This window comes from Limanda limanda, chromosome 6 (assembly GCF_963576545.1).
Source record: "Limanda limanda chromosome 6, fLimLim1.1, whole genome shotgun sequence".
NCBI lineage: Eukaryota > Metazoa > Chordata > Actinopteri > Pleuronectiformes > Pleuronectidae > Limanda > Limanda limanda.
Window position 1 is genome coordinate 11006634 of NC_083641.1, and position 112500 is coordinate 11119133.

The following is a 112500-nucleotide window of genomic DNA, read 5'->3' on the forward strand; positions in this document are numbered from 1 at the left end:
TGGTGGTGGGTGAGGGGTAGAGCCATATGTAGATCAGCCCTCCGGCATTTAGCGTGATGCATGTTTTACTCTCTTTCTTTTTTTTTCTCTCATCAGCAGCACCTGCTCTTGTTACATTTTTAGATGGGATGACGAAGAGAGGGACGTAGGGAGGGGTGAGTGAAGGAGGGACAGTAGAAGACGTTCTGTCCTCAGATAGTACTCTGTCGTGTCTCGGAGCGAGCGGGTTTTCTGACATTAGCCTAAATTCTCCATCTCTTGATTATGTGCCAACCAGAATGGGACAACAAGAGAGTTCTGAGCAGATCCCAGGTCAGTGCAGCCAGGAGAGAGAGAGGAGAGGAGGAAGGATGAGCGTGATGTGGGTGAGATTGTTGTCTTTCTCAGCTTGAATTAGAATAGCACTCACTTAAAACAAAAATTTAATAATTCTATTTTGTTTTTGAGATAATGAGATGAGATGCATTTTGCAGAAAATATTGACACATCTAATGAATTTAGATTAATAAAATACACAATTTGTGACAATTCTACATTAAAATGTCCCCAAAAAACTACTATATATATATATATTATATTTATGATTGATTTGTGTTCTTACATTATCCAAAATGTTTTCAATGATGTTCATACACAGAGATACATCTCAATTTGATTGAAGGTGAAGCTATGTTTCAGCTTGGTCGCCTTTTAAGTGCATCACATGCTTTACCCTTGGCTTTGCCCCTCTCTGCTATAACTTCAGGGGAGAATGATTTTTGTTCACATTCCCTCAGCCATGAATTTGATTTACCTCTGATTCTCGTCAGGTCGATCCTCAGTAATGATGGTGAAGACAACAACTCCCACGATGCCACGCTGCTTAACAACGTCATTAAACTAAGTCTTTTATTATTATTGTTTTGATTGAGAGACCCCTAGGGGCAGAGGCTACTCTTACTATTGTGCGTTTAATCCAAAAGGATGCAGTTTACTATGTAGATTAGTTATACAATCACTCAAGATTTATTCAGACATAAGAATTATCTGTAAATTACGACATGGACTGAGAAGAAAAGGAAAAACAGGTGAGGCTCCCTAGGGCCACATCAGGACTAGGTTTCACTCTCACTAATACAAGGAAAGCCCGGTGTCTCAAAAACATTTTTCATTTCCACAAAACTAACTCAAACCATTCAGCTCATCTCCATGTCAGTAAAAACATTCTATATCCACGGGGGGAATGGCATCAAAGGTTTAAGAGCCACTTGCCCCCAGATTTTTTAAGTTAGCAAGATCTTTTCAACAATCAAAAGAAGCATTGTCTTCATGCATTACATTGTGGATATAATATTTGTATCATACAGTAGTGTTTCCTCACTGGTCATCCAGCTTTTATCCAACAACACACCTATCGTTTTGAAATTGACTTTTATTAATCAATGTGCGCCTCAGTTTCCTGATGCAGAAAGCCTCCGTTGTGATAATGCACAACTCTCGCTGCTCGGTTGTCAGGCATCACCTGCTGTCACAGGAAACGCCAGATGAGTAGTGGGCGTAGTGTAACTGCGACCAATTGAACCCCTGAACAACTATTTTATGGTCCGCGGGACAAGTCACTTTGATCTTTGTCCTGACGTAACCTAGCAACCAGGTATTTTCAATACAACCGATTTCTATGTACCGCAGGTCTCCTCCTTATCACCCAGCCGTCGGTGAACATTTGCAATTGGCAGAGACGCGCAGGCAGGGGCGCATGAGAGGACGGAGGGAGTTTCATGAAACAGCAGAGAGGAGAAGAGCCGAGGCGAGAGTGTGAGGAAGTGTCTGTGGGCTACATTACTGAAATGTCAGTTGCTCTGGATTGAGACTCTGAAGGACACTTGTACTACGGTTGAAAGAGATAGCATCTATAGGAATCTAGATTGTGTTCATACTGAGCACGAACGATGCAGAGGAGACACTCGGCAACTATCATGGGACGCCATCAGGACAATACACATCCTCCTAAACAGGTTCAGTATTGGTTTAATTGGAGTTTCTTTGGTGTGTGTGTGTGTGGTTACATGTGCTGTATGTGCATCCATTTGTGTGTGTGTGTGTGTGTGTGTGTGTGTGTGTGTGTGTGTGTGTGTGTGTGTGTGTGTGTGTGTGTGTGTGTGTGTGTGCAGAAAAAGGAAAGCCATTTAATCAGTAATGATGAGATGGTTTAAATAGGACAACTTGAAGCAATGTCTAAATTAAGCTTCCTGATACAGTCGAGTTTTCAGGTCAGTTACACATGTTAGAGGAGGCTGCTGCTCCCAGAGTGAAGCCCCTGCTGAGGGATTTACTGTCACTATTGTTCTTGTACTAGGTACTCTGTGTTGTTGTTGTGTTAGGATGGATGTGGCGTCTTCGTAGTATCACAAGACGCTGCTATTTTTCATCTAAAACTTTAGCATCAAAATTTATTCAATTTTGCATCATTTAAACACATTAAGAATATGGAGGAAAAATGTATTGCAAACCGACAGTTACAAACACATGTATCATCATTAACAAATGTATAGAGTTTGTTAAGGATGAATAGCCTTGCAACTTTGAGGCGAAGCTGGTCTGCAGTCCTGCAACTGTTTACAATTCTGCTTCCATCCTCCTGTATCCAGAACATGAAGTTGGCCCCTGTGGCTCTGAGCTCGTGCTTGGCTGCATCCTCCTGCTTAGCCTATAGGAGAGATGTGGAGGTAATCTGTATGTTTGACAGTGTCTCTGTACTGCTGGTGTAGTGGTCAGTTCCCTCGCTGTAGTGCTGTATTTACAGTTGCTGTAGAGGTAGACTGCAGAGGAGCTCAGCTGGCCTGACACAGTGAGCTCTCCTCTTTCTTACTTGACTGGCCATGGCCTGCCTGTGGACTCAGCTCCTCTTTTGCACTGTGTCCATCATTCTTTTTTCTCTTTATCTTTCTCTCCCTCTCTTTTCACCATCTGCCTTTCTGCCTGATCTGCCTACATATCTCCCGAATCACTCTCGGGAGAGGGCTGGGGGATGGGGGTCCAGTGGGAAATAGCAGCGCTGCTACAGGAGGGAAAAGGGGAAAGAAGATGACATTTCTATGGCATTAGCTTTGAAATTGAGTTTGGTGATAGTGTACACTCCCATGAGGGAATGGTCACACAGTGTGTGTGGTGTAGATATTGTAGCTGACATCAAAAGCAGTTTAAATGCATGCTACAAAAAACATATGTCCAGAAATTACTTAATCAAGCTCCTTACCTTTAAAAAATAACAACTTAATTCATTCAAATGCTTAAAAACAGCTATACGTATGTGATATGTGCACTCACATAATCCCAAATGTTTCAGACAATGTTTCGAACCAAGAGAAATCGATCCTCCTTAGCCGTGACTTTGACCGTCTCTACGTAACGTAAACGTACGACAAAAGAAAAACACACTGCTAGCCAGTTAGCTGATTCTTCCTTCCACTGTTTGTATCGGTCACTCACAACAGATCACGATTATTCACCGCCGATTGCAGGGGGACATGAATAGAAGTTTAATAGATGACGTCATCAGTCAACATTATTTACACCTGAGGCTCGTCAGACTTTCATCTGCAGCGATGGTAAAGACAACAACTCCCCTGATCCCACGCTGCTTCAAAACGTCATCAAACTAGGTCATTTGTTATTATTTTGATTGAGAGACCCCTGGTGGATGAAGTTACATGAGCTGCTTTCAGACATGCATTGGGACTCCGTAGTTCCTCCGTCTTTTCACCAGAGGAGGTGCATGTGTGAACGTAAATGTCAGAGTGAGCCGCTCCGCAGCTTCTGCAGACTTTATCTGCCCGGCCTCCTGGTATAAAGTCTCGGGGGGCGGCTTCAATGCTACAGACGCAAAAAAATATATATAGATATACAGTATCTTGCGGTGAAAAAGCAGTGACATACATTTAGAAGACACAGACGAAGATGTCAAGACAGTTTGTGGTGATAAGAGCTGATGATGGTGTCGGGGTGTTGTAAACAAAAACACGTGATCTTCGGAGTGGAGCTAATACGTCAATTCCTGCCTCTGTCTGCTGCACCCGGCTGCTCCACCTCTGAATAATGCGGTGGATTAGATGCTGCTGTGAACGTGTCTGTGCCGAGAACCTCCCGCTGTGTTGTGCATGTGTGAAAGACAAACTCTGGGTACACTCCAGATTTTACCCGGAGGACCTGTCTGACAACAGCTATATTGTCCATTTAAATAATAGAATATAAATGAAATTGATTTTAATAAGTTAAGAACAAAATATCAAGGGAATTCCCTTTAGTGTAGGTTTCTTTGCTTCTAAAACAATATCAAGTTTTCTTATTCAATAAATCACAATCAATCCCCTCACACAAAGCCACTCTGGTAATTCAACAGAACAGTATGATCATTTTGAATGTACTGTAGATCTGAAATGTGACAGTTGGTCACCATCTAAATGTCATTTCTCTGAATGAATTTCCGTTTACCTTTTAGCATGGATGATAATGTGGCCTGGATACTGATCCTATCAGTGGTTCTATTCTTAGGAGCTTGATGAATCTGATTTTACTTATCTGTGCACAACATCACAGACCACAGTTTAATAATGTCTTCTGTTACAGTTCGTTGGATTTGTTATGGGAATATGACTCTTTGTTCTCTGTGCAGCGTGTACTGTATTATCCTGAAAGCCTCACATACTGATCCCAAGGGGCGATGCTTCTACATGCATGCATGCATGCCTGTGTGTGTGTGTGCATGTATGTGTGTGTACACATATCCGCGTGTGCCCGCTGTTGATTCACTCATTGACCATCGCTCACCCTTCCGTCTCCTGTGGGCCTTTATGCTGGGAGGAATCGATAACCTTCTTCCTCGCCTGGCCTCTCCGCTGTGTCTCCACTAGAGCAGCACTGTGGAGCACTCTATCAGCTCAAATGCTTATGCACGTTGCACTGAGCGCTCTTGCAAATGCACACACGTACTGGAGGTTGTTTTAAAGTAAAATGCTAAATCTGCAAAGTATTCTAACAGAGAAAAGTGACATAAAAACTACTGCAACACACGCAACACACACAATCACACACACACACACACACACACACACGCTCCCTTTATCTCAGTCTCTCCCTGACATTAGCTGAACAGAGTCCATTACTGCCAGGTAATGGGTAAATGTCACAATAGCAGGATGTCATAAAGCTCTGGAGTGGTCTAATGGGTTTTGTTCAGGTTGAGGTGACACATGCACACTCGTACGTGCACACTTCCAGGAAGCTGTCGTCCAATGCGCTTGAAGCACTTACTCATCACATCACAGCCGTGAGCCCCGACATGTTTGAAGAGCTAATACAATCTGTTAAAGGAAGTATATTATGAGAATCATCTGTCACTTTGTTTGGATATGGGGGGGGGGGGGGGTCTTGTCACCTTTAATGATCCCTGTTTACTCCACACTATAAGATTCAGCTCTACCACAGACAAACACACAGGACAGCATGTGAGCTGTAGAGAAACAGTAATAAAAGTATTCAATAATTTTTAAGGTTTAGTGTCCAAGTCAACTTTATTTATATGACTCATTTAAAACAACTTGGTTGACAAAAGTGATTTACAAGGTAAAAGGTAAAACAAGTAAACAGCAACATGTAATATATCATAACACCAATGATAATTAAATCAAATAAAAATCTTCTGGGATAATAACATTCTCAACTGGAAAAGAAGGCCAAGCAGGCAACAGAGAGGGCAGATCGGATATGGAGCTTTGGACTGTTCCACAAGTTTGGGGTAGCTCTCTAGCTGGAGTGTGAGCATGAAGAAGTTCAGCTGTAGGTGGTGCCAGTCCATCGAGAGATTGACACTGACAGGAAGCCGGTGGAGAGAGCACAACACAGGTGTTATATGGTCCCTCGCTTCAGATGTGTCAAGCTCTTGCTCCGAGGTCCAGTCACTGCCTGTCATCCTCATTATCTTTAACACGTTTTATTTTCACGATATAAGCTACAGTGAAAGTGACTACTTCACAAAGTGAGTGGGAGTATTGTTTTGAAAAGAAGCAAGTAACATAAACACTGTGCGATCTGCCATGAGTTTTATATTAATACTTTGTAGCAGTTTATCCATCGTTAACTGGAGAACTCTTTCACCGTTTCCACAGACTTTGCTACAGAGAAGTGTAAATTGTGTAAATATATTAATTCAGCCAGTTTAGTCCCACATGAGTATTTTTGGTCTTGTAAGGTTTTGGGGGTTTATCCACACCTTAAACCATAGTTACTATAGTAACATAGTTAGACACTAGTGTGTAGTTCACTGAATCCAGTTTTACTTTGTTCTCTTTGTAGTTACAGTGTTATTCTGGTCTGCTCTCAGCTTCATGTGTTGAACCACAGTGAGTCAGTCTGTGACCATTAATGACATTTCCACATTACTAACGGTAAAGAAGTGACATTTCAAAATAGAGCTAAAGTCAACTACAGAAAACCTTGGTCGGCTGAAATTTAACCTTGGGCAAATTGATCGATCGATCGCTCAGAAGGGATCTTCACGTTATCTCTAGATTAAATCAGCCACAGGGCACTGAGTAAACTTTACCTGGTAGTCTTATAAGCTGTAATTCGACATAAAAAGGTAGTATTCACAATATATATAATGAATTATTAAAACAAACATATTGAGCTATTCTGAAATTTCCACACTCAAAGCTTCAAACTGCTTTTAACGTTTCTTTTACTAAATGCAGCCACACCGATGAGTAAACGTTCAGTGTGTGTCCGTTCGTGTGTGTGTGTGTGTGTGTGTGTGTGTGTGTGTGTGTGTGTGTGTGTGTGTGTGTGTGTGTGTGTGTGTGTGTGTGTGTATAGTATTTGATGATTGCATTGGGGGCGGGTACATGTGTCTCACAGAGTGTTGTAATTGATTAGAAGCTTAAGAAGCTGATGATTAGCACATGTTGACATTAACATCAACATCAACCAAACAGTGTTGACTTTTGACGTGGACGGGCCTCTGGGTTTACCAGTCGATATGATGGATCTTTGACAGCTGAATTTTCTTATATTTTATAGTAGCATATATAAGAGCAATGTTTAATATATATATATATATATATAACACTTTCACTACTCCTTATTCAACACACACACACAAATGTCTCCAGTACAACGTCCTCTTTCTCATTCGTGTCATCATCGCATGACATCACAGAAGAAGAACTCATTGTCCTTCTCTTCCTCCCCATCTCTAGTCGTCGGGCACCAGTGTGGTAGTGGACATCGCCGTGATGGGGGAGGCCCACGGTTTGATCTCAGACCTGCTGGCCGACCCCTCGCTGCCCCCCAACACCTGCATCTCTCTGAAGGCCGTCAGCAACCTCCTGAGCACCCAGATCAGCCTCCAGCCGCTGCACCGGCCTCGCATCCCGGCCGACACACAAGGCTGCTCCGACTCGGAGGAGGGGCCCGACAAAGCAGAGAGACTGGCCATCCCAAAGGTAAATGTTAGGTTTGTTTTTTAAGTTTGAAATACTTTACATGTGCTGAACCAAAATTTCAAATTCCAAAGACAAAGGACGTAAACTGTCAGTCCACCCACCAGCAACGGGAAGCATTGTATACAGAAAGACTGGCTGCTTTCTGCCTTCATTAAACCTGGGGCCTACATTACCCAGAGTGCAACTTGATTACTGAGAGTCAGAGTATATGGATGTGTTATGCTAGTAGCGGCTATGATCTCTCGCGCAGATAGTCTGAAACAGAGATGAGGAGTTACATTGCTAAACTCGCCTCTCTGTAAAACTCATCTCACTTCACGCAGCTCCCCCTAGAGCCCAACAAGGTTTAGTCAACCTTTTGTTTCACATATGCAGTTGTATTCCCCAAGTCCTGTAAAACATTTTTGTCTTTAATCTTTAATCTGTAAAGTTAACTTCTTCCTGCTGCACAAAAACAACGCTAAAATATATCCAGGACACAGGCACGGCACTTTTGTGCTTTTGATGTCATGTGGAGCAAGAGACTCAACTTATATCTGGTCAGTCTCATCTGTCAATCATGAGGTTTCACCCCGTTTTTTTTTAGCATGAAATAAATAACTGAAATCCAACTTTCCAGAAAAATTAACACCTGAACAAACAGCAATGTGATCAGAACTACCTAAATTGACAGTAACCATAATTGAGAAAAACCTATTTATTGTATACATTGACTTTTTGGTTTGATCCATGTCTAATCCACTCACATAGAGGAGGCAAGGTTTTAGACCCATACTGCAGCCAACCACCAGGGGGGGGGGGGGTCAAGATGATTTAGCTTCACTTTTGTAAGCTGTCATGTCGTTCATGTCTATATATAGTCAATGGAGTGGCCCTTTAAAGTTAAATAATGGTTCCAGGTAGGAAGTTCTGTTTTACTTAAACAGTACATGAAAATATTCGGAATAAGTGACGTCATATAACGTTGTTATTTATTATTTTAGTTTTGTTGTATAATGCTTTATATGCCCACACACACACACACACCTCTCCCTCCATACACAAACAGCTGCCTTCGTGTGTGGCTCTAATGTAGCTAACAATGACGCACTGGCTTCCAGAGGGCTTTGAATGTTTAACAAGGCTGCTGCTTCAAATGTATGCAGGCACTTAAGGCAGCAAGGAAACTAAATAAAGCGTGTGATGCAATGCAGGATAGTCTACCAGGAAAAGTGACTAGCAGCTTTAACGCTGCCTGAACGCTCGGCCCATGTAGTGGAACTCGATGAGACGCTGTCACATTTCGGGCTCATTGGCGGGTTGGTGATTCAACTCTCTGGTGCCGCCCTGTTGTGCGTCTTTGAGGTGAGGACAGAAATAGCAGATTTCAATTGAGCTTTACAGGACAGCAAAGCATTTCATTTCATTTCTTGATGAAATAGCACAGAGAACAATTCCGGTGGCTTGTAGTTCCTGTCAGCAGTGTCATTTGGCTTTCACGTGTCTTTTCCCATCATTTGTTACATTTGTCCGATATAACATTTTAAAGATACAGAAGCTATTTTACATGCTTTTATCTCATATTACAGGCCTAAATAGAAAAAGAAGAGTTTTTTAAAAGAAGAGCTCTGAGGCCCTGAAACACCTTGCCTGAGGAAATATGACAGGCTGAGACAGTAGCTTCCTATGAATCAAAGCATAAAACATACTATGTCATACCACATTCTCTGATTTATACAAATTTTAAATTGTATTATTGTAATGGGAGTCTAGCTTGAATTTCCAGCACACGTTGCATTGTTTTGAATTTTATTTTTTGTGTTTTTACTTGTTTGTATTTGATTTGTGACGCATTTGAAGTGCTATTATAGATAATAGATTTTAATATTGTCATGTATTTGTTCAAAATGTTCAGGTACTTTTCACTTTCCCTCCACTAGATCAGAAAATATCTGCACTCTCTCCTTTAGATTTTTACAAGGCTTTCTGTCACATTTTTTTTATAATCCTTTCAGTAATCAATAATGAGGGGAATTGGTGCATTAGAGGGCAGTTATCATTAGACTCCGCCTCCTGCAGCAGCAGGTTAGAAAATAGACCAGACACATGTACTTTTACTTTTAAATACTTTCAGTGCAGATAAAAGTAAGGACTTGCTTACTTTGAGTCAAGCAGAAGTGAATGTGTCTTTTTCTTTTACTGAATTTGTTTCCAGTTTATTTGGACTTTTTCTTAATATAAAAGGTCAAATGTTTGAGTACTTCCTCCATCACTGCTGTCCATTTGTCTATTTCATTACATTAAATTTAGCTGATGTGGCAGCTGCCATGTGGCAGCCAAACATGCGACCCCCCTCTGCTGCACAGGCTTAAATTATTCCATATATGCCACAAATTCTCCACAAGTGTCATAAGATATTCATTTCATCATATTAAGGGAATAAAGCAGCTGAGATTAACATGCAGCCGTCCATCATAGTGAACATCAGGGCTGCTTTTATTTTTGTCAGCTACTTTATTCTTGCATAATGATGCAGTGCAGTGGTTTAGATCTGCACTTTAAAGTGCATTAGCGCACCATAATTGAATTCAGAATGGCAGAAGATGTTCACAGTGATTGATCACCACCATGTGCCCTGCCAGTCTCTCCCTCTCTCTCTCCCTCTCTCCTGTCATTCTTACACTCACTATTAGAGACGTTTGATTTGATTTGCTTCACTGCACGAGAAAAGCCTGTGTGGGGTCACGTGTGTATGTACGCTCAAAAAGTAAATAGATGAAGAACGACGGAACCATCATTTTTCATTCTGCAGTGTGTGATATTTAATCCTCTGCTGCCCTCTATATTCGACTCTCTCCCTGTGATGTGCGTGCGCGTGTGCGTGTGCGTGTGCGTGTGCGTGTGTGTGTGTGTGTGTGTGTGTGTGTGTGTGTGTGTGTGTGTGTCTGTCCCTTTTAGAAAATTCAACCGACTGTAAAAAGATACAAGCTGACAAATAACCGAGTTTAGTTTATGGCTTTACAATAAAATGTACAACTCTGAATAGACTGACACCACCGGGGAAATGAACATGTCTCCTTTCTGCTCACCATTCTGTCTTCTTTATCCCTTAAAAAAAAACTAAAATACAGGAATAGGCTGGAAGAGCAAATACCGCAATAATCTAGTTTTGCTTTGGAAAAAATTCATCTATCCTGGAGCATGAGATACTTTTATGAATCAGGACAGAGGACGTGAATATGGGATATACAAATAATAATGTGTTTAAAGAATATTTATGAATATAAAGGAATTTGAGCAGAAGTGTAAATAGTCCAGTAGGATTTTTTTCTGCACCGAAACTGTAATATGCTTATTTATTATTTTTACATAACAGGCTGTTAGTATGAAGACATGCAGACATGCAAACAGTGTGCCTGGTTTTGGTTGGAGATTCAAGAATAATATGTGCAAAGACTGAGACAGGGTCCTTTATTTGAATTTTCTCAAGTATCTTGAAAGTGTCACACAGATGTCAACAGCCTTACAGTCATACTCAATTCCTCCTGCACAAGTATTAAGATATTTATGAAACATATTCTAAAGTATAACTTAACAAGATGTTCCACATTTCTCATTTGAACACAGGCTTCTGATATTCTGATATAAATGTATTTGTCCTTTCGGTGGCTATAATACTCTGTCACACAAATGTTTGTCACTTGGCATCAAAAATGTCCTCAAGTCTAGGATTCTGTTGAGTGTCGATGCACAAAGTGGTCCTCTTGCCGTGTCCATGTCTGAGAAACTTGTGAATGTGTATACACATGTTCTTTGTGCATCTGCATTCCAGCGTCTCAGGCGGAGTCTGCCCCCAGGCTTGCTGAGGAGAATCTCATCAACGTGGACCACAACCACCTCAGCCACAGGGCTGCCCACCATCGAGCCGGGCCCTGTACGCCGAGACCGCTCAGCCAGCATCAAACACACCACAGACAGGTAACGACTCTGAGTGATCCACACACATTTACTGCAACAAGACCAACACAATCACCATCTTATGTCTGTTTTCTTTACATCAAACCAGTGAATCATGGAACAACTCAGTGATGATGACCATCTCAAAGAGCCGCTCCATGTCGGCCTCCTGTGCTGCCTCCGTCACCTCCAACCACCTTTTCAGCAAACCAATGGGAAGACCCGGTGTGTGTGCATACCTAATTCACACACTGAGTAAAGGTGTGTGTTGAGCAAGGTATAAGGATTATTTTAGTTTTATTTTGTAAATTGGAAACTCTTTTTTCCAGGTTTCCCTCCCTCCAACGTATCACCTCTGGGCTCTCCATGCCCGTCTCCTCCCGCCCAGGGCACGCCCGTCACCAGTCCTACAATAAAGACATGTTCAGTGCAGCTTCCTGAGCCGGCTGGGCCGCTAACCGAGTGCCCCCCTGGCTCTGTGGCCCCCAAGAGCCATCACAGAGCCTTAACTCACAGCCAGAGCGCCCCAGACTCCACCACCCCTCACTGGCGTCCTCCATCACTCTGCGGCAGGTAACGTACTACATCAAATCACACTATAACAACTTCAATATTAAACTCACTAACTATGGCTTTTAAAGCATCTGTTTGTACATGAGTGAGTCACATCAGTGTCTGTAGCGTGAGGACAGGAGCTGTTTGAATGATCAGATTTAAGAAATTGGTCAGAATTTGATTTCTGAAAGTGTCAGTGATTCTCTGCTCTGTTTCCAGCAGCTGTGGCAGGCCGTTCAACAATCGCCTAAACCACAGGGTCGATTCTGTCGACAAAGGGGACAGAATATCTCATCCAGGTAAACAGCAGAGGGCAACCTGCAAGCTCACCGCGTATCGTCATTATTACACATTTCTGTATATTTCAGCTACAAAATGTAATGATAACTAGAGTAGAGTTCATACCTCCACCAAGGCCCAACATTCCCATTATTAAACTATATTTAAATTCAAAAGATCTGTGTTTTTAGTTGGAACTCACCAAATTACATACACTCATAAATATCAGTTCTCTAAACATGGCTGATTTTTTTTCTCTGTGAAATCAGTGAAATGACAAAACGCACCCAATCTAATCTGTTAAAGGGATAGTTCAGATAAATTCACTCATTGTCTGCTTGCCACTATGCCAATGGAGGGGTGAGTGAAGTGTTTAAGTCCACAAATCCATTTTAGAGCTTCAGGGGTAAACAGCGTTACAAAACAGCGTTTGGATTTGGCTACAACACTGTTTACCCCTGAAACTCCAAAAGTATTTTGTGGACTCAAACACTTTTCACCCACCCCTCCATTGACATAATTGTAAGTAAATCATGAGAATGAGAACAATATGATTGCATTTATAAAACTTCCAGACTTTGACCTCAGTGATAAATGTAGATTATTTCCCATCTCATAGTTTGATCATCTTGTAGTTGGATTCACTCATCCTGATCCTCGTAGTAATTTTGTATAACCACAAATACAGTTACATTAAATTGCAAATTTGTAATGTTTCTCCCAGATGAGCGTGCAGTAGCGTCATCCGACTACGACAGCACCTATGACAGCACCTACGAGACCAACCACAGTGACAGCAGCGACTTTGCACAGAACGAAGAGGAGGGAGAAGGAGGGAAGAAGCTGCCAGAAGCAAGGGAAGGATGCAGAGAGTATCCAACAGAGGGCGTAGTTCTCCATCCACTCCTGCCGTCACCAGGGGTAGACAATGAAACAAACGGGCTTAATTCGGTTTAGAGAATTGAAGTCAACGTTTTCTAGTTTGAGCTTTAATTTGCTGCAAGTCCCTCCATAGATCCACAAGAAACACAGACAATTGGTTTCTGCAGAAAGAAGTGTTTCCTTCTCAATAGAAGCGAATTAGGACATTTTACAGTGATGTTTACTATATATTTTGTTATTTCTATGGATAATCAATGAAACATTTTTGCTGTGCTTTTCCTTACTGTTAGAAACCCAGCAGTATAGTGCATTTGCGGTCATGATTTTAGTTTATTTTATTTTATTGCACCTGCAGATAATATCCTGTACCTCTCTGACCTCTGACCTCTCTCCTCTCTCCTCTGCACCTCCTGCCTTTACCGGACAGGACAAGCCCATCCTGGCACTGGAGACTCTGGTGATGTCAGATCTGGAGCCTCTGGGTAGTCAACTCAACAACTGGAACTTTCCAATTTTCAGTCTCGTGGAGAAGACGCACGGCAAGACAGGCTGCATCCTCAGTCAGGTAGAGGACAATTAGAGATGTCACAGCCCAAGAGATAAAACCCATCAATGCAGTCAGTAGAAAGTGTTGCAACAGCACCAGAGAATAGAAAAAGACATAGAGATCACTACTCTCTGATGCCATAAAAACTAAAATAAGGACTGAGTGTCTACAGATCAACAGACAGGTCCTGCACCAGACTATAAACGAAAGTCATACATGTTAAGAGAACTGAGCAGTAGTACGAGTACTGCTCAGTACTCCAATAACACTACATATGAAAATGGATTTTGACCCCATGTAAATTTTGCATTTTTCAATCTGGTTTATTCAACAAATTTTAATCTGTTATTGAACCCTACATGTTTCTAAACTAAATGTTGAATCACTTGAGAATAATCAGTACAATTTACAAAAAATCTGTCCACTTAACTAAGAATATATGTCTGAATTTAGGTTAATATAGTTTGTGCAAAAAGTTATTGTTGAATTCAACACAAAATGTTTTTTTACCCTCAGTAGTGATGACGGTCCTCTCTTATGTCTCAGGTTTCCTATCGGCTCTTTGAGGACACAGGTCTGTTTGAGACCTTCAGGATCCCTATAAAAGAGTTCATGAACTACTTCCACGCTTTGGAGAACGGCTACAGGGACATCCCCTGTGAGTAGAGGATCCACCAGTTTATCAAATGTTCAAGTGAATTATTGATGCCCTGCATTACCCTCACCTGCCACAAGGTAGACGTGTTGCCTAGTCAATGAAATAAAGCAGCACGAACCTGAATAAGCCTTATATCAGCTTGACAGGGATGTAAAGTATCCTGATGGTTAAATGTTGGTGTTTAAAATATTTTTTTATAATTTATGTTGTGACTGAAGGTGTAGTTGACATTATATGTTTTTACATCATGCAAAACCTTGTTTCTAATTTAAAGACATTTTGAATAAAAGAGTGTAGAACCAAGGTATAAATAATTAATAATAGTCAGTATTATTATTTTTACATGATCTGCACATTTAAAAAAAATATTTATCATTTTTTATACTGAAGCTGTTATAACCAGTTTTATGCTTTGGACCATTTAGGGAAAGCAACTATATTTAAGAAACAATTTTTGTTCATCATGTGTATTTTTACCAGTCTCCTGTACAAAGAAGCCTATAGTTAGATTCTGTTTACTACTTTCACTTAGAGCTTTTACAACTTGGTTGGCATCCTATATATTTCATCTCAGTGGTCTTACCGCCCTCTAGTGCTGTAAATGAACATATATTTTACCCTCCCCAGATCACAACAGGATTCATGCCACTGATGTGCTGCATGCTGTTTGGTTCCTCACCACTCAGGCTGTGCCGGGCCTGCCCACCCTGCTCACTGAGAATGGGATCCACACTGGTGAGGATTTTATCCACACTGAGGCTTTTCATGACTAATCATCAAAATTGATCCCTCGTTTAAATTTTTTTTCCCATTCTGTTAGATTATAGCAAAGCATTTCATTTATTCTAGTTTTTTTTAAATCATGAATCAGTTTGTTTCGTAATCACGGTTTCCTGTCGTAACAAACACAACCTCAGTGCACCCCTGTGGACTAGGGGTTAAGATGCAAACCATGGACCACAAAAGGTCAGATTTAGCCAGGAACCTTTATTTATTGTCCCCTTTAACTTTTCCTGTCAAACTCTCTTGGTTAAATTTTTAAAAAAGAGTCAAAAGACTCCCCCAAAAAAATAACTATAAAAACAAATCAAAGCTCATGTTTAAAGTTGATTTGTCAAATTACTTAAGTCGTGTTCTGGTCCTTTTTCGTCCTACATACATTGAGTGCGGAAGTTGAGTTCCGAGATAATACATGTGCCGGATAAAACATATAAGAGGGCAGTCATATCATATTTCAACTTTGTCAAAAAAAACATTGTGAAAAAAAGAGTTTCCAAAAAAAAGGTGTCGAAAAGTGCATAAGTAAACGTGAGGGAAAGGTGAGTAGTAGAATAAATCACACATCGGTCCCCAACAGTTGAATTATTAGAGGTTACACTTAGTCGTCCTAATGGTTCCTGACCCAGAACCTTTTCAATGTTTCTGCTTTATATGAATTTTTACAGTGTAAAAGTAAATTTTCCTGCTACACACGCTCTCACATCATAACTGCAGAAATGTTTGGTGCTGTTGCCATTAGATATAATGGTGACACATTTTACAGACAATACACTAGTGATGAAAAACTTCTGACCAGGTGAAACAAGTGAAAAATGCTGACCGGTTGTTCCTGAATAAAATAGACAAGTGCCAGCGTCTAAGCATAGAGCCCCATTCATGACTCAGGATTGGTTTGTGTTGTCTCTCTGTCCACAGACTCAGACAACGGCATTAGACCTGGGGCCACAGGCTTCCTGGTGTCCAAGATGAACCCTGAGCCGGAGGAGGGCTGCGGCTCCCTGTCGGGCCTCATCCCCGGCCTGGAGCTCATGGCCCTGTATGTAGCTGCTGCCATGCACGACTACGACCATCCTGGGAGAACCAACGCTTTTCTAGTCGCTACCAGTGCACCACAGGTAAATAAACATAAAACAGTGCAGTCTGACTGATGAACTAAAAGAAAAATCCATTACATTTTTGTTGGGTTTAATTATCGGCTGCAACTTCAGCAAACCGACAATAAATCTGTGTATTACGTGAATTAGAACTAGAATTGCACTTAGTAGAGCAAATATGTTAAGGCCCAACAGTCTCCTTAAATTAAAACAAGCCTTATAGCAGAGCTCACATTATATGTTTGTTTACACATGGGTGGTGGTTACAGGTTTCTTGTTCCGTTTATTACTGACCTAGGACCCTGTAAAACCACATTTGCGGCCACTAGATCCAGTTTTTTGGAATCAGCACAAATTTATACCCACTTGTTCCGGATCCACAACAAAATTTAATGGGTTCTCTCCTGACCCATAACACACCGTTCCTGTGTCAAGTGTCATACTAATCTGTCCAGTAGGTTTTGAGTAATCCTGGATATTTACTTCCACCAACAAGTGACTCAAACCCAATAAACACGCCAACCTGACTTGATTGCAGAAACTATTCCTCTAATGTAATGGGAGCATTTAATAGATACATCCAAACTCCGCCTGATATGCATCAGCAGACAGAGACATCAAGCTTCAGCTCTGCATCAAATAATTATTCATTTAAACGTGTTAAGCTAATGAAAATACAGATTATGTTATGAAATGTCCGGTTGCATTGCTAAGCAACAGACCTCCTTTGTTCCCTGATTCGGGCTATGTGTGTGTCTGTTTTTGTGAGTCGCAGCAGGATAAGTGAGGCAAACTATTGTAATTCTTTGCTAAATATATATCCAGGTATGGACACATGTGAATGAGGCAGTTGTATTATGTGCAAAGGCAATATTAAGGCAGCATACAATTATACAGCATTATCGTCAGGGTAAGAGAACCATTCCACACAATCAGAGCAGCAGGACAGTAGTTTAAAGCTTTCACACTGTGATTTAAATCTTTTTTTCCCTCCTCTTTCATGTGAAATCAAGTTTCAAACATAAGTCAATGGTAATTTCTCCTCTCCCCTGCAGGCTCTTCTATACAACGACCGATCAGTCTTGGAAAACCATCATGCAGCTTCAGCTTGGAACCTGTTCATGTCTCGACCTGAGTACAACTTCCTCATCAACCTCGAACACGTGGAGTTCAAGCGCTTCCGCTTTCTCGTCATTGAAGCCATCCTGGCCACCGACCTCAAAAAGCACTTTGACTTCCTCGCAGAGTTCAATGCAAAGGTACGGAATTAAAATCCATCCATCCATCATCCCGCTGTCAAGGTTTTATTTGATATCTCAACCTGTTTTCCTGTGTAATATTTAGAGGAAAGAAATAATAAATTTTTTTGCACATACGTGCACCCCCAGGTGGGTGATGAAGGCGTGTCTTGCATCGACTGGACCAACGAGAATGATCGATTGCTGGTGTGCCAGATGTGCATCAAGCTGGCTGATGTGAATGGACCACTAAAGTGTAAGGACCTGCACCTGCAGTGGACAGAGGGGATCGTCAACGAGTTCTACCAACAAGTACGTCATAAAAATAACAGTTATTTCATATAAAATAAAAGGGTTATGGCGGGTCCCGAGAGAAATAAATCATCACATTTAAACTTTGGAGCTCAATCATATGCAGTCTAATACAACAGTCCGATAAGGATAGATAAAGAGATAGAGAGATAGATAGAAGACAAAAGCCTTCCTCCTTCAACAGGGGTCATAGGCTACAGTCACCTGGATGGCGGCATCGCTGCAAAATGGCATTTCATTTCTTGACCAAGGACGGTTCAGTCGGGTGTTATGCAGGAAGAAAAAATGGTCAAAACACTTTGACGCAGACGGATGCCTAGCAACAAATCCTGCTCTTAAATAACAATGCCTCTGACTGGTCAGCTCATACAGTCGATACAGATAAGATCTGATTAGCCAGAGATATGATTACTCGCCTAGCAACCACATGTTGAATGATGAATAGCACTAATTTGAGACTTTTCAGCCATAATTGAAACTCATGCGTATTCTTTTCCTCAGTATTATTCAAGCTTTAAAGCCTTTGTATTTGTGCATAGATGTAAGGACTGCAGCATAGGTTACTTAGCATTCTGCTAAGCATAATAGCTTTGAGAAGTATGTGCAGTCTATCCTATGAGCAGGAGTGAAGGAGGGAGGAAGGCGTGAAAGAGAGCAATGTATATGTTTGGCCTCTTCAGAGGGAAAGTGGTTGACCTAAATAGGTCGTCCTAGTCAACGTTCATTCACAGTCACAAAGAGGGAAATCACAAAGATGTTACTGGGGATTGTCAGAACACACACGCACACGATGCTCTGAAATTCACGCTTAAATAAATGTTCCCAGGTTTTAGCATGCAGAATAAACCCAAAGATGAGGTTCCAATAATCTTGGCGGTTTTAAAATGTGCTCATCATAGCTTTAGCTTTAAAGAGAAAACAAGGCTAAAAGAATGATTCACAAATAACCCAATTCCATTTCGTCCTCCATTACAAACCTCTGATATATTGCGGTGGGTCTGTAACGTGGTGGTAAAAGACAATTAATCAGAATGCGCTCCTGCGTTTATTAGTGGTGACCTTTTGGCTGCAGATAATGAGATTCATATCAAGATACAGTAACACATCTCTGCAGACAGTCTGAATTATGTGATTGATATTTGCAGTTATTTTCTATTTGTAGTCGTCCTGACCTACTTTCAGGAAGAGGATGCGCTCAGAAGCAGAAGATGTGGGACTTTCTGTGCCTGCCGGAGAGGAGTTGTAACAGGGGACAAACTGTATGTCTGCATTCAAGCTACTTGAGTGTACACATACATGTATCTGTCATATTTTTCATGAAAGATTTAAAAGTTTCCATCATTTTTTAACTTTTAAATCAACAGCGTTGCCTTTCAAAGCCAGAGTTACAAGGTGATTCACAAAAAAAAATAATATGAGTTAGCTTATCACAGAAAAGCCAGGTCCTACTCAGCGATTTAATCAAGAAAAACAGATAAAAGAACAACATTAAAATTATGAAGGAACCACAGGCAGAATCAGGGGTGGGGTCAGGGGGGCACTGGTTGTCTGCCTCAAACCCATCAGTGGTCTTAGTAGTCATTCACTAACAATACATGTGATCATTTGCATTTTATAATCTTTATTTGAAATACCCAATCTGTTTGAACAAGGAACAATTTTTCAAATTTATATGATGACGTTTTTCCATGTTCGTACCATTCTAGGGTGATGAAGAAGCGAGCCTGGGTCTTCCCATCAGCCCATTCATGGACCACTCCGCTCCGCAGCTCGCTAAACTACAGGAGTCCTTCATCACTCACATAGTTGGACCTCTGTGCTCTTCCTACCACTCTGCTGCTCTCATGCCGGGACGTTGGGTCGACCCACCTGAGGGACCGATGGAGGCGGAGGAGGCGAAGGAAGAACAAGACACAGAGGAGGACGATGAAGACGAGGATGATACGGCAGACGAGGACGCATCGGATTTGGACACATCCCGTATGTCAACCTCTTCAGTATACACGTTGCAGAAAATATTTTGCTGATTATGTTGAGTTGCATTTGCCATAAGTGAGAATTTATTCAGACTACATCACTGTTGCTTGGGGAAACCTGGGTAGATTTGACAAGACCTGGAGAGTTTTAGTTTTTGTTGTCTTTTGGGGTAAAATTAAGGTCAAGTAATGGCTCAAAATCAGCATTGTTGTTGACTCTCTTTCTTATGTTTCTTAGGGTCCCTGTCCCTGTAAAGCCATTTCCAGGAATTGCCCCGTTTGACCTCTGCTTTATTCACCATGAGAACCACAATTAATTTCTAAATGGAACATAAGGGTGTTTTGTTACTTATTGAATATGAAAAGTTGGTTCCAAAGCCTTCATGTGCAAGACAGCGCCGATATCCACACAATCATTATTCATGATGCAGTACATTGTGTATTGCTCTAACTGGTTCTCATCCGAGACCAGCTGCTGAAGAGTAAAGCGTCTTACAGACAGTCTCTGATGATTGTTATTAGATAGTATGGGTTTTATCTATATTTTTGGTAGGTATATTTTCCACTGGAGTCACAATATACAGCTGCATTAAATTTGGAAAAGCTACCGCCAGAGATTGCATTGATCGTTATGTTGCTCAGATACCGAGGGGCCTATTTAAAGATGACGTTTATCAATTCATTTTTTATCATTTTCTTCCTGAGAGTTGAATGAGATGAATGATTCCACTCTCATATCAATCTGTGGTACACAAAGTATCTGTATATGAAGATTAAAGGCGTGGCTCCACATCCTCCCTCTATCCAGAAACGAGGCCAAAATATCCAAGATAAGCTGCCGTCTTGCATGCACTGTTGACATCATTTGGAGCCAGCGAAGTTTACGCAGTTGGGGGCGGGCAATACGGAAAAAAATCTTAGCTCGATAAAAAAAAATTCCCATCAGGCGATATCTATCACGAAATTAATAAAATTACTTTTTTGCAAACCTGCTTCAAGTGGTAAAACAGATTAGCGCTATTACCTTTCTTTGTGGGAACATGCTTTTCAATACTATTCGCAGTTCTACTCTGCTTCTTGTCAGACTTAATGGCCAAAATACTTGATACTTTGGCTTCACTCTGCCCTCATGTCTTCCATCTTTATATACAGTCCACACATTGTGGAGCTGTAACTACAAGACAGTAAGTTTAGCACAAAGACTGAAAACTGAGTGGAAACAGTTCCTTAATGCAAAAACAGCAACCTCCAATTCTTACAATATCTCAGCCGTCATGTCACTGGCCCAGCCAAGGAATAGCATATAACCTACGCCACCACATTTTTTTACTTTTTTACGTTTTTGCGTACTTTATAGACTTGCTATTTCCTGTCTGCGAAATAAGTTAATGTACAGACACAAGAGTGGTATCATTTTATCGAACTGTAATAAAGCAAACAAGGTCGTTCTTTGTATAATGCTGTTGGTTTTGTGTCTTACAGATCAACAAGAAAACAAAAAGATGAAGAGGAGGAAAGTGTTTTGCCAGATCACACAGCATCTTTTGGAAAACCACGAAATGTGGAAGAAGGTGATTTCTGCAGAGGCCCAGGAGGAGGCGCAGAAAGAGGACCCGAACCGCTGCCCCGCCGTTCCAATCACAGCCATTCATGAGGAAGAGGAAGAGCAAGCAAGCAAAGAGGAGGAGTCGACCGACGGCCTTGATGAAAGGGAAGAGGTGCCTGCTTTGGACGAAGAGGAAATCCTCCAGCAATCAAAGACTTCAGGGGGAAAAGAGGACGAACCGGAGTGATATGACAGACTTGGACCTCCTCTTAAACCAGGAATCTGAACATTGTCTAAAAAAAAATTGTTTCTTACGTAACTAAACTCTTGATATGGTAGCCAGCACATCACTTTGACACAACACTGTAGAAGATGTTTTGGGTAATATGTGCCTAACCAACACAGGGTTCAAGGATATATGACTGAGAGGCAAATAAGTTGAAAAGGAAAAAAAGAGAATGATTGGGACTATATTCACATTTGTTGTCGTGTTTGTTTTAGTCTGGATCTGGTGCCCTGCCCTCGCCCAGGCTGCCCATCCTGCACTATGAGCCAACCATGCTGATTCACTCCTTCACTCCACCAGTTAGTAAAACACTGTCACCAACCCGCAACCCCTCCCACTCCCCAATCCCACCCTTCTTGTTGCTCTTCTGCTATCAGCACACTGTGTAGCCCATGTCTAATGCCATCTAGATGAGGATGTGCAACAAGCCCCTTCTCCTTGAGGACAATGGGATGAAAGCCAGGGGAAAAAAGCTTCAGAGGTAGACGGGGAAAAAGAAGAGGCGGCTGTAGTGCATTGTGTATGCAGACATACACCCACACGAGTTCCACAGACACACACAATGCTGCACTAGAAACACAATCCACTCACAGAACCGATGGGAAGCTTAACAAAGAACCCTATTGCTATAAAAGCTTTATTTTCGCTCAAGGAAAAACATTGAAAACAATGTTTTGTTCATGTCCAACAATGTTTGTTCTCAGTTGCATGTTTTCTCTCTGTCTTTTGTTAATCAAAGTCGCTCCAGTACACCTACATGTTTCCAGGACACACAACTCAGGAAGGAAGAGACCTGTAGAGAAAAACTAAAGGGGGACTTGTAGCGTCCTTCTCATTAACTTGTGACTGCTTCAAGATTTTCTTTCTGTGCAGTTTGAGATGCAATTCATTTTACCGATGTCCCCAAATACATTGTTTCCTTTGTGCAAAACGAAAGAACCGCAATTTATGACCAGATTACACTGTAAAAAATGTATTTCATATTTTCCACAAACTATATCACAGCAGTTTATGCTGTTAATCACATTCAAATATACAAGAAATAATTGTAGGTATAGTAGGGTAATGAGTTTTGTTGTTTTATGTCACTTTACAGGTCTTCTTAATATTTAAACTAATGTCAGAACTGCTGGGCAAGAATTCTTTATAATTTCTAACCTGGTATTTAGGCCAAATGCTTCAGAAAGTGAGTAATCCAGTAAGCCATAGTGGGCCAGGCCAGCGCTGACTCACAGCTCAAAATTACTCGAGAGGATTTACATCAAGACAAAAAAACTCAACATCTAGCGATCACACCAGGGACGACGTTTGTCAACATGTTGACACTTACAACCCATAACTTGTCAGTGTTTATTACTCAGCAGTTATTGCTACGTGAACTCACTACTCATGAATTGGACGACACTGATCTTGGAACTTGGCCTTCTGTTTGAACATAACTACACACCTAAAAGTGTCATCACGTGTCTTGCATAGTTGTGACACTTTTTCAGAATCTGTCCACAGGGAGACCGACATAGAAATACGTGCCAAAGTGCTCAAAACCAACTCTGTGGTAGCTCCTGCTACTTATCGGTCTCCAGGACCACATTTTGCCATGATGACACACCCACAGGCACATATATACCGTTTGCAGACATGATCTCTGGAAAATTTCCAGACAATTGGGTCTGAAAATTCTCCAGAGTTTGCCCTCTACATATTAAGAACAAGGAAACAGGTAATTCAGCAACATTCCGGCGAGGAGTGGCACCGGAGTAGAGCAATCAAATCCAAATGATTCAATCTTTCAGTGGTAAGTTGCACAAAAAGTCATATGAAAAAAGTCATGAAAAGAGTAAGGTAACAAAGGCAGAAACAGAGAAGTAAGAATTTCACAATTGACAATGACGTCTGCACTGTACACCTCTGGACGGTTTCTCTACCTCAGTGATGAAACAGCTTAACAGGTGGTGTCACTCTCTGCTATGATGTGTTCAGATATTCTGGTTGGTGGTGATGGAGGAAAAGTGTAAACCAGGAGAGCAGCCTGGCTAATGAGGCTTAGTAACGAAAGAGGAGGAGGAGGAGAGGAAGAAGAAGCCTTTTAGCTTGATCTGTAGCTGCTTATGAGAGGTCAGAGGGGTCTTAGATCTTTTCAGCAGATTCCTCTAGGTGCAACTCTTTGAAGACGTGCCAGTTTAGTCGGATTCAGTATCATGTGATGATCTATGTTTCCAAGTTGGAGAAAATGTTTTACAGGGACCTGCAGTGCTGTATATTTGATTTGACATCGTTGAGCAACAGTGGCACTTTATGGATGTAGATCCAAAGATTTCCGGATTCTTTGTATCAAAACCACAAAGCGAACAAAGACACGTGTTAATACATTTGAAAGAGTTTCTTGGACAGCGTGTACTAGAGAGGCTGCCAAAGTCCCACAGAAGAGCTGAGGTGGATAAGTAAAGCAGAAAGAGTGCGGTTGTATCCGCAGGAGTACTAGTTGTCAGAGGCATTTAAGTAGAGGTTATCAGTCAAAAAGTAAAAGCAGACTAAGCAATCTATTAAGCAGGTGTTTGCAGACACTGTTCATACTGGCTGAACTGTTCATGCTGTGACCCAATTTCTAAACTCAATTAGAGTTTTGCTAACGTTAATACTGTCTAAATCCTCAGCTGTATCCATTGCACTGTTATCAAAATGCCCATTGTGCAAAGGAGGGTTAAACTGTGCAGCATAATGCCCTTGACTGCTTATTCCCTGGAAGGGTGCAGTGGTTCAGCTTATTTTTACTGCTATGAAAAGGAAAAACCTGTGCTGACCAAAGCCTGAGCTTATCGTTCATGTTTCTGTTTCGTGTGGAGAGCTCTTAATAGGTGTTGAGAGTCGGTTTATTGGTTCATTTTAATTTACGGGCGCCATTGCAGACAACAAAGGAAACTAATCCAGCATAGTCCACAATTAAAAGTAAAAGGAGCTCCAGTGTTGATGTGAATCAGACAGCAAGGCCTGGTTTAAAGTTGCTTGGCAACAAACGAAAAGGAAACCCAAAGTGATGTCTGACCCCTGAAACAATGCGTATCTTACCTGCCCACACAAATGTGTATTTGTTGCCAATGCAATAAGTCACACTTCGATCTGCGACTCCACTCCTTGACCTGATGTCTTCCAGTAGCTTCCCCTTGCTTTGGCCTGTCATAACAAGTGCACATATAGTAGTAAACATCAGCCGAGACGCGACAGAAACACATGGCTCCGGGGCATGAGGACATTTTTCTTGAGCATTTTTGAAGCTATTTAAAGCGACACAGCTTTTAAACTTCAGTTACTCTCAAAATAACCAAGACTGTAACAAATCTCTCTAAACCTCTTGCCTCCAAAAGGCATCTGAGCTGACCTGAGGGAGCTTGAGCTCCATGCACTGTAAATACAGTATATCGTTACCTCACTCAGTGTGCATACTTATGCAATGGATTTTGTTTCTCACGTCTAACACATGTACTGTCACATGCTCCACCTCTTTGTTTGGACATTTGTTCTCAGACTCCCCTCAGCTCTCTTGCATGAGTTCTGTGATCAGAGAAAATAAAGCTCAAAGGGGATCAAGATCGTAAGAAAAAATGCTTCCTTCCTCTGATCTCTACTCATAGCCCTGCCTCAATACGTTTCTACACTACAGTGCAGCAGTCAAAGAGACTTAATCAAAGCTGTGATAGAATTTTGAAGTGGCTTTTTTTGTCATAATCGATTGGAAATATTGGAGGTTGCGTGTGCAGTTATTTAGAGAGATTGGAGTAAGTTGTAGTGGAGTGGTAAACTGATACCTTCAATCCATAAGGAACAGGTCTCAGGTTATTAGCATTGCAGTGTTTTGCAGTTCTGGGCTTCATAAAGACATATACTGTAGGTTTAAAATAATTGCTGGCCATTTTTAAATGCAGGCTGATCAGCTTTAGATGTTAAATCCATCCATTGGTTTCTTAGGATTTCTGTACAATATGGAAAGTTATTTGCATTCCCACAAAAGTTTTGTTGGTTCAGTCAGCAAAATGATGCAGACTTGATGGATCACACGATTTTAAAAAGTTGCCTGCATTGTCTGCACACGTGGTTAGATGTGTAAAAGTAAACAGCAACTGATTTGTAATAAATTAATTAAATAAATTCAAATATTTTAGATTAGATCTAAACTCAAAATTGCATAGAAGCTCATATCATTTGTTGGATTTTTGGTATTTGTCGCCACAAGTACACTGGCTTATGTTTTTTTTTTTACGAATCATAAGCAACTTTCTCTTGTTTTATGAAACCTGGCCTGAAAGTCTAGCCTTTACAACTTCCGCTCTGATTAAAGCCAGTATCAGAACTCTCTAGTAAAGATCGAGAAGAAGGGGATTGCTGCACACTGGATTAACTTGTGCAAACCAAAGAAACTTTTTGAACTCTGTGGTTTTTTTGTGATTTGCACAAAACGAGCCCTAATAAAAGGAGCATGTTTCATGCAACTTTTTTTTTTTTTTTCAGTGTCATCCAGAACCTGGTGAGTGTATATGAATACACTTTGTTCTCGTGCAAAGACAAAGCAACACAAGATTCATGTTAAGGTTCATCTAACGGACCGGAGCTCATGGGTTGTCCACGTCTTGACTGTGTGTTGTTTTAATGCCGTGTCAATAGGCGGCAGTAGCTCTACAATGGGACTGACCAAACGTTCCATTCTCAGACTGAAGCCCTTGTACTTTCTTTTTGATGGTTTGAACCCAAAACATTTATTTTTTGTATTGTTTGTTGTTCCATCCTTTTGAAAAGGGAGCTATGCGTCTGTGCCATAACATTTCCACGTATATGTATGTACCTATACATTGTTTGAATGAGATATTCATCAGCTTTTCTTGTTCGTCACAAAGGAAACCAAAACAAAAAAATGTTCACCACCTTTAAGGCTGAGACAAATAAGGCTGGTATGTTTTTATCTACTATAGCAGGCTCTTCACACACTCAATTATTTTCTTCTCTCCAATATCTTGCACTTAACACATGTAGCAATACTTACAGGATGGGGAAATTGTGTGTTTCACCAGTATTTGTTTAAGTGGAATATATGACATTTTATTTCTAGATATTGTTTGACTTTGTATAAAAAACAATATATGCTGTACAGATTCAAAAAAGTATATTATAACAAAACTTTTAGAAAATATTTATTTTTACCGTTTTGTAATTTAGACACAAAACTGTAGCTCCTCTATTGCCAGACTTACTGGAAGTGCCTCTCGACAATGTATTACAACGTAACTATACAATATATTGGGATTATTAGAACCTGTCACTAGCAGAGCAGTGTTGATGTTGTAATGTGAATATTGTTGAATAATAAGATTTATAAATGCTCCACGTGTGCGTCTACTTCTTCAAATATCTCTCCACATTGGAGGATTGCCAGATAGATTTTACTACCAATTTGAAACAAAATTCAAAATTATTAGTTCATAGTGTAATTACACATCACCGTTTGATTTCATACGAGTTCAATTCATAGACTGTGTATAAAGATGGATGACATGTCTCCACTTCCTTCCACTATCCAGAAATGCATCAAACATTGCCATTTTCTGCATTTATTACAAAAGTCTGTAAATCAATTTTTGGTTGTGACGCGTTAGCCAAAGAAGCTCAAATTTAGAAATTTGGCAATATTTCAATTTCAATATTTCACAATATTTACCACAAGTAAAATAGTATAGTGAACCACATGCGACACACCAGTTTCAAGCTATTATGACGTAATTGTTGTATATTTTTTTAGATTCACTAATATTCTTTTGCCGTTCTGACTGTCATACTAGTTAATAAAATAAGGTCCATGGCATTTATTCTCTGTATATATTTGTGTTTCAAAGGATATGGTCGATTAGCAAACACCAGGTATTGGAATCAGTATCCCATCCACTAACATAGTGGAGGTAGGGTTTATGACCTATACTGCAGTCGAGCCACTAGAGGGCAATCAAGGCGCTTTGGCTTCACTTTATGGGAGCAGTCATATTGTCCATCCCTTTTAAATCTCTATGGCACCAAATGTTCCAATCACACTGATGCATATTTTCAGCTGGTAATGAGTTGCATGTACTCGCTATACCTGCTTTCTTTAAGTATCTCTTCCAGTCTCATGGGTAAACTTGAAAAATAAAGCCGATCCTAAGATACAGCACAGCTCTATGCCATTAGTCTTATTAACTGTAGCTCGGACCATATGTGCTGATGGCTTTGTATTAATATAATAATACTATTCCATGTATTTTCTGCCTGCATGAATCCTGTAGTTACAATTAACCTTCACACAAGACTTGTTGCCAAGGGAAATTAAGTAACACAATTCTACACACTGTTAAGAGAGGGTTGGGTGCCAACAAAAACAGACCACGTACCACTTTTTACTCACAGTCACGGAAGGAGCAGACATATGAATAAACATTGAGAATTTATCATCTCATCCAGAAAAATAGCGTTTGAGTGGAAGGTCAAAGGAAAACCACAACATAGATAGAATCTGTAAACCTCCCACAGACAGAGCCAGCTCTGAACCTGCTGCTGCCACCACTGAGCCTTTGTGACTTTAAGAGCAAATGTGTTTTTACAGGTTCAGTTAGGAAAGGAAGATGGGCGCCAAAACTGTACGTCTTATTTTAGGTGGCAACTGATAAATAAATGACTTTTTATTACAGGATTAGACTTAGAAACAGATTGTGTTGATCTACAATTACATTTTCTTTGGTTCCTTGTTACGCACCATACGCTACACGTTTGCATCATAGGTTCTATATTAACATGACATGAAAGCTCTCGAAAAGTGAAGCCATAGTGTCTCAATTGCCCACTAGTGGCAGCCTGTAGTAGAGGTCATAAACCCTGCCTCTGCTGCTAGTTGGGGATGGGACATGGGTCAAACTTAAAACTCAAAATACACACCAACGTAATTTTCTCACAGATAGTTACTGGAGTTTGAGGAAGTTCTTATCACAGGTTATTTGATGCTATAAGAACAGAGTGAAACAACATGTTTGACAGCGTAGACTGACTTAGGTTTGTTTGAGAGCATATAATGGCAGGACCTTGATACTGTGCCTCGACTGTTACTATACAAACTCTGGTTCCAAATGATGTCATTGCTATGTAAAATGAAGTTGAGATACATCAATCTTTACATCCAGTCTATAATATATGAACATTAATGAAATATTGCAAGTGGTAGCAAGATTGCCTTAAATGTTTTAAGTTAACTAAAAAATATCAGTACCTGTCTCCTGCTTCTCTTTGCTTTTCATACTGAGCCAGGTATAGGGTGAGTATTAATCTGTACAAAGATTGTCCGAGTTGTGAGTCTTTATTGATACTATTTTTACACTCAGAAATACAACATCTAGTTAATTCTTTGCGATCTTTGAAGTATTTTGTCCTCAATAATTTACCTGCACAGGATTTGACAGACTGACTATGTTCTACATAGATTGAGCGTAATCCTCTGCTAATCTTGTTTCATTGAAGCTGCCTTTTCTTTTAAGCTCTCCTTGTCTGATCAATTTTGCCTCAGCATTTGGATTTTACCATGTGGGTGTGTTGAACATCAGGAGACGTCCTTTTCCTCCAACCACTGGATGCAGTACAGGATAAGTGGGTGCTGGATTCATACACTGATATCCACATATTGCCCTAGAGTAGAGATATGATATCTACTATTGTATCATCCATGTTGTCACATGTTTCTGCTTATTTTTTGCTCTCTGTCATGATCTTTTCAACGTTCTCAGCTCTTCACCTCTTCAACTTCCCCCTCACTCGTCTTTCTCTCTCAATCTGTATCATTCTTAGGTCCAACATGAGAAGTCTGTGGAAAATGAGCATGCATTAGGATAAAGCCTAGTGAGACAGGACAAGGGATCGCCACTCACCACCGGAAACATCTGCACATAGATCAACACGACCTGTGCAGACAATTCACATTCCACACACAATCTTTGAATTAGCTCTTCTCCCTGAGGTCACCAAGCACAGTTAAAAAGCATCTATTCCTTCCATTTTTCTAAGCAGGTGTAAATCAAAAAATATCACTCTCCTAGATTCTTCCTGAAAAAAAGGGAAGAGAGTGAGGGTCCTATCACCAAATCATGAAACTCAACACCCAATTTTGTTATTTACCAGAGGATAGGTAGATGAACAAATTTGATTTAGTTGTTTTTTATTGTTTAAAATATCTCAGTAGAAAGAAGTCTTCAAAGACTGCTTGTAAATATCAATTTGACATCCAAGTAATTAACTCCACAATGGAGGTTGTATTGTATGTGCAGGATTATGATAAAACTACTTGTTTGATTTGCTCCAGACTTGCATGGATAGGTCACATGTCACGGTAAAACCATTATATTTACTTGCTGATCAGGTTAAAAGGGGCAGATTCAGGAATTCTTAAATCACTTCACTGAATCAAATCCCTAACATTACAAGAATTGTTTGACCCTTTGGTCAGTTTCTCAGGATTTAATGTTAATCAGATGTATTCAGGATTATTTAGCCCCTGCAGATGTATAAGTTCAACTGAGTGCCAGTATAGTTTTCACATTTACATAGTAAATGGTATTTTCAGATTTAGCTACCTCAGTTTGACCATGGCCTAATTACCCCCGGTTCTGTAATCCCTATTAAATTCTCACCAGGGAATGAAAGAAGAAAGTTAGCCATTTAAAGCGAGAGCCCTCTGACCTCCCACATGTCTGACCACACACCGATCATTTGAAATGTGAGAGTTGGACTGATTGTCTGACCAATGAGTAATGAAGATCCAGAAGTAAAGATGGAGGAGAGATGCAGTCAATTGTAGACACAGCTCTCCACTTCCTTCCACTATCAGAAAATGAGGCCAAAATATCCCAGAGACGAACACTGGCATCTTGTGTTGTGCAGGGTTTATAACCTGTACTGCAGCCAGCCAGCAGGGGTTGATCAAAACACTTTGGCTTCACTTTTGGGGAGCTGTAATGTCGTCCATCTTTGTATGATATCTATGGTCTCTATGCAACTCTGTGTGGCTGTCCTTAAGAAGTGGTGTTAATATCAACCTGCCATCAGTTCTCTATTAAATATTTTGCCATTCTAAGTTGTAGGTGAGAAATACATATTTCCCTGTATGTGAAAACGTTGACTTACTGATGTCGCAGACATGAAAGTGAAGGGATCACATCAGAGATATTTCAGTCATGACCAAAGTGGTGAATCAACTGAACAACCAACCACCAAACATCATCGTCATCCATAGAGCAGCTACTGCTGCTGCAGGTGACAGGGTTCAAGACAAAGCCAGAGATTTGGTTTGAGATCCCTTAAGCCCTTTTATAACTACTTTATAACAAAATTTGAGGCTGTCAACACTCACAAGATGTTGAATTATCAAGCATCAAGTGGTTAATTCTTAAGTGACAAAGAGGGTCAAGTGGTTAACAAGTTGCATGAAGAGTATAATTCAATTCCACAGTAACAACAAGGCCAATAAGTATATACAGGACTAGTTTGCGGTGTTACAGGGACCTTTACTTGCTGTGACATGGTTGTGTTTGGTGGATATGCATATGATCAATGGGCTCTACATGACTACACACATGTGTGTGTAAACCAGTCTGTTTGTCATATATCACAAATTAGTTTCGATCTGTAGCTAATCACATGACATTGTTACTAACAGGTCAAAGCCATGGTCACTCCACAGAATTCCTCAGAAGAATTGCGACAGCAGTTCAGGCATAATCGCCTTGATCTTTTCTCAGCCACATACGACACAGGGCAGGTTTCAGACAAAAAGTCAATCAATAAAAACAATAAAGCTGTTTAACAACAGTCACACTCATACAATCTGAAACATTCACAGACTTACACTCATTCACATACTATTTAGGTGTGATATGAAGAGGTGATAAGATATATTACCTCTTTATTTTACATTGTTAATTTGGCACTATTTACCTAACTTACTATTCACTGTGAACAAAAAGTTGAATACGACTGTTTGCAATGCAGATCTCATCGATGAAATACTATTTGGTCTTTGAAGTGACATGAAGCAGATATTATGAGTAGCATCAGTTAAGACACGAGGAGGCTGCATTCGCACAACACTGTACAACTTTGATATCGTAATAAGTCATGTGACCTACTCTGGCCTGGTATTCTTGTTTTTATCTATTATTAAAAGGGAAACTCCAGGAAACTACTTGTTTTATCGCTCTGATTAAGAACAAATAATCCGACCAACAAGATCTTCTTTTTGCTTTGATAGATCACATTTTGCATTCAGTTGGGCTCAGAGCATGTGAGTGGTTCACATAAAGAGAAAAAACTAAGTCTATCAATGTGTTGAGTAGAGCTCTGACTGGGTCTTCCTGTATTTTTTTTTTACAGTTTTTACCTGTCAGTAATTTACTTCTCCACTCTGTGTCTCTATCATTCGCTGCCAACAGGTTTATTGAGCTTGAACGAGTGCAACTGCAACCCACCAGTTAAACACGTGTCTGATGACACCGTTTGTGGGTGCTCGAGTGCTTGTGTCTGCAAGAGAGAGGAAGAGAGCGAGCAGAGTTGGGATGACCTGAATGAATGAATGAATGAATGCGTGCAGCTATGAAGAAAGATTTGACTAACTTAAGAAAAGTATTGATCATTATGTGGTGATCAGTGTTGATTTTTGGCTTCATTTCAAACAAATCAATGTGCGGGTCGGCTGAGTCAGTGTCGGTAAGAGAGTCAGAGAGAGAGAAGTGAAAGTTATCAATTCTGCCCCGACAAACGTCTCTATATCTTTAGAATCGGATTCCACTGGACTAACTTAACAATAATTAAAAACAAAACAACTTGAAAACTACTGGTAAAGTGTATATAGCACAGACTGTAAATAAGAATGGACAAGGCATCTCCACTATCAAGAAATGAAGCCAAAATATCCCAAATGTACGACTGCGTCTTCCCACTCTCTGAACTGAAACACAGCAGAACGGTGGATATTACCAATGATCCCAACTTCCTAAACAAGAGGAGCTGACGCTGTAACAAATGCACCAAACTCTGAGATTGTACTCACTCACCAGAGTTACAAAGAGCAAGAACAGGCATTAAGGGGGACGAGCGTGAATGGAAGAGGCCCCTTTCAAGTCAGTGAACCACCAAACTAATTTTGAAGCTACTACTTGAAGGATAAAAAGTTCCATCATGTTGATTTAACTTTATCAACAGTAACCCATTTTGATCTGACAAAATTAATGAACTCACACTTGATGCCACTAATTAGGGTAACATCTCCGTTTGTTAAAATCCTCAAGAGCATTAAAGCAGCAGACTAACTAAAAAGTTCAAAGTTATCCAAGCTTCCTAGTTGAAGTTAGACCAGGAGGAATTATCTGCAGCCTGAGACTGCTCATCTTCGCCCAGTGAATACATTCAAAACAGTCATCGACCAGAAACTGAAGAATCCCAGGGGTCCATATAAGATTGCTTAAAACATAAAACAGTATTTTCTTCTTCTTTAAACGTTATATGTTTGGCAGGTCAGGCAGGACCAAAGGATAACAGCTTGGGATGGGGTAGAAATGACTGCTAGGCAAAGAAAAGGTGAAGGTACCGAAATTACCCTCCTCGAGCTGCCTCCTCCGAGATGTCTGAAGTACATGTTGGGTCAGCCCCGTATCACTGTATTGTTACAAAGCAGGACTAATGTCCCACATTAGATCCCCTAAATCATCTTCCTCTGAAGGTATAAATATATAAAGATGTGAAAATAGCTATGCCTCCTCCATGTTAGTGGATGGGACATTGAAAAGTACATGTAAAATAAATTCTTCTCAAAGCTGGTCTCTGTCATTTAAGGTAGTTATACATTCCATGACGTTATACATTTTAATTAGTTATTTGATAGGATAAAAATGTGGGCGAAACATAATGATTGCGAACTGAGGATGACTCCTGATTGGTCGAGTGCTTGTGTCGACAGGTTCTCGCTACCGTGGCTCCATCCCTGGATCGCTAATGCGCAGAATCTGACTCCGAATGCACAAGAGGGCAGCATTAGTATGTGGGACATTTTAGCTTCATTTCTGGATAGTGGGAGGAAGTGAAGATGAGTCATCTGTCCTTATATACAGCAGATGTTCATTATGTGATGTCTTATCATATCAATCTATGTTAAATACCCGTAATGTTTTAAATCAAACTTTAGAGATACATAATAGGGTTGACATTCTCATAGCTTCATTGAATTGCATGTAATAAAAAAGCTACTCGAATCAGTAGGTTCCATATGAAACCTTTAGAAAATTCAAGGACAGGAGTATGTCTATATCTACAGTATGCTATTTATATATCTGACAGCTGTGACTGCCAGTAGAATATGATACAGCAGGACAGGTGGAAGTATGTTACCAGTCACCTTCTGCTACCACATTCATACCTAATATTGATCTGACCTCCAGCTGTAATCTGATCCACAGGAAGACGTTAAGGTCTGCACTGCTGCCTCAGATAAACTGAGCGGTGAGCAAACCTGAGCACCTAACAGGGAAAAGTGGTGGTACATAGCTGTGATACAAAATATTGTGCAATTTCCCAAAAAGCCAAAATAATGTCGAAAATATCTGGGCCAAGAGTGCCTCAATGCAATGATTGAGATAGCCACAGCAGACATAACAGGAGGCTCCTATATCCCATAATAAAAAATAAAAAAAACATATATGGGCAGGATTTACACAAGGTGGAGACCAAGCAGAAAGATCATACTGTAGAGGAGTCAGGAGAAACTAAAACAACTCAATGAGGAAATCCCCTAAACTTAAACCCCCTACAAAATCCAGCTGAAAGCCAGGGACCACGACCAATACATACTACACCAGAAAATAACCCGAGAGCCCCCAAATTATACTGTAGGTAATATGTTGGAAAGAGGCCTTAAATCAGCAGACTTAACAGGATACCTTGGAAAGGGTGTTGTTCAGTGCTTTCTGCCACAATCGTTCACAAAACTAAATTTTTTAGTAGAAGAATGTTGTTCATCCCTCCAGTACATTTCCATAGACACATATGGAAGTTGGTCCTCAGGGCATTAAGACTAACAAGTCAGACAAAACAACACCATTCGTCAGCCAGTACAATATCTTCATAATACTAGCACATATTATCCCAGGTTAATTTATTTATAATAAAATATTTTGTTGCAGTTGAAAACACACCTCAGCCAAATAATGTTCAAATTCGATTGTCATGACGAGATATTTGTTTCTTAATATTCACTCACCTGAACACCATGCTGCTCCATGAGGTGAAAGTGGGCGTTGACTTAATACTTCCTAGTTGTTGACATCATTGATGATGCCTTGGGTAAACCATTAACGAGTTGGCTGTCTTTGGTTTATATGTTAATATGATTAGGTTTAGATTATGATACTTCTTTAGAAAATGAAATAAGTTTCTGTAAGGTGCAGTTTTGTTTTCTCTGCACATTTCGTGTCATCTGGCAGATTAGATTATGTTTAAGTAATGTCACGTTTCTTTGTCATTTTAACATTTGAGGACCATATTGGAAATCAGTGTTTTCCCTTGCATATTTATGTCTGATAATCCAATTATTATTTCAGTTCTTGGTTTGTTGGCACTGTAAACAAAGTTGTTACCAATCGGTCATTTAAGTCCAATGTTGACTGAAGACACCAACCTAGCTCATTGGGTTAAATTTCAATCTAGAGTAAACAAGAATTACAAAAAACTTGAGCATCCTTGTGTAATGCAGAACGTCATGATATAACACCACCATGTGCCTGTTCTAAATTTGGCATGTGTGGACATTTTATTACAGAAAGTTGCAGGGAAGGACTTTGATAAGAAACTGTGCTGCCATGAAAGAAGAGCCCAGATTAAGACGTGGATACACAGCAGAAGATCAGTGATCAAAACCAACCAAACATGGGAACAGATATCTGATGAAAGTTGCTTTCACAGTTGAGATTATTACATCCTGATCTTGCAGGAGAATGAATCCCCTCTGTAAAGCTGATAAATGACAACACAGCAGCCACTATGAGTGCATGGCTGTATGATCCATATAACGCTCATTTGAATAGTACAAATTGGAGGGAGGAGAGAGGGAGGTATAGAGGGGCTGGAGAGAGAGAGGGAGAGAGAGAGAGAGAGAGAGAGAGAGAGAGAGAGAGAGAGAGAGCGAGCGAGGCAGGGAGACAGAGGTTGAGGAGACAGACAGAGAGAAAAGCAGAGTAAAGACGAGCCTCTCTCTCCCTCTCTTTCTGTGTTTCAGTGTTTTACTGAAGTCTGCTGCGGAAAGGTTTCTTTACGCACCGCGTCTCACCGGCACACACACACACACCCCGACATGCTGTTTCGGGAGACCCCGGTGTGATTCGCTCGGGTCCGCCTCGGGGTGAAGCGTGGAGTGCGCTGGAAATGAACTCTGATGGTGCAAGTCGGTGTCAGAGATTTGGCGATAAGAGCCGGTGCTTCTCCTCCTCTCCTACCATCCGCGTCAGAGGCTTGACCGCGGCCGGCTGACTTTCCAGTAATCGCGGTGGATGTTGGACGGGACAGTCAGGTAAGTTGGTTTGTTCAATTACCCGACACACATCCTAGTGGGGTAATTACTCCAGATCTACGACGCATTGTTTCAAGCAGTCCGCTGTTTCTGGATCTATTTTATTATGTTGTCAAAATCTGACGTTGTTGCCTTTATTTTGTTCAGTTGATAAGATCCTCCTCTTTTAGAAGGCGGTTTTTTCTTTGTTCCAATGAATGTTACTAGTGCTGTTCCATGAAGTGTGAAACTCCATGTTTATTGGAGAGATTATATGATGTCAGTGGAATTTGTTGCACCTGTTCTTTTACCTTCACGACATGGCGTTAAATTTGCCATCAAATTCTGGCCCGTAGAAGTGCTAAGAAAGGTCTTATTTATGACCTGAAAATGTATCTTAACCATCTGTGCCCACAATATGCACACACAGGGATATTTGCCGGTTCCCACCTTGACCACGTTGGTATTGACACCTTCATGGTCAGTGTTGACAGAATCAGACCTCAATAGTGAGTCATTACAAACTATCTAACAGCTGTAGCCTGAAAGCTTGTATGTCCATCAGTCCATCAATGCTGTGTATTTACATTGGTTTTTATTTTTGTTAGAATATTTTATTTTTCCAAATATTTTCAAAATGTAAGAGAACATGCAGAGCATACAGAACACTCTACATTAAACATTAGAGAAAATTACATAAAAAAAATACACACATAGATGAAATAAAACTAATTAAATAAATAAAGTAAATAATTCCCCCCAACCAAAGAGAAAAGCAAAAACAAAAAAAAGTTGGTGCATAGGATGACACATCACAGAGAAATACCGCAATGACACAGTAAATAATGTAATTCAGAGCTCCAAATAGTTTCAGTCCTATGGTACCGTTGGTGGTGTATCCATGAACTCCAAATAAGGCTGCCAGATTTTCAAAAATAACTTATATTTCTTTCTGAGACTATATGTTATCTTTTCAAGAGGAATACAACTGTTCATTTCCACAGACCATCGGTCTATGAGAGTCGGGGAATCAGACTTCCAAGTCATTGCTATACATTTCCTGGCCACACATAAAGCAATTTCTGCAAATTTAATTTGGAGCTTCGTTAAAGACCCGATCCAATGTAAAGGTAACTCCTGTGATCTTAGTTAATGCATTACAAAAGTCATAACAAAAGTATCTCACCTTTGTGCAAAGCCAGGTACAGTGTAGGAAGGAGCCAACCTCTATACCACATCTAAAACACAGTGTATTTACATTGTTGCTGTTCGATGATGCATACAGTTTGCAAATTGTTATTCAATTGTCTGTTCAATGGGACCTTAGACTAATTTCTGAAGGTGAATGGTCAATCAGAAGGAACTGATGTTCCTCTTCAATAAACAATGAAACTAAGTATCAAACTAGCTAAGTAACTCATAGTGTAATAGTCACTATGTCAGACTAAAGGATTTATCTCTTATGCTTTACTCACACCTATGCCTTGCATTATCACTTGATGGCACAAACGTGAATGTTATGCTAAGGAGAAGTCTACTGGAAATAAAGTCCACAACCAAATGAGCACACACCAGATTAGCTACCTGCCTCTGCCGCCTCTTTCGTTTTAACCAGAGGTGTCAAAAGTATTCACATTCATTACTCAAGTAGAAGTATAGATACGTTACTTTGTAGAAAGTTTTGGCGTGCTCAACTTCTGCCATTTACAGTGTGACCAACGTGTTGCAACAGAGCCATAATCCAGTTCTGTAATGCATGACCTCACTTCATTAAGGTGGAATTTCAGTTGAAGGCTCTGATACATACATTAGAGCTAACATTTTTCTCTGGTTTGCACCTCTTATTTCTCATTAAATCCAATTGGCAACACTCAAGATCATGAACATTTACAGCTTCTTCTTGCCATGCTACAGATTCAGCAGGGAGTAATATCCACAGTTCCAAATGTATACACTACAGCACGCTACAGAAAATATACTATGGAGAGAGATTGAGAATAGTATAGAAAGAGAGAACAATTATATTTTATGTATATTCATTTTATAAGCAAGACACGAGAAAGGAGGCTGGGCTGGTGAAGTACAAACACGTATTTGATATTAGCATAATGTGATGAATCTACAAATAAGACCTTTGGTTTATAAGGTGGCCTATATATTTGTGTTTTTTTGTTTTGTTGATATATACTATATATTGAGAAATCTAACTAAGATAATATGAAAGAAAAACTACAAACAAAACAGGTGTGGGACTGATAACTGATGACAACTCTTGACTCAACAGAATTGATCTCAGCACAGGCTTTGGGAAAGACTTTAGATACCTACAGTCTCTGCCCGTGAGATAACAAACTGTTTCTGGGATTATTTTCTACTAGGCTCATTCACCTCATCTTCAATTACAATGAAGTAATTCTGGGAAACTGAGGTTTCATCTTATCTTTTACATTACATGACGCTTTGTCCAAAGTACACTGAACATTAATGAGGGTTCAGTATCTTGCCAAGAACACTTCGGCATGCAGATGGGGAAGAGTGGGGATTGAACCGGCAACCTTCTTGTTGAACGCCCACTATACCCCCTAGGCCACACTGCCCCATCTTCAGACAGTAACTTACTAAGAACTGCTTAATCTCAATTCTTAAAATGATGATTTTATAATAATGAAGGGAGCAAAGCAAAATGAATGCTTGTGATCAGCTATTTATTCTGTGGAAACAAATTAACCATGAAGGGAGGACTGATGTGTCATATTTTAAAACCTGCTGCCTCTGAACACCACTGCTTTATAATCTTCTTCTTAGAGCTGCTATCTGTCTAATTCCTGGAATGTAGGTCAAACCTGTTGCGAATAACCAGCTGCTCCTCTGTTCTGCTGTGGTCCTGAAGACAGAAAAGTCATTGGAGCGAAATGATTGCAAACACGTTTGTTAACATACGGCACCAGTGGCATTATCACTATTAGATATGGTGACAGTATTCTGACAGTGTTCTTTGCTGCATAGCAAACAATAAGTCGCTCCCCTGGAGCAATTACATTCACTGTTTCACATGACCGCTGGAAATGGACCGAGGGGGGAGGAGAGGGCAGTGTGTGAAATAAACAAGACAAATGTGTGGAGTTAGAAAGACAGGGAAAGAAAGCTGTCATTATGGAAGAAAAAGAGTGAAGAGATGGAAGGAAACGTAATAAGGATGTAAAATCTGCTGGTATAAGACTTTTGTTTTTTTGCTTTATCTACAATTGACTAGAACAATACTGATCATGCACAATGTAGTTGAGTTAAAACAGTTCTATCCATACAAAAATGTCAAAATCTAAATTTACCGCGACTGCAAATGATCAGCCGTCAGTGGCAGACAGTAGTGACTAACTAAAACCTCCCTGCAGCTTTTCTGGTGGATAATAGAATGTTATCAGTTATACAGCAAGATTTGTGTCACAGTGATTACCATTTGATTAGTTTTACACCTTTCTAATGAGTAAGTCACATAGATTTAATGCATCAATTAAAAAAAGAACTATTCCCTACAAGTGTTGCTTGTGCATCAGCCATCGACAGAAACAGCAACAAAAGGAATCAGATCAGAAACCACTTATTTTTTCCTAAGATGAATTCAAACAGCAACAGCTCCGACGTTACAGAGGAGCTATAAAACCTGTGAATGGTTAGCATATGTGAGTTTTACATGCAGCCATTCTTTTCTTTGTTCGAGCCACTCAGTTGACCAAGATGCAAAGAGAGCTCAGCCGAGGGTGGTACAGTCATGCTTGGGGCTTGCTCACAAGCACTGCACGGATACTGCATAGTTTGGCTCAGGAATGTGCTGCTGCAAATTCACGTTTGATCAGTTTTCCACAACACTGACGTGAAGATGTACAGTATAAAAAGATGGACAACCTGTCTCCTCTTCCTCTCGTTGTCGTTCGCTTTACTTTTGGGGAGCAGTCACGTCATCTATCTTTATACACAGTCTATGGTACATGCACATGTTGAATTCTTCCTGTGATAACCCGGTGAACAATTGCACCCTAGTCTAGATGATGATTTTATCTTAAAGCTAGGGTTAGTAATCCTTGAAAAACTAGCAAGGGCAAGCTTACTTTGAAGAAAACAATACATCCCTCCCATCAACTCTCTCATCAAAGTTACACACCCAAAACACATGAATGGGCACTGCTTGACAACAGCTAGAAGCCAACGCTTCTGTAAATTGGGGCTGGGTGCGAGCAGGCAGGCAGGTTGGTTCGTTACAGACAGGTACCCCAGCCACTCATTTCATTTTGGTCCAAATTAAATAATTGTTTTTTGTTGAATACAAAGTTTCCTACACTCACCGTGAGTAGCAACCATCTCCTCTCAGTGGTTCATGTATATGAATAAATATACAGCATTGAGGTTCAAAAGCTTAAGGGTGTACAACGCTTCACATCCACAGTTTATGCCTTATTCAATTTGGTCACATGATGCCAGTTACTGGCTGAACAATGTAGTGCTGATAAGTTGGAATGTTTCGTTTTTGACACTGGTTTTTAAATGGTTAACTGAAAACAACCCTCTGTTGTTCTGAAAAAAGAGCAAAAAAAGCATGCGTCACTTCCATGTTGACTGTTTAGTTGTGACTTGAGATTGAAGATCTCCAGAACAAATACAGGGACACATTGTTTGTGTGTTTTTGTCTCTCCTCTCTCCTCTTCCGACTGCTGTAGACATGTTTCTGTTTTTGTGCCGAAGATGAGAAGTGGGTCACATGCTTGAATTATCCACTTACAGGGCTGCATGCATCAGTGCCAAGAAATTACATTACGTGGGAGACTTCTGTTAAGGAGACACAGAGACATTTCTGGAGGATGGGGGACAGAGCTGAGCAAGGACACACGCAGGAGAATGGACGTGGTGACGGCGCAGCCAGAAAACCCCGCTCCTCTGCCTGCAACAGCCTGAAGGTACACACTCCAACATGTTGTTACAGTTTCGACTCTGTATATTTTACTTTTGTTTATTTTTGTTGTTCAACTACTTTTTTTCATATAATAAATATGTTCAGCAAAAGATGAATCCAAGCAAAGTATACCAGACACACAAGTCTTATAGCAACAACAAAATATTTGAAACATGTCCCCATAAAACAAACCTTGTCTAAAGAACCTCATATTTAACATTGAAATAAAATTGAGACGACAAACAAATGCTGTAATGATTTGAAAACGCATCACTTTCCTCAGACTGTCCACTGCTGCAGCTCCTCTCTTCAGCCTCTGCCTGAAACGCTTGGTTTTATCTCGTGTCTTTTTAAGGCCCCACTCCAACCAAAGCCCAGTCCACTCGGATTGGCCGATTTTGTTGTGACTGGTCAACCACTACCAGCGTGTGTAGGAAATCTCGACGTCCGCAGTCTGTACACACTTTGTTAGGCGCTGTGCCAGGCTTATGCAAATGAATTATGCAGAGACTGTTCTGTGCTTTTTGGATCATCACTGTCCTAGAGAGCAAACTGATTATGTGCTAGTTAGCTAACAAGACAATCAGTTTAAGCAGACAGGGACAGTCTGTATTTTCCATTAACTCTTGTCTGACCAATGCAGATCATTTGCTACATCTTTTTAGTTTATCTTTGTTTTGGTTCAGGGAGTCACTGAATGCACATTTCCCCCATTTAGAGAACTTAAATGACTGTACCATATTACCCAGCCATGCTGTCCCACATTGTCAATCTTATTTAACAAAGTTGAACAACTAAATAAATGTTTGCAAAAAAAACAACTCACTGCAAATTGAGTTGCTTGAACACATCACAAACGAGAATAAAAAGTAGTGAGCGTGCACCGCTAAGCAGGTAAATCCTGGGGAGTCATATGCCCAATTAGTGTGTATGCTGAAGTGAAAGTAGATGTGTGTGTATAGATCAGAACTAACTAAATAACAAGATTACAGCAACAGCACTAGAAGTCAACAATTGTACTGTGTTTGTGTCTATGAGGGACACTGTACTTCTTATACCCATGACCTCTTGGTCTTAATGTAAAGACATTAGTCCATAGTCAGACTAACTGAATCCTGCTTCTGTACTTCTATTTATCCCATCAGTTAAACTTCACATGGCAATTATGTCAGTTCATTTAGTTCATGAGTACAGGACAGGATAGAATCAGGTAGCCAGTCTACACACACTCATCATCATATAAGGGTACTGCTTGTAAGTATGAGCCTCACCTTTTCCTGGAATTTGTCAGGGACAAGTCATGGCTGCATAGTGCTAATGCTTCCTTCCTTCCTTTTGGTCACAAACAAAACACAACGGATCAAGTCCCCATTGTTGTTCGTTGTCAAAGTCAATAAAATTGGAGCCTTCAAAGTTAATTTTTAATTCAAGAAAAGACACAATCTTACCTCCAAGTGAGCAATAGTTGCTGTCAGGAGCTTCACACGACAAGACAGAGGGAGTTTATTTACATGTCAATGCATTTTCAAACAAGGTAGTTGCATGGTTGCTGTGCAGCTGTCTAACATGTCACATGTGTAAAATTATTACTGTTATTATTAATATTATCACTATAAATTTTACTAATTCCACATTATGGTTTGATCCATACATCGAATCAGTATCTGATTGATAGGAGCACCCTTTCTAAAGGGATCGAGGCCAGTCAGCTGCTAGAGAATGTGGGACCGGTAAATGTGACACAAGTAACCTCTGGCATCTTGCACGCCTAATCACGGTTGTGAATCGACATTGGACGTGAGAGGGAGGGGAGGGGCTTAGCAAAGAGTCAACCGGCTGTAACCATTTCCTCTGCCAAATACATAAAAGTTAGCAAAGCCCTAAATGAGATCAGACACCATTGTTGCCTTTTTCCACATGAAAGTGACATGAGACAATGGTGCTTAAGCAGCTTATCATAATACAGACTGCAGTGGCAGGTCAGACTTTTATTTCTTCTCAGAATTGTTTGGTTCCCTGACCGGCTGGGTGGGCCGTGACACAGCCTGTTTCGACCCTAATCCGATGCCTTTTGTTAATTTGTTAATTAAGACTAGAACTTGGGTGCAACAATGACCCTGTGTTTTTTTCCTATTTTTTTCCCTCATTCATTTCTTATTAAGGTATTATGTATTTGATAGTTACTTCTTTTCTGCCGTTTTGGAGATAAACAATTCGGAGAGTGGACATTTCGGTTGGACTTTTTAGGGCTGTTTGAGTTTGTTTAATAGTTGGTGTTTGGGTCAGATTTAGGTTTAGTTTAGGATGAGGTTAAAGGGGTTAGGATTTGGTGTATACTTATGATTGTGTGTGTGTGTGTGTGTGTGTGTGTGTGCGTGCGTGCGTGCGTGTGCGTGTGCGCGTGCGCGTGTGTGTGTGTGTGCATATGATTATGACCTGGACATGTTTTACGGGGATAATCTTACCTTTGCATGACGCTGCAACTCCAGCTTCTCCTGCACGATTTGTAATTTAAAACGGGGGTTTGACATTTGGGAAAACACAGGCTTGTTTTCTTGCAGAGAGTAAGATGAGAGGCTTGAATCCGCTCTCACATGTGTTTGCTAAACATGAAACTATAGCCAGCTGCTGGTTAGTTTATCGTAACACAAACACTGGAAACACATAAAAAACCCGGCTCTGTACGCAGGTAACAAAATACCCCCTTCTCACAGAAGTTTGTTCTGACCGCAGGCGGAGACGATGCAAAATAATTTTCCTTGGGAGGTCATAATGGCCCAGGTTTTGACTCTAGATGCCGGAGTGTAGGTGTGTTGAAATGTTATACACAGTGCAATTAAAGCAATTTTCACTGGGACAGTGCCTGCATTGTAATTACAGAAGATTAAATAATAGTACATTATAGTCTTCCACTAAGTCTAAGCTCTCAAAGACCATCAACAAAAGAGTGACTTTACTTAGATATAATGGGATTAGACGTTTCAGTAGTGCAGCTGGTATTGTTTTAAAAGCCTTTAATTTTTAGAGAAAATTAATTCTGTGCCCGCCTACAAAAATTGGCTTCTACAAGACTTAAAGCAGATTTCTTTGCTTCAGGTCAGTTTCCATGGTCTGGAGTGAAATCGTTTCCCTGTTTAACGTACATATCACCACACGTTTCTAGATAACATTATACTTATAAACTTAGAAATGCTTTTTATCAGGTGAAAGGTTTCTGAGATCATGATGTGCAGCAAAGGTTTGAAAACAGTTCTGTGTAAAGGGAGGAGATGATTGAAGCACCTGGCGTCTGTGCAGCCGAGAGGTGGGGAGACAATAGATGACGAGTTTGGAGCAGAAGTGTTTTCCTGTATTAAGTACTGAAACTATTGTTTCGTGTTGAATTAGTATAGTAGGGTTAGGTTTGATCTATTTTTTTTTTTGTGATGTAAATTAAGATTAAGATTAAGATACATTTATTTGTCCCAAAGACATGCACAGACATGCTGGCACTGTTAAGGCATCAGCACTATTTCAAAAGTATCAATTTAACACCAGTATTGTAAAAGAACAAATATGCAAAACCCTAGAGAGCAAATACCATCACCAATAACCATAAATCTGAATTATGGTTGTGCTAGGGGCTAACATGCTTCAGCCGTTTTAATAAGTTTTTAGTCCCCTTTTTCTTAAAAAGCAATACATTTAAAGAGTTTACTATATGAGAGAACACAGAATTGTAAAAATACATGATTTTTTCAAATAAGATTGATTTTTCACAAGCATATATCTGTATTCCACTCAGCATACCCATTCTGGTACAAACCATGTCTTTGTGAGGCACTAAATAACTGAAGTGGCACAAATGGAACTAATCTGCCACTAATCTGCTTATCGCCACCAAAACTGACACTGTTGGTGCAAAAGCTCGAGTTAGCTCCAGCACAATGAACTGTCTCATGCAGTTTTACAAGAGAAATGAAAAATGCTACACTGATGTTGACTCAATTCCTATTGCTACTGCACACGATGAGGATAACTTCAATTATTCACAAGTTTCACATCAAGACCACATTGACTTTCCCAGATCCCACCATTAGAATGAATGAGGGAAATATACATGTATGCAGGCTTGTGTGCGAGTGAAGCCCCCCTCCCCAGGAAATCCACATGTGATGAACTACTTTGGATAAATGCCCTGCAGCATGTCCTAGTGGTCAGCATGATCTCAAAAGCACTCTGTTTGCATTGACAGCCACTCACACATCACAAATGGAGTTTCTGAACGAGGAGAGGAGCAGGGAACTCTTTCTCAAACTCCTGATGATCACACTATTGTTTTTGTACATGCTGAAAATAGTTGTACTTACTCCCTCGTTAACTCTGTTAACGTGGTTTCACCAGCACTGGTAGAACAGTCAGCTGCTTCTTATTACGCTGCCATTAAATGGTCCAAAGGTCAAACTGTGTCCTCGATGCTAATTTCGACTTAATGAGTGATTTTGTTGGGATATACCCCGTTTGTTTACATTGCACGTAAATAATGTTTACAGCCATTGTTCCTTCTATGACCGTGTATGTCCGTTGCCTGGTCATGTGTAACATGATAAGTGTGTTTACTTATTTTTGTTCACGTCAGGAACAAGGCTAGAAAACACAACATTAACAAGTGTTCAGAGGGACAGAGGGGGATCTCAGATACTAAGGCTACCGACAATATACAAAGATGTTATTCTTCTTCTGCTCCGTGAAATCACTGCAGCGAACCCACTGTTATGTCTTCATAATTCAAACTGTAAAGGAAGGCTTCCATGCAGAGATTAGAAGTGAATGTGGAGGAAGGATGACGAGAAAAATAAAGACACTCAATAGAAAAAAGAGAGATTAAAGAAGAGGGTGTTCTTGAATGGGGTTTTCTTGCACACACACACACACACACACACACACACACACACACACACACACACACACACACACACACACACACACAACTAGAATAACTGTTATGTTTCTTTATCAAGATCCAGGATTAATGCTTGGAAAGATCAGTGAAAATGTGGGAAATGGTCCTACCTCACAATGTGCAAGAAAGTTAAAAAAAAATCCTTGATCCACTCATCTGGATACACACCATCATTTAATATGCTTTCTTGGTTCAGGCCACACACAAAATTTCATGGAAATCGGTTGTGGAATTTTTGCGTGATCCTGCTGACTAAGGAAGAAACACAGACGGATACATGACCTCAAAGCAAAATCAGCATACCCAAAATAACTCTGTCAGATTTGATTTCAACTCTTTTGAAGGGTCCACACCACAAAATGTTAATTTAACACTTTTTGGAGAGTTAATACCATACCACTTATTAAGTGTAATTATTGAAATTGAAACTTTCCTTCACCCATAATCTAAATTTGTCAGGTTTATTAGAATGACACAGATAATAATGCTTGCCTTATTCTTAAAATGATCTCTACTAAATATCCAATCAGAAATCTGCAACACATTTCTTGTTGAAATACTGTGTAGTGGAATCAGACAGAGTGGACCTCGTATTGTAGAGATTTATTTTTCAAGCTTCAGACGTCACAGGTGGAAAAGTCAGACGGAGACGGAGAATACAAACCATATGGGAGGATTTGCTTTTATAGGCAAACATGTGACTGTAGATTAGACCATGCTGAACGCCAATTTCTTTTCATTTCTCTCACAGGAAGCCTGGTTTAACACAGCGAGTGGCATGTGTAAGCATCATTTGTAGACTCTGTATTAATTATCTAATCACAAAATCTGAACATCCCGAAGTGTAAAAATGCAACATTAACTCATAAAATTCTGCAGATATAATGAAAACTGAAAGTAGGAGATATTTAAATCTTTGTAAATTTTTTTCCTTGAATCCAAAATTCTAAAAATCTTAATAATATAAGCGCCTCGGGGAGAGAAGCTGTCTTTATCAAGTCCTGAAAATGTCCACGCAGTGGGGGAACCATGGTAACCTCGGAGCGGCGGAACACACAGTCCACATTAATGTTCTGTCTTTTCATTTCCACGTTGGTACTGAAAGTTCAGCGCGGTTTCCTGCTGGTTGTGTTTACTGTGTCATTGCAGACTGGAGACCATTGATCTAGGATTACAATTTCAATTTGCTTGGCACAATTCTAATTAAGTTATATGTAGAACTATTTTGGCTTCATTCAGTCATTGGATCATGTTGTTTCAGGTCTGAAACAGCAGCAACCTTTTTGATCATAAGGGGGAGAAACCTTTAAAATACTGATCACATTTTGAATGTCAGTTGCTTCAGATATTTTCTGTATATTTCCTGCCAACTCGCCAGTAAAATGTCCTGAACATGTCTGAGTGGGTCCATGTGAGAATGCACCAGGAAAATATCCTAAAAAATTCACAGCAGGTGGCAACATTTTTAACTCTTGATGGATGTAAAACTGGAAGAATGAAAATATACCATGATGCAAGAGAGGTGCTATTTTATGATATTTTATAACGTCTACAGATCTTAGTCAACCCATTTTATAATATTTGCTAATTTTGTTTTCATTAGTTTTAATATTTCCTGCCCGTTTGAAACCCCTTCTTCTTCTTTGAGTAGGTTTAAGGCCCGTTTTGACATTTTGAGTGGATGTGTTAATTAGATGTAATTTAGTCATGACTGTGAGAGTTGACCTGGGCCTCCTCAGTGTTCTGCTGTCTCATTATAAAGCAAATTAAAACAATCAACATGATAATGCACAGGGGATTACTTTCTTTATCTCAGCTATAGTTATCACCATCTATTTATAGGTAGGTATAATTTATAATTTGTATTATGGCTATCGTATATATGGACTACACAACCTCTTTTATCAGTAAATTAACTCAGTTCACGCTCTCCAACCCCTACTGTGTTCATCTCCGTCTCTCTCCTCCCACTCCAAAGCCATTTCCTTCATCTGAACCACATTATTACTACGACGCTGACACTTCTAAGTGAATGAATGTTGGACCTCTGGAAGTAGGTTAATGGCGGGAGTTCATGCACAGTGACGAGTCCGACCGCAGCGAAATCACACAAGTGCTTCCTCTTCTCGCCGCTCTTTGTGGACAAAAACACATCCCACAATCAAGTGGATAAGTGATAATGACGTACAAAACAATGTGTGTGTTGTTTTAACGCTGCTGTGCATATTAACCCCTGTCTTTGTTTTGTTCTTTTTTTTCATCTCGCTCTTTTCCCAGATGTTTCTGGTGGCTCTGTCCTTTGCCTATTTTGCAAAGGCTCTGTCGGGGAGCTACATGAAGAGCACAATAACTCAGCTGGAGAGACGCTTTGACATCCCCAGTTACCTAATAGGTGTCATTGATGGGAGCTTCGAGATAGGTGAGTCGGCCTGCCAGTCACTGCTCTTATTCTCTTGTTTCTGTTTCCGCCTGTGTGTCTTAGGCTCCCCTCCCTCCTCTCTTTCTGTCTTTGGAACAGAAATATGAATGGGTCACTGAGATATTCACGCTGTGGATAAAGGATTTATCAGGCTACCAAGAAGAGGACAGGTGTGTGTGTGTGTGAGGGTGTACGTGTGTGTGTGTGTGTGTGTGCGAGGGTATACGTGTGTGTGTGCGTGTGTGTGAGTGTGTGTGAGTGTGTGTATGTGTTTGCGTGCGTGTGTTTTGTGAGTCATAGTATCAACCAGGGACACAAAGAGTCTCCAAGCTGTCCTATTGCTGTAGAGAGTTCGAATTTGGAAGGTTTTGTGATGCTATAATAGTTTCTCTATACTGTTTCATTTATTCTGGGTTTCTTAGCGATACACATGAGAATTATAAGCAATTTACAAGCTTTTATCTGACATGTGAATCAGTTACGAGCAGATGGTCCCTGCGGGCAATACTTGTTGTGTAAGCCAGACACAAACTCCCTATTTCTGTGTTGACATTTATCAAATATCACACAAAACCTTTGCTTGCATTGCATGACCAATACTGCTTTTCCCACTGGTAATGTAGGTTAGATCCGAAGGACACTTCATCGTTTAAGTAGTTGGTTTAAAAAGGCCCAAAAAAGCTGTTTCCCTTACTGGTGCCACTCTACATTATCATCTTCGTATCTAAAACTCAAGTGGAGAAAGATTAAATAGTTTAATCCAGTCATTAATTTTGTTTTAAGTCACTAGTTCTGTATGTTATTGTCGGGTTCTGGAGCCAATCCCTGCTCACATGATCACATTGGACAAGAGGGGATATTGACAGCCTATGAAGATGCCCAATCCACAATTCATATTTTTACATGCCTTTTTTACATGCCTTACTGTGCATAAAGCAGGTAGTCAGATTATTTAATTGAATAAATTCCTGATCCAGCCACAGATTTAATTTTGAGAAAATACGCAGCTAGATAGGAGATCTGGCTTACTGCTGCAATACAGTAGCCTGACGTTGTCATACTCACTTTAGTTAGAATATGAGTCTGAGACCGCTCCATTGGGCTGTGATTATGGGGCATGTTTCAACCGAACCATGAAAAAAAATGCCTCTTCGCTCAATTGGATAGACCTACAACCAATCAGAGCAACGTAGTATGTGACGTATGTTCAGCGACATTGTGAGTTATTTACTAAGTCAGACAGTCAAGACTTTCTCTTATCATACAAAAACAACACAGCGTGTTTCCTCATTGATATCTTTATTACAAGATGAACAACTCTTGTGGCAGTTAAACGGAATCCGCTCAATGATTACACTTGTAAATAAGCGCCTCTGTACTCCTAAGCCCCGCTGAGGGAGCATCTAGCCGCTGAGAGCTAGCTCAATTTGACGGCTCTCGACCTCTCAGTCCGGTTGTTGTCACGCCCTCACTTTCGGAACTCCTCACCCAGTCCCGGGTCTGTCCAGGTTCATTTCCCCGTGAACTGACAGTCCGTGTGCGGACATGAAGCCGAGCAGCGGAAGCTACCCCGGGCTGCTTCCTCCAGCTGCTAACATCCTCGCTGTGCTGCGTTCAGGGAAACCTCGTTCAGGGAAACCTTCTGCCACATAGCGAACATGCAATAGTTTTATCGATGAAAAAATAATGTCCACCTCATCGTGCACGCCGAGTTGCATCGCCATGCCTTAATCGCGTTTCTCTGTTCCTCTTTCAAAATGAATGCACTATCGATGTCTTCTAAAACAGACTCAATGGCAGCATCTACACATCTCAGCTCTCCAGCCGCAGGCATGATTGTGGAAAACGAAGTCAACCCAACCGCTGTTTGATGACGTAGTTGATTATGTAACTGCTGATAACATATCTGGGGTTGATCATCTGTCCATCATCGTATAAAGCCCGCCCTGACAATGTGATTGGTCTGAACAGCTTCTGTTCGGAGCATAATTTCTCCCCAATGGAGCGACACCAGACCAAACTTCCCGACCAAAATATGTTGTAGGCGGGGCTAAGTTCGTCTGGCATTTAGGCTAGCAATACAGACCACTCAGTGACAACGTCTTGTGTATAAACTACTCCTCTCGGTGTACCTGTTCGTTCCACCAGATGACCCCAGTCTCAGCATGAATCTCTGCATATCTCTGACACATAAGCTGCAAACATGCACTGAGCTGCGGAGATCCTCTGCAGTTTCTCCACAGGATATGCCTGTGTGAACTCCCCGACCTGTTCTCCTAAACCTCCTCTCCTAATGAACAGATGTAGCACTTTTACTTTCTTCAAGCTCATTGGAGCTTTTTGTCGTCCCTCAGTTGTGAATCACTTTGCCTAAGGGCAGCTGCCAATTGACAAGCAGGAAATGCAGGTTATATAGGTTACAGAGCGAGAGACCCAAAGAGATTCTCATTCTACCTTTGCTCCTTTACTGTCAGGCAGTTTGTTTGAGCCCACATTGATGTCATAGGATTAACAAAGAATTATTAACATTTTCCTTCAATAACATTGTAAACAAGTGTTGACCTGCTGATGCTCTGATTAAGGTTATGTGTATCTGCCAGAGGAGACAAAAGGTGATGACGACCCCTCTCACGCAGCCAGAGCCTGAATACCCTGGATATTTCTCCATTTCTTCGTCTCCCGTGAAAAACATGTGGCTAGGCAACAGGCTTTTTCTATAGGATTGTTGCCGAGGCAACAAAGACGCAGAGCAGGGCACCGTGAAGAGGAAAGACAAATGGAGGGAAAAGAAAAGGGCAGAGGAGGAGAGGGAAGGAAAAAATAGAGTAATAATGATAATAATGGGGAGAATGAAATGTAATAATGCTGGCACAGAACCTATTAGATACTTGGCCTCTGTATAATCCTGCTGATGTTCATGCAGAGTTGTACAAATGCTGCTTGAATAATTCTAAGCATGTTCCAGATTTTTAAGGTTACATGTTCCAACTCCGTCACTGTACATACCTCCAATGTACAAGAGCCACTGTAATTACCATGCATACTATGGAACACTTAATGACGTCTAAGAATTTCTTTTAAGTTCCCTTAAAGGTTGCACATGTCCTTCTACTTATGGTTACATGACATTTGTCGATGGACGTCATCTCCTCAAACCAATCTTTACAGTTATAAATTGGTCGTGGCAATACGACATGAGTTTTCCATATCACTAGTCATACTGGCACTGAAATGTGACAATAGAGAGTTTATGTCCAACTGTGTGTAGTTCAAGGTTTTCCATGTGATACCTTTCCCAGGACAAGTCAATGCAGACGTCATTGAACATCCAGGGGCAGGAATTATTAGATATTTGAGTATATGTAGTGTAAAATTTGGGAGATGGTTCTTTAGACTTTAGTTAGCGGAGGTTATGTTTTCATCTGTGTTTGTTTGTTTGTTAGTTTAGATTGTTATATTTGTTTGTTCGTTTAGATTATGTAAAAGCTACTAAGCATATCAGCACAAAACCTGGTGGAACCCTACTGAGTGCCATTCTGTTGAGTTCATTTTACCATTTCAAATCTTGAAGCAAGAGCTTCACCACTTCACTTAGTGTGAAATCTAATGATGTAATTGTGCACAGATATTAGTTAAGAGCACTTGGCCAGTGTACTGTACAGAGCCTCATTCAGCTCTGTAACATATATCGAACTGCTTCAACACCTGCTGTCTCTTCAGCATGCGGGGTAAACAACAGCATTTTAAAATCCAAATTACTTCTGTCCTCACCTCCTTCCTAACAGGTAACCTGCTGGTGATAGCCTTCGTCAGCTACTTTGGGGCAAAGCTCCATCGGCCAAAGATCATTGCAGTGGGATGTGTGCTGATGTCCATCGGCACCTTCATCATCGCTCTGCCTCACTTCATCATTGGACGGTGAGTAAGAGGAGCAAATGGGCCTGATTCTTGTTTGAATTCAAATATATAACAGTCTCTATCTAACTTTTTTTTCATGCATTTAAGAAAACATTTCTTTACTGAGATACAAAATAATGTATACTTGCTGTTGCAGTGTATCAATAACAGCTGCACAGGACATGTGCAGCACAAAATGTGTGTCTGTGAAATCTGTTGACGGAAGCAGAGATTAAAAGTAGAAAATAGAAACGCTTTGGGCAAGACAGAAATTGTTGTTTACATGTGCATCTCATTCTTTTGACAAGCTGTGACAAACAATGTTGGGTCTGTTATCCAAGCATTTAAACAAAAAATTGTACACACTGTATCATCAACCATTTAAGTAAAGTCTCAAAAACAAAGCATTAGCATCAAAGACCAAAGTCAGATTCTGTGACAGGATGTTTGAATCAATACCGCAAGAAATCTCATCGCTTAACTTATTTGACATTTTACCAGTCCCGTATATAGTCTGAGATAACACACACAAATCATGTATTACTGTACATGGTGTAGAACTGTAACTAGGTCAACCTACAGCAGTCCAAACACTTTGATGCTTCACTGAGTCTTAACTGAAGCTACTTCTGGAGGATTTTCACTTTTCCCAAAAGGAATTCTCCCTTGTTGCTTGTAACTTATTAAATCTACTGGCAGTATTTTTTTTATCTCATGTCAGTTCCCTCTGTGTTCAGCTATGAGTTTGAAACCTCGGTACGGTGGGTAACAAACTCAACACTTAATCCGTCTCCATGTCCGGTGGGTTCCGCAGCTGACCTGACCCGAGATGGTAAACTGCCGGAAGTGCCATCCAAGGGTGAGTGTTTACACTACAGATTGTATGACACGTCTTTACATAATCTGTTTGGTTATATAAAAAGATATACAAAATATTTGACCACTGAGCTTTTCTGATCTGATTAAAACTGTTCAGGAGATATTACAGGTTCAAGTCGCAACAAATACACTAAAACAACACAATCCTAGCCTCCACAGGAAGCAGCTACTTCCTCCTAGTATACTGTTCAGAAATTAAGAAAAATATCCCGGGTAACAACACTATATGTTTTTCTCGATGATGTCATTTGGAGCCAGAGTTTTAAATTTCTCAGTTTTTGAAGCAGATAGAGACTTGAATTAAAAAACATTTGGTAGCTTAAACATTTTGCCATTCAAAAATTATTTTTTGGGAAATCCGGCAAACGTATCTTTTGCTGATTGAACCTTGGTCAAGGGTTTAACAGACACATGATGTGTCTGGGTCGGAATCTTGTTCATTGTTGTTTTCACCGTTGTTTTCGTGGCAGACGTACCTTTAATATTGCTTCCCTCTCTCACATTGTCAGCAATTGTCTCAGATGCTACTTCAAAAACTTGTTCGCAGGCAATGAGTACTAACAAACAAACAAGCTACATTTCCCATGACGCATTTCGCCATTCCCGCGATAGTTCAGCTGTGAATGAGACGCACACGGTCGCACTCCGTCTTAAAGGTATATACACCCCTATGTCGCATTCCGGGGGACAATCAAGATGCTTTGGCTTCACTTTTGCGGAGTTTTCATTTCGCTCATCTTAAATACAGTCTTTGGTTCTCACGCATACATACACACTAAGTGAAGATGTGTGATGATACTTGTGCGTTCTTCCAGGTTGTGAAAGTGAGTCCAACCTGTCAATGTGGATCTATGTGCTCCTGGGAAATGTCCTGCGAGGGATCGGAGAGACGCCGGTTCAGCCTCTGGGGATCTCTTACATAGATGATTTTGCTACCGAGGAGAATGCTGCTCTATATGTGGGTAAGAAAAGCACCGCCCAGAGGTAGAGCTACACTTCAATACAAGAGCATCCTCTCAACTTATATCCACAATGTACATAGGGTTTCTTATGACCGATCTAACATGTGGGACACATTTCGTAAAAACACATGATTCATAGTGTAACATTAAAAATGGACACACACAGTAACTTCCTCAAGGCACTGATCTGTTAATAGCTGCACCATAGGCAAGCTGTTCACAGAAAGGGGTTCTCTACAGAGGGTCAGTTGAACACTTACATATACAGAATAAGTCAGTGTACATACGATTATCTGTTCAGTTATATAAAACGATGACCAAGATATTTGAACACTGAGCTTTTTTGTACTGATCTGATAGTTAAAACTGTTCGGGAGATATAACAGATGAAGTGTCAATAAATACAGTCACATCAACACAATCACAGTCCCCACGTGAAGCAGCAAACAAAACGAAACCAGATTTGTTCACTTTCAACAGCGTCGTTTGGCTCAAAAACAACCAAGGCAGTAAGTTTTAAGCAAATGATAAGATGATAAAACAGATTTAATTTGTCTGTGTAGTGCTCTGTTCCAGGATCTCAATTCTTAGCTCAAACAGCTGAAGTCCTAACCAGTTTGTGTGTTTTTTTGTCTTCTCGTTGTGTTCATCATCATCCCAGGCTGTGTGCAGACCATTTCAGTGGTTGGACCAGTTTTTGGATACCTGTTAGGCTCCCTGTGTGCCAAAATCTATGTGGACATTGGATTTGTAAAAATGGGTGAGTTTAAACACAAGCACACTTTTTGTTTTAAGTTCGAACCATTATGTAAATAAATGTGCAAAGCTGCTGTCATTGACTCTTCATTCTATAGACTATAGAATAAGAGATATTCTGTTCATTCTAATTTAAGAGCCAAATCATGACATAATAAGGTGGAGACCTTAAGCTTGTAGAGAAAACCCAACAGCTCCTGAATACAACAAGGCCAACAAAGCCACACCAGAACTTTCGAGGTCATTACAGGTCAAAATGTTCTTCTCTGAAAAAGCTCTGGTCATTCATAAAACTGAGACATGATGTTTTCAGATACCACAACACAGGAACACTGTCCGTGTGTGTGTGTGTGTGTGTGTGTGTGTGCGTGTGCGTGTGCGTGTGCGTGTGCGTGTGCGTGTGCGCGTGCGCGTGTGCGTGTGTGTGTGTGTCTGCACAATTCAATGACTACGGGATTAGCATCAATTAGCTACTGAACGAGGCCAGGTGAGGATGAGGAAATATAAATCCCTCTAAATGTCTCTACTGCAGAGTGAGGGAGGGAAAAGACAGAGAAAAAAATGTGTAAGAAGAAAGCAAAAAAAAACAAACATTTTATATATGTGAGTAGATTTCTTGGGAGCCGCCAGGTTTGCTTTTGACACCTGTTTCGACCTTTGCTTGTTTTTCCCTAATTTAAAGTGGGTTCCAAATGTGTGAGACACAATGAATGACTGGGAAAGTAATAAACTGCATATTTCTGACATGCACTGAAGTGCGGACATTTTCCTGAAATTATTCAGAGGAGCTGTATGTGAGATTTCCCACATCCTTGTAAAATGTTTGGAAAATGTCAGACCCAAGTGAGAATCCAGTTGGAAAACCTCTGGAAACTATTTATTTTTTTCTTTATTCTATAGCATCTTTACGTTTGAGAGGTGGACTTGTTTATTTTATGTTTCAGATTTTGTAATGCTCTTCCTCAAAACCCTGCGCTTTGCTCTGCTGGAGCCCAAACTGTGTTTCAAGATTTCAAGATTCAAGACTCTATTGTCATGTAAACAACAGTTACATTCAGAAGTCGCTAGCAATGAAATACTTGGATCACAGGCTCTCTTCTAGTAATGCACCAAATAATACACATGCAAAATAAAATATAGAATATAAAAAAATGTAATAAAAATACAGTAATAAAAAAAATATAATAATATATACAGTGTGCTTGAACTCAGATATTTTGTTACTCATACAGATATCCTGTGCTCCAGTGTCAGCTCTTCTCCATGCAATCACGCTGCTTCTGTGCACACATAAAACGTCTGGTTTCAGATTTCTTCTTCTGTGCTTGGACTTTTTAAAGTAACACTTCTGTCAAAATTCTAACTAATAGAATTCCAGGTGTAGTGATCACAAAAGAAATTGTACCGCCCTCTCCTTTAGTAGACGCTTCAAACGCACACAGAAGCAGCGTCCGGGCTAGGCAAAGAGAGGAGTGAATCTAAGCACAAGCCGGGTCTATTTGAGTGCAAGCACTGAGTTTGAGTGAAAGAATTACGAAATCTGAACGTGAATCCTGAATAAATCCTGCTCTCAAAGTGAAAGACCAAGTGCTTGAATACAGATGGGGAAAACATATTCAGTCACACATTCTATTTCAGAAACTTAGATAATGAATTGAACAACTACACGTTGATACAGGTGACCTCTGATGCTGCATCATGGGTTGAATATGTATCAGTGCTCGATATTTGAATCCCTTCACCTGGTTATCCAGTCAGTTTGAGAAAAGGTTCAATGGGCGTGAGAAAGCCTGATCTCACTACAAGTAGAGGGTAGAATATTTGCATCCTATTTCAAGAAAGCTTGAGCATTATTTGACCATTGATTACCTCTTACCCTCTGTTTCCCCCCAAAACAGAAACTATCACCATCACCCCTGCCGATGCCCGCTGGGTGGGGGCCTGGTGGCTGGGCTACCTCATAGCTGGGGTCATCACCCTGCTCTCTGCTATTCCATTCTGGTTTCTCCCCCGCTCTCTGCCCATGTCTGGGCCTCGAGGACCAGAGAAGTGCACACCAGAGCAGACGAGCTTCATCAAAACCCCACCCCCCATGAAGCACAAGTATCCAGCAGATGAACATACCAGTTTTATAGAGATGGCCAAAGGTGAGGATGGAGGTGGTTGTATGTGGTATATATACATTTTAATGTGTATTAGTATCTATGATAGCAAGTGGCCGGATGCATTAGGTTTTCAGCTTGTCTGTCCATTGCATTCTTGTGAAAATGATATCTCAAGAACGCCTCAATGGAATCTCTTCAGATTTGATACAAATAACAGTAAGTTGGACTCAAGAATGAACTGATTTGAATTTGGAGGTCAAAGGTCAATAATCACATCATTGTGACCGTTCAGACCATGTTTTTGATCTTGTGAACAGAATGTCTGAAGAACACTGCGAAGACATTTCTTTAAATTTGACACAAACGTTCACTTGGACTGAAGGAGGAACTGATAGAATTTGGAAGGTAAAAAATCAAGGCAATGGTGGCCTCATATGTTTTTAGCTTATTGAACAGGATATATGAAGTCTAGCTTTCAGTAATTTCTTCAAGTTGTCACTAGGACTCAAAAATGTACTGATTAGATCTCAGTGGTCAAAGGTTACAGTGACCTCATATTATTGTGAATGTAATATGTTGAGAACATCTTAGAGGTTCAGTGTGTAGAATGTAGTGACATCTAGTGGTGAAGTTGTATGTTGCAGCTGAATAACCCTCGGCTCACCCTTCCCTTCCAATCATGAGAGAGAACCTGTGGTAGCCTTCAGTTTTCATAAAAACTCAAAAGGTGTTTAAGTTGTCCAGTCTGAGCTACTGTAAACAACACGCCGGCTTCCGCTCCAGATTTAAATATAAAGTATTTAGTACATGTACATGTAAACCGAAAATGTCATTACACAGCAGCAGTTACAGATCCCTACATCCGGCAGTCATTATTACATGTTAATATTTCACTTTTGCAGGCAGGTGTTTGTTACAGCTCACAATTATTTATTTATCTTTCCCTTTACAGACTTTATTCCATCCCTGCGCACTCTGCTGGGTCACCCGGTGTATCTGATCTACTTGTGTGTGACAGTCATTCAGCTGAACTCCCTCATCGGCATGGTCACCTACAAACCCAAGTTCATCGAGCAGCACTTCAGGCAGTCTGCCTCAAAGGCCAACTTCCTGATGGGTGTGCTAAGCTCTCCATCAATACTGCATGCACCACATGAATTAATCGTGGGTTACGTACAACCTGGAAAAAAGGGGGGAGGTGTTTCTGCTTGGTTTGCATTGTGTGGCAGAACAAGCTAATGAATGTGGTGTAGTTTACACAAATTAAGTATTGTGTCAGTCCACACAATACTAAACTAAACCATGTTTACAATTCCAAATGCTGAGTTTCTTTACATAAACTAGTCAAATGTTTTTTTTTGTTAATTTATGTTATTTTTGCATTTGCTGAATGCTTCACAAACAGATAGATAGAGGATTTCACCAAAGACAGGGAGGACTGTGTCTCAAGATGTATCCCACTAACCACCACGGCTGCAGAGATGCTGGATTTGTGATAATTAAATAAAATATGAGGATGATAATATAGGATGAAAGTAAGAGGTTCACATGGTCTCATCAGACGAGATGCCTGAGCTGAGCAGACTGGCTGCATATGAAAGAGAATGCAATATCAGTGACCAGAGTTAAGGACATGGGTGTAGATAAAAGTCTTCACCCTGAGGGTAAATGACGGTATAAGAGAAGACATTAAAAGCAATGAAAAAAGCAGGAATCTGTTTTTGATCAAGAAGACTTGAAGGTTGTGAAGCTTTATTCTTCTTCTGGATGTGGCTCAGCCGTTAACTTTCATGTGTTATCAGTAAGGGTCGGAGAAGTGACAGACAAGGAGAGTGTGAAATCTTGTTTTTGTCAATTTTTCAAATCCTTATATATCCTTCAAAGCAACAAGTAATAACAGTGTGTATTGATCCTGCTTCTCTTAATCCAAGGTGTGATAAATATCCCCGCGGTGGCACTGGGGATGTTTTCAGGAGGTCTGCTGATGAAGAGGCTCAAGCTTAATCTCATGGGAGCAGCCAGGTTCGCATTCAGCACTTCTCTGATTGGCTACTTCCTTTCGTTGTTCTTCTTTGCGATGAGCTGTGAGAACGCCAAGATAGCCGGAGTGACGCTTTCGTACGACAGGTGGGTCAGAAGTAATCGCTGAGCATGATGGTGTAGGTGTTTGTTATTTAGGATTCGGTGAAAACACAGGAACACACTGTCCATAAACATGATTGTTTGTCTCTATGACCCCATTCAGACCTGGTATTAGCATCTGTCCTGTGTGATCCAGGCACAGGTACACATAGTACAGGTGTAAATGGCAACAACTCTGTGCCCAATGTTTCCTGGGACCCGATCACTCAGACCATATTAGGAGGTGGTCTAAGACACATGTGAAGGGCTTCCTCAGACCTCGCTCGCTAACACACACACCAAACATACACACACAACATTTTCATCAGATATTGTGGCAGGCTGCCTTCGAATGTATATAGCTTGTTTCAGACATGCTCTGAACTCCAGAGATTCTCCGCAGTTTCTCTGGAGGATTAATACGATTAATAAGAACTGAATAAACAGGCGACCAGCCCTCTGTAGCAGTCAGCGGGTTTGTTTTCCTTTGAGTTGAACATTTCTTCTTCTATGTCCTCACATAAACTACAGCAACAGCTTGAGGGAAATAACATCTGATCTGCAAGATCATTTTGATAATAACATTATTTTTAATTCACCATATCGGACTGACAGTTGTTTACGAGTGAAAGCACAACGTTTGTTTCTGTGCTGTAAAGCTCCATACTGAGCAGAATGACCAACTTGGGTCTGAAGATTGTGTTGATGCTTAACAGGCCTCAGGGATTTTTTTTTTATTGAACTTTTTATTACATACAGACTTTATCAAAATTACAAAAAGGTGAATATTTAGACAAAAATCCAAAACCAAAACAACGTGCAGTAAAATCCTGCGAGGAAATCCAGGTTTGTAGCTGCGGTCGAGTTGGACTTGGTCTGACTGCATCTGTCCTGATTTGCCGATGTGACCTGCCAGCGGCTGCAGAGATGCAGCAAAACAAACACATCACACGCATCAGTGAGCGACAACCGTTCTCAAGTCTCTTCACATCTCAGCTAAATCAAAGAACTGTTTCATGCAAACATACAGGGTTCAGGTATATTAGGGAAAAGACATACATGTTATGAAAATGCTGTGGCTAAGGTGATGACACAATACTACTCATTTTGCTTATAAATATATACAGTATATATATATATACTTAAAGTCACTTCCCTTAATGATTATTATCTCTCTATTTACTCTCATAGATGAGTGAGCAGCAATCTGTCCATTCATCCATGAATTCCAACATCCTAATAACATGGATTTATAAGTTTGCTCTTGCTTTCTTCTCCCAGCGTGGACAGGATATCTTATGATAAACATCCAGTGTTCACAGCCTGTAACTCGGACTGCTTGTGTTCAGCGAGCGACTGGGACCCGGTCTGTGGAGAGAACGGCATCACATATGTTTCTCCCTGCCTCGCTGGCTGCTCCACTTCTGCTGGCTCAGGGAGAAACACTGTAAGTTGACAAGGTACTCATACCTTAGAAAATACACATGGAGAATTCATTAACGTAGTAAATACCTTGCTAATGTGTAGGCAGCAGCTGAACTTCAACAGTCTCAAAACTTTGTCTCAAGGTCTAATGTATATAACACCGTCTCCCAGTCTCCCAATGTCAAATAGTCTTTTCCAGCTGCTGAGCTCCACCCACACATTGAGATGATTGGTTTCTTAGCTTTGTGATGTCACAAACCCTACTTTGATCATATTAAAGGGACAATGGGGTTTTGTTTGAAAAACTTGATTATCACCAGAGTGGGTCTTTAAACACTGAAAACACCTGCACACCCATTTCTGCTTATATGTTTGTATGGAAGTATGTATTACTGCATATATGTATGTGTGTCTGTGTCCTGGTATACATTGTCACTCATGTGCGACCATGCGTGTCTCTCCAGGTCTTCTCTAACTGTAGCTGTGTCGGTGTGGCTGGTAACTTTACGGCCACTACAGGTCAGTGCCTCCACAAGGACGACTGCGATGGGATGTTTCCGTACTTCCTGGCTCTGTCTGTCATCACTTCCTTCATCATCTCCCTTGGTGGGACACCAGGCTACATGATTCTAATCAGGTCAGAACTAAGTAAAAAACATATAAATAATCTAGAAGGCATTCAGGCATTCAGACCTTACTGATAATAAAGTTCTTATTTTGAAACGTCGAGAGCTTTAATCTGAAGATTGTGTCGATTGCTTAACAGACCTCTGAAATATCTGACATGCAATGTTAATTGAGTTAAGTCAATCATTAAAATGTATATATAAGCAATAAACATGAACAGTAATGAAGCAAATTCTGTTTCATTTTATGAAAAACATGGACTTTAAAATCTTAACTGCAGATTTAAACTGTGCAAACAAAGTCCAGAGGACAAACATTAAAAAACTGTTTTTCGAGGAGTTTCTAATGACAAGGAATCATTCTCGAGAGCTTTATAACAGGCCAAACAAACAGTTAATTTCAAACAGGCAGGTTTAAATCAGGCACTGCACTATTTCTCTGAGAAATAATGGAAAACTTTGAAACACGCCTCATATCATGATATTGAAGAACTGGATCTGCCCCCTGATCCAGATCCGTATGACGATTTATTGGGTTCTTCCCGGATGTGTACCGCTAACTAACATACAGACAAACAAACACAGATGGAAACATAACCTACTTGGGGGAAGTCATAATTTGATTTCAACATTTCATTCACATCGGGATATCAAATCCTATCAGATTTGATCGACACCTTCGTTTCCGAAAGTCTCTCACATTCTACAAAATATGAGTGAAGTCAATCTCTAGCTCTTCCGGATGCCTATTGAGCCGCTGTCCCTCAGTGACAGATTCAATTACATTTTTCATGTAATCATGTTACTTTTAATTTAACTATTAGGAAAACACCGTTTTACACGAGTTAGCACTGGATTGTTTACATACCTCCTGCCTGACCTGCAGGAGTCATAGGAGGTGTGTATTTTCATTTCGCTTTTTATGGTTCAAAGCGTCCAGAGACAATGATTTGGGTTATTTCTGGTACTGGCCTTGGCTCCATGTTCTGTTAGTGTGTCTTTGTGTCTGTGTGTGTAAACAAGTGGCTTTGTCAAACAACCTGGTTAAAAATAGTCCAGTCGTCTTTGATTTCTTCAGGTTTAAATCCCTCAGTGTGATGGTCGGTTGAGAATCAATCAAAATCCTGAGGGCTAGTGTCTGATCTCTTGCTCACAGATGAGCTCAGCTCAGCTCAATAACAATAATACATTGTATTTATAGGCGCCTTTCACATTACTCAAGGTCCCCTTACAAGGCACAGATAGAAAAAAAAATGTATCAAAAGGATCAATCGATGAACAGTGAATAAAACATAATGTAGGTCGGCAAAATAGAAAGCAATCAAACTGAATATGCCTTTAAAAAGATGGGTTTTGAGTCGTGATTTGAAAATGGAGAGAGTGTCAATGTTGCGATTTCTGGTTGGAGGGAGTTCAAGAGGGAGCTCTAGATCCCACGGTGGTCAAGCGGGCAGGTGGTACAGTGAGGTATATAGTAGAAGAAGACCTGAGGGTGAGGAGGGTGTGTCGATGTGCAGGAGTTCAGAAAGCTTTAGAAGAGTGAGGTGGTCGATAGCCTTAAAGCTGAGGAGCAGAATCTTAAAAACAATGCGATTATTCTTCTGTGATTCTAGTTCCATGTCGGTAGGGACAGACATTTGAGCGTGAGTAAAGGGATCAAAGGATGGGTCATAGGTTTGTCAAATGAAACAACTTGCGGCTGACTAGGACTCATGTGAGCTGATTCAGATGTTTAAAAAACATCATTTTTAATTTCTGATTTCTCATGATTTTTAATTTTAACTTCAACTTTAATTCTCACCTGCTGCCCGCCGGTGTTTTGTTAATTTTAACTCATTCCTGTACATACCTGTAATTTATATATTTTTTTTGTCTCAGTTACACAGCTATTTGCTGGTTACCCGTCGTGTTGCAGGACTCTGGGCCAACACACAGAGACAGACCACGATACACACTCACATTTGCACCTATTTCGACAATTTAAGAGACCGAAATTGATCCAGTGCCAATCTGCATGCCTTTGTTCTGTGAGAAGTAGCCAGAGTACCCAGAGAAAACCTATGCAAACCCGGGGAGAACATTCAAACTCCACACAGAAAGACCCCGCCCCAACTTGCCTTGCTTTACCTAACCGATGCAGCACAATGCCTCTATTTGTGGACGTTTTCAAACTTATAAATCCTGAAGCTGTGAGAAGCTGCTGCAGAATATGCTACATTTGTCAAAACTGATTCAGCAACATTGTCTTAAGAGTGACTGATGGCCGACGTCAACAGTGAACTTATCCTCTTTTTAATCTAATGTGATGCCTATCTCTGAGACAGAAAAAAAGGGACATGACAGCCTGTGCTGCATCCCTCCCACTCGTGTTTCTCAGGGGGATTGTACGGCCTCAATGCAACTGCACTGCTGAGGGGCCAAGTGAAGGAAAGATTAGGATGACAGGGATGCAGCACTTTTCTGCGCAGTATTTGAGAAATGTTATATGTGGGTCAGTGCCCAAGCATCAAACGTTCTGAGATATGGATAATCAACAGCGGCAATAGATAAACATTTGGGTCGGTAAAACAGAGACTGGCTTCTCTGTGTCGGTGTGATTATAATTAAATTATGTCATCTCTGTACTCATTAATGACGTTATTTGCTCAAAGGGAACATTGTCCGACCGAGCAGTAAATAAATGTTTAATGATCCATGTGACTGAAGTTGGAAGAGCCACTATTTGGTTAATTCACTCACTGGAAGGTTTCAGTTAGGAGCTAAAAATGTGGACATTTTGTGTATGTGTGTGTGTGTGTGTGTGTGTGTGTGTGTGGTCAATGTATTACTGATGGTGTGGGAACCTAAATCACAGGGACAAAAAGCAAGTCCCCATAATGTAAAACATTTAATTGTAGGGTTAGTATACGATGTAGTTAAAGTTTAGGTTAGTCTAGGGTTTAGGTTAAGGTAAGTGTGTGTGTGTGTGCGTGTGCGTGTGCGTGTGCGTGTGCGTGTGCGTGTGCGTGTGCGTGTGCGTGCGCGTGCGCGTGCGCGTGCGCGTGTCTATTTTATAAACCAGCAATAGATTATTTTGCACAGCAGCGTCCTCTGCTGGCGGACACCACACTTAACATCTTTAATCAATCATTTTCTGCCTATGTAAAGGGAAAAAGGAATAATAAAAAAGAGACAGACATGGTTTCACATCAAGCCATATCAGCCGATCCTGTTTAAATGCATGACCTTGCAGTAATGAAATTACTTTCTGTGCTCTGATGTTCTTGTACTTTTTCATTTTTATGTCGGCATAAGTGTTTCTTTGTTCCCCCTCTCTTTCACTTTTGCACCAAATATCTCAGGAGCGCTTGGAGCTGATCAGAGAACCTCATTGGTCAATAAATTCAGTTATTCCACTTCCTTTGGTTTTATTGGTGTTAATTAAGTCAGGGGAGAAAAGCTGTTTGTCATAATCGGTTTAGGAAATTATGACCTGACAGAAACTGTTCTATGTGCTGCCCAGATTTCCTGTTTCCATTTTTCCATAGGCTCTAACAAAGATACCTTGACTTTGTTTTCTCCTTTTTTTCCTCTATATTTTTCCAACCAGTTTCTGATTTATCCTGAAAAATGTATTTTCTTTCTGCAGGTGCATAAAACCACAGCTGAAATCTCTGGCCTTGGGTTTCCACGCTCTGGCAACACGTACCCTCGGTAAATCTCCTTGAAAGAGAATTATAATTATCATTCTCTCTATTCAAACATGTTTGAGTGGCTCAGGGCTAAAATGGAAACCATGAAAATGTCATTCTGGTTTGAATCTTTTCATTTATACACTCCAACATAAGTATTAATGTTTTAGGATTATTATGACTGTGAGTTTATTTGAATGAGTCTGGACAGTGTTGGCGTACTCTGCTTTCACTCTGAAGGATGTGATAATAAAAAGAAATACGTTTGTGATCCACAGCGGGGATCCCAGCACCCATCTACTTCGGAGCAATCATTGACACCACATGTTTAAAGTGGGGTCAGAAGAGGTGTGGAGGCCTAGGAGCCTGCAGAATCTACAACACCACCGCATACAGGTACTCACTTCATGTTAGGCATCGTATTTCATTTTCAGGATTCAGTTAAGACTTTCCCTGAATTTTAGGGTCGCTACATATTTGTATAGAGTATAGAATATAAAGAATAGGCTGTCAATTAAAATTTTAAACCCTTTTCATCTGAGTGCTGCAATGTCCTTGAAAGCCATACTCTCTCCAATCTCAATCTGAACCCACATGACACACATATGTTTGAATTCAGTCATTGTGGGGTCCATCCATCCATCCATCCATTCATTATCTGTACTGCTGATCCTGTAGGGGTCACAGGAGGGTCAGGCATACTGCAGGGCCAACATACAAACATTCACACCTATGGTCAATTTATTTCCCAGTGAAAGTCCACTCAGACACGGGGAGAACATGGAAATTACCCACAGAATGACCCCTGGCCAATGCTGCTAGGCAACAAGTGCTCACCACTGCACTATTGTGAAGTCTTCCATTACAAATAAACATCCAGAAATCTGTTTAGAAACCACAGACGAAAATATACTTCTCATAAGTGATAGATGCATCTATACAAAGAGGAACTGCTAGGACGTAATTCTGCATCCTTTAAGGTCAAATAAAAATATAATTTCTTCTACCCCCCCCCCCTCCTCAGGATTGCGTACCTGGGCCTGACACTGAGCCTGCGGACTGCCTCCTTCCTCATCTGCATCCCGGGCTTCATTCTGCTCAGTCGACAGCTGAAGAGGGAGGAGAGAAACGCCGTCCAAGCAGCTCTGGCCAACGGCAGCACGGAGCTGGAGGCGCTCAGGAAGGAGGAGCTCACGATTTCTAATTCTGACCAGTTACAGCAAATGTCAGACAACAGCACAGACAGGGAGACACGGCTGTGACCGACCCCGCAGAACTGACTCCTTTGTCCCCTTCACACACACTAATACACACACACACACATACCACAGATGAACAAATACAAGCAACCACACACACACACATAAATATATATACACCTACCCACAGTGATACTCTACACGCACACACACAAACACAAATGCACATTGAGATTTGCAGGGAATTACATCTTTTTAACCATTTATCTCATATAGAGCAAAATTCTATATTTGTACTACTGGACCTTTGGAGGCTTCGTGAATTTGACAGAAATTTGATATAAATGAAATATTTCTTGAATGTATATGCTTTTATTTTTATTCCTTTATAATAACAATGTTTCGAAACATTTGCCAATGTTTCGATGGCAGCACAAGAGATTAGATGAGGAATGTGATTCGTGCATACGCCTTCTAAAACAGAGTCATTCTGAACACCAGCATTTACAAAGTAGCCTCTTGGATTTTTGTTTCCTTGCAGATGAATGAAGTCAGAAAAAAAGTGGCCTTAAAAACCGGAGCGTGACTCTAATTTTGATCATGAATTCATATATTTCAATGAGGAAAAATAGGCCTTTGTAGAGACAGGTGGGGAGGACTTTTTTTTTAATTTTGGAAATGCAGAGTGTTGTAGAAATATGTGTCGGAACATGTATTTCAGGAACTCTTAGAGGGCTCGGCTGTTATTTTGACGTCTGTGCCTCATTCACACGACAGTTTACCTCGGAATCGTGCGCGTCATCCTTCTTGCTGATTGTAGAAAGCAGCAATTTTCAGTCACATCTGAAAATGTTATTTTACTAACTACTCCAAATTTTCATTTAAAACGTCTCTGCACTTGTTTAGGAAAAGTTTCAGTTCTGATCCATCGGACTCTAAAACTTTTGTTTTCTACTTTTGAGACCAAAGTCTTTTGCAGTTTTGTGCTGTGCGCTTTCGGGATGTGATTGTTCCTTTGGTGTACTGAAAATGGCAATGGGGACCAGTTAGGGGACCCGTCTGATTTCACTATTGACAGCTGCCACAAGGAGGCAGTACCATAACTGTCTTTGTATGGTATTAATAAGGAAACATTTTAAGAATACACAATCTGCTAAAAGTCTGCCTTTGTGTTGCTGATTTGTTAAAGCTCTGCTTTTGCGTCTCCAGGCGCAGCTGGATACGTTTCACTGGTCAGTGTTTTTACTTTACATTGGGTTGGTTTTTTTGGGGGGGGGGTTGTGCCAAATTTCCCAAAGAGGAACATCAGTTTATTCTCACGTGTTATTTCAACAGCTTAATCCCAGAATCAGAACCCATCCCAATGAAATCTGACAAAAGGACTTCTACTGTTTTTCCTTAACAAAAAATAATTATTTTGCTTCTGTAAATGTATAACATCCTCACTCTGCAAGAATTTGTCCATTTTGTCAAGTTTGTAGTGACTGTATTGTTTTTTTAATTCAGGTTCAGTTTTTAGGCACAAGTTTTAGCCACATGTGCAGACTCAGAGGAGTAGTGAGAGCTATAGAGGAAGACAAGTCATTATCTCAGTTATGTAAGACATCTACTTGCATTAAATCAGAATGTAAATAATTTAATTTGATTATATTTTGTAAAATTTCAAATAATATCTTGAATGTAACACTAAAAACTACTCATATCCAATCAAAGATGTTTGTGTTATTTTTTCAAGCTGCTTAATAAAACACAGGATAAAGAAACAGATCTTTATTTAACACAATGTATTGCATCCACCTGCAAGGCACATTCTGATTCATGTCTTCAACAAATATAGCTGAACATCACTTCCAGATGCATGTTTGCAGTTTCACAACCAGAAAAGTAAACGTGAAAAACCTCATGCAATAATCGCTTTAGCATGAAAAACGTGGGAAACATGGAAGCATCCTGTGATAACCATCTCAGATCCTTGTTCACAGTCACATGACACTGTATGGATAACGGAAATACAAGGAAAACCATACATGACGACTCTCGTTGCAACTGGTGCCTTTAACTGGAACATAAACACTTGAAACACAGTGCAGCAAGTCTCTGGACCCCCTGCAGCCCAGAAACATGAATATATTTGGTTTAAGACTAAAATAAGATCACAAATGGTTAAATCTAAATTAAAATTACTTTGTGCTCCGGCAGAAATCCTGTGTCATGTTTATCTGCAGGTGTGTCACACAAAATTATGCTCAACACCTAAAGTAAAATGAACGAAGAATCCGAAACAGATTTTTTTTTGGTAACAGTTACAATTTAACAAGACCCAACACGTTAAAAAAAGTACACGTAAACATGTCATGTTGCTCATACTAAACACAGCTATGCATTCAAACTACATTTGCACAGCAACAGACAGAACTTAATATCTGTGTTTAAGCTCAAAGTGGATGCAGGAAGACTCGCAGCTACATACAGAAATGAGGAAGCAAATCTTTAGTATCAAAATACAATCATAGTGGTTTACCAGTAATATTTTTACCAGTAAGAATATGCAGCTACTGACAGATCTTACACTCTGCACTGGCCTGACACAAACAACACAAGCCTTGAAATAAAAATACCCTGGCTAAAAATGACTTGAACCAACCAAGTGATCATCAGACCTGAGTCAGTTACTCACTTTATTCTTTCCAATTACCCTGCCTTATTAATCTGAGTGCGAAGGTGACAAAGAGCAAATCTCTTAATCACACAGGAAGCCATTCAATATTACTCATCCACTTTGAAGCCAGCCCGGTGCCCTAAAATGCATTTGCTTTCATGCTTTAAAACCATTACTGATATCTGCCAAGCGTCCGTACTTACAAGCAACCGAACCTGTTTCTGTGATGTAAATTGTGACACAATTGTGGTATGAATATAAAGCATGTGCTGCAGGGGATCACTCATGACTCAGCTAAAGTGATGCTTAAAACTTTAAAAATAACTAGTCATCCTTCTTGTTTCCACTATCTTGAAGGTTCTGAAAGAACAAAGAAATGAAAAGCAAATGTCAGAATGTTTTTTCGAGCAGCATAGAAGAATAAGTGATTTTTGGTTGAGTAGCATTAGCCAGAGCTGTTACTCTGTACTTTTTTAGTAGACAAACTATGTCTTAATAGTGAATGATCCAACAAGTCATTATTGTGATGTGTTTAAAGCTCAGCTTTACCTGGAGCTCCTGATGTTCCTTCAACAGTCGCTCGTACTCCCTGGCCAGCCCGTCCGTCTGTTTCTTCATCACCTCAGACTCTGACTGGGACTTATTCAATGCTGGAGAGTGAACAATCACACATTAACCAATGGGATCCTAATCAGAATAGATGCATGGTATCGGCACATGCGTAAACAAACATATCAAAGAGAACATGAATACTAACCATCTGCTGTGGTCTTCAATTCCTCTTTCAGTTTCTCGAGCTCCTGTTTCAACAGCTCCATGCCCGTTGCACTAGCCTCATCACCCTTCCCTCCCATCAGAGTCTGAAATAAGTAATCAAAGTAAAGCAAAGAACAAGAAATAAATGTCTATCTATAGTTGTAACCCTAAAGCATTAGTCTTGTGTTTTCGTCTAGAGTTATCCAAGAGATATCTTTAACCCCAGCAATGTGGAGCCTACCTTTTTTAGCAGCTCATTGTCCTCCGAGTATTTCTTGGCAGCCCGGTTAGCGTTGTCGGCCTGCGCCTGGAGAGCAGCCGTCGTCCCAGACACTGTCGCCAGCTGGTTAATCAGGGTGATCACCCGCTTCATGACCCTGCAAAAATAACCCGGGTTCAAGGTAAACACTTGAGGCAGCAAGAATTTTCATTTAAGAGGAATATGTAATTTGTAATATGTCAATTGTGTATTGCTGTAAAAAGGAGAGACTCACAGCCAGAGCAAGACAGCGAAGCCAGAGATGTAGAGGTTCCTCTGGGCTCTGAAAAGCTTCATGTGCAGGTGGTCATACATGTTTGGTTGCAGCTTGGCAGCTGTGCCATGTTCTTTAGATGAATACTTCCTCACCTCACGGACAGCATCTGAAGAAAAAGGAGCACGTCATGAGTTCAAACTTAAGACTTTTCTTCTTTGCATGACACTTTCAGTTGTTAAAGATGTAACTCCTGTAACATGGTCTCCTGTAGCTTCACATTTGAGCTTTTTAAGACACAATTGCAAATACAGCCGCCTGATAGCACTCTGACAGCTTCCTCTCAGCTCACACCATCTTAAGTTATATCGCCAACATAACGGTTGACCTTACTTTCTGTGTCTTCTGAGAGTTGAGTATGCGTTCCGGTCGAACATACCGGTTCTAATCATACTAAAATGATGGTCCTCATCAGTCTGGCACAACGCGTGCTTATCCTACATTCCATTTTAGTAGATGGATATATTGTACTGGAGATACGCGTATTTGATGCATACAGTCACAAAATGTTGCAGCCGCATGGGGCTCTATTGATGCCACAAGGATTATAGCGGACGCGGAGACAACGAATTTGCCCTTTAGAGCCGTGACCAATCTACAGAGCTGTGTTCAAAACATTGACACAGTCGATGTCACACTTACCGAGGAAGAGAACGATAAGGATTATGATCATCGTGATAAAAACTCTGTACCAGAACTTTGCCATGAAGCCCCAGATCCTCAGATGGAAAATACTCTGCCATCTGCGAACACACACAGGCACAAGCACTTACACACAGGGCAGTATGTAACAGGTTCATAGTACGCAAGCAGCGATGGTGGTTATGCAAACCTAACACACTCTATGACTCACCTCCTGGCAGAGATGAATGGTATAGAGAGGAGGACAAGGACTCCAATCTCCACATAGAGAAAGAGGGCCACAACCGTCCATTGCAACGTCATCTCTGGTCAGGGACCCTGAATAAGAGAGGAAAACTCAGGATGAGATAAAAATTCGTACAATGTAAATGATCACACACACAACAGTGAAAACATCACTGGGATTATTTCATGTACAATTTGTGCCAATAGATCCCTTTCACCTAAATCGTACACACAGGACCTCTGAAGTACAGTGAGCTGAATGAGTGTGGTTGGGAGATTAAGCTAGCTAGTTATCGTGTGCAGCTTTTTTCTTCCACTTGTTCAACAATTCAGCTTCTGTTAAGAAGAACTGACACGTTAAGCTTCTTATCCACATAACTTAAAGTAAACTAGAAGAGGCTCATAGTCTACTTCCTGTAGTTACAGTGCTAACACAAGTAATACGAGAGCCCTAACGCGGTGACTATGTGCTTATTAAAGACTCAAAATACACATCAACACTTGAGCTTTTGGAAATAGTTTATCTTTTATCTACTGTCATTGTTTAAACAATCAACAATTAACTCTAAGCTACTGCCTGTGCCACAAGCTAGCGTTAGCCTAACGTAGGCGCCTTCAATAACGAGCCAGTGAAACAATTTAAAAGACCAAAAGGGAAACGACTGAGTTCATATCACAACTCAGGAAATAAATAAACACAACTTACCAACAAACCGTCGACGAGACACACAGAAACAACTTTTCTTCACTTGAGAGATCAAGCACAGCAAAGTTTGCTCGACTGCTCCACTTCCTGTTCCTGACAGCTCCTCAGACAGAACACACTTCCGCACTAATTTTCCAAAGTAATACATTAACGTGTTGATGTAAGGCATTGATATGGATGTGAAACGCACCATTGTTAGTTTAGCAGTTGATTATCAACATTTAAAACATCAATGTCTTTTTTTTACTTTTGTTTAGACACTTTTCCTTCCTATATAGATTAAGGACAGATATTCTGACTTTATTCTGAAGGCCAAACCTCTTTACTTCCCGTGTTTAACCTGAACATGTTTAATTTCATGGAGAGGATTAATTTCAGGATTGTTGCATCAGTTTTCTAATGAACTGACATGTGAGTGTATATTCATGCTGCAAAACTGTGACACACAGCAAATTCATCAAAATCAATAAAGCTATACTAATTATTTTCCAAACAGTAAGACGTTCAGGAAATTAATGATTGTAACAGCATCATATAATAGGCTTGTCATTTTCGTTTTGTTTCCCAACTTTAAAGACTCAATGAATATATGAACATGTCAATATCCTTCATATCAAACCATGACTAAGCGCATTCTAAATAATCAACGATTAGCAAAAGAATCTCCCTGAGTAAGACAGGCATTAATAACAACTAATAATTCTCTTAAATAATCTATATGGTTATTGTGTAGTTAAGGCTTGAGTAAGAAGACGGACATCATTAATGCAACTATAGCTTTGACATTTTATTTGGAATTAAAAAAAAAAAAAGAATAATTAAAAACAAATATATCACATATCAATGAACTGATGTTTCCATGTCTTGTACTGACCCATATGTGTTCTGGAGGTAATCTATTACAGCTGAGGTACTGGATAGAGAATTGAACACTTTTCTCTCAGGCTGGGAGCTAACCCTCTCCAGCATGTAGGTAAGATGGTGGTGGAAGCAGGTGAAGGGAGTGCCCTGCTCGATAGAGATGTCCACCCAGTCCCATATACACTCCAAAGGAGTATCCTCATAGCCAGCGAACATGGCAGGGTTAGTGAGCAGCCCCCGTGCAGCCATCACACCTAATAATGACAGTCAAACACACAAAAGATTTAGAAACTACAGAGAAATGTCATTTACGTATTCATCATTATCGTAGGTTTCCACGAGTGCACTTTGGCTGAAAACAAACCTACCATCAACACCAGTAAGCTGGTAAGTGGACTCCACATCACGGAGGTACTTTATGTCTCCGTTGGCAATGACTGGTACAGATAAGCTGTCTTTGATTGTCTTTATTGCATCATAATGAACAGCCTGGTGGCGTTCTTCAGCTGTACGTCCATGGACTGTTATCCACGACACACCAGCTGATTCGGCCTTCTGGCACAGATCCACTGTCCGCCTCAGGTCCTTGTGAATTCTGTGGATGTGAATTAATATTGTTTGATTCTACGGGCGTGTCACAGTCAAAAATTAAACAATTAAAATAATAATGTTTTAATAAGAATACACAGAGGACATTCTAAACTTGTCGCTTCTATCTGGAACAAAAACTATGTAATGGTGTCTCTAAATTACCTAAACATTAGTGTTGTAATTCTCTACTGTTTAGTGTCGTCTTGATTATCGGCTGACAAAGTTAATGATATCTCTAAAATAGTCTATTATTACACTGGTCTAGGTTTCTTCACCTTATTTTGATTGATGTGGCATAGTTTGGATTGTCCACTTGGTTTCGGACATGTCTGACCATGTCTTTCACGAGCTCAGGCTTGTTGATGAGACACGCACCATACCCAGATGACATAGCCCACCTGAAAACACAACAACAGAGCTAAATAAACAACTTGAATTTAAAATTCTGTCTATCTATGCTGGCTTAATGAATCATCAAAGTAACATGGATGAAACATAAAACCAAAATCAACCAGTCAAACAAACTGTGAGCTTCTGCAAAATCAAAACTAATTTGATTAAGAATTGGAGAAACTTTTAGATCCCTGCAGGGAAATTGCTTTGTTACAATTGCTTAACACACAGCTATAAGATAGGAAGTCACTGAAAGAGGAGACTAAAATGATTTCAATTACAGAGCGATAAAAAAGGAGTGGAGGCCAAAATGTCTCAGGGCCTGCGGTCAGTAGCTGCACCTCTGAGGACAGCCACAGTTGAGGTCAACTCCATCTGAGAAAGGTGCAACTACACAGGCTGCGTCAGCCAGAGTCTGAGCGTCGTGGGCAGCAAACTGTACGATCAGGGGCCGGTCACCTGAGGACGACAGGGAGAAACAATCAATGATGATAAACATCTTGGTGATGGCAACATGTGGAAAGATGGAGAACTTTGTATTAAGGTACAGTGCATTAAAAGTACATTATTACTTTGGCACTGAGGAGAATGGTTTCAAACCCATTCCATACATTTACTGGTTAGTTTGCATGTTTGTTTCTACTGGACAGATTATCATGAATGGGTATTTATGGATAATTTGTTGCGGTTCAAATTAAACATCCAAATGAAAGTGACTTCATATATTTACTACTACTATTTCATGTCAAAATGGCTGCTGTGAAGAAGGTCTATAACATTATAACGTTACTACTCACACTCGTTGGTGGTGAATTCACTGTCTCTGGCTTTGACGGATCGTATGAAGTCAGCGGCTACGATCATGGGAGTGAAGCAGATGTCACAGTCGTATTTCCTCACCAACGACCTGAACGCAAGCCTGTGGAAATAAATAAATTCACTGATCACAACAACAAGTATTAATATTATAATATTAATAAATTGCAGTGTGCAACAGACAAGATTGATGGATAGAGAGCTAGAAAGATAGATGGATAGATAGATGGATGATAGATGGATGGATGGATAGATAGAAGATATGATAGATGGATGATAGATAGATGGATAGAGAGAGAGATAGGTGGAGAGATGAATAGATAGATGGACAGATAGATCAACTGTATTATCCACATCAGTAAAAATTCTCCTAAATACAGCAAAAAGTAAACATGTGACACAAAAAAATTAAAACATACAAATATACGATACTCAACACAGTAGTAAAACATTCTAAAGTGCAAAGGACAGCAAGTAATTAGTATAAATAAATACATACATACAAAATACAAGGGAGCATATCTTACAGTATCTGTCCCTAAAGCAGTTAACAGTGTTTACAGAATGTTCCAGGACACACGTTTGAAGTGGGACTTACTTCGAGTATCGAACCATGGGTGCACAGATCTTCAGGACCTTTCCCTTTTCGAACATGTCCATGATGCTGCTGTTTCCATTACAAGTCTTCATTCTCTCTCCAGCAGCACCGTTGGCCGGCTAACGCTACAAGCTAACTAGCTAAACACTGAAGAACAGAGTCTGAGATCTAATTCCTTGTTGGGCTAGTAAACAAACAGGCTACACAAACTACGAGGCTCCACAGAAACAACAGAGTTTACCCCGGAACCCATTAAACAACAGAGTTTACTGCAGGAACCATTAAACTACAGATTTCCTCCTCCATGCGGAAACTGAGCCGTGTGTGACTGACCTCTGAACTCATGACGTCAGAACACCCAACGTGTGCGTGTGTATTTTTTTATTATGATTTTTTTTTTTAATCACACTATGTAACAAACTGATTCCAGTGGGATCACTCTAAGTTTGAGATGGAATTTTTTATTTTAAATCCTATATGTATATATTATAAAAAGGTTCGATGTCAAAGTGATTGTTATGTCACCGCCATTCAAGGAAATGCTGCGTTCACGTCCTATAGGTAAAGACAGCTCTCGAACTTTAGCGTCACTAAACCATGTGGTTCTCAAAGTTAAAAGTTTCCAGATCAATGGGTGTTCTACGGAGCCCCTGAAGCCCCAAGATAAAAGATAAACAGCAGCAGTCCGTTTCTGCGCAGGAAGTCGAGGTAAATACAAAAACAATTGTTTTTAATTAAAAATAAATAAATAACAAAAAATAAAGTAAATTTTCATCACTTTCTAATTTTTGTAAGAATTTGAGCATGTTAAAGCCCTCAAAAAGCGAACTCATTTGCATGAAAAATAATAATAATAATCCTAACAATTTCAATAGGGCCTCACTGTCTGTCAGTGCCGGTCAGTGCTCGGCCCTAATTAAAATTAAGATCCATCCTAAGATCTATTATGTTGGAAATTTGATATAAAGGACAGGATCAATCTTGATCCTCTGAAATCAAACGGAGGCAGTACCTCTCTCCTTGCGCCACAAGACGGCAGTGGAGCAACAGAATTTTCTGAAGACACGTCAATGTGTGGAGTCTTAAAGGGACAGTTCAACCTACTGTAAATATGAGCACATATTTTCCCACATAAACATGTGGATCGCACAGCCATGTACCCAGGATGCTTCCGTGGGAATCGCTGAGGTTTATAGAGCCTTTTTGTTTATAGAGCCTTTTTGTGCAGAGTGCCTGCCTCTTTCTGAGTGAGGAAGAAAATCAGGTCTGTATTTTAAGGATTTATACATTCATGTGCTCGAGGTTTGTTACAGGGTTTATTACTTCAAATACTGCAGTCATCTTTTAAAAAGGACAAGAATACCAACTCACAGACAGTTGATGACCTAATAAACACTTTATTTCAAACTGGCACTGAGCAAGTGACGAATATCAAAAAGAAGCGTCGACACACAGTCCCGTTAATCAGCTGAAAACAATCTCAGATCCTAGAACAGAATAAATACAATTTCAATCCATGTCGAGCCCAAAAGAAAGTGATAGCAGTGGAATGCAGCTTGTTAGTGACATTGAGCAATATCAAAAATATGATCCACGATCCAACTATACTACGTTCTTAATCTATTTTAGCTTGCACGTCACAATATGAACAGATAAATTCCCTTGATTGAGCAACATTTACATCCTACATTACAAATCGTAGTCATAAACAGTGGCCGGAGAAAAGGCTTGGGCAGAGCTCAGCTTGTGCTACTTTGTGCAGAAACACACACACACACACACACGATACCCTGTGAGGAAACACAACACACGTGTGTAAAGTTAATTTCACCACATCCTCTGTACATTGTGAATAAGTTAGTGATTTCTGAGCATGCGTCCAAACTCCAGCAACACATTTATTCGCCTTCTCTCTGCTGTACACAATAGTCGCTTGCTGAGTTAAAAAATATAATGTTCTCTCTTTGATTCATTTAAACAGATTCTATGAAGTGAAACAGGCTTCATTGTTCCCATTTAAAACCAATCACTCTGCATGAAAAGTGATTTTCGAAGGTCAAGTCAGCGACCTCTGTACTCAGCCCATTTAAAGCTGCTTCAGAGAACTCACAGACTTTCTCAGGAGGGGCTGTGTGTTTGAGATTGTCCAACCAGCCCAGTAAAAAGTCAGCAGAATGTCCAAAGGAGCCACTGTGAGAAAACAGCAGGAGATCCTCCACAGGATGCTCAGCGAGCGAGTGGGTGTGTCGGTGACATTTCTAACAGGCAACAAAAATAAAAAACACACAAAGAACACAAATATCTAGGGATGAAACAGTCGTGCCACACACACAGAGGACACAGAAGAAAATGCCAAACAAAACACTGCAGCAGAATGAATAGGTTACTTCCTGCCTCTGCCTGCTGCACCGCTCCTCATCCGGACACTCGGGAGATTTCTGCATTGTTGTGAACTGAGCGGAGAATCTCCTGCTGAGAGGCAAACTCTGGAAAAAGTCTAGACCCAATTCTGCAGACATCCTCCTGAGCTCACGTCTGAAGTTAAAAACTGAAGCGCTTGTTGCCAATGAGAAGTTTCTTTCACTGGCAGTGATATACACATATCATACATACACCACTTCTGCTATCTGTAACAGCACAGATGCTTCCTGTCCACAGCTTGGCCTAGGTACTTTAAAAAGATAACAAGCTCCACATCTGTAAAAAAAACACAACACAGCATGTCAGCCCGCCTCAGGGGAACCACGGAGCCGGGGCCCATGGGAAGGACCACCTTAGTGTCCCCGGCCACCCCTCCACCTCACTGAGGTATCATCCTGTGGCCGCCCGCCTCCAGCTCCACGCTGGACAGGAAGCGCCTGGACAGCCGGTGGCAGTCGTAGCTCAGCTCCGTGGTGTAAACGGCGCTGGTTTTCTTGGGGTAGATGATGGTGGTGCTCCTGACGCGCTGCAGCCGGTGGCGAGGCTGGAAGTCCAGCTGCGTTTTGTAGTGGCGCCAGGTGCTGTGGGGAACCGCCATGATGGTCTGCATGCAGTGTTCGAGGCCCTGGCCCGACGGCTGCAGGGCCACGTCCTGGATGAAGTGACGGTCCGAGTTGTAGTGCACAGAGGAGACGTATCTGTGGAGGAGGAGAGGGAGAGGCTCTTGGTTTGAATGGGTAAGGATACAAAAGCACACACATCCAAACTCAACACTAAGTGAAAGAAATGTCTGCGCACAAGGTGATGCTCCCACAAACTCAGGGATTGTAACCTCCTGGTTTCATCTGAGAAAAACGTTTCTTGCCTGGAAGGTAACATAAAAGTTTGTTGGAGTATCCACTGATGTGTTGACATTTCTCATCTTCTAGTTTTATTTGGTGCAAAATAAAGAAGTTAAACCGGTCTGTGCCAGTGGTGGAAGGTATCCATCACACCATGATGCAATGCCTCTCACACAGAGACTTGATAGGCGTCAGTCACTTTGGTCCATTACATATCAAACCTTGCATGTCCTCATAGTGTGCCATGTTTTGACTGTCCTCTGCACACCTCCCCCAGGTGTAATCCTGCACAGAACAGGTCATATAAACATTAACCCACCTTATTTCCTTTGCCGGTAACGGGTCGAGGGCTATGCCTTCTCCAAAAGACAGCGGGTGTAGCTGTGGGAAAGATCCAGTTGGTTCAACTGGAACCTGCAATGCAAAGGAAAACAAATCAACCACACACTTCACACATGCAGAGTCCATCCTGCAGGTTCTCACTGGCTCGGTTCAGTGACCCACTTTCCTTCAGTTGGCCCAGAACATGCAGAAAATTCAACTGTACAGTCTTATTTACAAAGAACCTTCACAAATATTGTGTTTAGTTAACTAAGACAGGCTCATAGTCAGAAAAAACGATTGATTTCAAGTCATTTCAAAGCTTCAGAGTGCATTGGTGGCAAAGTTCTACACAGGAAGAAGTGTGTGCAACGTGTAAGCTAATGCAATTTAGTAGAGGAACAGCACTAACACACGTTTACTCATGTGGAAACTACGCCTGCAGAAAGAGTTTTCCATATCAAGTTACACATTATAAAATGTATTAAAACCATTGAAGTGCAGCAGTTTGTGGTTGTTTGCTTAGTTTACTTGATTAGAGTGAAGTGTGGTGTGAAGGGTGGGGGGGTGCTACCTACCAGGGAGTCCCGTCCCTCGTCCTCGGACACCGGGCTCGCTCCCCCGGCTTTCTCCGCGCCCCCCGGCAGCAGCAGCCAGGCTCCGGGGCTCGGGCTCGGGGGCAGACCCGAGTCCGGGCTGTCGAGTCCTCTCTCCGGCCTGCTGCTCATGTCCAGCGGCTCTGCCTCACACACATGGGGCAAGTTCAACCTGCCGACCATCTCCGGGACACGGTTACTAAACTCCAGCGGGTGACGACAGACTAAGTTTCCAAATTGTACTTCCTTCTGTTTCTTTTTTTTTCCCCACCGCGTCGTTTTCTACTAACTTCTGCCCGGGCAGCATGCACGGCTTCCCGCAGGAGACACCATGAAGACACCGCTCCGTCCCACGGAAACTCCAAACCTCTTCAGAACAAGAAACTTAAAAGCGAGTTTTCACTCTGGCTTCAAAACATAATGATCACACGCTCCAGCTCCAGGTGATCGTGCGTAAAAAAACAGAAATCTGGTGTATTAGAAGCTCCAGAGAGTGTGAGTGAATGAGTCCGTCTGCCCGCGGCTCCTCTTCAAACCTCGCCTCCCTCCAGCCACACACACACTCACATCTGCTCACACACACTCACACACGTCTACACGCACACACAGTAGAGGAAACGCCTTCCCAAACTTTCTCTGTATCCTGATTGGATGCAAGACTCAGTGGCAACCAGAGACGAGGCCAGTCATGGGAACACTTCAGAGATGAAACCATAGACTGTGGATGAAACCCTGGTTCAAACAAAAAGAAGCAGGTTGATGTGTTTTCCTGCGATTGGGTAAAACCATGCGAATTCAAGCAGCGTGCATGTGTCAGTGTTGCCCGTGTAGCACACAGGTCGGTAGATTTATAATAACTTTATTTATAGAGCACTTTTCAACACACAGTGCTACAAAACAAGAGAACAAATGGTTAGAACACAGAGAGGAGCACAGAAATAGATTTAATAAAAGAGATTATTAGTCCTGCACTTTATGGAAATTCAGGAATATGCCGGCTCCTGGTACAGGCGACATATGCGGTTGCCTAGGGTGAAAAATGCCGAGAGGGCGGCACAAGAGACTGAATTATCATGACGTGACACGTGCGATGTAAAACAATATATTAACGTCACACCATCATCCTCTAACCCCGGGACGCACCGGAGGTAGAAGCGCCGCGAAAAGCGGTCCGCCTCATTTCCTCGCCCATGTTCGCACCGGCAGCGTAATGCCGGTGCGAACCGGGAAGCGCCGCTGCCACCCACACAAGCACATCATCTCCTGTGGTGGGTGGGGGGCGGCTACAGGCTTGCGTAGGTCAGTCACCTGTGAAGACCAGCATCATTTACCCCTGAACCAGCGCGGAGAAATGCGCTCCCAGGGATGAGCCAGCCCCACGCCACTACGCTGCCATGGGTGGAACCAGGACACCAGTGGACACAGGAGCTGGGTCCGAACTCATGGGTACGTTTGGCAGGCTGTCGTGTTGGCAGGACTTAAACCACCTATTCATTGCATTCATATTATTATATGTAAATTTAAAAACAAAAATGAACCATAACCATTTCAAATTAAATATAAAAAAAAAAAAAAAAAAAAAATTATTCGATTAAATAAAAAAATTTAATTAAATTAAGTGGGTTTGTAACATTCGTGCACATCCTGCGCAGAAACCCACTGCGCAGGAATTGCACGCGCAGGTTTTTTAAAAATTTGTATTGATGTCACCATCCGTGGCTCCGTGGACAGGCAAGCCAGCATCTAAAACCTCCTCCTGGATGGGCTCCCTGTGTGAACAGACATGCTGCGGTGACAGACTGCGGTTAGAGTCAAAGATGAATCAAAAAAAGATTAAATTATCAGGTGCACAATTCAGAAAGCACCGCAAAGTAGGAGGAAAAGAAAGAACAATATAGAGGTAAGAATCACCCCGATTGTGGACATCATTAATGTTTATTTTTGTCGACATGACATGATATGCTATCAGTACAGCTGATTTCAGACTCTTTTTATTTTTTGTTATATATTTGTATTGTTTTTTATAGCTTACAATTTTGTCTGCCTGTGTGTGCATTTGTATACAGTCCAAAAGTTATTGTGGATGCATGACAGTTTGCGTGTGTATGTTGGGGGGGCGCCAATTTGAAATCTCGCCTAGGGTGCCAACATTGCCAGGGCCGGCCCTGATCATGAGCCAACTGGGAAGTTATCAATCTTAAAATATATCCTAATTGGGAGCCAATTTAAAATCGAATAAAACAAGTGGGATGTGATCTTAATTGTAGTTATACAGCCTGTAATCGTTTCAGAGTTTTCTGATTTCTGACATTAGGTATCTGAGGCAGTAATGTTTACACTGATGCATTTACATGAATATATATATATTTATATATATATATATATATATATGAAGCCGTGAGACACTGAGAGGCCCTGGCATCAAAATCAGCGACCATGGAAACCAGACTTCACGGGAGTTTGGATTTTCCTCCACCGGCTGTGACATCACATGAGGCTTAAGAGACCCAGAGTCCTGTACATGGCAAAGTGCAGAGACAAACCCAGCTTGTTTTGTCTCTTTTATGACAAAAAATAATATTTTCCAAACCTTAAGTAATTTGGCCTGAAAGTACAGTGCAGCCGAATGGAAGAATAAATAGACTCCTGCTTAAACAAACACGAGCTTTTATGTCAATGCAAAAAGAGACAGAGGATTAAATTATTGAAGTTGTTTGGACTGTAAAAGCACAGCACCGACCGCATACGTGTACTTAATGTTTACATAGACAGTATATACCCCATTAATTGCCGCCCCCCATTCCAGGCAAAGGCCCAAGCCAACAGTCTTCAGTTAGCTGGTTTCCAAATCAACGACGAGAGTTTTAAATGCCAAGACAAAGATGGCTCAGCGACGACGCAGGAAATCCAAAGATCCTCTTTGTTCCACACTCAGAGATTTGTTTTAGGTCGCCGCTCACACAAACAATCCCGACACCTATGACGCATGTCCACTCTAATGGGTGGCAGTGATGCGCACACACACACAAACACACACACTTTAAATTAAAAATGATTGAGGAAAGCCATAGTTATCCTTGAAGAACATTATATTCAGAAAACATCAACTTTAATTATGATCAGCCTCTTGGTGATCATCGGGGATTAGATGTGTACCAGAGAGGCAGCCAGCGGCTCTCTGAGCTGAATCCAGTTAACAGCAGCACATTCGGTCTGTGCGACAATGTACGAATGTTACAAAGCTCAGGCATTAGTGTCATGAGAAGAAAGAGGAAGTTACAGAAGCAAAATGACAGATGTAGCAACGAATAGCAGTTTCTTCATACTCCAGCATCAGCTCAGTTTCACATCACTGTCAGTGAGAAAATTCAGTCCGATCTTTGCTCTTTCTTTGATTCTCCTTGATGATGGAAGTTTGTGAGAAGAGTGAGTGCAAGAGGTCTCATCCTGCAGACTGTTTTACTATCAATGTGTCTGATCACAGTCTCTTCTTGATGAGTTTCTCCAGTTTACGGATGCGGGACGACTCCTGCTCAGGGGTGGCGGCACTGAAGGACAGAGTGGGGCCTCCGTCCGCCCCGGAGGGTGGAGTGGGCAACCTCTGCCTGAACAGCTCCAGCATGCTGCTCTGCTCACTGCGCTTCAGACCCTAGACACACACACACACAAACAAACACAGAGAAAATGTGTGTTCACATTACTTCAATCCTAAAGCGATTAAAACACGTGGATTCTCATTATGTAGACAGGTCTACTTCTTGATTGCCATATAACGTCCTGTTGTAGTTTTCACAGCATTTTGAAACATCAACATACGGTGACCAACTGCTTGATGAAGAACGGATGCCAAATTTTGAAAGAAAACACACAAATCCTCATTGCGAGTTTGACCAGGTTAAGGTTGTCAGAAAATGCTGTTTACATGACAGTGTCTCACTCAGACTATCTGCTTACTCAGGTTAATCTCAGAATAACCTGGAGGTCCATGTAAACGTGTTAAATAAGGTTAAATAACACATTGGAAATTTTTGGAAAACATGAGGGGAGATGCAAAGCTAAGATGTTGGGAAGTACATGTTTGTTTTCTTGCACGAGAAGATCAATACCACCCTTGCTTCTCTATGTTCAGTATGAAGCTGGAGCCAGCTGCATCTTTGCTTGACTTAAAGACTGGAATCTGAGGGGAACAGACACCCTCTGTCCAAAGGCAACAAAATCTACGAAGCAGAATCTATAAAGTCACCAGACCATACAAAAATAAGTGTTTATGTAGAAGATGTAGATATAAGAGGTTTCTTCTCATGCAACCCTCAGCAGGGCAGCACATGAGCAAATCTCTTTAAATTCTGAAGTATTCCTTTAAACTTCTCAACCAACCCACTCACCTTCATGTCCAGAATCTTCTGGAAGGTCTCTGGGTTGCCATCAGCCAGGAGCTTGATGTAGTTGTCAACGAACACCACTGGGGGTTCATGTGGGGCCATCACCACCTGCAGGAAAGAGCCGAGTTTAGTGTTGCTTTCACCCCCCCCCCCCCCCCCCCTTTTCCTGTGCACCATCACGGGATGACCCGGGAGATCTTTAAATGATCCCACATGGGGCGGCTGTGGCCCAGAGTGAGGGGGAAGGGGGGTGGTGGTGGTGGTGGTGGTGGGGGGGGGGGGTGGGGCTACAACTGACAGTACCAAGTTGTTCTGGCTGCAAACAAAGTTGAGACGTTGGTTCTATATTTAGAAGCCCACTCTTTTACACACCAATTACTCCACGCATGAGTGGGAACGAATTAGCTCCAGCAGTAATTATTTTGGGGGGGGGGTTATAATGAGTCTGGGCAAAAATCTGCATTAGTCAAAAGAAGTTTAATGGAGCTAAAGTCTCTCTGGCTCGGATTATGTCTGTTGTTCCCCCCCCTCCCAAAAAAAGAGAATGTGTGGAAAAACGAGGATCAGATAGCGATTCTTAAAGCCGCGGCAAAGCAGGCGGACCACCACATGGCGGACAGACCCCCGACTCCTATCTCAAGCACATGCGTGGGCACAGGGACCCTCCTCTCGCTAAACGTTTATCCTCTCCTTCACTTCAAAAAGAGCCAATCTGCGCTTTCAAGCTTTACTGTTCTCTCATTTTTTTTCGACCCAAGGTAAAGCACACGGGAAGGTGAGCCGCGCAGATAAGGGGAGAGAGGAGAGATGAGAGGCAGGGGAGAGAGAGAGAGGGGAAGTGCAGGCATGAAAGACTGGAGATTGTGTGGAATTCTTTGCTTTCCTTACTCGCCCTGCTGACTGAGTGATTTACTTAGCAACTGTCTTGGAGCCGGGCCAAGGCAAAGGCCTGCAGCGACCTTATAAAAAAAAGGGGGGTGGGGGGGGGTTTAGAATGAAAACTGGCATTAAAAGAGAGAGAGAGAGAGAGAGAGAAAGAAAGTGAGGAAGGGGAGGAGGGGGTATTCAGGCTGAACAAGGGAGGGGATGGGATGGGGGGGTGGCTTTTGAAACACTTCCCAGAAGAGAACTTCAGAGGTGGGGAAGAGAGAGCTGGAGCTGTGCTGGTGGGCTGGGATGGAAGAGCGTGGAAAACAGCCACGTCTCACAGGCATCGCAGCAGCCAGGAGACGCCGAGACAGACGGACATAAAGAATCCTACGTGCTTTGAACACAACTCAGCACTGTCGAACATAACGGGCGACTCAAGACAACACATTCATCTCCACGGAAGATGATCTGACAAGATCTTAATACGTGAAAATCTGAAAAATAAACGAACTATTCAAAACGACAGACCCAGAGACTATGTGTAATGTGACAAACGCACCCAATGGTGCAGTTTCCCCAAACCTTACAGACCATTCTAGCTTCTTTAGCTCATTGTTTTGTTTTACGTTAGAATATTAGGTTCAATGTTACTGTTTTTTCTGATAATAAACCCAGCGTTCACTTCCTGTCCAGCACTAAACAGCAGAGAGACAACAAGCACCAAGTTGTAAAACATTGTGGAGCATTTAGCAGCAGAAGTGCAGACGTTTCCTTCAGGATTCAACATTGAAAACTCCTGATGTTAGCACAAGTTCACTAGATGTATGTATATCTACCATGAATCTGTGCAATATTAAAAGGTATGTAATGCTTCTGCTCCATTCTGTCCATACAGTATTCTTATTCTATTAATAGCTTGGGCAAGGGTTTGTTAGTTAGCAGGATTACACAAAAAGTACTCATTTGATTCCATTGAAATTTTGTGTAGGGCTGTGGCAAGACTTAAAGAAGAACCAATTCAATTATGGTGCAGCTCTAGAGCACAATATTTCATGGATCTTGATGAAAAAATCTGGAATGTTTGACCTTGACAGGAAATACAATTTTAATTTTATTTGAATATTATTACTATGGTATATCTTTATTGTCTTTATTTATTTGTTACTGGATTCCCTACATATTTGTTTACTAATGGAGGTTCCTTGTAAAAATGTCACTTGTTTGAATTTAAAAAAAAAAAAAGTTACAATAAACATCCTGAATCCTGAATCTAGGCAAATGAGCGCTCATAAGTTGATATGCGAATATTGTGTTAACATATTTGCTTGGCTGATGAGTAGCACACAAAAAAATGTTACTAAATAAATTAAGTCTGAGTTGAAACATTAACGTTTCCATTTGTGTGAGATTGGTAACACAATAAATAAATCATGCAGCTTTTTATATGGTTAACAATTTGTCTGTCTGTCTCAGTCTGTCTCTCTGGACTATTATTAAATTCTCAAGAGTACTAATACAAACTTCAATCCAAAACAATTTGATTTCCATACTTTGAAATGTGAAGGAATCCCACAGTGGTCTGTGTGTTTAAACCACAAAGCGAGCTTTGAAGGTTTAAAGTGCTCCTTCATTTGTTCTAAAGAACTGCAGCAGCTTCTTGAAGCGGCGGAGCTAGATCTAATCTGAAGTCGCAGCTTCACTGAGTGTAATTCAAGACTATTGTTGAGGCTTGGCAGAGGAATTCCTGTATTGACCTTCATCCACTGGGTTTGTCTTTCAGATGCTTCAGTCTCAGCCCAAGGTGGAAGCAATTACCTTTAAGTAACCTCCATGTTGCACAAAGTCCAAGGCTAAATCGCTGGCTGCAGTATAAAAGCTTCTCTCCACTCGTGTGGGCTTTTCATTAACAATGGCCAATGACATTCACAGATACTTAAGGCTCATTCGAAATAGTTTTTCTAAAAGAGGGACAAAAAGTATTTTCTGCTACCAGGTAAAAAATGTAATACTTATATTGTTTTGTGGAGCACTTTTGCTCCCGTTAAATTTAGCTTGAACCCTAACATCTGTCTATCTTTTTAAACGTCACTTGCAAGTTCCTTCTGTTGATTATCAGGCTTTTAATTTTGATATTTCCTCTAGTATCAGATTACCAGTCTTTACAATGATGCTTTTGTCCTCCATTGTCACAGTAATGCACGTGAATCACTCAAAGGCCTTCTTGCATGCGTCTGTGCCTTATAGATCACATTCCAGCTGAAGGGGCCCGCTGGCAGTCAGATTCCAAAAAAAGCAGACAGTGATGTGAACGCATTCTATAATTCTATAATGTGAAACCCTCTTTAATGTTTGGCAGATGAGTGGAAATGTATGTACATACATTCAGGGCATTTTCCCATGGGAACAAAGACACGCCTTATACAGGCTGCGTGTGTGAGAGTGGGAAGCAGAAAGTAATAAGAAAAGGTGAAAAGGTTTTGTCTGACGGACAATGTTTTACACAGCTTCTCAGACAAAGTCTGTAGAACCGGATCTGAGGCTACATCCACACTACTACGTTTTCATTTGAACACGAATCAAACCTTCTATGGTGACGCCAGGCAATCACACTACTCCAGAGTTTTAGCGCTGCTAAAACAGAGACGTTTGAAAACTCCCGGGCCCGTTCAAGTCTGGACACTCTATTTGCTGATTGGGTCTTTACGTCACAAAGTATTCTTCGCTGATTCCTCGGGTTACTATCACATGGCCCCGTTCGGGAAGAAAACAATCTACACTAGCCTCCACTACAAGGGCAGAAAGCAACATGAACAATGAATTACAAGCGTTACTGACCCGGTTGTCTTTGCCAACAGCTGTTGTGCAGCTAAATTCAACCCTTATCTTTTTGCCATTGCTGTTTCTCATTTGCAATCTAGCATGCCTTCTTGTTTACACCAGCAGACACCCAGTGAACATGAGGGGTCACGAGATATACATTTTCAGGTGTGTGGGTATGGAAATGGATTAAAAATGATACGGAGCCAAAACACAATGTTTCTATTGTATGGATGTGGTAACGTATTAATGCCATTCATCCAAAGTATTTTATTGTCTGCCACTGATGCATTGTTTTTCAAAGTAAAGGCAGGAAAGACTCCAAGAATGAAGGTCAAACTGACTGTTGTAAACATCAAGACAGTCCAAACCCATATAACTACAGGAAGGAAACAAGTCCTCCCAGGATCCTACGGGAAATCAAGGGACAGGCAGGCATGTGTGCATTTCTCTTCACTCCTGGGACATTTAATTAGCGTGGGGTTAATACATGGCATCCACATACCAGTGTCCTCCAGCGTCTTGTGAGATAATTCTGAGGTTACTGGCTGAATGCTGTGTTTTCCCTCTGCACCGAACACAACATCCAAAATACAACATGCTATCCCGGGTATGTGGTTGCTTATTTATTTGCCCACTCCCACATACTGTGTTAAAGAAGATGATTGTGTACGTTGTGTTTACTCGTCTCTCACTCATTAAACCAGTCGTGGTTGGTGAGCTCCATTCCCATTGCGACCTCATGGAAGGGGGGTTATTTTGTGGAAACAAGCTCATAAAGTGCTATTCTGAGAGGGGGCTGAAGAGGCAATTAAAGGGTTATTCTGCCTACATATAAAATCGAGGTAGATAATCTGCTTGAATGAGTCAAGGCAAAGAATTTACTACCAACCACAAACACTGGAGGAAAAATGCTGCTGCGTCTTACTGTGGAGCATTAATCAGTGGAAAAAGCAGTTAGCCGCAGATTACACCACATTATTCTTTGTTAAGCGTTAGCATCAACACCAGAGCTCATGTTTTACTGCATATGTCAGAGTTTCGACATCAAATCGGTTAAATGGCAAACAAGAGATAAAGGAAACTCTCTCACACAAAAGGGTTTATTTAAAAACTCCGATCCTTTAAAGGTCAGAGAAGGAAACTCTGGTTGTAAAAATGGCCAAAGTGGATTTTAGCCACCCAAGTTAAGTGTCATAAAATCTGAAGTGCCCCGTAAAGATGGAGTGGTTCTGATAATGTGTTTAAGTTGAACTAGTTTCTATTTACACTTGAACTAACGTTCTCTTTAAAATCCCTCAATATGAGATAAAAGTTCCTTCAGTGTTTATACTGTAAAAGGTAAACGGTTTGAAATAATCTCTGCTGTCCTCCTCTCACCTTAAGTATCATCTCTGCTCTGGTCATTCCTTTCACCACTATCTTGGTGTAGCTGGCCGGTGCCTTGCGGAGCACCTGGGAGCCTATGGAGGGAAGATCCAACAAAACAGTCTTCAGGGAGTGGGTGTCGAGGAGGAGCTGGTGGTGCAGGGAACAAAATGCAAGATTTTAACATAGCATAGCAGTGCACATATCAAATGGAATGCATGCTTTTTTTTCTGCTTAAGCTAAATTAAACTTACTTGCTCGGCTCCCACCATGCTGATAGGCTTACATCTAAACAGGTGGTTGATGAATTTGGGAATGAAAGAACTAAAGAGAGGAATAAGTGACACATATGTCAAATTCAGGAACCTTTAAATAGTTTCGAAGAGTATGCCAGTATAAAAAGTGTGTATAAACGTGTAGTACTTTGTGAACTTGATGCAGAACTGTGTGAAGTATTTGCGGGTGGAGGCCAGGTTGTCTCTGATGATTGGCACATTTTGTTTAATGTGCATGATGATTGACGTCACATAAGGACTCTGGTCACCCACGTGCTCCACACTCTGCCACGGCATCTGAGCGGAGAGATGAAGGACAGAAAAGCTTCAGCATCAGAAGATAACGCGCTATTGTTTATCGTCAGGCTCATGTGTCAATCCATTAAAAACAAAGACATTTTTGATGTGGAAATTCTTAGGTTTCTTTGTTGCATTTTTACACTTTTTTTGGATAAGGTTAAATTGGTATTAATAAGGTAATGACACTCTAAAATGCAAGACAGACCCACCAGGAGTAAAAACAAACAATTATTTCACTCTCATAATATTTAGTGAAAACTTCAACCAATAAAATTCTTCGGACCGAAGGACCTTATTGGCCGACAGACCTGTCTGTTTGCTGCATGGACATGCAGGTTTTCCGTCTGCTTCTTGTGGCGCATTCGGGCCCGCGTCATCAAGGCATGTGAATGTAAATGTATATAACTTACCGAATCCATTGCTTTGGTAAACAAAAACTCACGTGCGTGCGCGGAGGCAGTAGATTGTAAGTCTGCTTGTAAATAAAGTTTCTTCAAAAAAACACCGCGGATGGGAACGAGGGGGTGGGGCATTGGAGGAAGGCGGGATGATTTGAATGTGCTGTAATTCTCAAATGCAACAAAGGTAAGAGTCCCTTTAATGATGACTGACAGAAAAGCAGCGTTATGACGTCTTCTTGGCGGTTTCCGGCCCTTCTGACTTTTCAGTATAGTTTGAACCAAAACATGTTGCCTCAGACCTAGCCTAAGTTTCCAACATCTAAACAATTATCTGAACGGAATGTGTGAGTGTGTGACTGTGTCTCACCTTGCTCATAGCAGTGAGGGCAGGGTCACAGGCAGAGTCCAGATCTTGAACTATCAGCTGAATGCTGTTTGAGATGACACTGAAAAACATAACTGACACAATTACCACATACTCTTGACATAATAGAGAGAGACAAAAGAAGCTGTCAGTAAGTGTCACTTACGTGCTGAATGTATCCATCTCTCCAGTCAAGTTAATTCTCTCCACCAGGACTTTATCTACCTTTTCCTTTAGCTTCTCTTCCAACTGGAAAACAAACAAACATAAAAAAAAAACACATTTTATGTACAAGTTTTGATGTATTTTTAAAACACTAACTTAAAATTGTAACTGTAACTGTCACAGTTAATTCCTTAAATCACTGAAACATAAGTCAGAAGTCTATTACTACTATCATGATATTAACTTACACTGTCATTGCCATTAGGATAAATTATAGACAAATATTTACGATACGTGTGTGTGTGTGTGTGTGTGTGTGTGTGTGTGTGTGTGTGTGTGTGTGTGTGTGTGTGTGTGTGTGTGTGTGTGTGTGTGTGTGTGTGTGTGTGTGTGTGTGTGTGTGTGTGTGTGTGTGTGTGTGTGTGTGTGTGTGTGTGTGTGTGTGTGTGTGCACATGCCTGTTGTGTGGTAGCCAAACAGTACTCCGCAGTGCTGAGGATGCTACAGATCAGACAGAGCTCATCTACGGTGAACTTTGAAGCATCTGAGAATTCTTTCTCCTTCAGCAGACTGCTGATAGTGAGACCCCCACTGCTACTGTTGGACCTGGTACAACAAGAGAATGAGAACATGAGCAGTGGATAAGTGAAAGAAACATGTTCCATATACAGACAGAAAAAAAGGTCAGATCCTGCAGCTGCTGCATAAGGGCTCAAGTTCAGTTCCCACCCAGCCCTTTGCTGCATAAGAAATAAATAAATAATGTAAATAATGCCAAAATATTTTACATGTATATTAAAACAAACAAATGTATGTCTCTTATATATAATAAATGTGTCTCTATATGTATCTGACCTGATCAAAATTTAAATAATCAGAGTCTGCTATCTTAAGGGGGCATTTTGTATTCTTCTTCAGTTTGACAGATGTCCTGATGTGTTGTCATATAACTGCAATTATATAGATTATCAGAGAATTGCTGTATTGAGATATTATTGTTATTGTGGGCAGTGCATTGTAAATAGTATTGTATCATTACCCTGCAATCACCACCCTTAGCTGAGATCAATGACACAATGTTGTGATGTTATTCCTAAGACTGGCTGATGTGGACCCCCTTTGTTGTAAGCATTAACAAAATTCATTAAACCACAGATGAGGAAAAACATTTTAGAAAGCGATACACAAGGCGAACGCGAGTATCAATGTGCTGGACCAATTAGGTTTCAGTGACGATCCAGTCATTAATTAAATATCAAAACAGACGTAGTTCAACGAAAAGCTCTTTCTAGGGGCCTATTTCAAAACCTCATACACCCAGTTCACAAGCGCTCAATATTGAACAAGCATGTTCACATGTGTTTGTAAGTGTAAGTACTTGCAAAGTATTGAACAGCATCTTCGACTGAGTGTCTGTTTACAGCTCAGAATGTGGTACACATTAGTCAGTGAACGCAAGTGTGTCATCAGCATGCATGCATATCTGACACAGAAACAGAGCACGCCTCTGTCTCACAGCCAGTGAGTTCTAATGTGGCCAATGAGCCAGAGATGTTTTTGCTGGTAGCCTATTAGGCTTGGCCACAACATAACCAGCTCCAGATCCCTTATATCGTGCCATCCCAATCCATCAAACCCAGCAGCACTAAAGACATTATGTCTCAAACAAAACTCCTCAACAGCCCCAATACCAGAGCAGGGGAAAGAACAAATAAGGGTGTGACATGCTTGTTTGTGAAAAGTTGGTCTTAAATAAATCTGTGTTTGTGTTACCGGAAAATCTAATGATTCACTCTGATGGAAAATATCAAAACACTAGAAATATAAGCATGTGAATGCTCCTGAGAATTTGTTTCAGCTGCACAATCTTTGTTGGACTGATTCGATACTTTTCAGAAAGAAATGGAGGTCTATGGCAACATGAAATACCAGTGTCAGAAGAGTCAAATTATTATAAATTTTTGCTTTATCACAGTATCTGTTGAAAGTTTGAGCTTTGAGTCCACACTGGTTTCACATAGCAGAATTAGAAGCAGTTATGGGAGTGGGAAAATACTGATGCAGCACCTTGTAGCACTGTCATGCTAATGCTTACCTTATATTACTTCCGCCAAGGAAGTTATGTTCTCGCCCCTGTCCATTTGTTTGTTTTTTTGTGAGTTAGCAGGATGATGCAAAAACTACGAGACAGATTTGCACTAAACTTGGTGGATGGATGGGAAATGGGCCAAGAAAGAGCCAATTTTAGTATGGCAAAGATATGGACAAAGGGAAATGTTAATCACTTTCTCTTACATTGCAAGAGTGAGTGTGTGCAATTTGGAGCAGCTCGACTGAGGTGAAGGGGACTGTTGGACCTTGGTATGCATGCTACTAAGAACCATTTTAGTTTCTGCATTGATTGTCTCTTAGAAAACTTTGCCAAAATAAGTGAAAACCATTGTTTTCCCCTAGTTCCTTGACATTAACAGTACAACTTCCCTCACATGATAATTCTATTAAAAGACTTTTTGTATAAATAACCAAACCAGAACTGATCTTACTTTGGAAGGTTTCCAGAGAGGATCTTCCAGGCATACTCCCTCAGGAATTTCTGGAAGATAGTTGTGAGGGCGATCATTGGTTCTCCGGTGCTCAGCTGTGAGCACTGCACCATGCACTTCTTGTAATAGACAAAGAGGTCAGCACAGCTGGGCAGGACCGCTCCGCCTTCCTCCGTGCCCACCTTGGGTGGGCCTTGTGCTCGGAAGTCAGCCACAAACCGGTCGATCAGCTCGCCTAGGTTCCTGCAGATGTCCGTAAAATGTACAGCCAAACCCACACAGGTTCACACGCACATGCACACACACGGGTGGTTGGATCAGGGGCACATGAATGAAATCAAAACATTTTAACATTAAAAACACATGATTGCTGTGTAATCCCAATAAATACATGAAAGGATAAAATAACACACAGACAGACACTGAACTAGATGGATAAACAGGAGGAACTATTTCAAGCATATCAAAATCCTCAGTACTACATTCAACAGGTCCACGGTTAGTTGGTGTGGTCCGAGCCAACTCAATATTGCAACTGAGGCCAAACGCAAAACAAGCAGGCCACTGTTCTCTCCTGCTATGCCCCACTAGGGACGAGCTGATCTGGCCATTGCCTGTTTCAGGCCTTTGGACAGAAGTGAAATGAGGTTGTAGCTGTAGAATAGGTCAATCCTGTTCACTTGGACGAACAAACAGTGTTGTACGCACCAGCAAGCCAAGAGCTGGGTGGGGGGGTGCATGCAAGCACAGCAGAACCAGGACTGTGTTCAGTTTTAGGAGTGATCACCATGACTGTGGGAGGGGAGGGACTGATGGAGGGGAGGCGAAGGAAGGTGGTAGAAGACGAGAGGATGAAGAAATGAAAGATTAGGCTGGAGGAAAATGGAAAAAGAGAGAAATAGATAAAGATCGGAGAAGGAGAGGAGGAACGAAACAAAGATTTTACTGTAAGAAAGAGACCACAGGGACACAAAGATTCAGGAGGTGAGAATGAAAGTAGGCAGATCTGCAACGGCAGAACTTAATCTTTTACCTTCCTCTCTCTCTTTCTCTCAGTGTCTGTGGTCGTACAGCTAATGGGAAACATTTCTGCCACAGTGGAGACAGAGGCATGTGCAGAAACAAGAGATGGAAAGACAGCGGAGGCAGGGAAGTAGAATCGGAGGAGGAGGATCTGATTGATGAGCAGGAAATGGAAAAGGAAAAGGAATGTATGTGCCAGGTTAACGCACAACCTGCTCCTGATTCTGTGTCTGTCTGCGACAACACTACTCTGGTCTAGTCTGGTTGTATGAGTGTGTTGCTCACTTGTCCTGGGACTCTATGTAGACATATAGATGAGGTTCGAAACACTTGGAGACAATGCCGTGGAAAGGGTTGTCAGGAGCTTTGGGCTTCCTGGGCTGAGAGAGCAGAGAAAAATGGGCCGTTAGTCAAACAACAGGGTCTAGTTGTAGCTGATGAGTTTAAATCATTAACATTAACAGTGGGTTAATGTTTTGCTTTCTATTAGGTGAGCAAAAGGTAAACGTCAAGATAAAGCAGTGTGGGAGACACGTTGCCTTATAGTTAAACTGCCCTTGAGAAAGTCCCACATCTAAGGACAACTGATGGTCTCTATGCTGCAAAAAGGTCAGGTTGGGTCAGTCGAGATCATCTTACCTTGGCTAGATCCACATCCTCACCTGGCTCGTCCTCCAGGAAGGGGTTGGTAGGTTCGAGAGGGCTTTCTGATCTCTTTTTCTGTAAAAAAAAACACAGAAATGCTCAATTGTAATAAGCCAAACTGCCATTTAGAATGGTAACAATACTCCTGAGTGTAAGAAGTTTTATAAGATTACCAACAATGTTCTTCATCGATTCATCTCCATCTTTCCATGTTTTTAAAAACCATTTCATGAACAGCTTGGATGAACCTGCACCTCCAGTTATAAAATTGCACTCAACCAAATCCCTGATTGAATTACAGAGGCCAGCAGGCATGGGTGTAAACTGAACTCAACACAAAAGAGCCTCTGTCTGGCCAAAATATTATCATTTCCAAACATGATTGGCCTAGAATGTGCCTCAACAAAATGAATCATCTGTCCAACCTGTGAGAATCGCTTCCCCCTACACATGCCAACATGAGTGGGATGAAAAGGTTTCTTCAGGCTATGACACCAGAGTAGCCTGTGTGAGCGGCACTTACATGAAACTAGCTACAAATCAGCAGTTTTGTGTAAGTGTCATTGTAGTAAAATGAAAAGCACAAAGCCAAACTGAATGTAAATTGATGAGGTCTCAAAGGAAGATGTAGTTTATACACTCACAATAAACTTGCTTTAACTTTAACCATTTGACAGGATTTTTGGGGGGGGAGAAGCTGTGATTTCATATTGCAGGGAAGTTACAATATATAAGTTACACTACAAATCTCTCAATCAAAACGATAATTTAAGACCTAGTTTGACTATGTCCTGAAGCAGTGCGTGGGAGTTGAGTTGCAGTCTTCTCAATCTTTGAAGATGAAAATCTACCTGGCGCAAATCACGTTCACGGCTGAGGTAACATGTTAAAGTTTTATTCATGTTAAACACGGCAAATGGCAATGAATAATCGTGGTCCATAACGAGTGTTTGATACAATCAATAGAAGGGAAAAAAAGCCAACTGGTTACCAGTGTGTTTTTCCCTTGTCATACGTTAATTATCCCCATAGTTATGGCAGGGATGGTCAAAGCCATGGGTAAAGCCGTGAGACACAATTAAAAAGCAACCAAAATGAAACACCCAGTTACCCTGAATAAAATCGGAGAGTAAATAGATCTATTGTTAGAAATGTATTGTGTGTCTGTGTGTGTGTGCGTTTCTCACTCCAGGTACGTCAGTCAAGGTGGATCCTGTGAAGCGTTTGGCCAGTAAACCCTCGAAGTTGGTTGTTCTCTGAATGGCAAAAAGAAGCAGTTTCACCTCAATCTCCTTTGCTCGGGTTCGCATCACTTTGGCTAGCTCCACCCTTAGGAACACAAAAACACACACATAAATATGGACAGTTTGACGTTATCAGATTTCAATTTCTACCCTTTCACATCAAAATGTTCCACATAATTCTTATTAGTATAGATTTCTTTAGGCGAAAAAAATGTCTTGTCAGACTGGTTCCAAGTGACACAACAATCTACTGGATGTTTTTCCTTGATCTACTTTCTTTTCTCATGAGACTGCGGGAAAAAGATTGAGAAATGTGGACACTAGGTCAATGCTCATGTAGGCCACCTACGTCAATAACACAGAAAGTGGCACACAATCACTGAGTCATGTAAATCACGCCATACTGTGCCAGTGTGGTTTACTTCAGGATTCAGAAAAGACCAATTTCTCAGATCCTGTCTGTTTAATTAAATTTCAGAGATAACCATACAATATTCATTAAAAAAGATAAATCATCTAACATATCATTCATAGCATAAACCTATATGTTGTAGATGTGTTTACCTGGTGATGTGGCAGAACTCCACCGCAATCCGCTCAGTCATGCACCATTCTTCAGGAAACATGCGTCCATATTTCTCCTCATAGTCCACCAGCTGCCGTTTGATCCAGGCATAGCGGCGATCGATCTTGTCAAGCCAAGCAACCTGAGCAACCAATGAGCTATTATCATTAATATCTAGAGACCAATTCAACATTTACTGCAACTAATTTTGATCTCCTAATTTATGGAATTCCATTTCTAACTCACATCTTGGTTTTCCTGGAAGAGCACCAGGTACTCTGAGAGGTGCTGCCTGATGAACTTTTTGATGATCTCTTGTTTGATGCGGGGGTCCAGCACGTTGGCCACCAGGCAGGCGTCTCTCAGCACGTTACTGGGACCACCTGTTCTCTGGATGGATGTGATTGGGATTCAAAGTTAAAAAATAAACAGGACAAAGGAAAGAATTTGTCAAGAAAAAAAAAAACAGCAATTGAAGAAAATCTAGATTCTTATTCAAAACATTTTTGTACCTTGGAGCCCTGAGAGGGGAAGGCTTCTTCAAAATCTGCCAGGATCTGAGTCCCCAACTCACTCTGTGCAGCTTTTACTCTAAATGGGACAAAAATAAAAGCACTGAACTTTACATTGTTCATTGTGACTTTTGTCGGGCGATCTTTTGGCAGCTGACGATTTGGGGTCACATGTTGCGATCACCGTGGACGTTGAGTGTGCAACGGCCGTGTTTGATTTGGGAGAACTCCTATAAGGATTCATGCAACACCAGTGAGCTCAAAGTTTTCATAGTGTACAACAAGTAAGTTAATTGACAGTGAATCCAGTCCTAAGATAGTTTGTTCCCTCGTAGGCGTGTGGGATGGGTTAAACACACACAACACCAAAAGTCATTCCAGTCGTCCAGAATAAACAGGCGAGGGAGGAGGAATAGTATCACTGATGGATACCACCTGAGCTTAGAGCAGTCATTACAAACACTAACTGTGGACTAAATACCGAACTATCCACTTCTCTCTCTGAACTACTGGGTATGAATCTCTTATCCCACACACCCTGCAGCTCCTGTTTCAGCTGCATCCCACTCTGATAAATTGATCGGAATGTTCTTATCGAATCATCTAGTGTCTACAGCTGTTTTATCCGAATGAGACCAAACAGCTACTCTAATTAATAAGTGGCTGCACTTTGTCCACTGTTGTACATGTACTGTCTAGAGAGTAAATGGTGCAGCTATACATAGCCAAACACAGCATCTCTCTGTGAAACAGTGGAGTATTGTAGTTATGCTGGTGAGAAACACATCAAGCAATGATCAGGAGAAGTTGCAGTGTCCAGTAACTTTTGCCTCTTGCTGTAATTTTCCAGACTCTGCATATGATCTTAATACTGTCCCTAACTCCAACCCATTTTTATCCTTTATTGTCTGATCTAGTGCTCGTCTTTGCATTTGTCTCATCTCATCTTATGTGTCTTACTCTGATGAGTCAGGTCAGTCCAGGTCTCTCACAGAGAAGTAGTTAGTTTTTTCTATTAACGGTTTGTGTCCAGCTGTCTGCCCTGCCTTCATATCTTTCCCTTCTCCCTGTCTCTCCTATCATCTGTTTCTCCAGCAGAGTCACTTCTTCCATGCAGCTGTTATTTGGTATGAACTCTGTCTGCCACACCTCAGTCAAAACAGAACAGAAGGTCAATCCCTTCTTGTTTTAGATGGCCGAGACCACTTTGAACCTGAAGAGCAAGTTGGCCAACACGCCCCAAACCGATTCTGGTGGTCTTGGAGAATAAAAAACAGACAACTGCATAATAATGTACTTTGTTGTGGGTGTGTGTTACCTAAATATACTGTTAATTTATATGCACCATTTAACATGCACAGCAATCTCAAGTGCATAGTGTAATAAATGAATCTTCCATATGCACCAGTAGCAGCACAAACATGGAGATACAGACACACCCTCAGAAACTATGCCTCTAATCTCTGCCTATGGAAGAAATGCTGGCATAACACAACCCTATTCAGTGTGTTTCCTTCCTTTGTGTTCCTGTATGTGTGGGGTTGTGCATGCATGCGTGTGAATATCTGCATAAACAGGATTTAATACGCAAAATACCTCCAGCAAAATACTGTAACCACTTTTCAACAGTTCAGCTGGCGAGTTGTGGAATATTACAGCTGTATTGAGAGCTAAGCTCCTCTTAGTCAGCTTGAGCAAGGCACTAAACCCAAGAATAGCTGTAATGCAACTGATATGCGCAAAGGAAGTATAGTGGAGGAAAAAATGAGAAGAAATAACCTTATGTGAGCACATCAATCACTGGTGTGTGGGTGTGTGTGTGTGTGTGTGTGTGTGTGTGTGTGTGTGTGTGAGTGTGTGTGTGTGTGTGTGTGTGTGTGTGTGTGTGTGTGTGTGTGTGTGTGTGTGTGTGCGTGTGTGTGCGTGTGCGTGTGTGCGTGTGTGCGTGTGCGTGTGTGCGTGTTACCTCTCGGAAAGCTGTCTGATCTGGGTAATGCCCATGTACTTGTGGAAATGTTCCAGCACGTTGACCACTCCCTGCAGCAAGTTGGCAACTTCACCATACTGCCTCTTTCTGGTCATGGCTCTGGGACAAAACACACATGTCAATTAAATCCATTATTTTATAAAAGAAAAAGCATTGATACTCATATTCTCTGGACATTTACCCCCCACACACATTATACTCCTAACATACTACATTATTTTCTAATCTATGCTATTGTTGCTCTCCTTTGACTCAACTCCTGCTTTTATTGTGCTACATTAATGAATCTGACTGGACTTGACTAAACATGTGCACCCATATCGCTCTAGTATCCATCTAACTGTATCTTCTCAACTCTCAAACTGGCTTCATATAAACATGTGGAGAACAGAAGAATATAAATCTTAGATATTAAGATGCTTTAGGCCCTTCTGGGATCTGCACAAGTTTTGTTTCTCTCCATCTACACAAGATTTTCTCCTGCAGCTTTTATCACCAGGCCACTGATTCTATCAACATCTCTGAAAATGATCAGACATAGACTGTGTATAAAGATGGACAACTTGTCCCCAATCCTCCCAATGTCAAGAAATGAAACAAAATATTCTGGATACTAATGTTGCCATCTTCCATCTATGACGTAATTTGGAGCCACCATCTATTCTGCACTGTAATGATCATTGTGTGTAGCCACGGCAACAAGGTCTAGCCGCTTGACCAATCGCGAGTTGGTCCCGGCTGTCAATCGTGGTGTTTTACGCCAATTTTTTAGCCTCATATAACTGATCAAAACCAAAGTTAATTGAAAAGTGAACTTGAACGTACAACAGTGTGATCTTTCTAAAATGATGGAGACCATTTTTAAAGAAAAATTCATTTGATATTTACTTTGACTTTTTAGTTGGTCCATGTCCCAATTGCTAACATTTAGGAGCTGGGTTTATGACCTGTACTGCAGCTAGCCATCGAGACATTTGGGCTTTACTGTTAGGCAGCCGTCATGTCATCTATCTTTATGAAGAGGGTGCGATAAGACTACAATAAAACCCCTCCCTTATAATTATGCTGGTGATTTGAATGTTATGTAAAGGTTTGATTCATTTCAGTTTTTATTTGGATAGTGCCCAATCACAACATAGATTATCTCAAGGCACTTTACATAATAAAACAAGATCTGTATTGTACAGTCAGCAACTGAAACTTTAACCTAAAAAAATGATCTATCTCGGGGTAAACCGTGGGAGTATTTTGGTGCAAAATGTGATTATACCCACTCTAAAGAGTCCACACCCCCCGCCAACATGTGCAGGTGGTTGAGGGTGGTGATGGATGTAGTTAGGTGGCGCTTGGCATGGTCCAACTGCTTTATGTCCCTCGTAATCTCCTTAACCTGTGCAGGGAGAGGAACAAGTCAGACAGGCTCTTCTACAGAGAAACACGAAGAAGGAAAAACAAGCATGGGGGGGGGGGGGGGGGGGTAATAGTACAAATTTGGAGCTGGTGAAATAATAATAGGAAAGTTCCTCACTCAGCCCTACAGCCTTTCTCTGACTCTCACTAACACACACACATAGTCTCACATGGAAGGTGCATTACATTGACTTTAAATAACTCTCATCACTGTCCTATATTGTAACACCAGGAGGATACAGGTTGTATCTCCAATGTGCTGGGGTCATGTCCCTGCTAAGCTTCAACAAGCCACTGTGTGTGTGTGTGTGTGTGTGTGTGTGTGTGTGTGTGTGTGTGTGTGTGTGTGTGTGTGTGTGTGTGTGTGTGTGTGTGTGTGTGTGTGTGTGTGTGTGTGTGTGTGTGTGTGTGTGTGTGTGTGTGTGTGTTCGTGTTCGTGTGTGTGTATGTTTGTTTATGTGGTGGTGTACATACCATTTGTTCAGACTTCTCTGCCTTGTCCTTGATGTCTTTGATTTTGCCAAACAATTGTTGGATGGCAATCTGGGCCTCCTCCAAAGCCTGCACAAAGCAAACAGAGCAATAAAAATAAATTAAACAAAAGTACAAAAAGGACACATTTTAACTACTGTGTATGAACCACTAAGAATGTGTTTGTGTGTGTGTGTGTGTGTGTGTGTGTGTGTGTGTGTGTCACACAACACTACAAATCAGTGCTTAGCACATCCATGTTAGATGCCAGAATAACAATATAAGCAGAAACAGCAACGGGAAGTGGTGAAGGAGCAAAAAAGCATTGATTTTAACAGAGAGAAGTTTACATACTGAGTGGACATCTAGTCAGTGGAGATATGATGGGTCCAACTGTACAAGATCTACTCTGCAGTTTGGCATATAGCAACACCTAGGGGGAATGTTTACACTCATCTGTTTGTTTGTCTGTGATCAAGATTACATAAAAACTACTGAACGGATTACGACGAAACTTGGTGGAAGGATGCCATATGGAAAAGTAAAGGAAAGAACCCATTACATTGTAGTCGCGGATCAGGGGGCAGATCCAGAATCTTTTTCCACTTTCCACATTTTTCAACATTGTTGTTTATTTCTCAGAAAATAATTTATGGATTTTTACGAATGAATATAGTTATCTTCCATATCCATCCCTCACAAGTGAACTGTCTCCCTCTACCACTATGCACTGAGCTGACAAACTATAGTGTCCTGTGTATTAATTGTGAATGACTCAGCCTATAAAATGCACATTAAACTGCATTGTGGTGTCTGTGGAAAAACCTAAAAAAATAAACACGTGGTACAATAGTCTTGATTTTCTTTTATGCACAAATTCTTGGGCAGAGAATTTTGAAACCCTGTCAGCAGTTAATATACTCAAATAATTCCTTATTACGCTTTTAATTTAATCCATCACCCCATGTATATATATTTAAAAAACTGTCAATGACAATTTACTTGCTGACCACACTTAGCCTATAATAATGTGAGAATCCGGGCAGAGTGAACATCTGTGTGTCAGTTGTGGTGTGCCGGTCTTTGTCAAATTTCCAAGGGATATTTTTTTTCTATCCGGTCTCACCACTGGCTATGGTCCATGTGAAAATGTTGAGTCCAGTCCCGGCTCTAGAATGGGACCGATGTCAAACAGACTAATTGGACTAATTGACAAGCTATCGAGATACCTGAGATAGATGGGTTTTAAACTGGCATACAGGCCATATGGCTTAGCTCTGCATAAAAGCTGTCACTTTAAAAGGCTAAAGAGGTCATTAGCAGTTTTAAGAGCCTATAAAGCCAGACAGAGTTAGTCAACATTTGACACATACAACTGTACGACGGCTGAGATGCTATTCTACTATTTCCCCATCGTCTGACATGGCAGCTGTCCTTTGATGGTCCTAAACAGAGATTTCGCTCCGACTTCTGATGCCAAGGTAATTGGCTTCACTTGGCCCGGTGCTGTGGCGGCACTGCAGACACAACTTCAGACTCACACACACACACACACACACACACACACACACACACACACACACACACACACACACACACGAGGAATGCTAACAGCCGGCACCAGCTGTGCAAGGAATTTACTACTTTTACAAGCACCTCTCGTAGACAAGTGAGCAGCGAGTGAGCAAAGGGAAAAACAGTGTACGTGCATTCAAACAATCTCTCTTACACACACACATACGCACGAACGCACACACGCACACACCTTGCAGTGACAGCAGTGGATTTATTTTCCTTTCTGTGTCATGTCACAGAATAATATCTGTGTGTTGGAGTCAAAGTTAAGACGACCCCATATATAACCAGGTCACAACAAATCCATTCTGCCATTTAACCCTCTGAAGGGAGTAAACCTGACTGATCTTTGGCAGCATTTTCACATTCTCTGTGCATTTTGGCTCTTTATCAGGTTTATTCCCTGTCCTGAAAATGCATATCACATGATCACTCTCATACACTGGGCATACGTGAACACAGGCAGCATCTCGTTGGTGGTTGGTAGTTGCAGAATTGTCACAGATCGCGACAATTCTTCAACGCATGTAAACAGTTGTAACGTGGCAGAATTTAACTGTGCAACAGATGTTAGCAAAGACAAAAGGGTCAGCAACTACTGCTGGTTGCTGTAGTCCGGAAGAGGGTCCTGTGATAGGAGTGGACCGAAAAAACCCAATTAGCGAGCACTTGTGAGGATCTATCTCATTGTTTCCAAACATCTCAGTTTCGACCCGTCTAGACTCAAATGCACAAAGAGTCTAGACACCCTAGAAACCTTTCCAAACTTCTCAGTGTGAGCGATTCTAAAACTCTAGAGTAGTGTGGATTCCAGGCCTATCTGTAGCAGCATTGATGCGTTTTCAAGTGACAAAAAATAGTCGTGTGGATGTAGCATTGAAAAAACCGAGGAGGTCTTTCTAACCTTCAGTTTGAATGTAACTCTTTCTTTTCATGCCTCATAAAACCCTTTGTTTGTTTGGTGATTGGAAAAATAAAGAGGCAGGTTATGTGATTACTCTCTGATCTGAGAGTGAGGAGGAAGGGAGTGGCACTAAATCTCTGAAGAGCTTTCCCAAAGCAAACTGCACGCAAAAGAGACCAGAACCTCCAAGGCTACAATTGTTGCTCATGCACACTCGGCTCAGTCAATCTGGCTCGCTTCCTAGCGCTCATTTCCTGTATTTAGCCTTGAGGAAAGCAGAGAGAAAGACCACTGCCCAGCAGGCGCCTCCGTGCCCAAGATGTTATCTGCTCCCACACGAACATGCACATATGCACACCAGTGTATCTCTAACATGCAGTAAGGAGCACATGTTCCGTGGCACACATTAAGTGGTATTATAGAGTTAGAAAGAAGGAAAGGGGAGCTTCTTTCCAAAAACCTAAACAGGAGCAAAACACACTGCAGTCATTCCTCAGACAGACATCAGCTTGACTTTCTAAAGTAGAGGGTATACGACATGGTACATCTGACCACCCCATTTAACAGTTGGACCACTGCCTGGGTGCAACACTTCATGTAAACATTTTTTATGTTTTACCTGACAGGGATGAGAAAAGCTACGAAAATGATTTAAATCACCATCTCTTCAGCATTTTGTTAAAAGCAACTAATGTTGTAACACTCACTAAAAGAAGTTGAGGAACAAACTGAGTTTTACAACTGAAGAAGACAGACAATCGAAACACTTCAAAACTGTAAATTAGAGAGAGTACAAAAACAGCAGCAGTTTAGAGTAATAAAGTACAGTGAAGTAGTATTAGACAGAGCTCTGAGCAGTTAAAAGGATGTTAACTAAATAAAAGAAGCTGTGTACAGCCTTTTCTGGGTCAACATTAAACATTTACATTTAAGTCTATTCTATAGGACGACCACCCAGAACTATATCTTTAAATGCAGCTTCCTTGATACCACAATAGACTTAAAGAAAGAACGCATGTTCAAAAAAATTACACACATAAAGATGCCAAGCTACAAACCTCAGCAACCAAGAAGGGTTAGGGTTAGAACCACAATTATCCAGATTTGATTTGCAGTAAATAACTTTAAATTGCACCAAAAGAAAAGATCCATGGATCTTTTGCAGGGATTAATTAGGTGGTTTAATAACAGTTTCCTGAAGCAACCGATGTAAATGGAGCCTTGAAAGCTCATGAAAACAATTCCTGCAGGTGCACCAACTTTTGTTGATGACTTACAAGCCCTTTGTCTATACAAAAATGTTGCATCTAACTTTGTTACTGCACGCTACATATGAGAAAAAGGCCACTACCAAGGGACGTTGGGTTGGTTGGTCAGGGGGTCATCTTATACAACAAAAAATTACCAAAACATATAAAGGTAAGGACAAATTATAGAAGGATAATGATGAAAAATAAGCACATTTATGATGAACTGGTGGGACGTTACATTTGGTCTGGTTTCGAACCTGCCAGGGCCTCTATCTATGGAGTTTGCATGTTCTTCCTGTACTGGTTAGGCTTCTTCCCACAGGTTAGCTTTATCGGCAACTCTAAACGAAGCCCCCCCAACTCCTCAAAGGAACAGAATTACAGCTAATAAACAAATGAATCAACAAGTGCAACATATTTGTGGGAACTTTGGCACAAAGAGCGCATCGTACAATGGCAGCTGTGTGAAGCAGGAAACTCAGCTGGCATATTTAAGTGTCTTATGAGAAAGTCACCAATTCACCCTACCATCATTTGTCATCTCACTGTGTCAATTCATTTCAAATAAAACTGTGGGCTCTGTCCCTCAACAGAGATTTGATCACATCACCAGCTGCTACGACACATTCAAGGTTCATGTGCAATAAATCCAATAGAATGTGGACAGGACAAATAAGATGTTAAGTGTAAAACAGCAACTACCACACTAAATACCAGATATATTACCTGCCAGGGACAGTCTCATTTCCACACTCTAATTTAATTAACCAACTCTTGACATAAAAAAACACAAGGAAAATCATTCCCCTGACGTCCTCTAGTTTGTTCTCTCCACTTATCTTTGCTCTCTTCATCCTTCACTACAAATGTTACCATCTTGGGTTTCAAACTGGGGATCACATTGAGCTCAGTGAATGAGTTCAGTAAATAGGAGAAAGGACTAAACTGCTGATCCTGTCGCTTTTATTCTATTGCTGCCTTTATGCCTTCATCACCATCTTGAAATGAACACCTCTCCGCCTTTCCATCTGCGGAACAAATTTTCCCTCTGGAAATGTTGGAATGGCTCTGTGGGGCTGGAAAAATAAACTCAAATTATTGTGTGTGACTGTATAATGTTATTGGTCTGGATGGGATTTAGAGCGTTTCTGCTACTGCAACGGTAGCTGACTGGGAAAGACAGGGCCACCGAGCCAGACACCCTGACGACAACGCACACCTAATCATGTCAGTTGGTCAGAACGTACGCGGGTTGCCCGTCAGGTGTCACGTTCCTCTTAAGCCACAACTCCTTGACAGAGCGAGGACCTGGATTAAATCAGAAGGGGCTGCTCTTTTCTGTCGTGCTCCCACAAGAAAAAGCAAGGACTCAATAAGGCTGGGTTTAAAGGAAATCTAAGTATTTACATATGGGAATCCATTTCCCAGACATGTTTTCCGTAAAGAGAGGCAGTTTAAGCAGCGGGAATGGATCTGAGTCATCTTGCCCTTTTCCATGGAAGCAGTGTGGAGAAAGGAAAGCTCAGGAGAGGGGGAGGAACATGTTTGTCTGGGTTGAGAGCAACCGATGGCACCATCTAACTTTAGGGGACAGTATTTTACAAAACATGTGATGAACAGGCACAGTGGTGATGAGCGTTTAAAATATGCAGATGTGATTGTTTATCTCCCTCTATATGGTCACCCTGCTGTGTTATTACAGTGCGACAAATTCAAAGTTGATGTTTGTTTCCTCGTGACTTTCAGCTCAACTCACCTGTCTGCCATCCTGGCCAACGTTGGTCTGTCCTCTCACCACCGTTCGGATGTTGTCGTCCAGACGCCTGAGAAATGCGATGCAAGAGGGCAGTCAACAAAAGATGAAAATAATAAATCAAAAAAGTTGACACGTATCATTATACCATTTGCATTCACTCACCGAATCTTGAGACGAATCTTGTTAACCACATCATCAATGTTGGCCAGGGACTGAGAGAAAATATTAAGACAAGAAGTCAGAAAAACATTAAAAATTATTTTACCATACATGTTTTCTATGACTACTAATGTGTCGTGCTGTTGACCCAGAATCTTACACAAAAAAACAGAAGTACCATTCATCTAGCTTGCATGTGTACAAACTATCATAACAATATTCATATCTGGTCTATAATATTGACAACTTGTATTTAGTAACACTACCTGTTGAATACAAACAAAACGCAAGTAAGTGAAAATACATCCAGCTTTCCACAGTACATAGGCACAAACTATAGGATTACAGTGACCCCTCATGGAGACACAGTATAGATACACATACATGTATTGTTTATGGATACTGCATAGTGCATAGTTTATTTAAGATAAAGTGCAACACTATATTTAATAAATATAGGATATATAAAGTAAGTTATGGTTGAATTACATTTTTATTCATGCAAAGACAAAGTTCCAATTTATGAATGAATGGGCCTTTAACAATATGGATATTGAGATATTTCACAGAGGAAACCTTTCAATTAGCTACTTCACTTTCTGGGTCTTGTTTTGTGGTTTTTGGTAGAGCTTGTAAATAAAACAATAGCAATCATAGCAATATAACATAAGTCGTAAACAATTGTAAATTATACTTTTGCATATCGTCGGCACAGTGAGGACGTATAACTCATAATTGGTAGACATCAGATTTGTAAACTTTTGTGCTGCTTATAAAGTGTTGTAATAATATAAATACAAAAATAATACCACAGTTATTATGATAATTATGTATATCAACTGAACATCTGCTGTGTAAAAGACCCATTCTTTTAATATAAAAGACAAATTGTTCTCAATTAAACAAAGACAAAAAACTGTCAGTCTCATGTTAGAAACAATGATCAGTGTTAGTGTGTAGCTGCAGTTGTGTGTGTGTGACAGTGGCCAATCACCTGCTCGGTGGGGAACAGTGTGTTGATGTATTCCACAGCATTGAAGTCTGCTCTGTCCAGAGGGTCCTGACTGGGAAAAACCTTGTAAACAAAGACACATAAAACACTTTAGTAAGAAAGTCATGGCTGTCTGTCTCACTGTATATCTGAGACTTCAATGTGCATCAAGGTGAAGTCTTGTAAGGGGATTCTCAGATGTATTGATAGAGTGACAACCTGTTAGATGAGTAAACCAGTGAGATTACAGATGCTGTGTTATCAGATATCTTAACATTATTCCCAGCTAACGTTACAACAAGACTTTTCTCTCTATATATATATATATATATTATATATAGCTGGTGGTCGTAATAGCAGCGTCACAACCAGAGAGCAGCAGCAGGGTGTGATATCTTGCTAACTGCTGTTTGTGAGTGTGTGTCTATGTGTGTGTGTTACATAGACCAGCAGCGACGTTTAAGAACACACATTCACCAGTAAGTAAATAAAAGACCTACCTGCTCAATGGCGAGCTGCACCTCCGGGGTGAGATGCAGAATCGACTCCAAATCCTCCGCCAACTCGAATTCTTCGTCCTCCATCATCGTCAAAACAAAGCTGCAAGAGACGTCTCCGGCGAAACACTTCCTGGTGCAGAGGATTCTGGGAAACTGTCAAACGGTGCTTTCAGGGCTGTCGGACACCAGAGACACACACACACAGACACACAGACACACACACACACACACACACACACACACACACACACACACACACACACACACACACACACACACACACACACACACAAAATACACACAAAATACACACAAAATGAAAAGAGGTTTAATTCACTATTGACGAACTTCTGCAACTCACCATTGAGCTGCAGTCACCATTTCCTCCAGCAGATAATGTGCAGCAGAGAGCTGGGGGAAAGCAAAGGAAAAGGAGGTAAGGGATCATTTGTAATCCATGAAATAATTAAAGGAAAAGGTTTCAAACACTACATACATTTACATTCACTTAATACAGATTTTTATCCAGATCTTAAATTACACACACCCATAAATATAATTCAAGATTTTACATCAAGATCCATTAATCATTCTCTGAGAAATGAAAAAATTATTTAATACTAAAACTAAATCAAAAATAGCTGCCAAAATTAACACTGGTTCACGGAAACAAATCAAATTAAAGCCCTCAAAAAGCCAATTCATTTGCCTGAATAATAATAATAAGAAATAAATACAATTTGTAAAATTTTTAGGACTGCAAAGCAGCACTGGGCGGGCCCGAGCACATGCATTTTGAAGTGTTGCATGCGTTTTGCCTTAAAAAAAAGATAATAAATAGTTGTGCAAGACATAAAGTTTCCTTTGATCTAGGAAGACTGAAATCAAAGGATTCATGGTCCATGGAACATCGTGTTTTAATGGCGTGTAATCAAACTTTGACGCCACGCCACGGTCACACCGTGTGATTAAAAAAAAATCCGTCAGTCAGTTTTTATCTCCATCTTGTTGTGATGACACTCATCTCAATTTGAAGTTGATTCGATGAAAACCCTGGTACAAGTGTATCAAAGAAAAAATGTGGAATATGGCCAAAATGGCCACTAAATACAAAATAGCAGGCTTCCTGTTTTGTTTTTCCAATTGCATCTAGAGACTTTTTTGTTTGTCTGGTCATGATACACCTGTGTATTGATTTTTGTGAAAATCGGTCAATGGGAACACCTTCCGGGGGTCTCGGGCTGTCTCGGGGGGCACCGTTGAGCCATTTTGCAACGCCCATTGAAAATTCCTTCAGAATACGTAAATTTTCACCACTTTCTAACTTTCTGCAAATTTTGGTAAGAAGTTGAGCATGTTAAAGCCCTCAAAAAGCCAATTCATTTGCCTGAATAATAATAAGAAAGAATAATAACGCCCGGACGTTTTCGTGTTGATGCCAAGCAGGTGTGAAGCTGTTTGCTCTTAACGTAACTCGGTTAGCCAGGGCAGCGGTCTCTATGACATACGCTCTGGACCCAGATGAAAGCTGGATAGGAAAGGCTGCTAAATCTATGCCCGAAAGAGGGATTAGTGTTCTGACAGGAGGACTCAGTTACACCTTCTCGGCATCAGCATGGAGCTCAGTCTGGGCCGATGTGTCCGTAATCCGGCGGCATGTTTCACCAGGGTTTCTTTTTTTAACCTACATGCATAGATAAATCCACGACCTACATTTAGTATGACTGTGGTACGAGTTTGCCCTTGCTCCGGCAGACTGACAATCTGATTATACCTGCAATGTTTGCGTGGGTGGACAGCCGTCATTCTGATGTTGGCGCATGATGTATAAATGTCTTTCCTTCTGCTTTCTGGTTCCTTCTACCTCAAGAGAAAAAAATCTTTTGGCTTTAGGAAATGTACTTTTTCAAAACCTCTTTGAAGTTTTTAGGTTATGAGAAGCTTTTTTAAATCAGCTTTTGTCTTGGGTTAGAAGAGACGGAGGTTAATATTAAAGCAAGGAGACGAGCAACCCTCCATTTTTGAAGTCATACTAAAATAAGGGACAGAATTACAATGAGACATTATCTAAAAGGGGGTTGTTGTTGATTGATGTTCAATTGCTGAGACTGATCATATATTGTTCATGCCACTAATGATTTTCATCCTCCATCTCTGTGAAGAATCAATTAATGTGAAGGAGAGCGACAGTCGATGACTCAAACAAAATGAACCGAAATTTTACTCTGGGTGTTTCTACCACCTGCTGACCAGTCTCCAGCAGAGGAAAGTGAACATTACAGAAATCAGTGATGACAGATTTACAGAGGAATTCTGGGAAACAGTAGAAAATTAAAGGACGACATGAAACACATGAACAGTTCAGTTGCTATAAATTCTCGAATGCATCTAATCAAAGAAAGATAAAATCTAGAATGATAACCATTTAAGCAAATACATTCACAGGCCAAACCACCCAGCAAATGTATGTGCAGCTCTGATAAAAGAAAAATGAAATAAATAATGAAGCGTGCCTGGGGTGTATGATGGATGGGACCTCCCAGCATGCCCTGGGGCAATGCTATGATTTGTAAGTTAAGCTGCGTTTTGTGTCATACACACTTTTTCCATGTTCTTGGTCTATTTGTTCTGTATAAAATTTATTTTCTTCAAACACCAAATGATAACTATTCATGTATTATATTTGATTCTCAGAGTTCACAGGTTATCAAGTTAACTCATAGGTTCATTCAAAAGAAAATTTCCAGTGTGATGCCAGAACAACAACAGGGGTAAATATGTCACGTTATATTCTGCCACAAATTTCTACATAGGTCTATATATGTGATATATCTGATATTAACTTATATATCCATCATTACATTTCTCAAAGCCTGGTACACAGGGGGCGCTGTTGGCGAAACAAACAAAACACTGCAACAAAACTAAGTTATTGGGTCCTTGGATTCTAAAAGGTAACTGTGCGAATATAGTTCTAACCGTCACCCTTTAAAAAGCTATCAAACAGATAGAACAACACGAAAATTGAACCAAAACCAAAAGATTGTGGGAGTCACAGAGAATAACACTGGGCACATGACAAATCATGGGATAAGCAAAACCAACAACACAAACTCAGAGAGACAACTGAAGGTGTCAACCCTCTGACAGCAAACAAGGAAGGGATCTTAACATGATCTCCATGTGATCTCCATGTGATCTCTATATGATCTCCATGTGATCTCCATGGCCATAACATCCATTCATTTGCAAATATCAAAAGGACATTTTCAGAAGCATTTTCTCAAAACATCCCAACATTTAGAGTGTGCTTTGTTAAAAAGTACAATAGTTAAATATGAAGCCGTGTAAAATAGGGGCATCTAAAATGGTAAAAATGTATCATCTTGTTCATAGTATAAATTCACTGAATCAACCCAGGAATTTTCCTCTTTCCTGCGTGTTGTTTGAGGGGAGGATTGTGGTTTGATGGATGACTTGTAAGAATATAAAGATCTGAGGAAAAGTTTGGATCAACTCTATTTGCATCAAAGACTTTTCAAAGAAAAGTGTTAGTTATTTCCAGCTGTTCTTTTCCTTTAGTTCTGTGTTAAATCATGTAACCAGTCAATTATTGAAAAAGTGAATCCAGACACTGCCTGAAATATTCAATGTCTCAACGCACAAAACCTCCTAAATGCTTTTGATAAAATAATGTCCAGTCAACTGAAAGTGGTTCAGTTGAGGAAATAAAATGATGGTGATGTCCAGAAAATTCAACCTCCTCCTCTTCCACAACAAGCTCAAATAAAAATACACCTGTGTATTGATTTTTGTGAAGATCGGTCAATGGGAACACCTTCCGGGGGTCTCGGGCTGTCTCGGGGGGCACCGTTGAGCCATTTTGCGACGCCCATTGAAAATTCCTTCAGAATACGTAAATTTTCACCACTTTCTAACTTTCTGCAAATTTTGGTAAGAAGTTGAGCATGTTAAAGCCCTCAAAAAGGCAATTCATTTGCCTGAATAATAATAATAAATATTAACTAAAATTTTTAGGGCTGCAAAGCAGCACTGGGTGGGCCCGAGCACATCCATTTTGAAGCGTTGCATGCTTTTTGTCTGAAAAAACAAAAATAACCAGTTCTGAGAGAGAAAGAGACATGACCTTTGCAAGACATAAAGTTTCCTTTGATCTAAGAAGACTGAAATCAAAGGATTCATGGTCCATGTATGTCCGCGTTACAGAACATCGTGTTTTAATGGCGTGTAATCAAATTTTGACGCCACGCCACGGTCACACCGTGTGATTAAAAAAAAATCCGTCAGTCAGTTCTTATCTCCATCTTGTTGTGATGACACTCATCTCAATTTGAAGTTGATCCGATGAAAACCCTGGTACAAGTGTATCAAAGAAAAAATGTGGAATATGGCCAAAATGGCCACTAAATACAAAATATCAGGCTTCCTGATTTGTTTTTACAATTGCACCCAGAGACTTTTTTGTTTGTTTGGTCATGATACACCTGTATATCGATTTTTGTGAAGATAGGTCAATGGGAACACCTTCCGGGGGTCTCAGGGGGTCTCGGGGGGCACCGTTGAGCCATTTTGCGACGCCCATTGAAAATTCGTTCAGAATACGTAAATTTTCACCACTTTCTAACTTTCTGCAAATTTTGGTAAGAAGTTGAGCATGTTAAAGCCCTCAAAAAGCCAATTAATTTGCCTGAATAATAATAATAATAATAAATACACCTGTGTATTGATTTTTGTGAAGATCGGTCAATGGGAACACCTTCCGGGGGTCTCGGGCTGTCTCGGGGGGCACAGTTGAGCCATTTTGCGACGCCCATTGAAAATTCCTTCAGAATACGTAAATTTTCACCACTTTCTAACTTTCTGCAAATTTTGGTAAGAAGTTGAGCATGTTAAAGCCCTCAAAAAGCCAATTCATTTGCCTGAATAATAATAATAAATATT

General features: G+C 40.8%; 6 protein-coding genes across 6 annotated transcripts in view; 2 read left to right on the forward strand and 4 right to left on the reverse strand.

Annotated features, from left to right (window-relative positions):
• LOC133003817 (cGMP-inhibited 3',5'-cyclic phosphodiesterase 3A-like) overlaps positions 1-26917 on the forward strand; it is a 51149-nt gene extending 24232 nt beyond the window's left edge. The window contains exons 2-15 of the mRNA XM_061073632.1: positions 7233-7478; positions 11290-11435; positions 11524-11639; positions 11744-11987; positions 12192-12268; positions 12973-13169; positions 13558-13695; positions 14224-14335; positions 14963-15070; positions 16031-16230; positions 17265-17468; positions 17598-17759; positions 19466-19739; positions 21218-26917. Of these exons, the coding sequence (XP_060929615.1) occupies positions 7233-7478; positions 11290-11435; positions 11524-11639; positions 11744-11987; positions 12192-12268; positions 12973-13169; positions 13558-13695; positions 14224-14335; positions 14963-15070; positions 16031-16230; positions 17265-17468; positions 17598-17759; positions 19466-19739; positions 21218-21528 (2535 nt within the window). The 3' untranslated portion in view covers positions 21529-26917. The remainder of the gene's footprint in view (positions 1-7232; positions 7479-11289; positions 11436-11523; positions 11640-11743; positions 11988-12191; positions 12269-12972; positions 13170-13557; positions 13696-14223; positions 14336-14962; positions 15071-16030; positions 16231-17264; positions 17469-17597; positions 17760-19465; positions 19740-21217) is intronic.
• A 14090-nt stretch (positions 26918-41007) lies between these two features.
• On the forward strand, positions 41008-66164 carry LOC133003270 (solute carrier organic anion transporter family member 1C1-like). The gene is made up of 14 exons (XM_061072946.1): positions 41008-41103; positions 48319-48460; positions 52246-52378; positions 53095-53216; positions 54052-54198; positions 54860-54958; positions 56853-57101; positions 58012-58176; positions 58991-59186; positions 60462-60627; positions 61070-61242; positions 64860-64924; positions 65181-65298; positions 65927-66164. Exons 1-14 carry the CDS (start codon positions 41008-41010, stop codon positions 66162-66164), a joined length of 2109 nt encoding a protein of 702 aa, XP_060928929.1.
• Positions 66165-67856: 1692 nt separating this feature from the next.
• On the reverse strand, positions 67857-71720 carry bcap29 (B cell receptor associated protein 29). The gene is made up of 8 exons (XM_061072948.1): positions 71623-71720; positions 70903-71009; positions 70692-70792; positions 70011-70158; positions 69758-69893; positions 69518-69620; positions 69310-69410; positions 67857-69120 (listed from the first exon to the last, which is right to left on the reverse strand). Exons 2-8 carry the CDS (start codon positions 70992-70994, stop codon positions 69085-69087), a joined length of 717 nt encoding a protein of 238 aa, XP_060928931.1. The 5' UTR covers positions 70995-71009; positions 71623-71720; the 3' UTR covers positions 67857-69084.
• Positions 71721-72396: 676 nt separating this feature from the next.
• dus4l (dihydrouridine synthase 4-like (S. cerevisiae)) lies at positions 72397-75196 on the reverse strand. The gene is made up of 6 exons (XM_061072947.1): positions 74882-75196; positions 74265-74386; positions 73809-73926; positions 73350-73472; positions 72852-73078; positions 72397-72737 (listed from the first exon to the last, which is right to left on the reverse strand). Exons 1-6 carry the CDS (start codon positions 74971-74973, stop codon positions 72463-72465), a joined length of 957 nt encoding a protein of 318 aa, XP_060928930.1. The 5' UTR covers positions 74974-75196; the 3' UTR covers positions 72397-72462.
• Positions 75197-77681: 2485 nt separating this feature from the next.
• Positions 77682-79260, reverse strand: rflnb (refilin B). The gene is made up of 3 exons (XM_061073655.1): positions 79044-79260; positions 78464-78558; positions 77682-78000 (listed from the first exon to the last, which is right to left on the reverse strand). Exons 1-3 carry the CDS (start codon positions 79242-79244, stop codon positions 77682-77684), a joined length of 615 nt encoding a protein of 204 aa, XP_060929638.1. The 5' UTR covers positions 79245-79260.
• A 1717-nt stretch (positions 79261-80977) lies between these two features.
• Positions 80978-107664, reverse strand: vps53 (VPS53 subunit of GARP complex). Its single transcript, XM_061073561.1, has 22 exons — positions 107539-107664; positions 107042-107122; positions 106051-106100; positions 105889-105955; positions 100407-100493; positions 99797-99912; positions 98502-98621; positions 96536-96614; positions 96270-96413; positions 96023-96165; positions 95402-95543; positions 94209-94289; positions 93855-93949; positions 92547-92789; positions 90462-90609; positions 90005-90087; positions 89842-89920; positions 88922-89070; positions 88753-88822; positions 88511-88648; positions 83447-83551; positions 80978-82710 (listed from the first exon to the last, which is right to left on the reverse strand). The coding sequence occupies exons 1-22, from the start codon at positions 107623-107625 to the stop codon at positions 82540-82542; spliced, it is 2478 nt and encodes an 825-aa protein (XP_060929544.1). The 5' UTR covers positions 107626-107664; the 3' UTR covers positions 80978-82539.
• Positions 107665-112500: the final 4836 nt, after the last annotated feature.

Coding starts and splice junctions, on each gene's coding strand:
- vps53 (XM_061073561.1), bottom strand. CDS start 107,625: ATGATGGAGGACGAAGAATTCGAGTTGGCGGAGGATTTGGAGTCGATT. Junction 98,622..99,796: donor GGGGGTGTGGACTCTTTAGA/GTGGGTATAATC, acceptor GTTTTGTCCCAG/AGCCATGACCAGAAAGAGGC. Junction 95,544..96,022: donor GAGTTCTGCCACATCACCAG/GTAAACACATCT, acceptor TGTGTTCCTAAG/GGTGGAGCTAGCCAAAGTGA.
- rflnb (XM_061073655.1), bottom strand. CDS start 79,244: ATGGTCGGCAGGTTGAACTTGCCCCATGTGTGTGAGGCAGAGCCGCTG. Junction 78,559..79,043: donor ACGAGGGACGGGACTCCCTG/GTAGGTAGCACC, acceptor TTTGCATTGCAG/GTTCCAGTTGAACCAACTGG. Junction 78,001..78,463: donor TTACCGGCAAAGGAAATAAG/GTGGGTTAATGT, acceptor CCTCCTCCACAG/ATACGTCTCCTCTGTGCACT.
- LOC133003270 (XM_061072946.1), top strand. CDS start 41,008: ATGGGGGACAGAGCTGAGCAAGGACACACGCAGGAGAATGGACGTGGT. Junction 54,199..54,859: donor GAATGCTGCTCTATATGTGG/GTAAGAAAAGCA, acceptor TCATCATCCCAG/GCTGTGTGCAGACCATTTCA. Junction 59,187..60,461: donor GTGACGCTTTCGTACGACAG/GTGGGTCAGAAG, acceptor TTCTTCTCCCAG/CGTGGACAGGATATCTTATG.
- dus4l (XM_061072947.1), bottom strand. CDS start 74,973: ATGAAGACTTGTAATGGAAACAGCAGCATCATGGACATGTTCGAAAAG. Junction 74,387..74,881: donor CCCATGGTTCGATACTCGAA/GTAAGTCCCACT, acceptor TTATTTCCACAG/GCTTGCGTTCAGGTCGTTGG. Junction 73,927..74,264: donor TGAATTCACCACCAACGAGT/GTGAGTAGTAAC, acceptor TGTCGTCCTCAG/GTGACCGGCCCCTGATCGTA.
- bcap29 (XM_061072948.1), bottom strand. CDS start 70,994: ATGACGTTGCAATGGACGGTTGTGGCCCTCTTTCTCTATGTGGAGATT. Junction 69,894..70,010: donor TTCGCTGTCTTGCTCTGGCT/GTGAGTCTCTCC, acceptor TTATTTTTGCAG/GGTCATGAAGCGGGTGATCA. Junction 69,121..69,309: donor AGGAACATCAGGAGCTCCAG/GTAAAGCTGAGC, acceptor TTGTTCTTTCAG/AACCTTCAAGATAGTGGAAA.